The sequence below is a fragment of the Asterias rubens genome, chromosome 4 (genome assembly GCF_902459465.1).
Source record: "Asterias rubens chromosome 4, eAstRub1.3, whole genome shotgun sequence".
NCBI lineage: Eukaryota > Metazoa > Echinodermata > Asteroidea > Forcipulatida > Asteriidae > Asterias > Asterias rubens.
In genome coordinates, this window is record NC_047065.1 from 22,139,336 (window position 1) to 22,270,475 (window position 131,140).

General features: G+C 38.9%; 5 protein-coding genes across 10 annotated transcripts; 4 read left to right on the plus strand and 1 right to left on the minus strand.

Moving 5' to 3' along the window:
• The first annotated feature begins 8,633 nt into the window (after positions 1 to 8,633).
• On the plus strand, positions 8,634 to 20,980 carry LOC117289735 (mitochondrial inner membrane protein OXA1L-like). Its single transcript, XM_033770996.1, has 9 exons — positions 8,634 to 8,713; positions 10,844 to 11,032; positions 12,060 to 12,264; positions 13,331 to 13,474; positions 15,620 to 15,705; positions 16,704 to 16,868; positions 17,797 to 17,901; positions 18,553 to 18,715; positions 20,056 to 20,980. The coding sequence occupies exons 1-9, from the start codon at positions 8,636 to 8,638 to the stop codon at positions 20,247 to 20,249; spliced, it is 1,329 nt and encodes a 442-aa protein (XP_033626887.1). The 5' UTR covers positions 8,634 to 8,635; the 3' UTR covers positions 20,250 to 20,980.
• Positions 20,981 to 23,532: 2,552 nt separating this feature from the next.
• On the minus strand, positions 23,533 to 35,339 carry LOC117289377 (tetratricopeptide repeat protein 5-like). Of its 2 annotated transcripts, none has more exons than XM_033770474.1 (10): positions 35,244 to 35,339; positions 34,210 to 34,342; positions 32,604 to 32,815; positions 31,615 to 31,762; positions 30,563 to 30,654; positions 29,241 to 29,294; positions 27,635 to 27,781; positions 26,385 to 26,599; positions 26,098 to 26,242; positions 23,533 to 24,414 (listed from the first exon to the last, which is right to left on the minus strand). In XM_033770474.1, exons 1-10 carry the CDS (start codon positions 35,286 to 35,288, stop codon positions 24,295 to 24,297), a joined length of 1,311 nt encoding a protein of 436 aa, XP_033626365.1. In that variant the 5' UTR covers positions 35,289 to 35,339; the 3' UTR covers positions 23,533 to 24,294. The 2 variants fall into 2 exon arrangements, with proteins under 2 accessions (XP_033626365.1, XP_033626366.1); XM_033770475.1 differs by lacking the exon at positions 35,244 to 35,339 and adding an exon at positions 35,083 to 35,111.
• Positions 35,340 to 35,365: 26 nt separating this feature from the next.
• On the plus strand, positions 35,366 to 41,965 carry LOC117289378 (MIP18 family protein galla-2-like). Its single transcript, XM_033770476.1, has 5 exons — positions 35,366 to 35,597; positions 37,261 to 37,340; positions 38,077 to 38,202; positions 39,659 to 39,704; positions 41,452 to 41,965. Exons 1-5 carry the CDS (start codon positions 35,420 to 35,422, stop codon positions 41,547 to 41,549), a joined length of 528 nt encoding a protein of 175 aa, XP_033626367.1. The 5' UTR covers positions 35,366 to 35,419; the 3' UTR covers positions 41,550 to 41,965.
• A 2,646-nt stretch (positions 41,966 to 44,611) lies between these two features.
• Positions 44,612 to 77,462, plus strand: LOC117289554 (engulfment and cell motility protein 1-like). Of its 5 annotated transcripts, none has more exons than XM_033770710.1 (21): positions 44,612 to 44,698; positions 45,754 to 45,942; positions 46,872 to 47,045; positions 48,463 to 48,632; positions 49,659 to 49,758; positions 51,678 to 51,781; positions 52,799 to 52,822; positions 57,626 to 57,691; positions 63,186 to 63,267; positions 64,175 to 64,225; positions 64,714 to 64,833; positions 65,545 to 65,655; positions 67,533 to 67,637; positions 69,412 to 69,520; positions 70,174 to 70,310; positions 71,550 to 71,719; positions 72,129 to 72,244; positions 72,957 to 73,058; positions 74,688 to 74,752; positions 75,785 to 75,865; positions 77,132 to 77,462. In XM_033770710.1, the coding sequence occupies exons 2-21, from the start codon at positions 45,835 to 45,837 to the stop codon at positions 77,330 to 77,332; spliced, it is 2,196 nt and encodes a 731-aa protein (XP_033626601.1). In that variant the 5' UTR covers positions 44,612 to 44,698; positions 45,754 to 45,834; the 3' UTR covers positions 77,333 to 77,462. The 5 variants fall into 5 exon arrangements, with proteins under 5 accessions (XP_033626601.1, XP_033626600.1, XP_033626602.1 ...); XM_033770709.1 differs by having other exon boundaries at positions 44,613 to 44,698; positions 45,736 to 45,942; XM_033770711.1 differs by lacking the exon at positions 52,799 to 52,822 and having other exon boundaries at positions 44,613 to 44,698; positions 45,736 to 45,942.
• Positions 77,463 to 97,781: 20,319 nt separating this feature from the next.
• Positions 97,782 to 99,182, plus strand: LOC117289180 (junctophilin-1-like). The gene is made up of 2 exons (XM_033770179.1): positions 97,782 to 98,011; positions 98,644 to 99,182. The coding sequence occupies exon 2, from the start codon at positions 98,781 to 98,783 to the stop codon at positions 99,180 to 99,182; it is 402 nt and encodes a 133-aa protein (XP_033626070.1). The 5' UTR covers positions 97,782 to 98,011; positions 98,644 to 98,780.
• Positions 99,183 to 131,140: the final 31,958 nt, after the last annotated feature.

Consider the following 131,140-nt stretch of genomic DNA (forward strand, 5'->3'; position numbering starts at 1 on the left):
TAAATACTTAATGCTCACATCTGGCGGCATTAGGAATGGACATCCAATGGTCACCAGTAACTCTCTTCACAGCTTTCCTTTTGTCTTTCATTCCTAAAGTTAAAAGAGGATACTTTTTGCAGACATGCTTCGTTTTTGAAAGAGCAAGGGCACCAAGGCATTTTCATCTAAGTGAAGGGCAATCTATGAAGGAAATTGTTAATTTCTACTGCTGCATTTCAAGGGTACCAAGGCAATGACCAGGGGGCATGGAGGCAATTGCGCCTTTGTTGCCTCCGTGAAGTACCAAACAAAGGTGATCGTTCGGATTTTTCAAAACAGGAGGATGAGGGCCTAACTATTTACTATTTTGTTTCAAGATGGCTGCTAAGTATTTCACATCAAACAGGCCACCAATTCTTCAGTTTGAATCAACTGCAAACTTATTTAAACCTATTAGTTGCATGAGGACCTGTGTTAACACTAACACTAACAGGGTTGGATAACACTAAAAAGATTTGCTGGTAGGCATTCACTAATATTGTTTTATAAAACAGACGGTTACAAAGTGTTCGAGAGCATCAAGTTAGATTCGGGGAAAAGCCAGTCCTTTCGAAAAGATGGAATAAAAAAATAATAAAAAAATACTTTTTTTCTTTTCTTTTTTTTAATCGAAAAACAGTTAATAGTCAAAAAAAAGGATGCGGCCCCAAAAAAGGATGCGGGCGGGGACGATCAACTGGTATTTTTTTTTATTTGGCCTAACAGAACTCCGACAGCTGTCTAGGGATGATACTTTGCCAATTGCCAGGCCTTGAATTTTGTTCGGAAAGGGCCACAACAATTGTCCTCTTGTAAGGGCGGTTCTATGAGGAAAATGTAAATTTGTAGTGGAACTTTACAGAGGGGCACCACAGCGAAAGCAAATGCCAGGGAAACAGGGGCAATTACTTTGTTTAAATTGTAGGGGCAAGGCAGTTTGTCCTCTGAAAACGGCATCTCTATAAAGTTGAGTTTCTATAGGAACATGTCAAGGGGCACCAAGGCAATTACCAGGGGGCACTCAGGCAGTTGGATCCATTACCTTCATGGAGGTACATGTAGGAGTTGTCTGACAACACTGTGAAAGCAAGTCGAGGATCCATTAAAGGCAGTGGACAATATTGGTAATTATTCAAAATAATTTTTAGCATAAAACCTTACTTAAGAGTAATGGGGAACTGTTGATAGTTTAAAACATTGTGAGAAACGGCTCCCTCTGAAGTGACCTTGTTTTCTAGAAGAAGTAATTTTCAATGAATTTGATTTCAAGACCTCAAGTTTAGAATTTGAGGTCTCAAAATCAAGCATCTGAAAGCACACAACTTCGTTTGACAAGGGTGTTTTTTTCTTTCATTGATATCTCGCAACTCCGAAGACCAAAATCGAGCTCAAATTTTCACAGGTTTGTTACTCTATGCATAAATGTTGAGATACACCAAGTAAGAAGACTGGTCTTTGACAATTACCAATAGTGTCCACTGTCTTTAATCTACTTGGTTCCTTTAAATGGGTTACATGGAATAGATCCTACATCTTTCTCTGAAGGTGAGAACCTTCCTAACCATGCTGTAAGTTGTTCATCTTTTGACAAACAGGTTTAAGTGTAAATGTGAATTCAAAGAACTGGAAAGCATAATTGGACCTGACAGGAATCGCATTGGGTTTACAACAAGCTTGAAACTAAATCCAGTTAGAATGAGGGCCCGCGTTCTAGCAGGTATTATCATTCCTGACAGTGAGTGACTACATCAGATGAAGAGAGGGATGACCTTGAACGTTGGAACTACACAACACACCTGAATAAAAAACCTTCATCGAAATGACTCATTCATCTGTACAGAAGAGACTGTAATGTGTGCTATGGCAATCAAAACACTGTCGAAATCACCCAGACTATACAGGTGTACCCCCCTTCAGTACACACACAGTCACACCACTGAACACAAAATGTTTGTGTGATGAGTTGTTCACTAAGGTAAACTTTGTCTGTGTATTTACAATGTATGCCGTGGGAACAATTCTCAGGAAAATGGATTAGTGATTTGAATCGAAACATGACCAATCAATAGTCAATAAATGATCAACTATGATTAATATGTTTTAATACATAAACCTGCCATGTTGAATGGTTATTGAATCCTGTCCGATACAATTTCCATTTCACTTCTACCATCTTCTACTTAACGGCAGTGGACACTATTGGTAATTGTCAAAGGCTAGTCTTCACAGTTGGAATATCTCAACATATATGCATAAAAAAACAAACCTGTGAAAATTTGAGCTCAATCGGTCATCGAAGTTGCGAGATAATAATGAAAGAAAAATGACCATTGTCACACGAAGTTGTGTGCTTTCTGATGCTTGATTTCGAGACCTCAAATTCTTAACTTGAGGTCTCAAAATCAAATTCGTGGAAAATTACTTCTTTCTCAAAATCTACGTCACTTTAGAGGGAGCTGTTTCTCATAACTATCAACCTCTCCCCATTACTCGTAATCATGAAAGATTTTATGATAATAATTATTTTGAGCAATTACCAATAGTGTCCACTGCCTTTAAAGCTGATCAGAGCTAGTGATCAAAATGTGTGTGGAGTTGTCAACCACTAGTGCTTTTCAGAACCAATGAACCAATACGGAACCAAGGACATCTTACAATGCCTACAATACATGCAATATCAGGCCTGATACTTCACAAACGCAATAAAGGCGAAATCTCTTCTTGGTGCCCTTGAAATGCTCCGGAGTAAATATTTACAATTTCCTCATAGGGTGCCCTTTATCAAGGGAAAAATGCTTATGGTACCCTTGCCCTTTCAAAAAGGAAGCATACAGGCCTTCAAGACACTCATCTAAATTAAGATTTCTTAAATTTGTGTTATACTTTTACCAAAACCCAAGCACTTTTCTTGAGCAAATCGGTGACTACCCGGTAGTTCTATTCTTGACATTAATTTCTACCAACAATAATTATTGTGTCTTTTCTAATTCATCTGTTCTTTTTTTGTTATTGGGAAAGAGGGAAACAAATTATTTGATCTGTGGTCATAAAAACTTGATAATTTATTGGAGCTCAATAAATTGAAAAAAACAGCAGCACTTGAAAAAAAAACCCTAATTTCTCAGAAAAATGTATTACGGGCTTCACAATGTTTTTATGAACCCCTAGATTTGGGTGACAAGTTTATTAGACCTTGGCTGATTAAATTTGACAGCCAATGTCACCAGTCAGTTGGCACATGGTCAAGTTTGATTTCAGTTCTAAATGAACCAGACTTATTACCATAATACATAATACTGCAGGGAAACAAAATACAAGTCAATCATGCTGAGTGAGTTGGTAATTATAGATCTTCGTCTGGTAATTAAATCTACACAATGCACAGGCTACGGGACATGCATAATGCATTGATCTTGATTCCAGAGAACAAAGGATCGTGGTCTCGCTGTTGTCAATAATGGATGCAGGAGGGAACACCTGAGGGAATACCCCCAGTCTTTCGTTGGACGAGAAGACCCTGGGCCCATATCGGCGCGCTTACGGAAGCAGAGAATTCCGGGCGTATGTCAAGCGTTTTACACAGGTTAGCAGGGATTTTTTTTTGTGACTGTGCTTAAAGGCATTCTTGGCTTACACAGTTTGCGCAGACATTCGGTACTTGTCACAGTAAGCGGGGAATGGTGATCACAAGTATAGAATTCGGCAGTTAAAGCATCAGCCACGACATTGGGCCCTGGTCTGGTCGCCTTACTGAACATTTCTCAAGTTTTTTTCTAGTTTTACATCGTGATCAATGCGAAAGAAATGTTGCCATTTTTGTTCTCGGCAATTTTCAACCAAGCGTAGAGAAACTAGGTAGAGGCAGCAAAGAAGAAGATGGATGGGTGGCATTAAGATCTTTTGAAGGAAAAATCATACAGTAGACAAGAGGAGTGAGGAAATTCATATAAAGGATTGCGTTTTCTTAATGAGGAGGGCTACATGTATATCTTATACTGAAAGAATAAAACCTAATTTCAATTCAATTCAACTGGAGTCGATACACGGATCTGGCCCATTCGACATGTTCAGATCAGAAAAAACACTTTTTCAGGATGCTTACAAGTTGACCTTTTATGCAAACTTTTCAAAAAGCCACATCTCCTGAGGCAAGCTTGACCAAGGTCTCAGTCCATCAGAATCCAATGAACAGCATTAAGAAGATGTTGATACCCAAGTCTACACTGAGCCTTGTGTCTAAGGGGACTTGTGTAATTATCAAGTCTGTTGTTGCTCATGGGGTATGAATTTTCAAACCTGGCTATATACATGTAGTTAGTTGTGTGCCTTCCAGCAAGGCACTTTAAATATTAAATTGCTTTGTCCTTGAGATGGTCTGTAGGCCCTACATGGCCCTGCAATGATGTACCCTGGTATGTTTGTGTAAAAATATGCAGGGCATATACATGTAATTGTAAGATAATGCAAGGAAAAGAACCCAGAACACTCAACCTGGAAGTGTAGTAGGCTACTGTGGGTTAATTTACCACCATTGTTTCTGGTTCATTGTTGTGTGTATTGTATAAACCACTCCTTTTGTTCCCAGGCTACCAGCATTCTCCCTTAAGACAGTGTGCTCCACTTGCCAGACACCAGTTAAAATCCCGAGGACAACCAAAATTCACTCCAAGTGGCAGGTCTGACAAAAAGTTCAGTGTTGAAAAGTATCCCTATTTCATTTGAAAATTATTTGAAAAAAAGCCAACATACAAGTGAAATAACAAGCCACAGAGTAAGGACAAGTGAAATTGCAAGGAATTGGGCCCTGATACTTCATAAAACATGATAAAACAGAGACAATTAAGACAACTCAACAGCCCCATGGCCATTGCCTTAGTGCCCTCTTGTGTTGCCCTTTCATACTAAATAAAACTACCTTGCCCTTACAAGAATGAAGTTTCAGGCATGCATTTGACCAACAAATTTTTCATTAAAACTTCCACGATTACTGTAGTGAATTTGTTACTGCCTTTTTCAGACCATTCTAGGTTCATTTAAAGAGTTCAAATAAAAAAAAAATTACAGGAAGCGAGAGTGGTTTACAATAAAATCGATTGTTAATTCAGAGTTTATGAAGTCCTCTGAATGAGCGAACAGAGTGAAATAAACTGTTTGAAATAAACTGTCCGTGGGATAAACCTCTTTTGATAAGCTTACAGAGACAGGATGTGACATTTAACAGTTTATTCCTGGCACTGTTAGTTTGTGTAAAATAACCTCTAAAAAGTTCAACTGCAATATTAACTCTGTACTTTTTCTTTGAAACTGTTTTGGATTGGTGGCTCTTTTATGCACAAGATCGAAGGCCATTGGAGAGTCATTGATTGATTTGTGAACTGAACCTCAAAGTGAAAAGATTTCAGTAGAACTGACTGGTGGCTTACTTTGAACACCGTATGACTCAACACAAATCTGGAAGGTGGCTTTGGAAGAATTTTTTTTCCATTGAACAGAGTTTTTGTCTTCCATTTATTTTGTTTATAACAGTTTCAACTTACATGTAGCTTTTCCCTTTTTGTTTGTATTTTTCATTGTATGCATTTTGTAGTTTTTTTCCGTCTTTTCTGTAATTCTTGTATTCAATACTCCTGGTTTCACTCGTTCACTTTCTAATATGCGCATTGAGACTTCGTTGTAATTTTTTGCTATAATATATAAAACCATTTTTTATTTTACTATATTTTGTTCAACTACACATATCAATCAAGAAAAACGATTCCTCTCTCAGTGTCAGGACTGATACTTCACGGTGCCCTTGGTGCCCTTGAAAAGAGAACATTTACGATTTCCTCATAGGGTGCCCTTTACCTCAATCAGAAATTGCCTTGGTGCCCGTGCCCTTTCAAAAACGAAACATCATAATAATAATAATAATAATAATAATAATAATAATAATAATAATAATAATAACAACATTTATAAAGCGCCATATATAAAAAAAATAAAATACAGGCCTGAGTAACTCAATGTTTATTTGATGATTCACTTGGTGTCTTTGTAACAAAAGCATTCCCCATGATTATGGCAGTGCACATCATAGGGCAAAGTGGTTTGTTAATACATACAAAAAGAAATGTATCCAGACACAAATGCCATTGTTTGTATTCACAAAGTGTACATTGTTGGATGAGATCATTTCTGTGTACACGTGTTCACAATGAGTGATGGTAGTCAAAAGGCTAATTCTAAGCTTGATCAAACATCAGCACGCACAGTGTATGACTCATCTTATATTATTTACAGGGTACTACAGTCTGTGTATTTGATCATGCTCTGTTTAAAACTAAGGGATTTCCCACAGTGGTTGCACAATTCACTGTCTGGCCATACTCTGGTGTACACAATAACATTTTGTTTTACTAGCCTAACACAAATTTTAAAATCCAAGTTCTTTTGTCCTCTCCTCCATTACATTATAAATTTACATTGTACAATGTGTTATATGCTGACTGACAGGCAATCTCTGCTAAAGCATACTGAAGATAGTTGAAATGGTTGGGTTGGAATAGAAGATAGTTGGAATAGACCATGGAGGATGCCATGAACAGACCGAATGTATTGAATGTATTATAACACAAATGCTTCAGAGCAAGAAATACAACTATTTTGTTACCGGCACAATGTAGCATTTGCATAAAAATGTACATTCTGGATGGCACCAATAAAAAGTATGCATTTATGTTATGCCTATAAGCCTATTGGCTTACATAGACAACATTTATAGTTAGAGGCAAGTCCACTGAGTATTCGAAGGGGGGAAGGCTGGTCCTTTATTTTTTCACAAACACAAATACTTGCACTTGAACATAATGATTTGTGGATGGACCTGTCTCGACTATAGTTGGGCTAGTCCAACTACAGTTGGGTAAACAATAAAATGATTTAGCTCGCATCTGATGATCTCCTTTTCAAATTAAAAACAAACCAATACACGTCAAAAAGTCATTCCACTTTCCAAGAAATATTACATTCATGCATAACATTCAATTTCAAACAATGACGCATCATAATCATGTAAAAAAATGTTAATGTATTGTCTACCATATGTTGAGACATTCGACACATTGTCTGAACTGAATGCCACATTAAATTGGTTCTAATAAAAAACCACCGCCACGTGTTCTGTGGTTTATTTCCCAAGATTTCACTATCTCCTGGACAATCTTGCCGAGGATTGGATGACAATTTTTGGTAAATTTTTTAAAACTGTACTGATCTATGGAATAGGTACAGCGCCAACCGTCAACAACATTATTGTATTTTACGGTAACTAACTTAAAACAAAGCCTAGTTCATACTTCCTGAGATGCGATTGCGATGCGATTGCGAAGCGAATTCTGACACCACATGGCTGTTTGTGCAGCGAATTATTTGTTGCAAATTCGCGATGGCAAAATTCGCTTCGCATAGAAATTTGCATTCGCAGGATGTACTTCTAGAAACTATAAGGGGGTAATCTTCCGGACGTCGCCACCAATTTATCCGCCGTTAATTAACTCCAAAACCACTGAATTTTGTTCTTGGTGGCGACGACGTAAAATTTTTCCCGACCGGATAACTTTCCGTATGGCGCCACCACTTTTTCACTCATTTTTACAAAAAGGGATATCTCATTGAGGTAAATAAGATACTATATTATTTCATATCGAATGAAAAAGTGGTGGCGCCATACGGAAACTTTTCCACCCGACCAGCAGTCAAGTGTGCAGATTAAAATGAAGACAATTGTGAAGGCTTAATTAATGATTTTAAAAGTCATCTTATATTTATAAATTTGCACTGCTTTGGGGTACAGCTACAGACGTAAAAATGGGGGAATAAGGGTGTAGTAAACAAAAACAGACATGAAAATATTCACCTTCCTGCCAACAGTACCGGCAAACTTGAACACTTTCTTGCCATCCCCGGTCGGAGAACTCGGCGAACTCGGAGAAACTCCGGCCGCTCCAGAGCTCTTGCTCGCGGCACCGCCTCCACTGCCGACATCCGCCGCGGTGTCCCCCTCCGAGGTCGTACGGGCTTTCTTGTTCAAGGCAAAGACAAGTGACTCCGCAGGATCGGTGGTTCTTTTACGTCGTACTCTTAAAACTGTGGCCATTTTCCCTCTGGATTTCTTGGGTCGACTTTAGGGAAAATGAAGTGTACAATTTGAAAGACTGGACGTTTTTGCTTGAAAACCAAAAAAGAAATTGGAGGATCATTTACAATATCGCATTGGATCGACTACTGTGCGGCCCTTCACGTGCTTTATATACTGAAAATTGATGTCAACATTCACACACAACGGACGTATGTACACACGACTTCCGTCACCGTAGTGTACCTATGCTAGCACCCCTTACACAAAAATGTGCATTATTCCAGAGTAACAAATAACAACATGTAGCAGACAATAATAAATAATAACCTCATAAAAATGTTATGACAACAAGAAAAAAAATATGCTAGCTCCAATTTTTTTAGCTTACACTGCTAAAAACATGTACTTTAAATCCATAACTTGGACGATACCATTAATTTAAGTCGGTGTTCTTGTTTCCTTTTTTTTAGTCAAAAGAGGGCGGTATCATTCAAGATGGCAGCGCTCAGTGGACTCCGTCGTGCTCGAAATCCTGTGAAGGTTGTTGGACTTTTTACAAGTTTTAGCAGACAGGTAAATGTTTTCTAAGTGTCTTAAACCATGGGAAAAGTTTCCGTATGGCGCCACCACTTTTTCATTCGATATGAAATAATATAGTATCTAATTTACCTCAATGAGATATCCCTTTTTGTAAAAATGAGTGAAAAAGTGGTGGCGCCATACGGAAAGTTATCCAAACCATGCTTAAACAGAAGCCTGATCTATGTAATTTTGGATGAGGTTAATTTTTTTTTAAAGGATTCATTATTTTTGAGAAGGTCTACGAAGTCGAAGTGGAAACCAGTCAGCAGGGTCAGTCAACTCGACTCGCCCCCAGTACTAAAAGTTGCCCGTTACAAGTCAAAACTGTACAAAGTCGCCCCTAGCAAAGTCGCCCGTCATACATTCTCGCCCCCCCCCCCCCCATCACTCAAGCAAGTACTGACTGGATTTACTCTGGTCTGATGTACAGGCCTTCATTTTAATAATAATAAATACGAGGAGAGCTGTACACCGCTCTCTTAAAATTAAATATTAAAGACAGTGGACTCTATATTGGTAATTGTCAAAGACCAGTCTTCTCACTTGGTGTATCTTAACATATGCATGAAATAACAAACCTGTGAAAATTTTAGCTCAATTGGTCGTCGAAGTTGCGGGATAATGAAAGAAAAAACACCCTTGTCACACGAAGTTGTGTACGTTAAGATGGTTGATTTCGAGACCTCAAGTACTAAACTTGAGGTCTCGAAATCAAATTCGTGGAAAATTACTCCTTTCTCGAAAACTACTCCACTTCAGAGGGAGCCGTTTCTCACAATGTTTTATACTACCAACCTCTCCCCATTACTCGTTACCAAGTAAGGTTTCGTGCTAATAATTATTTTGAGTAATTACCAATAGTGTCCACTGCCTTTAAATAAAGAAAGTGAATTAAAAGACACTGGACATCAACACTGAACTGAAATATGACTATGAGTATGTTATGTATGGACTCAAGAGTCAAATATAGAGATGCAGACTACGAATATTCTTGATTCTTCTGACAACACGAAGGCTGCTTTTATTATTCTCACATCAGCCACAAGCAAGAGTGGAGGTTGAACAACATTAGCCCACCTTGTTGAGCTGTTAATGGCTTCGCTTTTAACATCGGTCTCATCACAGTAATGAGGCCGATGTTAAAAGCTCATCACTGTCGCCATTGTAATGGCGACAGTGATGAGACCGATGTTAAAAGCGGAGCCATTAATAACAGCTCAACAAGGTGGGCTAGAACAACATATACCTCTCTGCCTATAAAAATTGACCCATAATTACAACAGACGCTATGTATTATTAGTAATTATCAAAAAGACCAGTCTTCTCACTTTGTGTTTCTTAACATGCATAAAATAACAGCCTGTGAAAATTTAAGCTCAATCGGTCTTCGAAGTTGGGAGATAGTAATGAAAGAAAAAACAGCCTTTTCACACGAAGTTGTGTGCTTTCAGATGCTTGCTTCATTAGCTCCCCATTACGGTACTCGTTACCCAATTTTGTGCTAATAACTATTTTGAGTAGTTACCAATAGTGTCCACTGCCTTTAAAGGGAAGGTACACAATTGGTAATTGTCAAAGACCAGTCTTCTCACTTGGTATATCCCAACATAAGCATAAAATTACAAGCATGTGAAAATTTGAGCTAAATTGGTCATCAAAGTTGCGAGAAAATGATGAGAGAAAAAACACTCTTGTTGGACGAATTTGTGTGCTTTCAGATAGGAATAACAAACTTCTCGCTAGAAGTCTTTTATTATTTTTGTGAGAAATTACCTCTTTCTCAAAATCTATGCTAGTTCAGAGGGAGCCGTTCCTCACTATGTTTTATACTATCAACAGCTCTCCAATGCTTGTTACCAAGTCAGTTTTTAAGTAAAATATTTGTTTTGAGTAACTACCAAACGTGTACCTTCCCTTTAAGGAAAGTGATTTGCTAATCGCTCAAGTCAATGTGAAAAAGAAAACTATGTCTCTGTGGGGGCAACTTTTAAAGGAGGGCGACCTTGTATGTGAGGGGCGACTGTGCGAGTGGTCCACTTTGTATTTTGGGGGACCACTGTAGAAATTTTGTATTTGTTCTATACCATAATTAGTAACTTTCTGTAAAACTGTTATTAATAGCATGGCCTTCACATACACGCTCAGTGCCAGTGTACAGCAAGACAATCTGTCCTTAACAGACTCAACAACAGAGCAGCAATCCACTTGAGATGGCACTTCGCACAGTACACGCCGACGCTTGGGGGCGCTCTCATCTCGTCGCGATACAACAGTACAGACAGTGAGAGTTTCTCGCAAGTGACAGAAACGGTATGTTTTTCACTTCGTCAAGAGTAACCACAGTACAATTTTGTTAAGCTTGATTTAAAATTCAAAGTGATTTTAACTTTTCAGGATCAGAAGTGTATTCTCATGACATAGTTTTAGAAAAACAACAAAATAATTTTTTTTCTTCTTTTCATAATTATTATTAAGTTTGAATCCCACCCAAGTAATACGCCTGAATTTCTTTTTTCACAGAACTCAGGAAAAGTGCAGAGTACACAGTGAATACACACACAGTTGTATATGGCTTGAAACCAAAACTCAATCCCTAATGCAAATTTAGCATCTATTAAGATCAAATTCATAAAAACATTAAATAAAAACTATATGAAACACCCCCAGATTTCTGAGTAGGGCTTTTCAAACGGTTCATTTTGTTTTCAATAACCTATCACATTCCTGCATCCTACTATATAAGGCCAAGTAAAATAAATAACATGTTGCTCGTCCCCGGCCGCCTCGATTTTGGCGGCCACACCAATTGTTTTGGTTATTTGTTATTTAAAATAAATAAAAATATATATATATATAATTTACATATTATTGATAGCTATTTCAATTGTATCCTTCTTTTTTATTGAGCAATTTCATCATCTTTCTTACATGTAGGCCTACAAGAAATGCAAAAGGCATAATGAGAAACTTGGTACTTTGAAACGTTTGCATGCCACAGTTCTATGCACCAGGGCGTGATGCCACACACACATTATAACTTTGGAGCAAAAGCAAGAGTAGCTCTTTGAAAAGAATAACAATGTATCAGGATAGACACAGAAACACACACAGAATTTGAGGATATACAGAACATACTCATCAAACCATTAAACCATCTTCAAATACGATATGGCGACCATCTTAGACATGGTGGCCATCTTGAAATTTTTTTTTTTAAATTTGAAAATAACAAATAACAAGGACCTCCCTCACCAACTTTTTCAAAAAGTCCGGACGAGCAACATGTTATTTATTTTACTTGGCCCAATAAGTTTGTTTCAATCTTTCGTCAAAGCAGTTAACAGATAAAGCTTTACCACTAGTGGATCCATCTATAATAACTGACGTAGCGGCAACAACTGAGCAGATCCTTCAACCCATCAGGGAAGTCCCTTTCGCTGAGCTTGGCCTCGGTGGTTACACACCCATCGGTCTTCTGCAGAGCGCCCTGGAGTTTCTCCACATGTCTGTTGGCTTGCCCTGGTGGGGCACCATCATGGCGGGTGAGGTTTTGTCTTCAGAAACACACCCTACATGTAGATATTAAGTAGGCCTGGGCGAATAATTTGAATATCCGGTTAATGGCGAATAGGTTTTCCTATCCGTAACTGCGAATGCCTTTTTTTTCTTAACCGGATATCCGCAATGGGCGCGAATACCTATTTATAACCCGGATAGTCCTGTAATTACAACCAAGTAACCGGATATTCTTTAGCCTAATATCCGAATATCCGCGGACGTCGGGCGACAACTGATAGGAATGTTTTGTCTGAATCCTTATGAAACTTCTATTAAGACAGCATAAAACAGCATAAATTAAGTATTTAACTTTGCTCACCTCCGTGAAGAGTTAAAACAATGACATTTCTGACGTAATTGTTTAAAGATTACGAAAGTTTTCCTTCACGTAGAGTCAATCACGATCAAAAGAATTAGCAAATCGCCATCTTTAACTTAGATCCGTTTTTCTTTATGAATGAACCGAGTGACACTGTCTAAAACTAATATCAATCCGCACATAAGATCTCATTACAAACAAACAGCACCCTTTTAAAAAATATTATAGCGCCTTCTATCGGCGTAAAAAAACTATTCGAATATTATCGGTTCATTTCGGATAGTTGGCCAGCGGTAACCGAATACCAAAATTTCACTATTCGCCCAGCACTAGACTAATATTAAGTCATGATATTCTACCTACCTTAGTCTGATTTCCAATTTTGTTTTCCCTTGGTAAATTCTTGCAAGTTGTAATTAAATAGACTGAAAGGTGTTATAAACCTTGCACCACGTGAACAATACATGTAGGTCAGCCCTGGTGCGTAAAATAGTTTCCTCCTTTTCTAGCAATCCAAAGGTCATGGGTTTAAATCCTACCCGGTTGATATTTTTCACAAAACTGGTTTATACAGCACACATCTGTGTAAGAGTAAACTAAATTATAACAGTGCATGTTTTTTATTTTTTAGTTATTGTATTTATCAAGTTTTCAGAGACAGTCGGAAAGTAAACTATTATTGTTTTTTTCTCTTGTTGGTAGGCCTAATGGTTTTTAAATTTCATATTCAGGGACGATTATTGCCAGGACGTGTGTATTTCCTGTGATTGTGAAGAACCAACGGTATGCAGCAACACTTAATAACGTCATGCCCACCTTCCAGAAACTCACAGCCAAGATGAACGAGGCACGGCAATCGGGCAATCAGACGGAATGTAAGTCCAAATTGGATCCTTCTTTGTCTTATAAACGTGTCATAGGTTTAGCCAGCCCTAGAACATTGTCTATAAAAAAGCCTGATCCCATCTTTAACTATATCTCTCAAAAAGTGAATGATCCCTTTGCATCCCCTGCTGGTTTTAAACTCTGTCGCCTATGCAGCCTCTTTTTAACTTCAGACCTTGTTTTGGGGGGTGGTTTGTTTATAAGACACTGGACACTATTGGTAATTGTCAAAGACAAGTCTTCTCACTTGGTGTATCTCAACATATGCATAAAATAATAAACCTGTGAAAATTTGAGCTCCATTGGTCGTCAAAGTTGCAAGATATTAATGACAGAAAAAACACCCTTGGTCACACGAAGTTGTGAGCTTTCAGATGCTTGCTTTCGAGACCTCAAATTTTAAATCTAAGGGACCATGGATAAACTATGTCACGGGAACGACCGCGTCGCGACGCGTTCCTTCGCGTGACAAATTGAACAAAAGAAAATCTACGAAGTGGAACGCGTTCTTCTCAACCACCGGGTCTTGAGGAAGACCCACTGTATAACAAAGGAACAATGGTGAGGCCGAAAACCACTGTGTAGTTATAATCGGCTTATCTGGGTAGATATAAACTCAAGTTGTTTCCACTGCAATTTACGTAAACTGTCGTTTCAATAAATAAACAACAACCAAAGATCCATGTAAATTATAATAACTGTGTCTCCGGTCTAGTTTATATTTTGACTAGTTTTTTTTTAAGTTACAAAAAGATTAATCCTAGCCCTTTTCACGCAATAAGTCAAAACACAACCGCATATTAAAAAATATAAAATATTGCGTTTTTGCACGACCGCCATGCAAAATAATCCCCCAAAATACAACAGAATAAAACAAAATCAAAAGGAAAAACATCTTACATTAAACAGTAAAACTATACCTTTTTTTGTACATCCAAGGTATCCAAAATGTTTCATGTTTGAACAATGAAGCCAACACGTTATGTAGTTTTTCTTAAACACGCTAAATATTCCCAAGGAACTGCTGAAAATTCACCACGTTGTTGACATGCCCAAGGTACCAGCAACGGCGCCAATGTTGTACGCTGGTTAGTATTGCAATTTTCGGACACCAGATTCTCCCGAAAGTCTTAATCTCAAGGCGGTTGTAACTAATTTCGTAAACTGTTGCGCAAATTTTCCAACGGAGGGCGGCTCTCCCGCTATATCACATTGTTTAGGAAAGCCCTCTAGCGTTCAATGTTTCTTGCATTATAGTTCGTTGCACGCAAAGTAACAAGACTACTAGGCCTGAATATTGAAAACACTGTGTGTGAGTGTGTCACTGGATAGTGTCTTTGTGTACTACGATGTAATTTTGCGTTGTGTTTTGTGTGATTGCGAGCCGGTCAGCATGATTTCGCGGTACCTTTATGAACAAATCGTGTAAGTGTAAGCATCTCTGTAAACACAGGTCCTAATGTAATAATTAGATGTAGATACAAAATAAGTTGGCGATGATTTCAAATTTAAGAATAATAGTCACCACTTCAACTTGTTATGGCAGTACCATATTATTGTATTGGCTTTGGCAAACTCGAGGGTTGGCTGTACATGGACATCTCCAACCCATTGTCTGGTGTATACCTGAGCTAGACCGCAAACACTAATCCTTCACCCCTTCGTGGCTTACTCGCGAGCTGCCTTGTCCATGTAATCTGAACAACAAAAGGTACCAACAATAGAGTTCGATAATGAGGGACCTTAAAAATCAGTGAAGCGCTTAATCCATCTTGGGACAAGCGCGTGACAATTTTGGGACGGACTCGTTCTAGAACGAGTCTGACCGCGGGCGGCCGCATTCTTAATTTATCCATGGTCCCTAAGGTCTCGAAATCAAATTTGTGGAAAATTACTTCTTGTAAACTACATCACTTCAGAGGGAGCCGTTTCTCGCAATGTTTTATACTATCAACCTCTCCCCATAACTCGTTACCAAGTAAGGTTTTATGCTAATAATTATTTTTGAGTTATTACCAATAGTGTCCACTGCCTTTAACAAGAGAACTGTAAGTTGTTTACTGCGAGCTGATACATGTAGCTGCTATTTTGATTAAATCAAAATGATGGATGATTTAAACTTGTTGGTATTTTAGTGACAAGAGCATCCATGAAACTGCAGCAGTTCATGAAGAAGCACAATGTCAACCCATTGAAGAGCTTCGTTGGAGTCTTATTTCAGGTAAACATTGAATTACCAGTAGACTGTATGCACATGATGTCAGATGGGTAGGGCACCCCCGGCTGATGGTGGAGAGAGGGTTGTTCATTGACCCATACAAAGATTTATTTATTTATGTTATTTTATTCAACTTCCAACAGCGCAAGCGCCAGTTACAGGACGGATACAAATATTAATATTAGATATTATAAAAACTGTTAAATGTAACAATAACTTAGGGAAGTAAAGAAAACATCAAACTATACATATTGCAAGAGGGGAACACACCTAAAATGAGCAGACAGAAAACATGAAAGACTCAAAAGGACAATTATTGGACTAAACACTAATGCGGCAGGATAAGTGAGGGGAGGGCTGGAGCACTTTGAAGGCAGAGGTGGATTAGTGGAAAATGTGGATGGAAGGGTTGGTGTGGGTGATTGAATTAAACAGGGAGGTGAGACAGTGTATGAAGCCCTTTGTATTGGCATTGACCATGTTTTTAGGGACAATGAACAGAAGGCGCATGCAGATGTGCATTTCCGTTGTTTCATCATCGTTTAAACTCTAAGATTGCGATCTGGTGGTGTCAATATGTAAGAGTAGGTCAACGCAATGAGGGTTTTTGAATCTACCCATTTCTGCAAAGTAGCTGCAAAATGTTTATGTTTTGTACAATATTTTGTGGACAAAATCAAAAACTCTTGTCCATTCCACAACCACAGAGCTGGATAAGTACATGTATTGTTGTGTTTACTTTGTCTCTGCTGCGCCTTGAAAATCTGTTATAATTGATTTGGCGCAGTACAAATACCCAATATTATTATTATTATTATTATTATTATAATTTAGTTCATTCCTTTAATATAAATTTTGCTTGTACAGTGCCATGAGCGTCATGCCTGACGGACCTGAGCGCTCTGTAAGAGGCCACTGTTGTTATTATTAATAGACATTGCTGATCCAAATAACATTACATTCTAACAATATACGTATCTGGCTCAACATTCTTCTTACAGGCACCAATCTTTATCTCGTTCTTTATCGGCCTACGGAGGATGGCCAGCCTCCCGGTAGAGAGCATGACCCAGGGAGGTATGTTGTGGTTTACCGATCTGACCACAGCCGACCCTTACTTTGTCCTGCCAGTGCTGGCCAGCTTGAGCATGTTGGCTGTCATTGAGGTAATTGCAAACTAAAAAAGTTGTTCTTGAAAGGTTGAAAAGGGCCAATCAAGATGACTAGTAATACAGAGTTTGTAAGTCTCTTGAATTGTGTTATGGGAGGTTCTGAGTCCAGAATACAGGTGACCCGGACCAACAAGCCATTTTTTGTAGACATCGGCGTTATCAGGGTGTGGGTTCGAATCCCGGTCATGACACTTGTGTCCTTGAGCAAGACACTAAACTACAATTGCTTCTCATCACCCAGATGTAAATGGGTATCAGTGAGGGCAGAGATGGTTCTTGTGATTGATAATAGCTTGGTGTGCTTCATATACATATTTGGCTGTATACTCCCTAGGGAGCTGAGATGGTTTCAGGAAATAAATAGATGGCCCAGTGATTAGGGGTAAATAGAATTTGAAGCGCAATGATCATTCTTTGGACTTGCTCTATATAACAGCCGATATCATTTATTACCAAAGCTAAATCTTTCTTTGAGAGCTAATGACTTTATAAACTTGTCTAGTTGGTGTTTCTGCTTTCATTTGACATATAGGGGCCTTAGTTTTTTATATGGTGGTTCTTTTTTATATTGTGTGTGTAATGCTTTTACTTGCCGTCTTCTGTTTAATTTTCACTACAATTTTTGATTTCTGTGTTATGTTGGCCTATAGTATATAAATGCTTACCTTTTTATGAGCAAGGTCTGGGAGGGCACATCTTTTTATGAGCAAGGTCTGGGAGGGCACATCTTTTTATGAGCAAGGTCTGGGAGGGCACATCTTTTTATGAGCAAGGTCTGGGAGGGCACATCTTTTCTGATGACAGTTTTTTATGACTTTTGCCTTTCCATGGACAGCCTCTGCTTGTTTTTATAATGTTTGTATTGTCCGAAGAGTTAAAATAAATAAATAAAAATATAAACAATTTTTTGTTTTACTTATAGCTTGGTGGTGAAGCAGGTGTCAGCAATGCCCAGATGCAAAAAATGAAGAATGTCTTCAGAATCATGCCGTTTGCCATCCTCCCATTCATTATATCAATGCCCAAGGTAAGCATCTCTGTTATAAATTAACATCTGACGGCCGTTTTCGAATTAGCGGCTACAGTTAGGGCTACAGCTAGAGTTCCTTGTCATTGTGCGTTGAGGTTTAGGCGTCCGTAGCAACACCCTTAGCAATAGCCGTAGCTATAGGCGACAATTCGGATACGGCCTATTGACCCCTTGCACGCGCGTCACACGCGGCGACTGATGCCACGCTCACCATGTTGGTGGGCAGTTAGGTTTAGGTGTATTAACGCCGCGTCGCCTAAATTGCACACTGCACTGCATAACGCACGGCTAAGAGTTATATATGAAAACGCACAGTGAAATTGCCCACCAGTATGGCGCATTCAAGATTTTTCTGATGATGACGTCAGGTGAAATGGGTCCATAATTGAAACATTTATGGCCTTTTAACAAAAGGGCACATTCGAATGGGAAAAAAAGAGTAGTGACTTGTTCTTAAACGACCATTTAAAACTTTGTCGGGTTGTGGCCATGCAATAAAGGCCCTCGCCTGGTTCGGGCCTTTATCCCATTGCGATGACCCTACTGGAGTTAAACGACCGTTTAACAACTTGTCGCCTCTCATTTATTCTCTGAATAAATACTAATAAATCAAATTGTGTAAATGTTGCATGTCTATTGTTCCTACAGGCTGTGTTCGTTTACTGGCTGACGTCTAACATCTTCTCCATGGGTCAAGTTGCAGTCCTTAAGATTCCAGCAGTCCGGAAGAAACTGAACATCCCAGATAAGATCAAACACAGACCAGAAGACGTCCCCAAGGGAGAAGGCTTCATCAAAGGGATCAAATCAGGCAAGTGTTGCTTAAGCTTTTCTCTTTTTTGTATATATATACGTTGTCATGGGCCAAGTGGTTTTAGAGCATGGAGTTCAAGTTCTTGTGGTTTAAGTCATCGAAGTGTGAGTTTGAATACTGGTCATGACACTTTCTTCCTTCAGCAATATGCTTTACTTTAAGTGCATCTCTTCACCCAGGGGTATAAATGATTGTCTGCGAGGGTAGAAGCTGATATTATGTATCAAATCAGGCATGTGTTGCTCAAGTCTACCTCAACACAGGGCTCAAAATTGTCCACAGACCTGAGGCCAGTGATTTTAGCGTTGGTCTGGTATAGTAAACCCAAGACTGGACTAGTCCGACAGTCTTGCAGTTTTTCAAGACTTGTTGAGTCTCTCAAGTAGGTCTCAATTCTGTATGGAGTATGAAATGAGAGTGCCCAATTGACAAGTGTATAATCCAGTGTCTGACTTGTTGGCTAAGCTGCAGCTGTCGCTAAGGGTGTTTCTGTGGAAGACTATACTTCAAAGCATCGTGACCAGCCGTAGCCGCTAATGCGACCTACGCCAAGTATGTCCATTGTTTTATGTAAGCTATGGGGAGTATGTACGGGGTGTTTTTTCAGGATGTGATATTCTGAGTGCTTGCAAGGTGAGCCTAATGTACAATAGACCTTATGCACATGACGTCATTTCAGTAGGGCGCCCTCACCTAGAGGTCAAAAGGAGGTTGTTCATTGGCCAATCCTGTGCGCCGCGCGTACAAATCTGTGCGTTTCGATTGTTTCGTCACCGTTTTTCCACTAAGATGGCCGCTGGATGACGTCAATGCATAAGGTCTATACATCACTGGTTTTTAGAAGAGGATATCTTCCAACTTCCTTGCTGTTCAACAAAAACAGCAGTCGATCAATCGTGGCGTGTCGTGGATGAGTGGTCTAGTTCACCTGACCCAAGCTCTGGTGTTGTCAGCAGCAGAGTGTGGGTTCAAATCCCGGTCGTGACACTTGTGCCCATGAGCAAGGCACTTAACCATAAGTGTTTCGTTAAAGTTGGGTAGGTAGTGCATTCTGCTCTACCAGCCAGGCTCCTAGTGGGTGACTCCCATGCCTACATGTACATGCCTACGGACTGAAGGTGGTGTTTCAGCCCCAGGAGTAGGTGGCAATGTGCCCCTGGGCAGTTGATTTGGGTCAATAACCTACATCACTTTAGTGTAGCCCTTACTTTTAAGTGGTTATTTGTGGGCTTATGATGTTGTTTTATTTTTTTATTTTATGAAATGTGGAAAAGTATTGACTTTCAGGAAAAAGCAAAATCTACATTTTTATTATTTATTGATGTTACTTCCCACAGGATGGAAGAATACACAGACAAATTACGAAGTAGAACAAAAGGGAAAAGCCCACATGCAGAAACTCAAAGACGCCGGCATCGGCCCCGTGCCCCAGACGTTCAGCTACGATCCGACAAGGCAGCAGATGGGAAGCCCCGCCCAACCCATGTCCACCACGGCAGACAAGGACATCAGGAGGAAGAGAGTTCGTTGATGGTAGATACTCAAAAATATCTCAATCATGCTGCCATCATTATTGTCTTGTACCCTGTTAGCAAAAGCCATTATGAAGTGCGACACCAGAAAGGGACCCCGACTGATCCCCTTCTAACCTCAAGTTAAAGCAAGTTCGAGTGTGCACTTTTCAATTGTTGAAATGACTCGTATGTTCTTGTGTGCACTTTTTAGTTGACCCGTAATTGGCAAAAAAACACTCGGTTGGGATTCAAACCCAGGACCATCATTGCATTGTTAGATTCAAAATGCGATGCAAAGTTAACATTTATTCAATTCAGTTTGGTTGTGCATACTTCATACTTTAAGCCATCATTTCTGCAGTCAGGTCAGGTTGTGTGTATTTCTGGAGAGATGGGAATGGTTTAAGTACAAATAATGTATAGTTTTAAAAACGCAAGGTTATTATTTATCATCAGGCTGTCTCCAAATTCCAACAAATTCTTTTGAACATACAATTTTATTAATTTTGGTTTTTAGCCATACACCGATGTGTGTTAGCACTGTATACTCGGTACTTTCCCCTAGTCCTGTGAAAAAAATATCACAGGCATGTTACATACGTTTTGTTTACGACAGAAATGATTCTTAATCTGAGCAGGGTTTGCCCTTAACTTGTTCAGTGACTACCCAGCAGGACCAGGGGTGGATTTCACAGAGTGAGGACTAGTCCTAACTAGTCCTAACTTAGGACTAGTTCTAGGAGATACGTATGGCTAGTCCTAAGTTAGGACAAGTAACTTGTCCTAACTCAAGATAAGACTAGTCTTAACTCTTTGTGAAATCCACCCCAGTTACTTTGTCATTGTGCTACTCCACCAGCCTTTTTAAAGTTATTTTTACCAGGCCCATATTCCAAATGAAGTAGGAATGTTTTTCTTCACTGAGCCAACCAGCAACTTGGGAGTGATTTTTGACTGGTCTTTGGGTGTTTTAACTTGGCCAGTGGACCACTGGTACGGGATAACACTGCTTCAGTAAAGTGTGAATCAAGTGACTTTGGCTACAGCTATAGCAATTGTCTATGGTAACAATGTTGAAGCATAGGGCCTTTTCAGCAATCCGACCACAGCCAGCAGCCACTAGAAAAACTTTCAAGTCAACAGATATACCTTAGCTTTATACATGTATTTGAATATATCATGGATATTTAGGTGCCCCTGATCTGGCAAAGTTATGTTTTGTCAATGTGAATTTTGTTGAAATGTTAAACACACAAACTCTTACAATGAAAGCAACTGGTCCTGTGAAGTGTTAACCAACACTTTGATCATATTTGTATTTTAAAGGCAGTGGACACTATTGGTAATTACTCAACGAGTAATGGGGAGAGGTTGGTAGTATAAAACATTGTGAGAAACGGCTCTCTCTGAAGTGGAGTAGTTTTCGAGAAAGAAGTAATTTTCCACGAATTTGATTTCGAGACCTCAAGTTTAGAACTTGAGGTCTCGAAATCAACCATCTAAACGCACACAACTTTGTGTGACAAGGGTGTTTTTTCTTTCATTATTATCTCGCAACTTCGATGACCAATTGAGCTCAATTTTTCACAGGTTTGTTATTTCATGCATATGTTGACATACACCAAGTGAGAAGACTGGTCTTTGACAATTACCAATAGTGTCCACTGCCTTGAAATAAAAGGTGTTACAGTTTAATGCTGTACAAATATTAATGAGTTACACACACTGTGTCTTTGTGTTCATACACTAATAGTTATGATTATGTTTTGATCAACATTAAGAGTTACTGTAGTAAGATGCACACAACTTGAAATTGTCACTGACCCCAGAATATGACTTCCGATTGCTACACGTAAAAACACTTACAGGCCTAGCATTTCATCTTTGATAGGGCAAGGCTATTGTTATTTTACAAAAGGCACTTTCACTAGACAATTTCAGGGGGCTTAAAGGCCGATACAAGGGGCAGCATAAGCAAAGACCTCTGTGGTCTCTGTGCAACTATAGGTCCGGACTTGATCTTTAAATTGCCTAACCACACACAAAATTGACAATTGTGACCCACTCTGTGAAAATGAGTCACATGTCGCCCAATGCAATATTAAGTTATGGACAGTTTAATGTGGAAAATGTAAAAAAATATTTTTTTCTTTTATCTTTTTAAGATCTTTAGTTGCATGGTTAACCTTGAGAACACTTACTTTTAGCCAATAAAGCTATGATTACAACAACCTTGTGATCATACTTATGTCTTATTTGTATCCTTTTGCACCCAATGGTAGTTTAAAATATCATTTTACTTGTAATTCGTTTTTCACAAAAAATGGTGTAGTGGCTAATTTCAAACGGGAGTAACTCAGCAACGCGATACACCCCAAAAGCTTAGACACATACCAAATTACTGCTGCTGATGTGTTTATTCCAGCCATGCATATAACTCAATTCCTGAAATTGCCTACATCTGACTCATTTTCTCAGAGCGGGTCACAATTGTACCTTTTTGTGAACAACTAAAGAACCATACTGAAAGTGGGGCCATACAGCACCTGTTGTTTCTGTTTTCTCTAAAATTTATTTCAAACTTGACAGCATCACAACACAACAAACTCTTACACATATTGCATACATTTCTATACAAAATATGATAACAAACCAAAATTAATATACAAAACGGCATTGTACAAATATTTACAATGGAAATGTATTGTGAAGTTCAAAATAGAAAGGCTGCCATACGTATTTTGTCCGATCATTGACTAAATTTTCATTGCTTTGTTCTTTTGTTCATAAAAATAGTGTGCTCACGACAATTAGAGAAATCTTTGTGCTAACAATTGACATACCTCATTGAGGAAGTAAGGAAATACTTAATTTCCGTACTCCAACAAATAGTTTTGAGCTGAGGATTAGCCTAATAAAAACTGGACAGAAAGTCTTTTCGGGTGGGTTGAATTCACTTTTTGAATGACTGGGCGCCCCTAATTTGCAGCCGTGCATTAAAGCCATTATACACTTTTGGCACAGACAAACAAAATAAAAGTTCATAGATTTACAAACAACTTTCAGGGTTTACAGAAGGTAATGGTGAAAGACTTCTCTTGAAATATTATTCCATGAAATGCCTTACTTTTCGAGAAAACATTAAAACAATTATCAACACTCGTTGTCGAGAATTACGAATTACATGTCATGACACGGCAAAACGTGCAGAAACAAGGGTGGGTTTTCCCTGTTATTTTCTCCCGACTCCGATGACTGATTGAGCCTAAATTTTCACAGGTTTTTTATTTGATATAGAAGTTGTGATACACGAAGTGTGGGCCTTTGGACAATACTGTTTACCGAAAGTGTCCAATGGCTTTAAAATAAACAACCTCTTCAGTGTTGTTGACAAACTCCGTTCTAAGTTAAAAATACTAGCTGCAGTGCCCTGTATTTAAAAAATACCATGCGTTTATAAACTGTAAAATACAGGTTTTAGAAATTGCAAATAAAAATTATTTAAATTATGATTGCAGTCAAGGTGTACATCCTTTCAAAGCGGACGTCCAAAACGATATTTTTGTCACAAAATTGATTTTTTTTGTTTGTATAACCAATACATTGCATTATATGTAGGTCTGATTTAATCCGCCCTGCCAATACACAGGCAGAAAATTCAGCCAATGTAATCGCCCTAGTACCAGGCTAGGGTTAATAGGCAAAGAACTTCCCAGCTAGCTGTGTACCCCGAGAATCCCCAATAGGCAAAATTGTACATTTCGCAAATGTTTTGTAATGGCCTCGGTAAATAAACTAAGGGAACTTGAGCTACTTTGGGTGATTGACTTGGTGTAGTGGTATTTTTCCTTGCAACCCACCCCTAGGACACGGGTTCAAATCAACTGGAGCGTTGCATGTGGATTATGTTTCCAGTCCCTACCTGACTGCGAAGCTTTTCTGAGAGTCAGTGGCTTCACAACCAGAATTAATAAATAAAATTACAAATCTTCCTGCCAACAGTAGACAGTGACACACGACAACTGGGCTCATTCATCAGGGTATCCAGTGGTAGACATTCTTTCATTCACTCTTGGAATACAGCGAGACTTCGGCAGGGGCTTGTTTCTCTAGTCCTAGTTTCTTCGCATTGACGACGAGTGCCACAGGCGTGTCAACTCTCATACTAGAGAACTTTATATTCTAGAGGTCAAACAAATCATGGGAAAAAAACCAAATTACCAACACCTCATACACTTTTTCAACAACCTTCCCATCTTGAGAAAAAAAATGAGTGACTACTTCATTTGTAATGTTTAAGTCTCCTGACAGTCTCCTGACGATGACTAGAGCAAGCTAGTCAAAACGTTGAGACCAAGTCAGAACTGACTCCGCGCTAGTGCAGTAAAAAACAATCCTATACACCAATTCAGGCGCACACCGGGCGCGCAAGTATTGAGTACTGCGGCCATTGCTGAGGTAACAGGTGCCTAGTTTTGTGCACAGAGACATAAGGAAATCATGTTTCTTTTTTTTATTTTATGGAAATTTAATGTATTTCTTGACAATCTATGCGATTTCTCTGACATGGCTGCATGGTATGACAATTTACTACATTCCTGCTGTATATCTTTTTAATTAAGCACAAAGAAAAATACTGAAATTCTGACAAAATCTCATTTTAGTGTGACTGTATTATGCAGTTTCCGCATCTTTTCCCCCTAATTCACCTAAGACAAGCACTGTTTTCAAGATGATTCGGTTTCTATTTAGTTGCAAATTTTGTAGTCAGTGATCTTCATTAGTATATCATGATGTCCTGTTAAGGAAAATGTGATAGTCGTTGAGGAAAACATTTCATTTCAATAAAGAGTGAAAAGAAACATGATTTCCTCGCACAAAACTAGGCACATGTACACCTCAGCACTGGCGCACGGTGCTCAACACTGCGCGCCTGAATTGGTGTATAAGCTCAAGTAGTCTTCCTAGTCGATTTTCTACCTTCTGCCCAGGTAGCAGAACAGAATTCCTTTTAGACCTGAGAAGTCTCCCGAAAAATGAAAAAATATATTCCGCGGTAGTGGAATATAATATAGCAAGACAGTTCTCTAAAGAACAAACTCTACGTGGCAAGTAGATACACACGTTGTTACCGCAAACCAAATAAATAAATTTTCAAGAATCATACTAAATTGTCCAATCAGGAAAACAATATCAAATTGTGATATCTTTCCATTGTTGAAATGACTTGTATGTGTATGGGATTTGAGGCTTTGCATGGTGAGGTATAAATGTATATTTGGTTTGCGATAACACCATGTGTATGTCTACTTGCTGGGAAGATTTTATTCTTTCGAGAACTCGTCTTGCTTTATATTCTACTACCCCAGAGTAGATTTGGGGAATTCGGGAGACTTCTCAGTTCTGAAAAGATTAAGAACTGTTCTGCTTTTTGCCTACTACCTGTGCGGAAGGTAGGCAATCGGCTGAGACTACTACTTTGAGCTTTAGTGGATCGAGGAGACTTCTCGTTATAAACTTCACTCATCATCATCATCCTTCGTACTTGGACGTAATAGTAGAAGCAGCTTTGATGAAATCGTGCCAGGTTGCTTCATCCCTCATGAGTTATTGGGTCTCGTTTAGATTGAGACATGTTTTTGGTGATGGTGTCTGCGTAGCTCATTTTCCTCCTGCCACGATTTGGATGTCCGCCAGGAGGATTCCAAAAGGTCAGGTGCGATATGGGTTGATCAGCTGTGCGTAAACTTCACTACCGCGGAGTGAGTTCTCAATCGATCTCAACGTTATGGCTAGCTCGTCAGGAGACTCTATGTGGATACCTCAGTGTAAACATTCAACAACGCTTTCAAGAGAATTACTCACCTTCTTATCAAACTCAAAGTCGTTACTCTGAACGTAAGGCTCGGGGACGGCTACCGAGTCTCCTATGATGGTACCCTGACCCTGTGCAATGTTGTAGATATTGACAGCAAAACAGGTACCCTCTGCATCCACCATTGCAAATGTACTGCAGGGAAAAAAAATCAACCAAAAATTATGACACCAAGCGTTAGATTGGAAACAAAATGTTACCGCTGCAGGTCTGAAACTTTATATTTGACTAGGAATATTCTCATTTCACAAAGGTTTGGAAAAGAAATGATACTTACAATGGTATTGGTTTGTCACTTCCAACGCTGCACACAACTTTTCCAAGAACCACCCTCTCTGGATTGGGTCCTGGCTTCAGTCTGGAGAGCGGGGTGACCTCCAGCTTCACAGGGTCCCCTGTTGGTGGGGTGTAGGAGCCGCCACCGTAGGGACCCAAGTCAGACTCTTTAATTGATGCTATTAATTGATGAAGGCGCTTGGCTTTGAGTTTACCCTGTTTGTAAAAATAAAACGAACACATTAAAATTATATTGGAGAGAGTTCATAAGTTAAACAGATGTTTTATTCATATTTTGTTAACCCCTAAAATACTAGGGGCTTCCTATACAGCTCTCAAATCCCTCACTGAGTGATGCCCATGGCCCCTTAAAGGGACACGTTGCCTTGGATCGGGCGAGTCAGTCTTTGAAAAGAGTTCAAAACTGTTTTGTTATAAAATCTGAGGGTTGGAGAGATATTCTAAAAGTAGAATATAATGATCCACACAAGTATGCCTCAAAATTGCATGGTCTTCCTTGACAATATCGTTAATTAACATGGCACGCCATTTTGTGGAGTCAAGTTTGCAAGGTATGCAGAGCTTTGTTTTTTAAGTAAAAGAACTATTCATTTACATAGCACCATATAAGGTGCTGTGGCGCCCTATGTAACCTAGACTTATCCCATGTCCTAAGGATAAGGACAAATGTTGGCTTTATATTATGTATACACAAGAACATTGAATTTAACTGTGAATCTCCAGAATCATGAAGGTCATGTGAACTAATGCAGGGGTCACAGGTGATTATGTACCTAGGCTCAACAGCAGATCTCTGGCGTATCTCACAAGCTTCGAAAAGTGACGTCATCCGAATACACAGCAATAGTGGTCAAGTGTCTTGCTTAAGGACATAAAGACACTAGACACTAGAAATTTGAGCTCAATTGGTCATCGAAGTTGCGAGAGAATAATGGAAGAAAAAGCGCCCTTGTTGCACAAGTTGTGCGCTTTCAGACGCTTGATTTTGAGACCTCAAAATCAAATTCAGAGGGTATTGAAATCAAATTCAAATGTTTTAGTGAGAAATAACTTCTTTCTCAAAAACTACATTACTTCAGAGAGAGCCGTTTCTCACAATGTTTTTTACAGCTCTCCATTACTTGTTACCAAGTAAGGTTTTAGCTAATAATTATTTTGAATAATTGCCAATAGTGTCCAGTGAGTTTTTAAAAGTGTCAAGATCGGGTTTGAAAACCCAAATATTGTTACCTTTTGCTGAACTAATTGTGTTACTCTTTGGAGGTATGTGATGAGTTCCGATAATTTCTCCTTTGGTTCCGACGACATTGGATCCAATGACTGGGCCATCTTGTAACCATCCAACGCAGCCACATAATCTTCTTGAAACTTGAAAATCTATCAACAGATAAATGATGGAGGGGGGAAAATGATGAACTTTGCGTTTTGTAAAGACAGGCCTAGAATGCTGTTCTTTGCATATAAGAAACTATAAATAAATAGTAACATTTTGGTTACAACCATGTGTTAATCTCTTAAAGGCAGTGCACACTATTGGTAATTGTCAAAGACTAGCCTTTACAGTTGGTGTATCTCAACATATGCATAAAATAACAAACCTGTGAAAATTTTAGCTCAATCGGTCATCGAACTTGGGAGATAATAATGAAAGAAAAAAACACCCTTGTCACACGAAGTTGTGTGTGTTTAGATGGTTGATTTCGAGACCTCAAGTTCTAAACTTGAGGTCTTGAAATCAAATTCATTGAAAATTACTTCTTTCTCGAAAACTATGGCACTTCAGAGGGAGCCGTTTCTCACAGTGTTTTATACCATCAGCCTCTCCCCATTACTTGTCACCAAGAAAGGTTTTATGTTAATAATTATTTTGAGTAATTACCAATAGTGTCCACTGCCTTTAAACAGGAGCAGAGTATGAAATCGAGACCACTCTTTTCAGAGCCAACACTCACACAAAAGGGTTTTAAACATGGCTGTACCCGCAACTTTACTTTTTATTTATAGGGTGCGTTTGTTTAGCTTCCCTAGGTCGACCCCGGCTGCCCGGTTCGTTCGAATAGCTTTGACAGGGCTCACCCGTGTAAGCCCCCAGTGCCCTGCTTGTGGAGTGGGTCACTTGGGGGTGACCTGAGGTGCATGCGGTCACCACGAGAGGGCGAGTGTGGTCGTTCGATTAGCTCTTGTCAGGGGCTCACCCTAGTGAGCACTGCGGGGTCGACCCAGGGAAGCTAAACGAACGAAGCCATAGTTTCTTCTTATTTATCCACACAATGTTTCAAACAATACTGTTTTTGCAGTTGCTGCACCACTCATGTGGAACACCCTACCAACAAGTCTAAAGAGAAGTGACGTCATTGGCTGTGTTCAAACGCCTCCTCAAGAAACTTCTTTTGCCACAACCATCTTAACTTGCTCCTCTTTTTGTGTTGTGTTCTTTGCTATTCGTTTGATTGTTTTTGTATTAGTTTTTGTTTATTTTTTCACCCTCCTTTTGTTAGGTGCTCTTTTCTTTATGTAGCACCTCATAAATGCTCTAGTATGATTATTATTAGATGCAAAGCAGCTTTTCTTGAGAGAGGAGAAAAATTAAGAAACAAGAAGTAGTACCAGAGAAAATATGACTGTAGGCACCTATAAAGTTGAATAACCAGGTCATGGGGTCGATTTCACAAAGAGTTAGGACTAGTCTTAACTTAGGACAAGTCCTAGGAGATATACAAATTGCATGGATAGTCCTAAGTTAGGATGAGTAACTGGTCCTAACTTGAGATTTGATTAGTCCTAACTCTTTGTGAAATCCACCCATGGACACACAAACTATTAATTGATTACTCACTGTTGCTCTGTTGAAATACAAATCTGGATTTGATTTTTGAACTGTGTCCTTCTCCTGCAAGGAAAATAAATAAACTACTGATAGACCCCTTGCAAAACACGCAGCGCAGTAACACTCGCTTAACTTGTCCGCCATTTTGCGAGTCAAAATTGTGCACAGATGAATTGACTACCATGATGGAAATGGTAGACGCATTCTTAGGAGCTAGATGCATTCCACCTTATGCACGGGGTATATGTTAGACTTTGCAAAACTGTTGCGTCATTCCTTGTGTATAGTTGTCACAAAATACAATCACAATTTATTTTGAAGGATTTTAGCCTTCGAGAAAGACTCTGCTAGGGTCGAAACGTCAGGCCATTAACTATTTTTGGCATTTTATCATCGGTCCATTCGGTTGGTAAGTTGTTTGCAACAGCTAATTTTATTTTCTCAAAATATAATCACAGCGGGTCATAGCCTTTGAAAACTTAGATCTACAAGTCCTTCAGTTCACATCAGGCAAGATGTTCTTTCTACTTTTAGGCCATTGCACAAAATCATTTAAAAAAATTATTAAAAAGACCTCAAAAGTATATTAAAGCCTACACCATGTGTACAAGTAGGTCAGCCTTGGTACTTTATAAACTGGTCTACTTTTTACCCAAGGTACTCATAGGCCTGTTATATTTTGATTATAACAAAATCAACAAAATTTGTCTTCCTCCCACCCCCTCCTGCTCCATCCACAAAGTAAGCCAGAGGGGTGTCTGAGTGTCTTTTGGACACCATGTTTTAAAGCCATTGGACACTTTTGGTAAACAGTATTGTCCAAAGGCCCACACTTTGTGTATCACAACTTATATATAAAATAACAAACCTGTGAAAATTTAGGCTCAATCGGTCATCAAAGTCGGGAGAAAACCCACCTTTGTTTCCGCACATTTTTGCCGTGTCATGACATGTGTTTACTATAGTCCCCAATTCTCGTTGTCGAGAATTGATAATTGTTTTAATGGAATTTAATTTCATGGAATAATATTTCTAGAGAAGTCTTTTACCATTACCTTCTGTAAACCCTGTAAGTTATTTGTAAATCTGTGAACTTTTTTGTTTTTCTGTTCCGAAAGTGTTTAATGGCTTTTAAGGAACAACTCGCTTTTCAAAGACCAACTCGTCCGATCCCAAGGCAACGTGTTCCTTTAAATTTGGACACCCGTTTTATCTGTCATTTACGTAGTAAGTTAACAATTTCGGCAACCAGGTTTTAGCTTCCCGCAAAGTTGGACACCCTTTATACAAATCCGGGCTAAATAAAACCTTGCCTCCACCCTGTTGCTTACCGCTTGTGAGTAGGCACCTAGACACTGCTTGAGAATTCCTGATTTCTGGCCTCCATTGAAGAACACTGTCAGGTACGCATTGCCAGCGATGACTGGATGGGAATACAAAAACAAAAACTACAATCGAACGTCAAATCCGCATGCACATCAATCTATAAATATGGCCAAGAAAAAAAGACCATCCCTGATACATGTATATGCAGACATGCAACTTTCTAATTGCAAAAAAAAAAAAATGGAAATGGCCGATCACACTAACTTTTGTCAGTGTTTTTCAGTTTTCTATGGCACTGTTTTGAAAAGAAAAAAAGGAAATCAGCTGATCAGCTGAAAAGTTGTCTGCCAGTTATGGTGTACATGTATATGGAAGAGGCTGTGTCCCCCCCCCCCCCGACCCCACAAATCTTCTCATACCTAAACACACACTTTTCCACACCAGTAAAATCCTCAATAGAATTCCTGAACATGTTCAAGCTTTTCACTACTATTTTTTTTACAGAAATTCTGGAAAAACTTACCGCAGTCATAATAGATGTTAATTTAAAAAAAAAAAAAAATTCACAGGACTCGGGAAAGTACTAAAAAAAAAAAATAAAAAAAAAATTACCGCAGTCAATTCATAATCATACTTTCAAAGCCAACTTCCCAAACTAACTTGAACTTAAACCAGGGCCTAATTTCATAGAGCTGCTCAACCACATGACGAATAATATGCTTTACCAGAATAAAGTAACCAGTCAAAATATTATTCCGCATTTACAATCTGTGACTGGTATCCTGCTTGTTGGTTAACAGAAAACTGCTAAGCAAGATATGCTGTTTTAGCAGCTCTAGGAAACTGGGCCCAGGACCAATCAGCTCTGTAAACACTCAGTACCAAAATTGAGTAGAGTATTCATGCATAGAATTTCATCTTTGAAAGGGCAAGGCCATATTAATTTTGCAAAGAGATTTTCCCATTGAAAAATCTTAAAGTCAATTTGAAACTTTTATGAAGGGGCACCAAGGCCAAGACCAGGGGCAACGGAAGCCACGGTCAACTTTCTACTCACACCATGACGTGCCATCGCCGTAGTCCAGCTGCACCGCTTCCTTGGCGTGCTCGACGCTCTCTTGGATGAACTTTGCCCTCTCCTCTTTCGTTTTGCCAAGTTGCCGCAACACCATGGAGAGATTTCTGAGTGATACTTTGTTTCTTGACTGGAAAGAAAATATCATTACAGACAAATCTTAATTGGAGTGTGCAGCATTTGATTGGAAGAAAAAGTAATTCTGTCGTGGCCGAGCAGTAAAGAGCACCGAACTCAAGCTTTGGTGTTTCTGTTCAGCAGAGTGTGGGTTTGAGTCCAGACAGTGACACTTGTGTCCCTGGGCAAGACACTTAAAGGAACACGTTGCCTTGGATCGGTCGAGTTGGTCTTTGAAAAGCGTTTGTAACCGTTTGTTATAAAAATGCATATGGGTAGAAAGATGTTGTAAAAGTAGAATACAATGATCCACACAAACATGCCTCGAAATTGCACGGTTTTCCTTTTACCTCGTCGACTAACACAGTCGGCCATTTATGGATAAATGGCCGCCCACGTTAGTTCGCACCGTAAAAGGAAAACCACGCAATTTCGAGGCAAACTTGTGTGGATCATTGTATTCTACTTTTAAAACATCTTTCCAACCATATGCAATTTATAAAAATACTGTTACAAACGCTTTTTATAGACCAACTCGTCCGATCCAAGGCATTGTGTTCCTTTAACTATTATTGCTTATCTCCACCCAGGGGTAAATGGGTACATGTGAGGGCAGAGATGGTTCTTGTGATTGATTTAGCAGAATACAAGTTCTCAACAAGCCACACTGGAAGGCAAACTCTACCTTTGTTTTATTCACCATTAGATTGTTTTAATCCTATTTGAATAAAGTTATATGCAATTAAAACTAACCTGTGCAAATTTTATTTCAAAGGTGAAAGTGTTTGAGTAATTACCAAAGGTATTTCCTTTAAAAGAAATAGATACACTGAAAACAAACTGGATTCCCTTACATGGTTCAAGGCTCCGTTGAAGCAGTTCCTTGCCGCTTCAATGTCTTTATTCTTCCAGTAACATTCTCCGAGTTGGTTCCACGCCTCCACCAGTTTGGGATCCAGCTTCACCGCCTTAGACAGACACTCCAAAGCCTCAGAGCTGAACTCTGGCATGACATTCAGAGCTCTACCACGCTGGAGCATATACTCTGCTCGATTCTTAATCTGGCCTGTTTGACAAAGAAAATTTGATATCAGAATTCTGTAAACTAATAGTAATACTGAGTTCTTACATAGCTTGATCGCAGCCGATGGGCGTATCGAAGTACTCAGGATTTTATTTTTGTGCAAGGTATGCCCAACATGTTCTTAAAGTATAAGACCACTGCCTTTCCATAAAAAAATGTAAAGGTTTACAAGGTGCTGTGGCACAATATGCTGTCGATCAGACCAGCCGTTGATTTCACCAATGTCTTCCTAACTTAGGATTAATCTTAGGACTTAGGACGGGTTCTGATCCGTATCCAAATACGTGGGACGCATTGAACCCATCCTAAGTTAGGATGGGTTACTCGTCCTAACTCTCGAGATAGGATTGATCCTAGCGTTTCGTGAAATCGGCTGCTGGACTACCAGGGCTAACCACTTCTCATTACAATAAGTCCACCGGGTTCTGTTACGTGCATTACTAACACAACACACAGGATCTATGGCTTAAGGCAGGTCTCGTTCAAGGGACGCAGATTAGTGTCTTGTTTATTTAAGGACACAAAGTGTCACAACAAACCACACGTAGGATTCGAACTGCCTCTAGCTACCGCGCAACGTCGGTAGTCTAGTTGGTAAGACACTGCTCTAGAATTGCAAGGGTCGTGGGTTCGAAACCCACCTGAGTAACATGCCTGTGATATTTTTTTCACAGGACTCGGTAAAGTACTGAGTATACAGTGCTAACACACTTCGGTGTATGGGTAAAAAGCAAAATGAATATTCTTTATCCGCGATGCAAATTTAACATCTATTATAAACCACACTGTGCTGATCAGAAACACCCAGACCAGAGCTTGTGCCCTCAACCTCGAGAGCCATTGGGCACAACATTTCTTGAGCAGCAGACCAGAGCTTGTGCCCTCAACCTCGAGAGCCATTGGGCACAACATTTCTTGAGCAGCGGACCAGAGCTTGTGCCCTCAACCTCGAGAGCCATTGGGCACAACATTTCTTGAGCAGCAGACCAGAGCTTGTGCCCTCAACCTCGAGAGCCATTGAGCACAACATTTCTTGAGCAGCAGACCAGAGCTTCTGCCCTCAACCTCGAGAGCCATTGGGCACAACATTTCTTGAGCAGCAGACCAGAGCTTGTGCCCTCAACCTCGAGAGCCATTGGGCACAACATTTCTTGAGCAGCAGACCAGAGCTTGTGCCCTCAACCTCGAGAGCCATTGAGCACAACATTTCTTGAGCAGCAACCTGCACACCCGTACTTCAAAATCCTAGTCTTGCTTAGACCCAGTAACTGGGGCGGTGTACAACGGAAGATGACAACATTTTGAAAAATGGAGTACTGGGCCTTAGTTACTGGGTCTAAATCTTTCTTAAAAACCTGATGGAGATAATGACATACTTTGTATCTCGTCTAAGAGTGCGACGACCTTTGTCAGCTCCAGACCCAGTTCCTCCGTCTTATGAATGGCTCGTTCAATATCATTCTTCTCAAAGAAGTGGTCTCTGAAGTCATACAGATCCTGAACAGCTTTCTGAGGAGAGAACAGTTTGAAAAACTTTAAAGTTTTAAGTTCGTGGAGGATAAGTTGACCAACATAAGTTGTTCTTGTTGGTCTGTCCAGTTGTTTCCCTCAGTTGATTTACTCCCCATGCCAGCATGCTCCTCTCCTATTCTTTTTTTTTTTTGCTCATCTAGTTGCCGTACTGTCACGTTCTGTTCTGGGTTTTTAAAATAATTATTGTGCGCTTTTTTAATAATTATTACATTCATTATTATTTTGATTGGTTCGTTGTGTTATCGTTTCACTTTTAGCTGTGCTTTTTGATGTACAAGTTGTATTTGTTGAGGTCCAATATTATATATAGTATTAATAATAATAATAATAATATTATATTATGTTTGATAATTACTTCTACAGCAATTCATGTCCCCAACCCCTCCTACCCAACAGGGTATTGGCATAGGCAATGGCAAGCATAGATCATTGACGTTGAAAGGCCTAAAGGCTACTTTTAGAAACTATAAGGCTCCCCGTGAGCTTTGCGTCCACTTGCTCGGCCACGTCCCCCTAGACACATGCTACGTACCATCCCACGCACTGCCCCTGGGCCCCTTCCCTTTACTTTTACCTATCCCAGAGCATGCCAGGTCCCTTTCCCCGCAATTATAAGGCCCGCTCTTTTCCCTGGCCTTCTTCCTTTGCCCCCCCTCCTGATCTGACCTGACCTGCCCCCCCCACAAGAAAGATTAAGAAAGAAGATTTAATTTCACCGCATTCATCATGTCATTGTCATCATGATCATCACTCACTTCACTGCACAACAGACACTGATGTCATTTCAATATTCAACTTAAATAAAATAAAAAATCTGATATACAGATCACAAATAACTTCTATTTTATGTGCAACAAAAAATATGAAATTACATCACCTTTGCTCTGTTCAAAATATTTTCGTTTTCGTCTGCTGCCGCCATTGCTGCAAAGTTGTTTATATACAACGAGTAGAGCCCATAGACCAGCGGTAGATCGTGTGCATCGCGGACTAGTTTGACGCTTGGATTGCATTAGCCACTGAAATAAACTCCGCCCACCAACACCCAACCCCATGCTTTCTACTCAATCAAATATCTTATGTGCAAGTAGCACGACAACAAACATGGCGCCTACGGAAAGACTTGAGAACGTAAATCCAACGATTCATACTCGGTTATTGGACCGCGAAACAACCGCAGAGGAAGAAAATGAGGATGTAGTGGACGAGATTGATGCAAGGGAGATTTTCGATATCCTTTGAATTGTAAATGATTCGTTTTTATGTCAGTGGTCAAGGACAAGATGTTGTTGTCGTTCAATTCAATTCAATTCAATTCAATACACTTTATTTCCAAATCCAAACAATTCAACAAAACAATAAGCAGTGAATAAAGAACTATGTTTTACAAGCAAACAGCACGGGTTTGACAGGTGAATACCCGTGTGGATGGAAATGGAATTCGAAATTGAATGCTTGCATGCGCATGGCTACTTCTAGAAACTAGTATAGTAATTAGTATAACTTAAGTATAACTTCAAAGGCTCCCATGTGAGCCTTATTATTATAGAATATAGGGGGTCTAGTATTTTGGGCCTCTTTAATGCTATACGTTTTTCAAATCAGCGTTGATAGGTGAAAGTTTTACGACCGTTAGCCAGCAATAACTGAAGTTTCTTTTGTACACTACACTACCAAAACTTTCCACACGTACTCGATATACATCCATAATGCTTGTTGTATCGTAGCGTCATACGATATCGACCCTCATATGTTTTCGAACCCCCAACTTTGATTACCGTTTACCGCGAGATTGTGCAACTGCAAGCTGCACCGGTTGCAGAAGCTATGCAGTTTACTCAAGGTCTGTATTTTTATCAGGCTTAATCATGCTGAGAATAAAGTTTCCTGACCATGCTGACCTTGGTTATGCTCAAATATTTAAAAAATTATTGATTTTTGGTACAAATCACTAGTGCATTATTATGCCAACATTCAAATGAGTCAAAGAAACATCATCCAACCTGGAAAGTTCAAAACAAAATTACTATCTGCAAGATTGAGTTTCATTCTGTTTTAGTCACTAGATGGATCACGTGAGGTGGTTATACTATTTGGGATTCTATGGTGTGCCAATATGGGGAAAAAATTAAAATATTTAAAGTGAAAATTACAACAATTTTTTTTGTATTAACTGCATACCGTAATAAATTCCGAAAGCATAAAAAATATTACGTCTATATTAAAGAGAATATATCATAGATTGGTTTCTTATCTCCTGAAACAAAACATTACTGGTCTAAAATGGGGGAAAACGGATTGTTATGAAGTGTGTGTGTTTTAAGGGGGGTGGGGTGTTTAACTACCATGCCTTATGATATCTCTCGATTATAATAGAGTAGCCATAATGCCATGGGACAAAAATGTAATTAAATTTGTTAAGTAGTAATTGAATAGTATTTTTGATTTATTTTGCACGCCATACTAGCTTAACATATTCAATAAAATACCAACCAATGAAAGGTGTAAAAACATGTGACGTTGCTCCAATGTTGTGAATGCATAAGCACTGTTAATGGCGGACAGTCTCTCGCAACGTAAAACCAAAACTTTAAAATTTCAACACACCATGAAGTGAAAGTGTTATTGTTAAATAATTGGATAGATGATTTGAAGAGAAAACAAATTAGTTTTTGATTGTGAACAATTTTCCTGTTATCCTACTGAAAACACATGACACCAGGATATTTCCTTTTTGTTGAGTGAAATTAAAAATCATCGTCAAAAAATACAATTTTCTGCTCGGTACTCACTGTCATTTTTTCTGCCGCATCGCACGTCTTTTGCCTTCTCATTATGCTTTAATTTTTAACTGAAGATGTTTTCCAGTCCAATCCTTAACTTTTACTTTCTACATCTGATCAGACATATCAACGACCCGGAGCACCCTCTCAGCTTAGAAGATTTAAATGTCGTCACTCATTCACAAGTTGAGGTAATATGAAAAAGTCTTCAAACAGTCAGTTTGGTGTCATGTCCAAGTGTTTTAGAGCATCAAATTCAAGTTCTGGTTGTAAAGGTCATCAGAGTGTGGGTTTCGAATCCTGGGCCCAATTTCATAGAGCTGCTAAGCAAAACAATTTGCTTAGCATGAAATTTATTTCTTGATATTAAAAACAGGATTACCAACCAAATTTCCATTTGTTGCATCTTGCTTGTTACTGGTATTCAGCTGATGTTTGCTTTTTCTGAAAATCACGTGAAAATTTGGTTGGTAATCCTGTTTTTATAAAGGAAGAAATTTCATGCTAAGCAAATTTTTGTGCTTAGCAGCTCTATGAAATTGGGCCCTGGTCATGACACTTGTTTCCTTAAGCAAAAGCTTGCCGCGAATCATGTGACACAGCAACTGACTCTATAGTCTGATGAATGCAAGTTTAAGTGGTAACTTGCGATCAAGCCCGTCAATGAACCTGACAATATTCAAGTCTTAAGACGCAAATGGCTCTTCGTGTCATTGTTTGTAGTGTATTTGTGGTTTATTTCATAAAAACATTACAAAGACAAAAACAGTTAAAACATACAATTTAGATAATGAGCAACTATTACAAACAATCAAAACAACAAACAATCAACCAGCACTTAACCAAAAGGAATGAGACTTACACAAATAGACGAAATCAAAGGTTAGTGTCTCACTTCTCATACTTGTTTTCTTTACTTTCTCTCAGGTGAATAATAGAGCAAACAGTGTGAAGGTGTTGTTTACTCCCACTATACCACACTGCAGCATGGCTACTCTCATCGGCCTCTCGATACGCGTCAAGCTTCTCAGATCTCTGCCCCCACGATTCAAGGTGAGATTCTGTGCACCATAAAGCGTCGAATTTGTGTCACGACATTGCGGTAAAACAACGCATACCGATTATTGCACCACAACAATTTATTTCGCATTTGCTTTAAATTGAAACATTTTGAATTGAGTTAAGCATTTACCTTGGTGAAGCCATCATGTGTCAATTGATAATATGTTTTGGCCAATTTATGAAATTAAAGCCATTGGACACTTTCGGTAAACAGTATTGTCCAAGGCCCACACTTCGTGTATCACACTTCTATGACGTGAAAACCCACCCTTGTTTCCGCACGTTTCGCCGTGTCTTGACATGTGTTTAAAATAAATCCCTAATTCTTGATATCGAGAATTGATATTGTTTTAATGTTTTCTCAAAAAGTAGAGCATTTCGTGGAATAATATTTAAAGAGAAGTCTTTCACCATTACCTTTTGTAAACCCTGTAGGTTATTTGTAAATCTGTGAACTTTTATTTTTGTTTCTGTACCGAAAGTGTCCAATGGCTTTAAAAGAAACTTTAAAAAAAAGTATTGTATTCAACACTGCTATTTGCCCAGGGAACACAACCAATATGGATAGCTTTTTTATTACATTTGGTGCTCGATATGTGACATCCCCTCCCCAGTGTGTATCTACATTGTGTTCTTGGAATCTCAGGAGTTCTTGTGAAGATTTTTTATTATTTTTTTGTTTATTAAAAATGCAAACATGGAGGCCAAAAAGCCGAATTCGAATGCATATACACAAAGAGTAAAAATACAATAAGTATTACTATAAAACTATTAAAATTTGAGAAAAAAGCATTAAGGTTAAACATACTCATATAACACAAGGGAGCAGGTATAAAAATTTACCAAAAAAGGCACTACAAATACCCAAAAGACGAGAAAAGACATAAAAACGAACAGTCAATTTAAAAACAAAAACAAATTTTATGGGGTCATTCTGTACAAAAGGAAAATAGTGTAATATTAAATTGGAACATTGTGGGTGAGAGTACTCCCTTACTCTATTTGTGGCGTGTCATGGCCGAGCGGTTAAGAGCACCGGATTCAAGCTCTGCTGTTTGATCAGCAGAGTGTGGGTTCAAATCCCGGTCGTGACACTTGCTTCATAAAATTAGGGAGGTAGTGCTTTCTGCACTACCGGCCAGGCTTTGGACTGATGATACCCAAGCCTACATTCATATGGACTGTAAAAGGGGGAACCCTGTTTCAGCTCTAGGAGTAGGTGGCAACGGCCTCTGGACAAAAAAAAAACTGTAGCCCACACCTTGAAGTGGCCTTCAGGCCTTGTGTGTCTGGCGACTTGCATAAATTAAATAAAAAAAATCCATATGGGACATAGTTTAAATGAAAAAGGAGACAGAAAGTATTAAAAGTGCTTGACATGCTCTAAAACAGGCACAGATATAGAGCTGGCAAATAAAATTTCTCAAAAAATGTTCTTTCTTGGCAGGTTGATGTGAAGATCTATCCTGGAAGTCACGCCTCAGAAGATGCAGGTATTAATATTCATAACAATTAAAAACATCTCCTAGACCTCAATGGTTTGCTCTTCCCCCAGCGCCTTGGCTTAATCAAAGGCGCTGGGATGGGCAAACGTATCAAGCACGCTCATCGGTCTATCCAGAAAATGCTCAGTTCCATCATGCATCACCACACTCACACTGGTTCTACCTGTATGCACTGCACGCATGACATACTTCCTGGGCCCTATTTCACAGAGCTGCTAAGCATCAAAATTTGCTTTGCATGAAATTTCTTCCTTGATAAAAACAAGATTACCATCAAGATTTTCAGGATAAGCAAACAACAGCAAAATACCAGTAAATTTGGTTGGTAATCCTGTTTTTATCAAGGAAGAAATTACATGCTTAGCAAATTTTTGTGCTTAGCAGCGCTAGGAAATTGGGCCCTGGATGGATAGACTGGCTGCTGTTGCCCAGCCTGAACATCTGACGTCACACTTGAATAAGGCCAGAGACCTGCCTCCAGACCGGCGTGTATTTCCACCTTTGACCTCAGTCATTTCATAGGGTGCGTTCGTTTAGCTTCCCTGGGTCGACCCGGTCTGCCCCGGTACGTTTGAATAGCTTTGACGGGGCTCACCCGGGTCAGCCCCCAGTGCCCCGCTTGTGGAGTGGGTCACTTAGGGGTGACCTGAGGAGCATGCCGTCACCACGAGAGGGCGAGTGTGGTCGTTCGATAAGCTCTTGTCAGGGGTTCACCCTAGTGAGCACTGCGGGGGTCGACCCAGGGAAGGTAAACGAACACACCCATATAGAGATACGCAGTCAAATTTTATTGCGGACGTGACAGCAGTGACTTTTTGGGCATCTATGGAAAGCTCATGTCACAGCACGTTTATATGATATCATTGTATCCAATGGAATCACTGGATCTGCCAGCAGGGAACTGTCTTTATCCTTGCCATAGAGTTATATATAAAATCTAGAGGGCGCACTGGCTTATAAACGCGCCCGGCATGCGCGCAGGCAACCTATTTCTAAGTTGAACAAACCAGCATTGCTTAGCATGTGTTTGTCCGGCCATTTTGTAAGTTGACAAAACAGGATCGCGTCAGCGTTCAATAAACACAAACTCCAACGTGTACTTCATATTCAACGCACGTGCAGAATGGTGCGCATGTTTTCTCGCGTTTGTGCAAGAAGCATCACCAGTGCGCCCTCTAGTTCTTATATCTAACTCTATGATCCTTGCGGATAAAGACAGGGGCCCAGTCTAGCTGGTGCCTAGCAAACCTCAGGTGGCAGCAGACTTACCAGGGCCCAATTTCATAGAGCTGCTAAGCACAAAATTTGCTTAGCATGAAATTTGTTCTTTGATAAAAACAGGATTTCCAACAAAATTTCCACATGATTTTCAGGATAAGCAAACAACAGCTCAAGACCAGTAACAAGAAATATGCAACAAATGGAAATTTTGTTGGTATTCCTGTTTTTATCAAGGAAGAAATTTCATACTTAGCAAATTTTTGTGCTTAGCAGCTCTATGACATTGGGCCCAGGTAAATCCATTGTTCTTGGTAATGTGTGCCTGCTCAGAACCTTGCGTTCCAAAGTCTCCCATTGAATCGTTGTCTTCTTTTGTATGTTCACAAAAAAGGATGTCAAATTTAACTGTTTATAAATGCTCGAAATAAGCACAGAATTATCTGGTTTTGTTATTACACAGGTATGTTTTGAGGCATTTACTAAAAATAGATTGATACATTTTTCTTTCTCTCAGTAAATAAACAACTGGCCGATAAGGAACGAGTGGCAGCTGCCCTAGAAAACAACCATCTCCTTGAAGTCATCAATCAGTGTCTCGTTTTGAAAAGATGAAACCTGAAAATCCTCCTGGAAGGTCATAAGCCATTCTTAGATATGGTGGACACAAAACTATGACACTGTTGGGTAAATTGGTTTGGATACATCTAAATCGAATAGTGCAGTTCTGCTATAGTGTCCGCCATATTTAAAAAGGCGAATTGTTTCAGCTCCAAAAAGACCTCCCCCAATCTCCTTTTTTCATGTGTAAAAATTGCTAAATATTTAAATAGCATTGTGGCAGTGCAAAAAGGTTGTATGTCACATTTTCTGTAAAATTGAACTAGAGTATACAAAAGATGCTTTAGTTTTGGTGTAAAAAAAATGTAAAAGTTTCATAACTGTCAAAAAGTGTAAAATGTTAAAGGCAGTGGACACTACTGGTAATTACTCAAAATAATTGTCAGCAAAAACCTCACTTGGTATGAGTAATGGGGAGTGGTTGATGGTATAATACACTGTGAGAAACGGCTCCCTCTGAAGTGACGTAGTTTTCGAGAAAGAAGTAATTTTCCACAAGTTTGATTTCGAGACCTCAAGTTTAGAATTTGAGGTCTCGAAATCGAGCATCTGAAAGCACACAACTTAGTGTGACAAGGGTGTTTTTTATTTCATAGTTATCTCGCATTTCCGAACACCAATTGAGCTCAAATTTTCACAGGTTTGTTATTTTATGCATATGTTGAGATACACCATGTGAGAAGACTGGTCTTTGACAATTACCAATAGTGTCCACTTTCTTTAATGTTTTTATTATAAATGTCTTCATGATTCTTTAGTACAAGTCATCAATAACCAGTGATTGTTTAAAATATCCTCAAACCTTAAAAAGTAATTAACACAAAACCAAGCATTGGAGTTAGGACCTTGTTGCACTGATGCGGTGATATGTTGGTTCTCATATTTATGGGATATGTCCAGTTCATTTGTTTGAGTGGGAACCTACTCCTTGCCTATTATGCCCTGGATAAATTTTATATGATTTGGTGTTAAAGATAATCAACAGGGCTACAAGAATTATGTCCTGGAAACATTTTAAATGATTTGGTGTTAAAAATCAACAGGGCTACAAGAATTATGCCCTGGAAACATTTTATATGATTAGGTGTTTAAAGCCATTGTACACTTTTGGTAAACAGTATTGTTCAAAGGCCCACACTTCGTGTATCACAACTGATATATAAAATAACAAACCTGTGAAAATTTAGGCTCAATCGGTCATCGGAGTCGGGAGAAAATATTGGGAAACCCACCCTTGTTTCCGCACGTTCCGCCGTGTCATGACATGTGTTCAAAATAAATCCGTAATTCTCTCTATCGAGAATTGATATTGTTTTAATGTTTTCTCAAAAAGTAAAGCATTTCATGAAATAATATTTCAAGAGAAGTCTTTCACCATTACCTTCTGTAAACCCTGTAAGTTATTTGTAAATCTGTGAACTTTTTTTTTTTTGCTGTACCGAAAGTGAAGATGGCTTTAATAGTTTTCAAACTTTACAAAAACTGCTTTACTTGCTTATGCTTACCAAGTAGTCGTCAACGCCTTTTGTTTATATTTGTTCCAATTGGTAGCACTATTACTATGTTTGAAAACTAAAGATCTGAAACAACTTATAAAAACTTCTAGTCTGGAAGTCCAACAAGGGGCGGTTAAAGTGGTATGTGAAAAGTGAACGAAACTTTAACTTATTGTAAATAAAACAATTAAAAGAAAGTGTATACATTGTGTTGCTTTCATCTATATTTCCAAAGTGTTCTAATACACCTTCCCTGCTCCATTCCACAGTCACTGTAACAAACCCAAGGCTAGTGATACCCCCACCCCCTCCGATATTGTTGTTGTCTGTTCGTTTTTTTTCCTTTTTTTTAAAGGAAAATAAAGCTATACAATTGTGATTTGTGGGTTGAACAAAGACAAATTTACTTGAGCGGGATTCATACCAACGACCAGATTAATTTGCCAGCTCTCTACAAATTGAGCTATCTCTAGCTCTATTTCTGGCGATCTCCCTATAGACGATGTGACCTGTGAAATCACATGCTTACAAAAGAGCCACCAAGCCTGGACTTCTTAAGTTCCTGCAGGCACGATTTGTACACAGCACAATGGAAGAAAACATAAAGTCTTATATTTTATGGAGATTGCACTGTCTAATTCCTATCAACTTTTGGTATGATGAAAAGGGGCACATCTCAAAACTTGTACAGCTTTTACTTTCATAACTCTTTGATTTATGTGGAAACTATGACACAAAATGTAAACTTTCCCAAAGGACCAGTGTATTATCTTGCCTGCCAGACTAGCCAAAAAATGTACAAGGTCACACTTATTGTAAACAAAGGTCACATGGTTTATTCTGTCAACAATCTTTGTCCATTCTGCTGTGTAGCTATACCCAAATTACAATCTGACAATACAACCTGGGAAGCGGTAGCCAGGGGATCACGATTTTGCCCTAATTGGGTTTGAACACAGTTCTCCAGCTTTTACATACTGAGGGCGCTTTTTTCCACATCAAATAGCCAACACTGACGTCCACGATTCCTTTGTCGCACAGGTTTGTTTGACCCAACGTTTTTTAGGAATTTGGCTTGGAGCGTTCCGGAGAAAACCCATTTTTATCATGTTTTAACGTGAAGTAAAGAGACTTGTTATATTTTTGTATGTTTCCTATAAACTGCTGCAGCTGTTAGAAAACTGTAATATCTATATATTTGAGATCATCCTTTATTGGCTGTTTTGTGTCAAGGGAAACTGACTGGGTATTTTTTGTTTAATGATTTGGGGTTGAACAAAGCCAAAATTACTGTGGTCGAACCAGTGACCTCCAAAGCTTTACTAAGCCTAGTTGGCAGTTTGCCTATTGTAGCCCTTGTCAATATTCTTAGTACATGCACAGAGCAAAGACTGGTCCTTGCTGATAATGGTCGGTTCAGGCATGTAATTCTACAAGTACAAGTTAATTTGTCTTGAGGGCGCTATACCACATTAGCGGTAACGTAACCTTCCACTGGTACCGTGCATCTACACATGCTATTTGTACAGACATTCCGGGGACCATTGAAATGTCATCAATGGGAAGTTTGTGCACTTGAAAGTGAACCTGGACCTTCCTAGTTGTAAGAAAGATATCAGTGTTTGGCAGGAGATTTGTGTGCTCAAGGTAAAGATTGTCAAGTTTATTATATTTTCTAGTCTTACTACTTTGTGACACAGCAGACTAAAGCCTGAATTGTTTTGAGTGTGTACTTTTATGTTGGGTTATTCCACCCTCGGGTCTCAATCTTGAAGAATCTGATTTCGTTGTTGACAGAGTGAAACTCACCACTCACCACAGTCACACACTTCCGGGTTTATTGATTGATTGAAATACAAAATAAATTAATCGTAAGTTTGTTTGTTTGTTTGAATTTAAATTGTAGAGCAATCATCCTTTTATAAAACAATATTATTATTAATTTTGAATAACAAAAGTTATTGCAAAGCACAGGCAACATAATATAAGAGGTTTATTTATTAATTAATTGATACATAATTTTTAAATTATACTTTTTTATAGTATAGAATATATTATTGTTAGGACTATATTAGTTGTATTATAATTATTATTATGATTAATTTTGTAAACAGCTTAATATTGTAAAAACAAGATCACTTGTAGCCCCACTTGTGTGGCAGGATTCAGCTATCCTTGGCCACACAAGTGAAGTGGGGCTAGATCACTTGTTGAAAATTAAATTCTAAACAAGATGAAAAAGGGGTAGTCTTCTTTACTGATTACTATAATGTATTGGTCCCCAACGTTTTTATCATAAAAGTTAAATAGAAATTAGACCCAGTAAACTGGGGCGCTGTATTCCTTTTTCGAAATGTTGACATTTTCTGTCATACTGTATAACACTAAACAGAAAATGTCAAGGAATACAGCGCCCCAGTTTACTGGGTCTAAATAGAAATAGATTTGTTTGAATTAATTTACATTTTGAGAAACAATGAATGTTGAATCTGACCACACTGTGTTTCCTTCGCCTTGACCTAACACACCATCAAACTTTGTTTAGTTTTTCATATGCATGTTGTGGTCATGATGACAACACAATTTGCGAGGGAAAATGTTTTTTGTTTTGTTTATTGTAACATTGTGACTATATTACAATGTATTTAAAATATTTACATTGGTAACTTTTCTTTCAATTTAAGTATCTGCTTATCATTCAGTGGTCCGCAGTATCAAGGGATTGAGCCACTGGTGCTCTGATGGTTTTTCCCACCCGCTGATTCACTCAAGAAATCATCAAGATGACGAGTAGTGTGACGGTCATCGACACATCGAGGGGTGATCCCTCCATCATCCGTCTCGCTGTCGAGATGGAGGGAAAAGGAGGCAAACTTTATTGCTTAGATCAGGTAATTCTATCTGAACAGTCTTGCCATAAACAAAAATACTGAGTTCTTTTAAAGTCACCTGGAATTTTTTTTTTCCCCCTTTAAACATTAGAGTATATGTTAATGAACAATAAAGTATTGTTTGTAACGATTTATATGTTTAAAAAATAAGTTGTTTGGGGGTGACTCTGCTTACCCTTTTTGTGGCGTCAATCGAGGCAGACTTTGCCTTGATCGAACATCATGACGTCAATCGAGGCAGACTTTGCCTTGATCGAACATCGAACACACGTACGTGTAAGTACATGCAATTCCTAGTTAAAAAAGTAAAACAACTCAAAATACATTTTTTTAATGTGTTCAAATAATGTTCAAATGTAAGTCTGATGATGTTTTTCAGTAGGATTTGAAACTTTGCATGGATGGAGAATAATTAGGTGAGGTTAACTGTAACACCATAAATCTCTTTCCAGTAGGAACTGTAAACCACCATTTCATTTCAGAACTAAGGCCGAATCTGAATTGGCGGCAACGGCTACGGCTACGGCCGGATCGCCGCGGCATCATGCATTGAAGTATAGGACGCCCTTAGCAGTACCCCTGGCAACGGTCGTAGCCGCAGCCGTAGTCACCAGTTCGGATCCAGCCTAAAGCCCGGTTCATACTTCCAGTGAATGCGAATGCTAAGCGAATCTTGACGTCACAAATTCGCAACGAACAATTCGCAGCAGTTGAGCTCTGCTCTACTCCCTTGCGAATAATCGCTGCGAAAGGAGGGTGTGACGTCAAATTCACATCAAATTCGCTTCACGTTCGCATGAAGTATGAACCGGGCTTAACACTGCTCAAATGAGATTTACACAGTGCATTTTCTGCTCTACGAAAGCTGTGGTCTGTCTGTGGAGCTTCACATTTGAATTGAACTTATTTTGGATTTCTTTGCTTCCCAGAACAAACCCCTTCTGAAGATCATCGAGGAGGTCTGCCACATGTACAATGTGACTAACCCCGGGGAGTACGCCCTGCAGCACAAAAACGATGACAAACTCACCTACACGTACATCACTGAGGAGAACCGTAGCGAGCTCGCCAACGGGATCGTTCTCAAACTGTCCGACTCTGCTGTGAGTCTTTTCCTATTGTATAGTGACCTCATACATCCTTCCATCTCTGCAGTTTTTTATTTTATTTTACTTTTTAAATAATTTATCTAAAGGAAAACATTCAAGTGTCGCATTGTTTATTTTGGCAAAACTGCTAATTATTGTGCCGTTTTGGCTTCTTCTTTTTTTTTTGGGGGGGGGGGTGGGGGAATTGTGTGCGTTCAATTTTTCTCTTAGAATCAAGATGCGGTACAGCATTTTTAGTGTTTCAACTATGGACTCTCTCAGTAAATTAATTCAAAAATAAACCACAAGGGAAATTGGGTAAATTTTAAATGTTTTGGTTTTGGTGTTAAAGGCAGTGGACACTATTGGTAATTGTCAAAGACTAGCCTTCACAGTTAGTGTATCTCAATGTATACATAAAATAACTAACCTGTGAAAATTTGAGCTCAATCGGTCATCGAACTTGTGAGATAACAATGAAAGAAAAAAAAACCTTGTCACACGTAGTTGTGTGCGTTTAGACGGTTGATTTCGATACTTCAAGTTCTAAATCTGAGTTCTCGAAATCAAAGTCGTGGAAAATTACTTCTTTATCGAAATCTATGCCATATCAGAGGGAGCTGTTTCTCACAATGTTTTATACCATCAACCTCTCCCCATTACTCGTCACCAAGAAAGGTTTTATGCTAATAATTATTTTGAGTAATTACCAATAGTGTCCACTGCCTTTAAACAAAGACAAATTGACAAGAGAAAATTTGAGCCAAGGACCTTTGGATCAAGGTGCTGTTGCCCCATTTAGCCCTTTGTTAGCAATCTCCCTTTACGATACAACCTGGGAAGCTAACGGTTGGTAGAGAGCACCGGTAAGTTAATCCAGAGGTCGTTGGTTCCAATCCCACTCTACTCAATTTCTCGTTGTTCAACCCCCAAAATTTTAGATACAATATTGTAAGAGTATGTAACACAACTGAGCTGGATTCAAATTAGAGGAGGTCTTCACAGCCTGGTGAATCACTGTGGTTTGGTTTTATTCTGCTTCACCATAACTTGCTTCTCTTCGTCCAGGTGTTGTTTTAGTGGGATTTCTCAAAGTGTAGATTGTTTTAGACACCAACCAGACCCGGTTCGTACTTCCTGCAAATATGAATGCAAAGCGAATGTTGGCGTCACAAAATTTGCATTGATATTTGCAGCAGTTCAGCTCTGTTCAACTCACTTGCGAATAGCGCTGTGAAAGGATAGTTGTGACGTCAAGTTCACGCCAAATTTGTTTTGCATTCGCAGGAAGCATGAACCGGGCTTAAGGCTGCTTCAAATGCCTAATGTGAAGAGAGTAACAGTTTTATTTAAAGGCTTTTTACATCAAACTTGTTGACAACAGTTGTATTCAAATAAGAATTATTTATTATTTTTTGGGCAATCAAAATAGGGTAAAATGGCTCAAGATGTCTTCAGTAACCTTCAGTCGGAGAATCCAGATGAGACGTTTCAGTCTATGAAGAAGCTTTCCAAGGCCTCGGCAGACTTGACCTTTGCTCAGGAGTTCTGCAACCGCGGCGGCGGAAACCTATTGGTGCAAATGGTGGAAGATAACACAGAGTAAGTGGAAACCTATTGGTGCAAATGGTGGAAGATAACACAGAGCAAGTGGAAACCTATTGGTGCAAATGGTGGAAGATAACACAGAGTAAGTGGAAACCTATTGGTGCAAATGGTGGAAGATAACACAGAGCAAGTGGAAACCTATTGGTGCAAATGGTGGAAGATAACACAGAGTAATTGGAAACCTATTGGTGCAAATGGTGGAAGATAACACAGAGTAAGTGGAAACCTATTGGTGCAAATGGTGGAAGATAACACAGAGTAAGTAGAAACCTATTGGTGCAAATGGTGGAAGATAACACAGAGTAAGTGGAAACCTATTGGTGCAAATGGTGGAAGATAACACAGAGTAAGTGGAAACCTATTGGTGCAAATGGTGGAAGATAACACAGAGTAAGTGGAAACCTATTGGTGCAAATGGCGGAACATAACACAGAGTAAGTGGAAACCTATTGGTGCAAATGGTGGAAGATAACACAGAGTAAGTGGAAACCTATTGGTGCAAATGGCGGAACATAACACAGAGTAAGTGGAAACCTATTGGTGCAAATGGTGGAAGATAACACAGAGTAAGTGGAAACCTATTGGTGCAAATTTGGGTTCAATCGACCATCGAAGTTGCAAGAAAATTATGAAAGAAAACACACCCTTGTTGGACGAATTTGTGTGCTTTCAGATAGAAATAAAAGACTTCTAGCTAGAAGTCTTTTATTATTTTAGTGAGAACTTACCTATTTCTCCAAAACTACATCACATTAGAGGGAGTCGTTTCCCACAATGTTTTATACTATCAACAGTTCTCCATTGCTCGTTACCAAGTCGGATTTTAAGTTAATAATTGTTTAGAAACAAAATCAAGTTGCTTCCCAGAGGGTGTCTGTATTTTTTTTTTATCTATAAGTAATATTTTTAGATGATACTAAGTTAATTTTCGTTTAGCTCTGAAATCACAAAGTTCTCAAGAAAGTTGTCTTAGAGATGTATTTTGGCTCACTCTAATGCTATCCTGTGTTTTGTTTCTAGGCAAGGAGATGCGATGGCTAACACTCTCTCCAGTTTCTTAGAACTGATGGAACATTCCATTATCCCGTGGGAGAACATCACTATCAAGTTTATCAAGCGGGTATGTTGCTTATAATTTGATATATGTTATTGATTAGGGTCTAGGTACTTTTTGAGTTCCTTCAAATCCAAATTAAAAACACACCTCTCCTAAGTTACTCTAGATTGAATCATTGTTAATTGCATTGTTTTGTCTGTAAAACATGTAGTTTATCTTTTGTTTGGTTGCTATACGCCTCTCTTAATATTTATGCATGAGGTACGTCACGATGCTTACTCAAAACGAGGCGATGGGCGCAGCCACTGCAAGTGATGGGGAACGTGCGCCTATAGCCCCATTTTGAGTAAGAATTATGACGTCATGCATAATAAGTATTAAGAGAGGCGTATTGTATTTCGTAAGCGCTTTGTATCGCTTTTGTAAAAAGCGCTATATAAGTAAGGTTATTATTATATTGTTATTATTTGTAGGACACACAACAAAATGTTCTCGGATTAACATGAAACTCACACAGTTTGAAGATAATGATGGTAGAAAGCTTCCCTGAAAATCTTACTTGCTGAGGTGCTGTAGTTTTTGAGAAAAAAAAAAAAACAAGTCACAAAAACAACTTACGTCACATGAGACGGAAATTATTTAAGCATGTAAAACATACTTTCGTAACATTGTTTTACTCATTTCTCAAAAACTACAGCACCTCAGCAACTAATATTTAGAGGTAAATTGTCTACCATCATTATCTTCAAACTGTGTAAGTTTAATGTTAATCTGTGGACATTATGCTTTGTGTTAATACCCAAATCCTTTAACATTGTGGATAAAGAATATAATTTGTTCTTACCTTCAATTTTTTCTGACTTCTGTAAAAAAACCAATCCATACAAATCACATAAGAATTGAACTGCCTTTGTTCACTGGGCTGGCTCGCTGGTTTAATGGCAAGACATGTATCTACTCTAGCAATGCAAAGGTCATGGGTTCAAATCCCACCTGAGTGATTGTCCTGTTTTTTTTTCTCACATGGCTTGGGAAAGTACTGAGCATAACACAGTGCTTAAAGGCAAGGGACACTATCGGTATTTACTCAAAATAATTATTATTACAAATCCCTATGTGATTACGAGTAATGGGCAGAGGTTGATAGTATAAAACATTGTGAGAAACGGCTCCCTCTGAAGTGACATATTTTTCTAGAAAGAAGTAATTTCCCACGAATTCAATTTCGAGACCTCAGATTGAGAATTTGAGGTCTCGGAATCAAGCATCTGAAAGCACACAACATCGTGTGACAATGGTGTTTTTATCTTTCATAATTATCTTGCCACTTCGATGACCGATTGAGCTCAAATTTTCATAGGTTTGTTATTTTATGCATATGTTGAGATACAGCAAGTGAGAAGACTGGTCTTTTACAATTACCGATACTGTCCAGTGTCTTTAATAAACATCACTTAAAGGGTAACAAACTAATTATATTAGTTATCATGTTGCAAATATATGAGTATTTTGGTTCCCTATAACTTCAGGCAATTTTTAAGATTATGTGTTTGACCCATAGAGCTATAAGGACTAGAGGGCGCACTGGTGATGTTGCTTGCACAAACGTGACGGGATCGCAAGGAGACACGCGCGTAGCATTCTTTACGTGCGCTGAATATGAAGTACACATTGAAGGTTGTGTTATTGAACGCTATATGCGATGCTGTTGTGGCACCTTACAAAATGGCCGCACAAACACACGCTGTGCGATGCTGTTTTGTCAGCTTAGAAAATGGCCGCATGCGCGCATGCTGGGGCTGCGTATGTAAGTGCACCCTCTAGTTCTTATATAAAACTCTATGGTTTGACCTGAGATGGACGTGTGTCTTAGCCAAGCAGTCTAGCGCACCAAGTTCTGATCGTTTCGGTTGTGGTCTCTACACTTTTGTCCCACTTTAGGCCCGTCTGCTTATTCATATGGATTTTTTTCCTACTCTCAGATTGCATCCTACGTTAATCGTACCTACTCAGCTGTCCTCCAACCAAGCGATACTACAATAACTCTCAAAGCTCTGGCAATCCTGGAGAGTCTCATTCTAAGCAGGTAAAGTCCTCTAAGAAATTGATTTCATTCTTCAGGGGGAGCATTCTCAGTTTCTCACTAACATCGAAGTAAAAAAACCGAAAAGTAAACACGAAGGTATAATGCGAAATGAGTCAAACCATCAGTCTGCACTGTTTTGGCGAGACAATTCGCTTGGCTCTCACAACTGATGTATAAAGTGTGAACCGGGGTGTTGACAAATTGACAAAGTTAATAATAATATGATATTTAAAATTTATATTGCGCCCCTTTCATACAAAATGATCAGAGGCGCAGAACACATGTTAAGAGTGGAAGAAAAAGACAAAGAAAAAAGACTGGTCACCAGGCCAGTGCCCAAACAAAAGTATGGGGATACGTCTGTCCCGCCAACAGAGAACTAATAAATTACTTATTACATAGGCATATCCCTGCTGGCATCGGTAATGTTTTGACCTTTTCAGGAGACAGACGCCTCTAACCCTATCTATGCTAAAATTCTAAACTAACTGGCAAGGTGACCATAGAACAAGACATGTCCATCAAATTCGTTGAATTCTTTCTTTGCTACAATTTAATTGAATTAACCAATAACCGATGCTGTTCGGCCTTGAATTTCAGGGGGGGGGCACAAAAGGTCAATGGCCTTATTCTTGTGCTACATTGAAATGTACCCTCTGACTGTAGTTTCCTTTGCCATGTTTACGAAGTTGAATCGACCTTTCCTCAGTTGAAATTCTTTTTGAGTCCCTAGTAAAAATCCAGATATTTTTTAACAAACTGCAAATTTCTCTAATAATAACTTGATAACCCAAATACTTAAAAGCGATAACAGTGTTGAGTGACTCTGTATTCTTTGGAGGCAGGAAAGATTTCTGTTCATGAAAGTTCATTAATACATTACTGATGACAACACAACAAAATAAAATTTTTCTTCATTTGCAATGAGTTCAAGTACTAACAATGTTTTTCAAACACGTATGATTTAATAACTCACTCCTTTCTACAATTTTTGTAACCTTTTTATATTTAACATAGAGGGCAGTCGGACTCCGTTAGGACGTAAGTGCATCTGGTTTGAAGAAAACATTTTTTTCAATTGGTTCTGCGATTTGCACACATTTTGACCCCATTGTTTTTCGCACAAGTGTAAAAGTATGTTTTTTTGTTGTTGTAGGCGCACACATCTTTTTTCTTTTTCCTTCTATACTTTCTAGAAAGATGATTATTTTATTCCAGTGGAATCTTTTATTTTTCACTAGAAAGATGACTTGATTTTTAAGCTCTACGTTTCTTTGGTTTAATGTTGATCTTTATTGTTTTATGATCATATTTTGTGGATCTTATTTTTGGACCTTTTAATTATTAAGTTTTTGTGGTTAAAATTTTGATTTTTTTTGCCTGGGAGCATTTTTAATGGATTTGGCGCTAAATAAATGTTTATTATTATTATCATTAGATGGTGTGAGTGGCTCCAGGTTTTTTTGGTGCAAAAAAGAAAGACAAGTTTCAATTCAATTTTAGTCGGGTAGTTTTATGGAAACGGAGATGACTTGAGTGTCTACACTCTTTCCGAAAGCAGGGTGGACAAATTTTCAGACTTTTTAAAGACACTGGACACTATTGGTAATTGTCAAAGATCAGTCTTCTCACTTGGTGTATCTCAACACTTGCATAAAAGAACAAACCTGTGAAAATTTGAGCTCAATCGGTCGTCGAACTTTAATGAAAGAAAAAACACCCTTGTCGCACCTTGGTCACACGAAATTGTGTGCTTTCAGATGCTTGATTTCGAGACCTCAAATTTTTAAATATGAGGTCTCGAAATCAAATTCGTGGAAAATTGCTTCTTTCTCGATAAACTACATCACTTCAGAGGGAGCTGTTTCTTATAATGTTTTATACTATCAACCTCTCCTCACTACTCGTAATCAAGTGTGGTTTTATGATATTAATCTGAGGATCTGACAAAATTACGTGAGTATTTGGCTGTGTTTCTTAGAAAATACATTTAATAAGTTGATATTTTACCAGCCTGATGAACTTCTTTCATGATATTAATAATTTTGAGTAATTACAAATAGTGTCCACTGCCTTTAAAATAAATGTGCCTTGTGGCTTGTCCTGGCCCAGCAGTCTAGGTCACCGGACCCAACCAAGCTTTGGTGTTGTCAGCAGCAGAGCGAGGGTTCGAATCCAGATCATGACACTTGTGCCCTTGAGCGATTCAAGGCGCTTGACAATAACTGCTTCGTAAACAAGTTGGGAAGGTATTGCATTCTGCTCTACCAGGGGTGGATTTCACATAGGTAGTCCTAACTTAGGACCAGTCCTAGGCAATGCTAAGAGATAGGACCAGTCCTTAGTTAGGACCAGTAACTCATCCTAACTTAGGACCAGTCCTATCTCTTAGCATTGCCTAGGACTAGTCCTAAGTTAGGACCAGTAACTCATCCTAACTTAGGACCAGTCCTATCTCTTAGCATTGCCTAGGACTAGTCCTAAGTTAGGACCAGTAACTCATCCTAACTTAGGACCAGTCCTATCTCTTAGCATTGCCTAGGACTAGTCCTAAGTTAGGACTACCTTTGTGAAATCCACCCCCAGCAAGGCTCTTAGTTTTGTTCTTGGCCAGTCTCTTCAGGAGCTCTGTTTATTTGTGTATATTGATTATGATATTTCTTTTGATCTATATTTTGGTGTTGGCATAGATGCTTGCTAATAACCTTTAAGATGCATCGCCTGACTTTTTTGCCAAAGTCAAACTATCGGTAATTGTCATAGACCAGTCTTCTCACTTGATGTATCTCAACATATCCACAAAATAACAAACCTGTGAAAATTTGAACTGAATTGGTTGTCAAAGTTGGGAGATAATAATGGAAGAATTAAAAACTTGTCACATGAAGTTGTGTGCTTTCAGATGCTTGAATTCGAGACCTCAAAATCAAATTCTGAGGTCTCAATATCAAATTCAAATATTTTAGTGAGAAGTAACTTCTTTCTCGAAAACAATGTTACTTTAGAGGGAGCTGTTTCTCACAATGTTTTAGACTATCAACATCTCTCCATCGATCGCTAACAAGTAAGCTTTAATGATAATGATAGTAGAAAGCTTCCCTGAAAATATTACTTGCTGAGGTGCTGTAGTTTTTGAGAAATGAGTAAAACAAGGACATGCAAAGAAGTTGTGAGTCACTGATCATGAGACAAAAATTATTTTAGCATGTTAAAAACGTATTTTCATGACCTTATTTTACTCATTTCTCAAAAACACAGCACCTCAGCAACTAATGTTTTAAGGCATGCTTTATACATTGTATTTTGTGTACAAAAAGTACCCAAATCTTTTAAGCAAAATAGAGCAATTTGACAACTTCAAACTTAAACATAATGTTAGTTCCATTTTAGAAATGTAGTCCTTGTTTGGACCCAACTTGTTCTCTTATTATTGCAACCATGTACACACTTTGTGCATGTTACAAATCTTTTGTGCATTCAGCGTGTACACAAGTTCAGATTAAAACAGTATTGTTACAATTAGTTAGGAGAAAAACCCCATAATGTTTAGGTCTTCTGGCAAAACAAACAAAACATGGCGATGCGTCTTTCAGACCTTTATCTTGGTGCTGTAGTTTGGGTCATTTGTTTGTCTTCAAATTTGTTCTTTGTGTAAAATTCCCTTTTTCCTTTTCTTAATTCATTTTACTTGACCAAAACCAGGTCCAAAGGAATGGCTTGGGAAGTGGTTGCGGCCGGAGTCCTCCCCCCCTCCCCCCCCCCCCAAAAAAAGGTTTTCAATGTTGTCATTTCAACGCTGCTTAGCGGCCGATTTTGTGCTTACTGTGTGGTTTCTATTTCATAGCGCTGCTAACCGTAAGCACATTGAAAGGCATGCTAACCTTCCGGTGCTTACCGCACGAAAATACATGTAAATGACATCATTTTTCTGCAAACCTGTGAAATACGCTTGCACCTTAGCAATTTTTTCTGCTACAGGAAGCAGCGCTACATACATGTATGAAATTGGGCCCAGCAGCGTACATAAGCAGTGATGCACTCACTTGAGCGACTCATTTGGAATTCTAGTCAACCTTCCGCCTTTTCGCTATAGTGTCACTGGTTCCCCTCTGCGCTTTACACATGTTAGAAAGGAACATGCTGTTGGGACCAGTGAAGAAACCATGGGCTCGAGTCCGGTTCCAAATGGTCGACCACAGTAGTCAACCAATAGTAGACCAGCCTGGGTTCAAGTGCAAATGGTCAACCTTTAGTTAACCATTGTGTACACTCAAACTTGTTCCTAGTTCATGTATGCCTTTGAAACTTTGAAATGGAACGCCCTTAATCTACCAAGAAATGATTTTTTTTAAAATAAGAAACAAACATTTTCAAAGTTAGGGTGTTTTGCCATCGAAGGGCTGGGCAGCTGATACCACTTGATTTTGAGGCGGCATACGACTCAAAATAACCCAAACCAATCCCTCTAGATTGAATTGACATAATAATTTAGAACCAGTGCACTGCACCACACCATGGTAAAAGATCCTCTCCATCCACAGAGTTGCGCCAGTCCTTTCTTTGTTTTTTTGTGTGTAATTTTTTAAAGAGTTCTGCACCAACACTTTCCAAACTAATTTCACTTATTTATAAAAACAGCCACTGCACTTTGTACAATGTACACATTCTAGAGAGAGAATGACACAAGAAATGAAAATAATTTTGAAGTTCTTGATTTGGTTTTGATGAGGGCTACCAGTCTTCCTTAAAATGTTGCGCTTGGTGGAAACTAAAAGATAACATGATTTGGGGTTGAACAAAGAAGAGCTTACGAAAGCAGGTTGTATACAGCTTTTGACTGGCACCCTTGAAAAAAAGACATTGACAAAATAGGGACGCCGCCAACAGAGGGGGCTAGATACCTCAGTTGACAAAGCACCGGCAAGTTAATCTGGAGGTCGTCAAGCTCTAGTCAATTTGTCTTTGGTTCAACCCCAAATCGTTCAAAATTTACCCAGTCGGTTTCCCTTGTTTGAGTCAACTAGCCTGGGTACCAGTGCAAATGGTCAACCTTTAGTTAACCATTGTGCACACTCAAACTTGATCAAGGGGAGGGAAGGCAACAATTAATTATTATCTGTTATCATTTCAAGAATTATTTTTGTATCAAAACTGTATCAAGTTTTTGTATCAAGTATCAAAACTGTACAAAACTTTCCAATCTTAGCCCGGTTCATACTTCTTGCGAATGCGAAGCGAATTTGACGTGAATTTGACGTTACAACCCTCATTTCGCTACAATATTCACAAGTGAGTTGAACTGCTGCGAATTATTCATTGCGAATTTGTGACGTCAACATTCGTATTGCATGCGCATTCGCAGTTTAGTATGAACCGGGCTTTAGGGTAAAGTATTTTAAAAAGCCTTAAAGGCAGTGGACACTATTGGTAATCACTCAAAATAATTATTAGCATAAAACCTCACTTGGTGATGAGTAATGGGGAGAGGTTGATGGTATAAAACATTGTGAGAAACGGCACCCTCTGAAGTGCCATAGTTTTCGAGATAGAAGTAATTTTCTACGAATTTGATTTTGAGACCTCGGGTTTAGAACTTGAGGTCTCGAAATCAACCATCTAACGCACACAACTTCGTGTGACAAGGGTGTTTTTTTCTTTCATTATTATCTCGCAAGTTCGATGACCGATTGAGCTCAAATTTTCACAGGTTTGTTTTTTTATGTATATGTTGAGATATACCAACTGTGAAGGCTAGTCTTTGACAATTACCAATAGTGTCCACTGCCTTTAAGTAGAATTGTTTTGATGTTTTAACAGTGCCATATTTATTTTGTACATTTTCAGCTCTGAGTTGTACACCAACATTGCTAATGAAATTACCTTCCCTAATCTTGTGCCACATCTGGAGAGGTGAGTTGTCGTATCATTACATTTTTACACAACATAATAATTTTCTTCAGCCGCGCCACACATCTGGAACTCTCTACCACTTAATCTTCGATCTTGTCTTTGTACCGCAAAATTCAAGTCTCTTCTCAAAACTTATCTTATGTCACAGGTTTTCAATGACTAATTTTGTTGTGTCTGTCTTTCTTTGTGTTGTGTTTTGTTTTTTGTTTTGTTTTTGGTTTTACTGTGCCTTGAACACCCAGCAGGGTGGATATGTGCGCATTACAAGTCTTATTATTATTCTTATTAATTTATTGAAGATAACAAACATTGAGAATTTGTTTGGCTCAAAACTTTCTTTAAACAAAATGATATAAACAAGTGCGCGTCGTGGCTGAGCGGTCTAGTTCACTCGAGCCCAAGCTTTGGTGTCTTTAGCAGCAGAGGGTGGGTTTGAATATTGGGCCCAATTTCATAGAGCTGCTAGGCACAAAAATTTGCTTAGCATGAAATATCTTCCTGGATAAAAACAGGATTACCAACAAAATTTCCATTTGTTGCATATTTCTTGTTTGTGGTATTCAGCTGTTGTTTGCTTATGCTGAAAAATCACGTAGAAATTTTGTTGGTAATCCTGTTTTTATCAAGGAAGAAATTTCATGCTAAGCAAATGTTTGTGCTTAGCAGCTCTATGAAACTGGGCCCATGTCATAACACTTGTGCCCTTGAGCAAGGCATACTGTAATTGCTTCATAAAAAGTCGGAAGGAGTGCATTCTTCTCTACCAGCCAGGCTCCTAGTAGGTGATACCCATGCTGTCCTTAATTGAATTTAAGGACACAATTTATTTTACTCTGCTAAATATATTGCTGCACTAGTCAAATGTGTAAGCCATATTTAACATTCATCGTTGTAATGCAAGAATGTCATATCATTATTAAGAACAATATCATATGAACGTCAGGAGTCATGTTTGCTGCCCTCAGGGACCTGCACACCCGAACCCCTCTTTACTCCTCCGCAATCACCTCTTCTTCCTCCTCCTCCTATTACCCTAACCCTTACCCCTATCAAGCCTTCCCGTCCTCCTCTGGGTATGAACCCAAATACCCACACCCACTCGGCAAGGGTGGGTCTTCTTCCTGCTCGACCAGAACCCCTTCAGTTGTGTAAGTCACCACGCCGATTTTTGCACGCTTCCCTGACCCCTCTTTTGCTCAACTGCTAATGTAATGCATCTCCTGCATGTGCACCAGACTGCTACAACCCTCCATTAGGAACAAAAAGACGACATTACTTTAACAATCACCCTAGAAGGTCAGAGCATTTGGATTGTTTTCATGCATGATTGGTAGCTCTGCGTGTGCACTCTTAGAGTAAATTGATAGCTCTGCGCATGCACTCTTAGAGTAAAGCTTTTTGTACTACGCCCGCAATGTCAAAACACAGACCGGATAATGAGCCAAACTATTATTGCCAGGTCTCTGAACTGTCAGCAAAGCGCCCTCAATGCAGAGGATCAAGGTGAACCCCCCGCTACTAGTTGTTCAATAAAGAGCAGCCAGAATCTGGACTAGGGTCAGAGTAGAAAGTTCACCGTCATCATAGCTGTCCTCCCGAGGTAGATCCCGGAGATGGCTTCCCAACTATTAGTATCCATTGGTCTCTGTTCCTTGCTAGGTGTCCTGCTGCTGCCACAGATGGTATGTCAGCCTCTTCACAGAAGTGCTTGATTTCTTCCAGCCATCGTTTCCCTGGGCTTCCTCTGGGTCTGTTTCCTGCAATGTGGCCTTCTAGAAGTATTTTGGGGTATCGGCCATTGCCCATTCTGTTCACATGCCCAACATACTTGAGTTTTGTTTTCCTAATTGAAGTTGGAAGATCTTTACAGTAGTGAAGCAGTTCACGTACTCTTGTGTTGCGAAGTCTGTCCCTTCTGGTGACCCCCAGTATTTTCCTCAAGCATGCCATCTCAAAAATCCTTAATCTCTGTTCATCTGCTTTCTTTAGTGTCCATGTTTCGGAGCAAGACTCTGTAAAGATTAAGCTTGGTTGAATTCTTGGTGTCTTTGGATGACCATATAGAGTTCAGCTTTTGCATGGCTCGCATGGCAAGTGCAACTCTACGCTTGATGTCATTTTCACTGGTGGGGATTTCTGAAATCACACCCCCCCAAGTAGATGAAGTTTTCGACTTGGTCCAAGGATTTACCATCTATCTGGATGTTAAGCTGGATCTTATCTCTGTTAAGGACTTGGACTACAGTTGTGCTTTTGTTTATCGTAAAGTTCAAGGTTTAAGACTTATTTATTTCCACTGTATCAAAATCAACCAGTTTAGGATTTGAATTCATGAAGTTATATGGTTTACATCCAACTGTGTACCCATTGGCTGCATAAAATTTTGCTTTACGCAGTAACATGGGGATGCTCAACCCCAAAGTGGCGCAACCAAGATTTGCACATTTTGCATGTACAGTACTAACACTACTGATGGGCAGAATGAGCAAACATCACGCCTTTTGATGGTGGTGTGACACATACGTATTTGTGAGTCTGCTAAGTGCACTATTTGACAGCATTTGCCAACTGAATTTGGAGTAGTCACAGTCATCATGCAGCGTGAAGTGGCACTCAGTGGGGTTACATTCAGGGTGCGTTCGTTTAGCTTCCCTGGGTCTACCCCGCGGTGCTCACTCGGGTGAGCCCCTGACAAGAGCTAAACGAACGACCACTCACGGCTCTCGTAGTGACGTCGTTTACCTGAGGCCAGCCCCCAAGTGACCCACTCCACAAGTAGGGCACTGGGGGCTGACCTGGGTGAGCCCCTGGAATAACGTCAAAAGCTATTCGAACGCACCGGGGCAGACCGCGGATGACCCAGAGAAGCTAAACGAACGCATCCTCAGTCGAAAGACATGACATTGAGATGGCTCCAACATATATTGATCAGGGGCTGACATTTTGAGGAAAAAACAGAAGACGATTTCACAAAACTTTACGCAGCTGCTTGCCCCCACTATTTGGCACAAGTGTCTGGACTTCCACAAGTGTACTAATTGGGCAGTTGCGTAAGGCTGTGTGAAATCAGCTGCAAATGTTCCAGAACCTAAAAAAAATATTCCAAATTGAACAAGTGGCAAGTTACTTCGATAGTGAAGATACTTTGACTGCATGGTATGGGCATTTATCACAAGGATTTAATTTTAAGTTTGGTCAATAATCAACAGTGGGGGCACTGTTCCCCTTTTCCCTTGCCCCAACCCCTTCTGTTTGCCAACACCACCCCATCCTTAGTTGGCCGACATCCCCCCTCCCCCACAAGTTCGCCAACATGTGTCCCCCCCCCTCCCTCCCTCTGTCACACTCATATTATGTTCATCGTAATGTTTAAGTACGTTGAATGTTTAAGTACGTATGCAGAGTGAATTTTGGTTTGTGCACACAGTTGACCAACACACCATTATCTTCATTTGTAAACAACTTTGCAAGACAAAACACTCACCACAATCCACTCAATGATTAAGCTAATCTGTCCTCTCCAACAGTTGGGATACATTTTAAAATTTAAAGGAACACGTTGCATTGGATCGGTCGAGTTGGTCTTTGAAAAGCGTTTGTAACCGTTTGTTATAAAATGCATAAAGTTGTTTAAAAAGTAGAATACAATGATCCACACACATTTGCCTCGAAATTGCGTGGTTTTCCTTTTACTTTGCGAAACAACACGGTCGCCCATTTATGGGAGTCAAAAATTTGACTCCCATAAATGGCCGACCATTTGACTCCCATAAATGGCCAACCGTGTTTGACGCTGAGGTAAAAGGAAAACCACGCAATTTCGAGTGATACTTGTGTGGATCATTATATTCTTCTATTAAAATATCTTTCTAGCCATATGCATTCTATAACAAGCGGTTACATACGCTTTTCAAAAACCAACTCGACCGATCCAAGGCAACATGTTCCTTTAAGACATCCAACCAATTTTTCCTTGAAAATAGCTCTTTGTCCACCCACTTGCCACCAATCCCCCTATCTCACGAAATTGTAGAGTCCGGTGACGCAGTGATGAGTAGTTGAACTTCTTTGCCAGCATAAGCCTGGACTGTCATCTTTGCAAAAGGGCACTTCAATTAAAATGTTTTAATTAGTACAAGGATGTTTTAAAGGGTACAGAGGCCGTTTAAAATCAAGGGCAATACAGCATGATATCAGTTGCCTCATTGAATTTGCACGTTCCTTGCTTGCTGCATGATGAACTTCCTCATAAATTTTTTTTTTTAATTTTTTTTATACAACATCCAACAGCGCAAGCGCCAATTACAGGATTGATGAAAATATTAATATTAAACATTATAAAAACAGTTAAATTTAACAATAAATTAAGGAAGTAAACAAAACATAAAATACACATATACACACATGGCAAGAGGGGAAAACCTCATAAGAGAACAGAAAAAAAAATCATGAAATACGCAATAGGACAATTACTTGACTAAACACTAGGGGACAAGATGAGCGAGGGGGAGGGCTGGAGCATTTGCTTGACTTGAAGGCAGAGATGGATTGGTGGAAAATGTCGATGGAAGGGTTGGTTTGGGTGATTGAATTAAACAGGGAGGTGAGACGGTGTATGAAGCCCTTTGTAGTGGCATTGACTCTGTTTTTAGGGACAATGAACAGACCAGGGTAATGGAGGTTAGGACGGGGAACTTTAAGGGGGAAAAGAGAACAAAGTACGATACAGTTAAAATTTGAAAAGACACAATACATGTAGGGCGCTAGGGAAATTTAAATTGACCTGTTTGACATTTGAGTTATTAATTGACCTTTTGCCGTTATTTGAAGTTTGTTTCTTGGTGAATTGAAGTGTCATTGTTTTATTTGAGCAAATGAAAAGAAACAACCCAAACTTGGGAATGCTTTAAATCAATTAATAGGTCAAATAAATTCCTAAATTTGGAAAGTGCTTACAATAAAACACCGTGGTTCGGTGGTTGGACTGCTTATCTTTGGTTGCGACCGTTAATGATGAATGATGGTTAGACTGCAGGACTTGCAATTGTATGGACTGTGAAAGGGGTAACCCTGTTTCAGCCCTAGGAGTAAGGTGGCAACGGCCTCTGGAAAATATAATTGTAGCCCACATCTTGAAGTGGCCTTCAGGACTTGTGTGTCAGGCGTCTTGCATAAAATAAAATTAAAATAAAAAAATAAAAAAATATAGTGTGTTCGAATCCTACCAAAACAACCGCTGATTTCACAATGACTAGAATTAGTGCTGTTGTTTAGTCACCGAAGCACAGTTTCTTGGTTTGTGCAATTCATAATCATAGATGTTAAACCCAATGTTTGTAATGAGAGAGATTGTCTTTTGCCAGCATGGTGTTATCCCCTTTTGGGAGTTTGCTGAGTTCCCTTTGATGGGAAGATCATTGAAACAAACAATGAACAAACAAAACAATGATTATATCAACTAACATTTTTATGGTTTTGTGTGGTTTGTTTCCAGCAACAAGCATCCAGTCATTCAGCAATATTGTCTGGCCCTGATGAATGCCCTCTGCCTGAGAGCACCAGAGGAACGTAAAAAGGTAACAGTTGGAAAATGAGAAATAAGTTTTCTTACTGCATCTGTTAGTTCATTGCAGTGTCATGGCGGAGCGATTAAGAGCACTGGATTCAAGCTCTGGTGTTTAATCGGCAGGGTGTGGGTTCGGATCCCGATCGTGACACTTTTTACATAAAATTGGGGAGGTAGTGCTTTCTGCTCTACCGGCCAGGCTTCGAATTGAAGATACCCAAGCCTACATACGTATGGACTGTGAAAGGGGTAACCCTGTTTCAGCCCTAGGAGTAGGTGGCAACGGCCTCTGGAAAAAATTGTAGCCCACACCTTTCAGGGCTTGTGTGTCAGGCGACTTGCATACAAATTAAAAAAAAAATGACAAGGTTAACCCTCCTACTCTTGGTGTAGTTTTCTAGTGAGTTGACCAATTAAATACAACATTTAATATGGGACATTATGAGGGCATTCTACAAAGAACATGTGGCCTCACAATCATCAACAAAATAAAAACAAAACAAAAAGATGATCATTTAAGTTGGGAAATCAGGCGAGTTTTGAGTTAGCGTTTGAAGGTTGCAGTAGATGTGGCTTCCTCGATAGCACAAGGCAGCTTGTTCCACAATTTAGGGGCAACAGCTGTCACCAGCCTTACTTTTGTAGTGAAGGGGTCGATTTCACAAAGATATAGGACTCGTCTTATCTCGAGTTAGGACGAGTAACTCATCTTAACTTAGGATTAATCTTAAGGTCTACATGCTATAGTGCAGGGTTGGGACTCGTCCCAAGTCCTTAGATTAGTCTTAAGTTAGGAAGAGTTTTGTGAAATCGACAGCAGAACAATCAGTCGAGTGACATCATAAGAGGAGTGAAGTCCCTTAAGACCTCTGTGTCCCACTTTTTAGATTTTTGAGAAATTTATGTTTTCTTTGCAGAAACTTGAAGATTCGTTATCTTCCAAGGAAATCAGGACAGTCATCATGGAGGTAAATAAGATGCTTTATGTATTTTAGTTTAAAGACACTGGACACTATTGGTAATTGTCAAAGACCAGTCTTCTCACTTGGTGTATTTCAACACTTGCATAAAATAACAAACCTGTGAAAATTTGAGCCCAATCGGTCGTCAAAGTTGCAAGATTTTAATGCCCTGCTTGTGGAGTGGGTCACTTGAGGGCTGGCCCCAGGTAAACGACGTCACTACGAGAGCGGTGAGTGGTCGTTCGTTTAGCTCTTGTCAGGGGCTCACCTGAGTGAGCACCGCGGGGTAGACGCAGGGAAGCTAAACGAACGCACCCTTTAATTGATTTCCAATCAACATGGGCATTTTAGACAAAATAAATTTGCAGGATACTTATTATCATCACTATCTTAATGTCACAGTGAAACCCGGAAGTAAAATTCAGAGATTTGATCATGGGAAACTCACAAAAACATTTTTCACCAATATAAATTGTGTTTTCTTCTTTTCTTAGAAAGTTGTCCGATCTCAGAATATAGGGACCGAGATGCAGCACCAGCTGTACGTCTTCCAACAGTTGACCTTTAACCTTTTGGAGAAGAAGATGAACACCAAGATTGACCCCAACAATGAGGTAAATTGAGCACACAGTAGACACGGCAACAAGTTCAGAACGAGAAGTTCCCTCGATCCACTATTAAGCTAAAGTAGTAGTCCCGGCTGATTTTCTCCCTGTCGCCCAGGGTAGTAGTAGTTAAAAAACAGTATAATTATTCTCAGAACTGAGAAGTTACCCGAACTTCGAAAATCTACTCCCGAGCGGTTATGTCCAGGTTGGAAGAATAATCCCCAATGGGAATACACAATCTGAGAAGTGTTACTTCAGTAACACTTTTCAGATTCAAATATGGGGGCTTCAATTTTGCAATTGCTCATTACTTCAAAGTGAAATGTTTATCAAAATGCTTTATACTATTGAAAGCTGCTCTAGGCTTCTAAGCAAAACTTGTTATTGCTATTAATTTGTCACCTTAAAGTTGATCTGGCTCTGAAAAAAAATTAGACTATTGACCCATCATCAGAAAAATCTTGAATGCGCCATACTGGTGGGCAATTTCACTGTGCGTTTTCATATATAACTCTATGCATAGAGTATGCTGTGCGTTATGCAGTGAAGTACGCATTTTAGACGACTCAGCATTAATACACGTAAACCTAACTTGCCCACCAACATGGTGAGCGTGGCACCAGTCGCCGCGTGTGACGCGCGTGCAAGGGGACTATAGCGTTCAGAGTATCAGGACTTTTCTACCATGCTAATCTTGATGTTTTCTTCCCTGACCAGAAACACAGAGAGAACATCATTGATCTTAGAATGATTGCCTTTGGTTCCCATGGCGACATCAGGAAACCATCCATGTCTGCAACTAACGACTACAAGAAACTTGGCTTCACTGTGAGTCCTTTTAATTCATTTAACTTTAAAAAATAAGAGGGGACTGGAGAAAAGTTTCTGTAACCTATCCCCATTACTCGTCACCGAGAAAGATTTTATGCTAAGGCCACATAAAAAAAAAAAAAATTGTTGATCGTCCTTTTTTGTTTGCGGATTGGGGAGGGAGGGAGGTTTTTTATAGTTTAAAAAAAAAAAGTTTTGTTGACATGCCAAATATGAAATCAAGAATAAATAAATCATCACAATCACTATAAAACAGAAGGTTTGTGTGTTTTTAAAGTTTTCAATAGTTTTGTCAAGCAAATTTAACTCCTAGATGACATTTTCTGCAAACTTTTTTCAAACAACTAAAAGCACAGTGTAGCCCAAGTAAATTTTTGAAGAATTGTTCTTGCTTTGCCAACATGAATAAAAACCTCCTTTAAACATCTTTTCAAGCCTGTACATTTTGAAAAAAATATCAGCTGAAAAATCTGGGCAGTAAAAGTATGAAGAGATATCCAGACATGGGGAAAAAAAAACGAGAACAAAAATATGGGGTCAGGGTTTTTTGAATGGTTGGGAGGGAACGATCAACAATTTTATTTTTATGTGGCCTAATAATTATTTTGAGTAATTACCAATAGTGTCCACTGCCTTTAAAGGTATTATACAGGATTGGTAAGGATAAAACGTCATTGTTTAATTTTTGTCTGTAAGGGTACTGATTATGAAGTTTATACGCGAGCCACTTTGGTGAACTATTTCCCACTGAAATAATAACAAATTCTTAACAAATCCTTATATAGCGCATTTCACAACAACCGTATCAATGCTCTTTACATTCGATGGTGCCAATAACATCCCTGTAATGTTTCTCAGCTCCCTTGGGAGTATACAGCCCTGAGCTGCCTGTAAGGCGCTTGTGGCTTTTTCATACACAATATCAACCTCTACCCTCGCAGGTACCCATTTATACTCCTGGGTGAAGAGAAGCAATTATAGTGAAGTATCTTGCTCAAGGACACAAATGTCACGACCGGGATTCGAACCCACACTCCGGTGAATCAGCACCAGAACTTGTATTCGATGCTCTTAACCACTCGGCCATAACACTCTATGAAGTCTTATTCGAGAAAATTGTATCTGAAAACCTTTAAAGATGTCCAACTTGGTTTCAGCAGTATTGAGGGTCCGACGAACAAGATCAATTAACACTGTATGGTCAGGTGTTGCCAGCAGCAGAGTGTGTGTGTCGAATCCCGGTCATGACACAGTGTCCTTCAATTAGGCAATAAGGTAGTTAATCATTATCTACAAGCCAGTGGATGATACCTACATGTATGCCAACATTCTTGCAACGCGGACTGTGAAGGGAGGTATCCCAGTTTTAGTCCCGGGAGTTGGTGGAAATGTGTCCCTGTTGGGGGTAGTTGACTTGGGTCGACGGGCCAAATGTTGTGTTTGCTTTCATGTGATTTTGTACATATTTATTATTTTGTGCTGGTTTACATATTTTTGTATATTTTGTGTTGTTTTGGTCGAATAAATAATAATAATAATAATAATAACAATAATAAAATCAGTAGGATTTGAAACTTTGCATGGTGGAAATACGATATAGAAAGGTTTGCGGTAACACCATGTAATGACTATCTCTAATGAGTTGGGGTGGTTCTGAAAAGAACCGTTGGTTTCAGAACCACCCCAACTCATTAGAGATAGTCATTACATGGTGTTACCGCAAACATTTCTATATATAATAATAAAATCAGTTACGTGTTGTCCTCACCTTGCTGTAGCTCTCATACCTTGGATGTATAGGCGATCTGTCACAACAAAAATATTTAAACAAGTAAACAAAAACGAATAATATTATTTTTTAATATCTCTTGCAGAACACTTCAAATCCTACGATGGACTTCATGATTGTACCGCCCGGCATTCTTGCACTGGATTGTATGTACTTCTTTGCCACAACACACAACGACAACTACACCAAGGTAGAGTTGGAACACCTAAGACTCGGTCACACAGGCTACGAAAACGAGAATGTTAAAAAATGGATGCCCTGGGTTGGTTGAATGAGCGTGGCTGTATTCTGCGTGGAGCAATTCAACCAATTGAATCATTCTCTTTGTGCGTTATCGTTATTGTTTTCGTTATCGCTGCAGTGTGACTTGGCCTTTAGGTATTTATTTGTTTGTTTACTTTGATGCTGCCATTGCGCCACCATTGTAAAGATCACAGCACAGATGAACATCCGCTTAAAGGAACACGTCGCCTTGGATCGGTGCATGCTACACGACCACTTTGGTAGCGCTAGTTGTTTTTTCACAGCACAGATGAACATCCGCTCAAAGGAACATGTCGCCTTGGATCGGTCGAGTTGGTCTTTGAAAAGCGTTTGTTATCGAATCGATATGGTTAGAAAGATGTTGTAAAAGCAGAATACAATGAACTACACTCATAAGCCTCGAAATGGCATGGTTTTTCTTTTTACCTCATCGACTAACACCGTCGGCCATTTATGGGAGTAAAATCTTTGACTCCCATAAATGCCCGACCGTGTTAGTTCGCCACGTAAAATGAAAACCGTGCAATATTGAGTGATACTTGTGTGGATCATTATATTCTACTTTTAAAACTTCTTTCTAACCATATGCATTTCATAACAAACGGTTTTAAATGCTTTTAATAGACCAACTCGACCGATCCAAGGCAACATGTTCCTTTAAATTTACATCTGGGTTAAAGATTATTAATTGGTTTAACCCTAACACCAATGTGTGAAAAGCACTGTATACTCAATACTTTTCCCAAGTCCTCAATCCAAGTTTGCACATGAACTTGCATAGTACAAAGATTGTCATGTTGGAAAACTTCCCTTGAAATAATTGTGTCTGAAATGCTAGAGATTTAGGGAAATGAGTAAAGCATTAAGTTTTGATCTTGGGAGTCCAAAGTCTGATGTTTGAAAGCAGTTGTTGGGGTATCACCATTTTCTTTTGACTCTGAGGGCCTTGTCACTCGTGGCAACTTTTAAAGCCATTGGACCCTTTTGGTAAACAGTATTGTCCAAGTCCCACACTTCATGTATCACAACTTATATATAAAATAACAATCCTGTGGAAATTTAGGCTCAATCAGACATCGGAGTCGGGAGAAAATAACGGGAAAACCCACTCCTGTTTTCGCGCGTTTCGCCGTGTCATGACATGTGTTTATAACAAATCCGTAATTCTCGCTAACGAGAATTTATATTGTTTTACCGTTTTCTCAAAAAGTAAAGCATTTCATGGACTAATATTTCAAGAGAAGTCTTTCACCATTACCTTCTGTAAACCCTGTAAATTATTTGTAAATCTGTGAACTTTTTTTTTTCTTTCTGTACCGAAAGGGTCCAACGGCTTTAAAGGCAACTTTTACAGGCAACTTTTACAGGCAACTTGGAGGCAACCAACTGCAGTGCATGCTACACAATCACTTTGGTAGCGTTAGTCGTTTTTTTAAACAATGTCTAACAGTTCCCAAGAATAATATGTGAACATTCAAATGTGACTTGATTCTTTTCTTGGAGATTGCCTGGAACTGGTTGCCTGTAAATTGTCTCGCATGGCATAACCTTTATGGCCAAACTATTCATACGTGTATTTGGTAACAAATAGTGCACATACTGGTCTTTGACAATTGCGTACAATGTCTGTATACCTTTAGTTATATTTATTTGTGTTCAAATTTTTAATTTTGTTGTGCTCTATTATGAAACATGTACAGGTTGTACTTGAGAATTCTTGCCGAGCAGATGAGCACGAGTGTCCCTTTGCCAGAACCAGCATCGCACTCACCAAAATGCTGTGTGAGATTTTGAAAGTCGGTGAAGCTCGTAAGTTTTTAAAACTGTTACTTTTATTCATGCCAACCTTTGGTGATTTTAAAAGCACAAGCTAGGTGTTAGATTGATACATTTTAATGTTTTGAAAACCAATTCTATAAATTGGTTGTGACAATTTTGGGTGAAATTTATACCTTATGATTTCCAACTTTTTTTTCCGACTAGAAATTATGACATCATTTTGCCTCCAAAAACTTTGATCACACCAAAATTATAAAAGTGACGGAGTTCAAATTTTCACCAGGCCACTCTGCTGGGGTGCCTGCAACAAGTGATCGCAAGAATACGAGATTTCATGAGGAGTCAATTTTAAAAATATTTTTCTCACAGCCCTTGGAAAAGCCAAACATTTTACAGAAATGTGACGGTGCAGAATCAAGTACATCGAAGGCTCCCCATTGCAACTTTCTGGTCTGGAGACATGATCGATTTAAATTACTTTAGAATGACCAACTTTTTTTTACCAGAAATTACGCCATCAAAAACCACGATTACACCAAAAGTATAAAAGTGCTGAGTTAAAATTTTCACCAGACCATTCGTCTTGTGTTCACACAACAATTGATCGGTTTTATTTTACAAGAACCTCTCCAATGCTTCAGATTTGCACAGCTGATGATCTGTATTTGTTTTTCTGCTTACAGCTACGGAGACAGGGCAAGAGTACTACCCGATGTTCTTTTCCTGTGATAACTCCTTCAAGGAGTTCTTCTGTCAGTGTATCCGTCTCTTCAATAAGACTTGGAAAGAGATGAGAGCTGAGCTCCAAGACTTTCCCAAGGTAGCCATAAATTTACAGCTTACAGGTTCTAATGTTGGCTGGTAACAGGTTTCTGCTAAGCAAGATTTTGTCTGCAAATTTGTTTTGCTGACATTGGTTAATTAAATTTGGCTCTGGTCTGGGTGCAGAGTTGGTGTGTGCCCCCCTACAGATTATTATGAGTTTTATTATGAGCCAAAACAACTAAATGTCCAATCGCTTTGTACTTGTCTGCTTTCATTCAAACAAGTTTAAAGGCAGTGGACACTATTGGTAATTACTCAAAATAATTTTAGCATAAAACCTCACTTGGTATTGAGTAATGGGGAGAGGTGGATGGTTAAAAAACATTGTGAGAAACGGCTCCCTCTGAAGTGACGTAGTTTTCGAGAAAGAAGTAGTTTTCCACGAATTTGATTTAGAGACCTCGAGTTTAGAATTTGAGGTCTCGAAATCAAGCAAGGGTGTTTTTTGATTTCATTCATATCTCGCAACTTCGACGACCAATTGAGCTCAAATTTTCACAGATTTGTTATTTTATGCATATGTTGAGATACAGCAAGTGAGAAGACTGGTCTTTGACAACTACCAATAGTGTCCACTGTCTTTAACAATTTAAGCCTGGGAGGGCAAGATGTATCAGTTGGTGATTAAACATCATATCAGGTCTGAAGCTGTTCTTTTCTTAATGGCACCTCGTAATGAGGACATTTTAATTTAGATTGGAACATTTCAAGGAAGGGGCACCGAGGCAATGACAAGGCATGGAGTTAGTCGCCTTCATAAGCCTTTTTGAGATACGGCGGACACAATGCTACAACACTATTCAGGTTTGGGTAAATTTATGTGTATACACCCAAACCTAACGGTACACTCCTATCGCGTCCGCCATCCCTCTAAAAGGCTTATTTTATTGGCTCTGTGAAGTATCAGACATGTCCAATGATCGAACCCAGTAGCCCCGTACCTCATGAAGCTCAGCTGAAAAGCATGAACTAGGTGGACATTTTCAGGTATACCTGAAGCTCTCTCATACAAGGACTGTTATAAACATGTTCTGTTTTTAGCAACTTCTTGTGCTAGAAGGGTTTATAGACATTGTGTCATGGTCTGTGTGTAAAGTTGGTGTGCGTAGTTTTACACAGGCAAATAAACTTAGTTGGACGCCAACAAGTCCAATCAATTTAGGGAACAGGTTGTAAAAACATTTAAGTTACTATTTTCTGTGTTTACGTCTTTTCTCTCTGTCTCGCTCTTTAGGTGATGAGCGTTGTGAAGGATCAGATAGAGCGCGCTTTGAACAGTCGTTCACCGTCCATGGATCAGTTCTGGACCAAGCTGTCCCAACTCAACTACACTCAGATCCTAAAGCTCCGGCAGCAGGAGCGATCCGATAAGGAAGAGTGGAACTCACAGGCTACTCCTGTTGTGTAAGTTGAATAATAGTGTAACGCAGAGATTTAATTAATTAACGGATATGAGCGCGAGCGAGCAGAGTCGAGTGGAGTCTTTGGTGACGACAACTGAAGAAAACACTTGAAACAGTTATATGGGTTTGGGGTGTATTCCACTTGAGCATCCATTGCCAAACGTTTGCGCACGTTTGCCAACATTTCGAGTGGAACGAGTTGTGCACCGCCACCATTGGCGAACGTATGCAACCTTAGGCGAACATACTTCCGAGGTGTTGTTTGCGTTTAAGAACTTTCAGAGTAGCTAACGACCAGTCGACGCATGAAAGAGTTGATCAACCTACTTGACAAATTTTGCTTCTTGTCTTTCTTGCTGTTTGCTTCAAGAACAACACAAATGATGTCTTTGTGTTTTAAAACTTTGCAGGGAGTTACGCAAAGAGATCAAGCCAGTCATCATGGACCTAATCAAACAGCAGAGACTGAACTATCTCATGAAGGGTACTCAGTTTAACAAGTTCAACAGAGCCGGAAGGGCAAAAGGTAAGCGCATATTAAATTTGGAATTGTTCAGCTCTCAACTTGTTTAAGAGCAAGACTCAAGAGTTTGAGGTGAAGATATTGAGGCCTGCTGGTTTCAGAGTGAAGTAGAGGCAAAAACTCCCTGGGGGTTGGAGTCTTGAGGTCAAGACTAAGAGCAGGAGCAAAACTAATCAAAACCTTGAGGGTTTGGTTGAAACCAAGGAAGATATAACCGGGAGAGGAGAAGTCGACCATAAAGATGTTTTTAAAAGTATTGCCCAGCTTTTTATGCCAGTAAAACATCAAGAGTTAAAGGCAGTGGACACTTTTGGTAATTACTCAAAATAATTATTAGCATAAAACCTTACTTGGTAACGAGTAATGGGGAGAGGTTGATAGTATAAAACATTGTGAAAAATGGCTCCCTCTGAAGTGACGTAGTTTTTGAGAAAGAAGTAAATTTAAACGAATTTGATTTCGGGACCTCAAGTTTAGAATTTGAGGTCTCGAAATCAAGCATTCGAAAGCACCTAACTTTGTGTGATAAGGGTGTTTTTTCTTTCATAGTTATCTCAAAAGTCCGACGACCAATGGATCTCAAATTTTCACAGGTTTTTTATTTTATGCATATGTTGAGATACACCAAGTGAGAAGACTGGTTTTGACAATTACCAATAGTGTCCAGAGTCTTTAAATACTCTTCCGGTTTCTCCCATACCTTTTTTGTTTTTAGATAAGTTTTGGTATTGTCGGCTGTCGCCCAATCACAAGATGCTTCATTATGGAGACATTGATGAAAGTACGACACCTCCTGCTGAGTCACTCCAGAACAAACGTAAGTTCACATTGTTCATCTCAAGAACTGACTCCGCAGCTGTGCAGTTAATTACGATCCTATATGCTAAAGGAGTATTCCCGCCAATTGTCTATACCTTCCGCCCTGGGTAGTAATTAAAAAACAGTACAGTTCTTTTCAGAACTGAGAAGTCTCCCGAATATCCGATAAATCTACTCCGCGGTAGTGGAATAAAGCAAGACAGTTCTCTAAGAACAAACTCTACCTGACAAGCAGATACACACATGGTGTGTATCTGGTTACCACAAACCAAATATATAGTTTTCATTATATCGTATTTTTTTTATGTTAATTTTTGCATCAGGGATAAAGAAAATAGTTTGGTTTTTAATCTTACTCTGGTGTGTATTAAAGGATTTGGGTACTGTTTGTAACACAAAACACAATGTCCACACATTTACCTTAAACTTACACCGTTTGAAGATAATGATAGTAGAAAGCTTCCCTTAAAGACACTGGACACTATTGGTAATTGTCAAAGACCAGTCTTCTCACTTACTGTGTCTCAACAAATGCATAAAATAACAAACCAGTGAAAATTTGAGCTCAATCGGTCATCTAATTTGCGAGATAATAATGAAAGAAAAAAACACCCTTGTCACAGGAAGTTGTGTGCTTTAGATGCTTGATTTCGAGACCTCAAATTCTAAATCTGAGGTGTCGAAATCAAATTCTTGGAAAGTTACTTTATTTCTCGAAAACTACTCCACTTCAGAGGGAGCCGTTTGTCACAATGGTTTATACTACCGACCTCTCCCCATTACTTGTTACCAAGTAAGGTTTTATGCTAATAATTGTTTTGAGTAATTACTAATAGTGTCCACTGGCTACAAAATTTTACTAACTGAGGTGCTGTAGTTTTTACAAAATGAATAAAACAAATAATTTTCGTCTCAGTTTTAGCATGTAAAAACGTATTAACCAGTTATGCTATGGTTTTGGTATAATATCATAACTGGTTAATGGGATTTTACATGCTCAAACAATTTTCGTCTCATGAGACGAAAATTATTTTGTGACTTGTTTTACTCATTTCTCAAAAACTACACAACCTCAGCTAGTAATATTTGAAGGGAAGCTTTCCACTATCATTATCTTCAAACCCTGTAAGTTTAATGTAAATCTGTGGACATTATGTTTTTTGTCCTACAAAAAGTACATAGGAATAGTGGTTCCTGGTAGGGCAGGGCCTAGAGCTTAAGGAACGCTGGTGCCAGTTTGAGTGTTCCATATAAAGTAATGGATCATTTATTTTCAATGTAATTCATTATCCTCTATTTATCCTCTAAGTTTATAATTTTGGACCTGAAAAAATCATGAGGAACAATTTTGTTTATTTATAAATTTTTGGATTTTACCCATACACCGATGTGTGTTAGCACTTTATAGTCCGTACTTTCCCTAGTCCTGTGAAAAAATATCACAGGAATTTTTACTCAGGTGGGATTTGAACCTACGACCCTTGCAATTCTAGAGCAGTGTCTTACCAGCTAGACTACCGCGATCGCCTGGTAGCTAGAGGCAGTTCGAATCGGATGTTTTGGCAGCGGGTACCGCAACGACTTAGTAGATGTTAAATTATGTAAAAATAAATTTCTATCATTACAGTTCCAGTTGCAGACATTAAAGATCTCTTGGTTGGAAAAGACTGTCCTCATCTCAGGCAAATCAGGGTAACAACATTTTTGTATTATCAGAAATATTTTGCGGCACTTTGATATGAATCATGATTTCACAGTTGTCTTCGAACTGTAGTGTTTCGTGGCCGAGTAGTTAAGAACACCGGGCTCAAGCTCTGGTGTTTCTGATCGCCAGAATGTAGGAGTCGAGTCCCGGTCATGACACTTGGATACTTGAGCAAGATACTTTACCCTAGTTGCTATAACCTTCAGATGGGACTTCAAGTCAGAGGTCCCGTGTACTAGGATTGGTGGTGCATGTTAAAGAACCCAGAACACTTATTGTGGAAGAGTAGGGGTTTAGCCCCGTGTTTCTAGATCACATAGCAAGCACTCTTGTCTACAGGGCCCAATTTCATAGAGCTGCTAAGCACCAAAATTTGCTAAGCATGACATTTTTGCCTTCATAAAAACAGGTTTTCCAACCAAATTTCCATGTGGTTTTCAGGATAAGCCAACAACAGCTGAATACCAGTAACAAGCAATATCCATCAAATGGAAATGTTGTTGGTAATCCTGTTTTATCAAGGAAGAATTTTCATGCTAAGCAAATTTTTGTGCTTAGCAGCTCTATGAAATTGGGCCCAGGTCTTCTTGGGCTTGCCAGCTACAGTGATTACATTCACTTGTGAGGAATCCTTGGCTTCATTACCAGAAATGTATAGAAATAATAGTAACTGACCACTAGCATGTATTTTTAAACAGAATTTGACCTTTGTCATTTGACGTCATTGAGTCACTGTGGTCAAGTGGTTGGACTGCAGGACTTGCAATTACAAGGTTGTGGATTTGAATTCCCAACGAACCGCTGATTTCACAATGACTAGAATAAATATTGTTGTCTAGTTAACTATTTCTTGATTTGTGCAATTCATAATCATAGACGTTAAACCATCGTTTGTATGAGAGAGATTGGTTGTTGCCAGCTTGGTGTTTATATCCCCATGTGGGAGTTTGCCGAGTTCCCTTGATGGGAAGATGTTCTAAACAAACAAATGTTTGACACTTGACTTTTATCATTCAAAGGGCAATGTGACATCAGCATTCTCCATATTACATCATCCGCCAGATCAACATCTAGATTTTGTGGCACCCATTCAGGAAGCAGTAAGTATTTTATCGACCAATCTGTACGGGGCCCAATTTCATAGCGCTGCTAAGCACAAACATTTGCTTAGCATGACATTTGTTCCTTAATAAAAACAGGATTACCAACCAAATTCCCAGTTGTTTCATGTTGCTTCTTGCTGGTATTCAGCTGTTGTTTGCTAGTCTTGAAAATTGCGTGGAAATTTGTTTGGCATTCCTGTTTTTGTAAAGGGAGAAAATTTCATGCTAAGCAAATTTTTGTGCTTAGCAGCGCTATGAAATTGGGCCCAGATCTGGGCCCATTTTCATGGATCTGCCTATACTGTAAGCACAGAATCGAGGCTTACGGAAGCAGGGAATTCTGTGCTTACGGCAAGCCTATATCATGGGTTACAGCGAATTTTGGTGTCTGCGCGTGCGTACTCCACTTTACTAGGCATTCTACGCTTACAAGGCTAGTGCAGAAATTCGGCGCTTGCAAGTAAGCGAGTAATCGTGATCGTAAGCGCAGAATTCGGCGGTAAGCAGAGCCATTAAATTGGGCCCAGTAGAGAACTGGGCCCGGTTTCATATCTGTGGTTACCTGCCCAATTCTGCACTTGATTCTCTGCTTATTAGGCAAGCGCCAAATTTCTGCGCTAGCTGTGTAAGCGAAGAATGCCTAGTAATGTGGAGTAGGCTAATTGCTGTACACTACGCTTGATTGAAGCGCAGAATTCCCTGCTTTGGTTAGCGCTGGTTCTTTGCCCTGTTTGAAAGCTGACTTTTGCAGGCTACATGTATATGAGTTCTTACCCCCCTAAAAGTGTTTGTTTAAGACTTGCATCTTAAGATTTGGAGATCCTGTTTTGAGTTTCTATACGATAAATTAATTATGGCTTTTATGGCAAATTTTGGTAGGGCAAAGTATACCTTAAAGTTTATGGAACCTTTCGATTGTAGAAATACACAGGATACACAATCTGAGAAGTGTTACTAATTCAAATCTTTCGGGCATAAAAAACTTCTATATTTTTTACTTAACCACATTATTTTGAAGTGAATTGTTTCTCAAAATGCTTTGTACTATCGAGAGCTGCTGAAGGCGTCTTACAAAAAGTTGTTTAACATTGCCATGAATTTTAAGAGTGATTACCAGACAAATACCTTCCCTTTAAAATAAAAAACCACAATAAAAATTGACTCGGTAAGTTTGAACAATTTGGGGTTGAACGAAGAGAAAAAGACTAGAGCAAGACTAGCAAATGTTTTTATTCACACTTTGATTCCTGTCCTACTTTCCAGTTTGACATGTGGACGGACGGCATCAACGCCTTGCTAGGGAATCCCATGGTCAGTAAGAAGACAGAGGAGGATCTTGAGATGCTGCTCAGCATGGAGATCAAGATGCGTCTTCTAGACACCGCAAACGTACCCATCCCATCGGAACCCCCTCCAATCCCACCCCCTCCCCCAGATTACAATTTCTACTACGACACACTCTGAAAATATCGTACAAGGTTTTTTAAAGGGAAGTCAATAGTTTGGGGGTATTTGAGCTGCCCAGTTATAATAATAATCATTACTACATTAGTATACAAATATTGACTGCTTCGAGTGCTATGGTTAAAACTATGACTCCCGAGGTGATCCCCGGAGCGTTTTATTTTGCCGAGGCGAAGCCGAGGGAAAATAGAACGCTACGGGGATCACCGAGGGAGTCATAGTTTAAACCATTGCACGAGTAAAAGCAGCCAATATTTGTTTTATAACACCCCAAACATTTCTAAATACTGTACAGACTTTACAGACCTGAATGCTACAATCCACGGACGACGCGAATACAGATTGCGAATACTTTTACTGTGCTCTGCATGTAGTGTCATGTAATCAGAAATGGTTACAGACTATTAATTTATCACCCTCATGCACGCAACGGACGTCTGGGTACTGCACGGGTGCTAGTCTTTCGGACTAGCGCACGGCAAACCGATGCACTATCACATGGCCATGGTCTTGCAAAACTAAGACATATCATGTGACGCGCTCTAAACCAATGAAAAGGCAGAATATTGGTAAGGGGTGTTATAAATCTTAATATAGCACATTTTACAAAAAACCTATTCATATGCTTGACATTAGTGCAAAGGACCCAATTTCAAAAAGCTGCTAAAGGCAGTGGACACTATTGGTAATTACTCAAAATAATTATTATCATAAAACCTTTCTTGATTACGAGTATGGGGAGAGGTTGATAGTATAAAACATTGTGAGAAACTGCTCTGCTGAAGTAACGTAGTTTTTGAGAAAGAAGTAATTTTCCATGAATTTGATTTTGAGACCTCAAGTTTAGAATTTGAGGTCTCGAAATCAAGCATCTGAAAGCACACAACTTCGTGTGACAAGGGTGTTGTTTTTTTCTTTCATATTTATCTCGCAACTCCGACGACAAGTTGAGCTCAAATTTTCACAGGTTTGTTATTTTATGCATATGTTGCGATACACCAAGTGAGAAGACTGGTCTTTGACAATTACCAATAGTGTCCAGTGTGTTTAAGCAGAAAATACCCCTTGACAATGCTGAGCAAAAATTGAGTTGGGCACCAGCCACAACAATGCGAACTTAATGTAACTATGGCTGGTAACCTGATTCTGCTAAGCAATACTATTCTGTGTTTATAGCGATTTGTTTGTGCTTTCAGGTTTTATGATGAAATTTGGGCTCTGGTCATTGGGCCATAAAACATTCCTGTGATCTTACTAAGCTCCTTTGGAAGTATACAGCCCAGGGCTGCGGTGATTCTCCAAAAGGCTTTTTCATACACAATATCAATCTCTACCTTTGAAGGGATCAAATTGTTCCCCTGTGTCAGGAAGCGAAGCACTCAAATAGTGAAGTATCTTTCTCAGCAACAAAAGTGTCATGACCTGCATTCAAACCAGAAATTCAATACTTAGTTCCCAGTAATAGCTTTAATTTATTATTAGTAGCAGTAACAAGTCAGCTGTGAAGGGCGGAAATACATAATTATTTTGGTATATTTTTTTTAACAATAAGTGTTTCTAATTATTTCAGGATATCATATAGCATGTAAAACAAGTAACTTATTTCCCTTTGTGCAAGTTACTCCTGTCATTTGGGCGACTCTTACTATTATTATCATTATGAATAATTTGTGGCGTCTTGTGGCCGAGGGGTTAAAAGAACACGTTGCCTTGTATCGGTCGAGTTGGTCTTTGAAAAGCATTTTAAATCGTTTGGTATGAAATGCATATGGTTAAGGCCCGGTCCCACTGCAGCATTAACGATAACGATAACGACGCAAAGAGAAAACATTCCATTGGTTGAACACGGGTCGGCCATGGGAGTCAAAAACTTGACTCCCATAGATGGCCGACCGTGTTAGTGGACGATGTAAAAGGAAACCACGCAATTTTGAGGCATATTTGTGTACATCATTGCGTTCTACTTTTAGAACATCTTTCTAATTATATCAAATGGTTACAAACACTTTTTATAGACCAACTCATCCGCTCCAAGGCAACATGTTCCTTTAAGAGCACTGGACTTGAGCTCTGGTGTTTCTAATCAGAAGATTGTAAGTTTGTGTTTCCACAGGCACTGAGATCATTCAGCAAGATACTTTACCACAATTGCTTTGTCCGTAAGGAAGGACACTATTGGTAATTGTCAAAGACTAGCCTTCACATTTGGTGTATCTCAACATAAGCATAAAATAACAAACCTGTGAAAATTTGAGCTCAATCGGTCATCGAACTTTCGAGATAATAATGAAAGAAAAAAACACCCTTGTCACACGAAGTTGTGTGCATTTAGATGGTTGATTTCGAGACCTCAAGTTCTAAACTTGAGGTCTCGAAATCAAATTCGTGGAAAATTACGTCTTTCTCGAAAACTATGGCACTTCAGCGGGAGCCGTTTCTCACAATGTTTTATACCATCAACCTCTCCCTATTACTCGTCACCAAGTAAGGTTTTATGCCAATAATTATTTTGAGTAATTACCAATAGTGTCCACTGCCTTTAAGTCACAGGTCCAGTGATTGGTAGTGTGTGTAAAAGAGCCCAAGACACTTTCCTCCTGAAGACGATAAGAGCATACTGATCGAAACATTGAGTTGTCAACCACAGTTTTCAGAACCAACACTACTCAAAAGAGATTTGCACATGGTGCTAACTCAAACCTCACCTGGGCCCAATTTCATAGCGCTGCTTAGCGGCCGATTTTGTGCTTACATTGCAATTTCTATTTCATAGCACTGCTAACCGTAAGCACACAAAAAGGCATGCTAACCTTCCGGTGCTTACCGCACGAAAATAAATGACGTCACAATGCAAATCCACGGTAAAGATGCAATATGGCCGCCAAATTTTTCTGCTAACTTGTGAAATACGCTAAGGCTTAAGCAAATTTTTCTGCTACAGTAAGCACGCAAATTTGCTAACCAGTAAGCAGCGCTATGAAATTGGGCCCTGATTATACTCCCACCTAGCAACTTTTCAAATCTTGCTTTTGGTGGAAGAGTGTTTCTGGTTCACATGGCAAGCGTCCTTGTCTACAGGCTTCCTCAGGCTTGCGAAGCTAAAGTGAGAAATCTTGGTTTCATTAGCAGAAATTTCAAAATGAGCTGATGAGCTTGTCCTCATACACCTCATGTTGCAATGGTGTACTTTAAAGGCAGTGAACGCTATTGGTAATCACTCTATTGTTAGTATAAAAACTTACTTGGTAATGACAACGGGGGAGCTGTTGGTAGTACATGTATAGATCATTGTGAGAAATGGCTCCTTCTGAAGTAACGTAGTTTTTGAGAAAGAAGTAATTTCTCACTCAAATATTAAAACTCTTCAGGCCTGAAGCCTTTGAATTAGGCATATGAAAGCAAACAAATTTGTGCAACAAGGGTGTTTTTTCTTTCATTTTATATTCTCTTGCAACTTCGATGATCAATTGAGTCCAAATTTTGACAGGTTTGTTATATTATGCATATGTTTGGAAACACCATAGAGCTATGGATACACCAAGTGAGAATACTGGTCTTTGGCAATTACCAAAGGTGTCCAGTGCCTTGAAGACAGTTCTGAGGGCAGCTCAGTGGCAATTCAGTTGACACAGTGTGGTAATATTTCAACACTGACACCACACGGCTCCTAACCAAGTTATAAATATTTAATGTATCCCATTTATTTCTCCGTATTGTGTTACAAAAAATAATAGAAGAAGAAACAAAATAAGACCATAAAGACTGAATTTGTAACCTGATTCAGACTTGCAACCTTTGAATCTTCATTACGTTCCTCTAAAGCTTTATATATTAATGTGTCTGGTTTAATGACATAAGGGTGTTGAAATGTAAAGGCAATGGACACTATTGGTATATACTCAAAATAATTGTTTGCATAAAAACTTACTTGGTAACAAGCAACGGGGAGCTGTTGATAGTATCAAACATTGTGAGAAACGGCTCCCTCTGAAGTAGCGTAGTTTTCGAGAAAGAAGTAGTTTTCCATGAATTTGATTTTGAGACCTCAGAATTAGATTTTGAGGTCCTGAAAGCACCTGAAAGCACACAACTTCGTGTGACAAGGGTGTTTTTTCTTTCATTATTATCTGGCAACTTCCTCAACCAATTTAGTTCAAATTATCACAGCTTTGTTATTTTGTACATATGTTGAGATACACCAAGTGAGAAGACTGGTCTTTGACAAATACTGATAGTGTTCAGTATCTTGAATGAGGTTTAAATATGGTTACAAAGACGGACGTTGTTGAAAGCATATCATTGTATAAAAAGCCTGCATGATATGGTGAACATTTTTAAATATAGTAAAAGGAAATATTTCTTTTGAAAGCTCTTAAGAATCATCCGCTGTGTATTAGGAAAGTTTATTAAGAGTATGGAATCCATTTAATTTATTTAATCAAGAATAAACTATACTTCACATATAAAAAGAATGAACAATGTTGTCTCCTGGGAAAGAATTTTAATTTCATCGCTCAAATTTTAGTGAACTGACAAGTATTAATTGAGGAGACAAACTAATTAAGAGAAAGTCAGAACAAACTTCATGAACAACTACTGGTACTTCATCAGGTTTTTTTTATTATTGGAAGTATTAATTCAATTGATAAAAGCAAACATTGTCCTCCAGTTTTCCACATTTTGTCATCGTACAAAGTCTTACAAAAATTCATTCCTCAAACTTTTTTATCAGATAAATTCATGCATAACTATAGTCTTAAAGCATCAGGTAGCCACTCTCAAATTAAAGTGTGATCTGATATGATGTTGATCTATGTGGAATAAAAGATAAAGAAAAAAAGCAACTACTTATTTGGTTTGTCTGTTTGAATTTGTCATTATACTGTCAATGTACTTGTACATTGACTATTTCCATTTCTCTGAAGTCAAATTTATTTACAAAAATAGTCAATTTTTCTTAAGTCAAATTTTATCACAAATGTAATTTAAGTGTGGTTAACCATGTTTACATCTTCAGTTAAAAAGGTAGGCCCTTAGGCCTACTTGTATCTTTCTTACAGCATCACATTTTAATAATAGTTCATTACCTCGCTCATAAATGGAATCGCCCATACGCAGTTTCTTCTTAATTTTTGTTGCACTCTCACGGTAAAGAATGGCCGATATGACAGTGACAGCAGCATGACACACTCGACGAAGGTAAATACAATCTTCTTTTTATTATCGTTTCAGGTAGTTACATCACGATTTTATCAGATTCTATTGAAAGCATTCTCTGAGATCAATTAGAAGATGTAATGTGTTGGCTATTGACAGAGATTCAGGTTAAAATCAATGAGAAACGAGCAAAGTTTTTGGAGTACGGGAATGCCAAGATGATGGCGGCGTTCGGCTAGTTGGGATGCCGTCGTGATGCCGCGCTGACCCCGGCGGCTTACCTCTGATTGGGATGAGCCTGGCAAGACGTCTCGTGGGATTTTATTTTTTAGATGCACTGATTTTTTTAACATTCATTATTTGCAATTTACACTGCAAACTCCACTCTGTTTTCCATGAAGTGTTGCGTGCAGGTTGAAACAAAAATATAAACATGTGGGGTAAAGTTTGCAGGGAATTTTAATTCAGTAAAAATGGCAAACGTCATGTTTATTTTTAACCATCCATGATGGATCTCTCATCCTCCATGGTTTGTGCATAGAGTAAGGATTTGTGTAGACCCAGTGACTGGGGCACTAGATAATGTCCACATTTTTGAAAAAAGGAATCTAGCGTCCCAGTCACTGGGTCTAGGATTTGTGTTACATGCCGTCTTTGTACTTAATAATATAATAATAATAATAATAATAATAATATCAAAGTCTTTACTCTTATTATATATATAGCGCACGCTACCAAACAAGGTACTCAAGGCGCTGAGTATTTGTATACAAACTTTCAGAAAGATAGGTTATTGGGAATCCGGTTATTGCAGTGATGGATATATTGCACTTAAAGAGTACTTCTAGAAACTAAGGCTCACAGGGGAGCCTTATAGTTTCTAGAAGTACTGTCTTTGACTTGACCATGGAGGTAGAATTACTCTTCCCCCGTGACTAGACCAAGACTAAAAACTATTTTTCTTACCCAAAATGACCATGAAGAAAGGTGTAAATGACTAGGTAGGTCAGTAAAGAACATGGTGCCCTTTCATAAAAAAATAGAATTTAGAAACAAACAATTATATAAAATCACTGCTTGTGTGTGGATCAGAGCATGGCATGTTCCAAAGTTTTTAGGTAGATTTATAACACAAATAGATCCATGGTGATTGTGGGTTTATTTGCCTTTATTTTTTAAATCTATTGAGAATAATTTGTGCCAAGAAAAAAATCAGAAAGAAATTTTAAAATAGAAATACACAATTTGTTAGACCAGTTCATAATTCATCTAAAAACGTAATTCGTAATCTTCAAAAACCTTGAGGCTTGATTTTATGATTGGATTAGTTAGAGAAATAATAATGAGACTGGATAAAAGACTCTCATAAAAAATTATGTAATGTATTACATAATTATCTAGAATTGAATGACTTTTAATGGCTACACTTGAAAAATTACTGACCGTTAGGCCAAGTAAAATAAATAACATGTTGCTCGTCCGGACTTTTTGAAAAAGTTGGTGAGGGAGGTCCTTGTAATTTGTTATTTTCAGATTTTTTGTTATTTTTTCAAGATGGCCACCATGTCTAAGATGGCCGCCACATCGTATTTGAAGATGGTTATGAGTATTTCTGTATACCTCAAATTCTGTGTGTGTTTCTGTGTCCATTTTGATACATTGTAATTCTTTCTAAAGAGTTATTCTTGCTTGATTGCTCCAGAGTTATTCTGTGTGCATGGCATCACGTTCTTGTGCAAAGAACTGTGGCATGCAAACCTGAAGGGCAAAACGTTTCAAAGTAACGAGTTTTCATTATGCGTTGCAATAGCATTTCTTGTAGGCCTACATGTAAGAAAGATGATGAAATTCAATAAAAATGAAGGGTACATTTGAAGTAGCTATCAATAATATGTAAATTGATTTTAAAGTTTTTTTTTTTTTAATAACAAATAACAAAAAAGTTGGTGCGGTCGCCAAAACCGAGGCGGGCGGGGACGAGCAACATGTTATTTATTTTACTTGGCCTTAATTGTATTTATTTGTTGGAAAGGGTAGCTTAGCTGACATCGGAGTCCAATCTTAGTTGTGCACTTTGAAACATTCCATCCATTCCTTTTAATAAACTGTGTAGACGCTAAAAAACATGAGTCAGCTACAATACATCTGTACACTAAGTGCACTGAAGGTTTTGCCCTTTTCATTAACGCACTACACAAGCTGGTACTGGTAGGATACAAGTAGAAAAGTCAGAAGTCAGCGACAGTTACAACGTGTACAGTGTACGCAGTCCGTGAACTTATAAAGTCTGGGTTTCGCTGGCACACAATCGTGAGGAGATGAAACAAGCCATGGCATTAAACACCCCCACTTTAAAGGCACTCACAGGGCACGATTGGTAATTACTAAAAAACGTAGCATAGAAATGTAGTTGGTACCAAGCAATGGTGAGCCGTTGATAGTGAAACATTGTAGGAAACAACTCCCTCTGAAGTAACATAGTTTTTGAGAAAGAGGTAACACACGTAATTTCTCACTAATATCTAAATCTGAGAAAGACTTTACGCAGGCCTGGAGCCTTTCTCAGGCATCTGAAAGTACACATTTTTTGGCAGCAAGAGGTTTTTTCTTAAATTAATCTACCGGTACTTGCAATTTAGCTGACAAATTGAGCCCAAATGTCCAAATGTCATTTTTTAAATGTATTTGCAATTAAATTGGGGAGGTACATAGTGCTTTCTGCTCTACTGGCCAGGCTTCATGATGATACCCAAGCCTACATCCGTATGGACTGTAAAAGGGGTTAGCCTTTTTCAGCCCTAGGAGTAGGTTGCAACGGCCTCTGGAAAAAAATAATTGTAGCCCACACCTTGAAGTAGCCTACTGGCCTTGTGTGTTTGGCGACTTGCATTAAAAAATTAAAAAATTATAAATATATACCAAGTGAAAATACTAGTCTATGACAATTACCAAAGGTGTCCTGTGCCTTTAATACAACAAACAAGGAAGAAGAAAAAACACCAGATGTGTAGTGAGACATCAATTATTGAGCTCTAGCTCAGAATCCAAATACAAAAGCAGCTGTGAAGACTTAAATAGTTTTTTTTTAGTGAAGAAGTAAAATAGGACAAAAAATGAGATGTTTTTAGTTTAAACGGTACACACATTTAACTCAAAATTATCCCCTCCCCAGAATAGCTTAGTGTCGCCTCTGATTCTTGCTGGGCCCACAATGGTAAAATAAAATGTACATTTCTTTTTATCAAAATATTGATCTGCATCAACAAACCTTTCATTTATTGTTAACCCACTGCCACAATTCCTGTCATGTTCACGTTCCTATAAATAGCATTGATCAGCAATAGGAGACTTTCCAACGCTAGGCGGCAGCAGACATACCGGGTAAATTTCCATTGTTTACGTAGTTCTGAACATAATTCTGAGAACAATGGATTTACCCGGTAAGTCTGCTGCCCTCTATCGTCCCAGAAAGTCTCCCATTGAATGAGCACAACCCCAGCAGTCTCCCCCCCTATATCTTGATCTAGACTACATGTAAGGGAAACCTGTTAAATGACTGCTTTTCAATTTTTCCGTGTACTTTTGCTAAATTACATTTTTATGCTAGGGCAGGGCTCAAATTAAGGTGCGGGGGGGGGGGGGGTCCACAAGACCACATCGAGGCGATAGCAATACATGTAGTTCTAGGAGTACATTGCAGGAATGCTTCTTGTGTATTAGGGATTATTCTTCATGCGTACTAGTAGTAGCACTCCGGATTTTCGGTGAATCTCAAAAAATTTTCATGACCGTCTTTTGAAATTTTCACATGTTAAATTTATTGTATCATAGGCCTATTACCAGGCATGTGAGACTTCCTCTTTTCAGCTGCTTTCCTCATTTGGGGTTTTGATTTTCCTCTTTGTTGCTTCACTTTCTGTGTACAAAAGTATAGGAATATTGTCTTTTCCTATTTTCTTCTTGCCCGGTTTTTTCTTTTCCTCTTTTTTTCATGGGTAGTTTCTCACATGCCTGTATTACGCACTACATTTAATAGTTCATGAAAAACAATCAAACGGTTAAAAAAAAAAACAAGGGTAAACTTTGCCTTTAAAGTGTAGTGGGTTTGATTTGGTCTATGGTTGAGTTTGTGTGCAGTGTTTTGCACAAACTCTGCCTGTATGCATTGCACACATTTTGTATGAGGGTATGCTCCAGCCATTAAAACTAATTTTATTTCCTTCGAATACATGCTGGTACTGTGCACAAAATATGATGTCAATGAGATATTGTATTATAAGAATAAAGTTCATAACACAATGTTGTACAATGTACAGTATTGTACCATCTGTACAATGTACAGTTATTGTACCATCCAAATCTTCCGAGTCTCCTATAGAAATTATTGTCCGGATGCCATGGTAATATGATTAGCTAACTGCATCTTTCTCGAGGATTAGCTCCGGACGTCTGTACACTTTAGTTTTTTAAATTGGATTTTAAACCTTATTTGAAGGACATGTCTTATTCAGTTCTGTAGATTAGGTCCCAATCAGAATACATATTATTGGCAGTTTTTTAATCTTAGGAAAGGTACAGTATTTGTAAATTAGAAGTCAATGAGATTTATCATTGGACTACAGAGTAAAATACATTATAAAAAATGGGTGCACCATTTTGTCTAGGGGGACTTATTTGTTACATTTAAAGATAAACTGGCTCGGAAGTGAAAGCAAAAAATTAAAAAGTGAAATTAAAAATGTAAAAAAAAAAATAATATTGCATGTTTACCGCGGATTTGCATTGTGACGTCATGTATAATTTTTCGTGCTGTAAGCACCGGAAGGTTAGCATGCCTTTTCGTGTGCTTACGGTTAGCAGCGCTATGAAATAGAAATTGCAAAGTAAGCACAAAATCGGTCGCTTAGCAGCGCTATGAAATTGGGCCCTTATTGTAAGCCCTTGAACATTTTGGTCTGGAGTGACATAGAAGGGATGATAGTGGAGGATTGGGTGTTCACTTGGAGTCAAAAATTTGCAATCTCATTTGTAGTTTAGGACTGCTCTATATTACTCTAGATGGAGTATGGGGTTGTCCAGTGTTTAAGACATCAGGGCCCAATTTCATAGAGCTACTTAGCACACAAATTTGCTTAGCATGAATTTTCTGCCTTGATAAAAACAGGATTACCAACCAAATTTCCACATGATTTTCAGGATGAGCAAACAACAGCTGAATACCAGTAACAAGCAATATGCAACAAATGTAAATTTGGTTGGTAATCCTGTTTTTAGCAAGGAAGAAATTTCATGCTAAGCAAATTTTTGTGCTTAGCAGCTCAATGGAATTGGGCCCTGCTCTAGTTGGGGTTGGTTGTGGGTTCGAAACCCACCCAAGCAATATTCCTGCAGAGAGGATGTTCTACCACAGTGCAGGCTGGAGTTATTCTGAGGCCATGAAGGTATGGCGGACGTGGTATATTACTAAATCTTGTGCAGCATGCCGTATTTATGTGTGCATATTACTACTGATAATTGTTAAGGTGTTAGGCCTAATCTTAGTAAAACAGTTGATGAAATGTAATGATTTAATAATGTTGATAATAATATGATCCAAGTGAATTATAAGTTATTATCTGCCTGCCACTCAGAGCAGAATAAAAAAAAAATTCATTTGATTTTTGTAATGAATGAAAAGTTTGTGAAAAACTCATGGAAAAAAAAACATTCATGAAAAATACCTCAAAAATTCATGAATGAAATGTTCATCAACCAATTGTCTCATTTATTGTTCAAATACGTTGATGGCCAGTTCATGAACTGATGTCAATTAACAACCATGAACTATTTGTGAATATTCATGAACAGTTCATGATCATCTTCGCCTGGCAGTGCACTGTGTGGTTTCAGGGTTTTTCTCTGGTGTCATTATAAACGTTTGCCATGTTCATGTATAGATTTGAAGATTTTCTACTTGGAGGATGCCCTCTGCGAAAATGGCCTTGTCCTTTCAGAACTGAGAGCCCAGGCCTGTCTGCATCACACATTCACAGTAAGGGAACATAAATAGAAAAGTGGTACAACACATCATGGTTTTAAAAACACACTGAAAACTTTGTTGTGTGCAAAATACGATGAAAGTCAAACAGATTTCAGTGACTGTTTTTATTTTATTATTAAGGAACAATCTCTGGGGTGTATTTTGAGAGGCTCTGTGCAGATGAATGCAAGGTCACAGGTTGACCTAATTTTCAAATGTTAAAGAAATTTGTTGTCTCTGTGGGATGTAGGTTAGTGTGACTGTCAAGGGTTGTCAGTGTGTGGTACATGTACGGACCCTCCCTGTTAGCTTGTTAGCCAGCCCGGAGATCAGATTTTCAACCGCATCTCCTCATCCTGATTTAGCCTGAACTTGTTTGCTAGTCTGTATGCTTCATTTTGAAAAGGTCAAGGGCACCAAGGCATTTTTCCTAGGTACATATAAAGGGCACTCTTAGGAGGGAATTGTAAGTTTCTACTTGAGCATTTTGAGGGCACCAAGGCAATGACCAGGGGGCATGGAGGCCTCCGTGAAGTATCAAGCCTGCGGTTGTTGCCTAATGTAACCACTATGGGGTTTTGATTTGAAAACATTTTTGAAAGAATTAATATTGTAGAGCTTTATAGCCATCGATAGGCTTATCAAATCAATTAGTAATTAGGATTTGAGGCATTGCATGGTGAGGTATCAATGTGTATTTGGTTTGCGGTAACACCATGTGTGTATCTACTTGCCAGGTAGAGTTTGTTCTTAGAGAACTGTCTTGCTTTATTCTACTGCCGCGGAGTAGATAATCGGAGGTTCGGGAGACTTCTCAGTTCTGAAAAGAACTGTCCTGCTTTTTAACTATTACCAGGGCGGATGGTATAGAAAATTGACTGGACTACTACTTTAGCCACTAATCAGTAATTGTTTCCTTATTTGTAGAACTGTCCTGGTTAAAGGCCCGGTCACACAGGCCAGGATAACGAAAACAAAAACGCTTATTTAACCAGTCAAGGGCGTGCATTTTTATCAATTTCGTTCTCGTTATCAGGGCCTGTGTGACCGGGCCTTTAGTCTGTAGATGTCTAACATTACGTATCCATTGTGGGGGAATTTATTCTAGATTTGAAACAATAAAAAACTTGATTTTACATGGGGACACTGAAACGGCTAAAGCCGGCCACAGGGCGAAGCTACGATTTTATTGCGCCCGCAACAAACCGTCGGCAACGCACAGACAAAATATGCTCAGGTCAGAAACAACTGAGAAATCGTGCACTTGCGACTGGTTCCCGACCGTTGGAAACATGTCGTACAAGTTGAAATTGTTATATTGCGACTGTTAATTTTTTCAGACTGTCTTAAAATCATCGCAGTTACGCTCAGGTCTTAAATAATTGCTGACTAAAAAGTTCCTGATGGTCTTACATGTAGCTCAGGAACAGTGTGATCCTGAAAAGTCAGTCGCCGATTTGTTTTTTGTTGACGCAAAGTCGACCGGAGGCTGGCTTAATAAAAAAAAATTGTTTACAAACCAAACAGTTTGTGATACGTAGGAGTGAAGTCAAAGTTCAACTGTGCATCACAGAAGAAGTACCAGGTCTGGCATTACACATAGGCCATAGCTTCTGTTGTGCCTGGTTGTGGCCTGGGTGCCCCTTCAACAAGTTTCCCATAGACTTTATAAAAGGTTTCCAGTGGAAGTGCCCTTTCGCAAAATGAAAATGGCATTGCCCACTCACGAAGATGAGTGCCTGTAGTGCAAGTCCCAAATCCAAGTTTGTTTAGCCACTACTTTAAACAGAAATAGGCTGCCCTAATTTCAACCCCCTCACAGGTCCGTCAAAACACAATCAACACAAAAACAAATAATTCTCACTCCTCGGGGCTGCATTGCACATCTCAATCAGCAACAACAAATGAAGCGATTTCCACCCCCCCTCCTCCAACAATAGCAGACATTCAAACGTCTCCAATCTGACAGAAAGACCAAGCGAGACGAGTCATTCACCTTGCCCCACAAGTTTCATCATCACGGCAACCTCAAATAAGAAGAAAAAAAACATGAAAAAAACAAAATCCTGTCTCAGTCGTCCCATCGGCCGTCCGTCTCCCCCCCCCTCCCCCACAGGGAAATCACATGGAGTGAAGCAGGCAGGTGAAAAACAGCCTTGAAGATCTTGCAGTTTGGGATCGCAGATAAGAGTGAAGCACGTTGACGCAACAACACCTGTCCGACTAGCGGATGATTACGCATGACCCTGACGGACATGACGAAAGTGGAGTTATCATAATGTTATGCCAGAAAAACAACATTGTTAAAAGGCATAAAATTACGAAAAATGTACAACCGGGGTATTTAAAAAAATTATTCCACTATTGCACAGAAAACCTGTGATCACACCTTAAAAGATTGGTAAATTTTAATTTTGTCTCATACTGTAAAAAAGTAAGTTCAAAATAAGCTTCGAGTGTTATTGAGCTGGTGCTACTGTACATTCTTAAAAGGCTCGAAGGTCATTTTTTCAGCATCGCTCACGAGTGGAGGATAAGCATATCACTAAGCGGAGGAGAAGAAACTAACGCGTTTGGTCATCGCAAACGCCGAAATCGATCGCTAAATCTAAAATCCATCGCAACTTAGCAATGGATTTTTAGCCGACGATTTCACTAAAACTTAACGATGAATATACTCTTCGCAAAGTTTTATTTAGCGATGACAATCTTGCGATGACATGTTAGTGGTCGCAAAGTAAAAGTTCATCGCAAACTTATGATACATTGCGCCATTCTGTGCTTATAGCTATAGCGGTGTACGTTTTGACTGTCCGTGATTTAGAGTAAAATGAGTGGCGCTACATTATTTTAGTCTTGCGGTCTTTTACCTGGTAGACTCAGATTGCCGATGACAACTGTCAGCGACGCAGCTGCAGCAAAGAGCCCCTTAATATCGGTAAAAAGGAGATACTATATGGGTTCGATTATTTTAACCATCATTTTTAGAAAAAATGTGTAATGTATTGGCAAATTGACAGTGTGAAGCTTAGTATTATTAGACAGATATGTGTCAGTATTTTCATCAATCCCACCGTTACAACAGATTTACGAAAACTGTTTATTAAAATCTAAAATTATAATAGAGGCCAAAGGCCTATAAATGCTTTAACCCTTTGTAAATGAATGCCTAAACATCGTCCACAATAGTTTGTATGCACCAACATGACAACGATTTACATATAAACTGCACTATGCACAATGCCATTTCATTTCGAGCGACGACCAACGATTTTGTCGCAGGATGTCAAAGCTCACTACTTTTAGCCTCGTACAAAAACTTTATTTCCCTTTTAACGTCATCGCAATTGTGATGACTTTAGTGAAACGCAGAGTTAGCGACATCGCAATTGCGATGGATTTGAGGTTTGCGATCTCATCGCAAGTGTGTTAGCGATGATCGCAAACATAGACGTTAGTGAAATCGGCCCTTGGCCTTACTGCTCTGTACATGAGCCCCAAATAAACGGCTGAATTCCAATAAACGGCTGAATATCACTTGATATTATTTTCTAGCGTGCTTTCCTCACATGTCGTTCCAGAAGAAGTACACATCACATGCGTGAACATTAGGGCAAGGAAGGATTTGGCATCATTCTTTTTCTCATTACAATCACAAGGGGAATTATTCTGACTCGCATATATAGAAACTAGTGTTTACGACATTCACCTTGTAAAAGATATAGCCAAATGTTATGGTAACGTAATAAGAGTGTTGAGTGTCATTGCCCTTGAGTAAATGAGTGTACTAGCCTGGCCTGCCCTACCAATACATTGTTTTTGTCTGTTTCTTTATCTTTTCACACAGGAATTAATCTGACTCCCACAGAAACTCGTGTTTGCGACATTCACCTTGCAAAAGATGCATCCAAATGTTATAAAAAAGGCCTAAATGGTGATTTGTCAGAGTCCTGACGTGTCTCTGCCCTTTTGGGACATTAATGCAGACGTAGCACATAGGCCTATAGTTCCCACAGCCTCATTTGCTCAACACAAAGTGTTGAATACCTCTCATCAGAGGGCCTCAACAATCGCTGGGTCTGCCGTGGGTCTGTGAGATCTATTTCTCCCCCCCCCCCCCCCCCCCCCCCATCAAGGGACTTACAAAGTCGTCACTGACGGCACCTGGACGATGTCAGCATCTCAAGGAGGACGGATAGCGGCATGGGACAGACCTCATGTTTTTTTTCTCACATAGTGGGTGGACCATGATGTTTTAAAAAGGTTCAAGCGAGTTTATGTAAATTCGATTAAATTATGCATTGATCTGCATAATTCCTCTTGACAAGGAGAGGATGTTTCAAAAAGGTTCAAACAAGTAAATGTTAATTCAATAAATGCATTGATTTACATAATTCATCTTGACAACGGTGTGATGCATTGACAAGGAGATGATGTTTCAAAAAAGGTTCAAGCAAGTTTATGTAAATTCAAATTTGTTATGCATTGATTTTCATAATTGATTTTTACAGCGATGTGCATTGCATTCACAAAGTGATGATGGTCATTAATAAATTACCAGAGTTGTCCACACAGTTTCTTTAAGTACATGTTGCAGGTGAAAAATAGTGGTCAGTTTTGTCAAAAGACTGAGCAAGCGGTACTGTACATATCCCGCCTTGCTAGCTAAAAATAATGATAGCTATGGAAACAGAGCTTTCTCTAGCATTTAACAGTTTGGTACAACTTTCACAACAAGATATTCTGTGTGGGATAATTCTGATACTCAATCCATGCTATCAAACAAGAGTGGGGTGGCAAGCTAGAGCAATTCAGCTGAATAATCGCATTTCATCCATGACTGGTCAGATCAAGGTTCAGATGGATGCATGCGGTCCCAGGACATTGTAATGTACTGCATGTATCTTTGTTCTGGGGTGAAGGGCGTCTCATTCTCAAATGAGGGCACTTTAGGGGCACCAAGGCAGGCCTTGATATAAAGGCCTTGTAGCGTGTCGTTGTCGAGCGGATAAGAGCAGTCTACAATAAGTCAAGCTCTGGCGTTTCTTATCAGCAGAGTGTGAGTTCCAGCCCTGGGCCCAATTTCATAGCGCTGCTTAGCAGCCGATTTTGTGCTTACTGTGCAATTTTTTTTTCATAGCGCTACTAATACCGCAAGCACACGAAAAGGCATGCTAACTTTCCGGTGCTTACCGCACGAAATAAATGACGTCACAATGCAAATCCACGGTAAACACGCAATATGGCCGCCCAATGTTTCTGCTAACCTGTGAAATAGGCTAAGGCTTAAGCAAATTTTTCTGCTAGAGTAAGCACACAAATTTGCTTACCGTTAAGCAGTGCTATGAAATTGGGCCCTGGTCGTGCCACTTAACCACAGCTTTGTCCTTCGGATGGGACGTTAAGAGATAAACTGTAGGGGTGATTTCTGTCACAAACCTTGCAAATGTTCCCCACTGCTACTGTAATTATTACAATTTTTATAAAATCTCTGGTTTATTCACTTGTTGTGACCATGGAAATTGTGGGCGTATTCTGCGTGGAGCATTTCAACCAATCGAGGGCGAGCATTTTTATCGTTCTCGTTATCGTTCTCGTTATCAGGGCCTGTGTGACCGGGCCTTTACTCCAGCTTCAAGAGAGAAGTTCATCAAGGCTTGCCCAGGGATGGATTTCACAAAGAGTTAAGACTTAAGTCTTATCGTCCTAACTTAAGTCTTATCGTCCTAACTTAGGACTAGCCTTAAGTTTTTGAAATCTCCAAGGACGAGTCCTAAGTTAGGACTAATCCTAACTTCTTATGTGAACTTAACCCCTGGTACTTTTGGATATTTTCCTGTTCCTTTGGACCTACATGTACATGCATGTACTTAAGCTTGGGCGATATCGATTTATTTTATTCACGATATATCGCCGACAATATATCGCGATATTCGATATAATCGCGATTAATTTAATTTGACATCATCAGTCTTCAAACTCCAAGTAAAAGTTGTAGAAGAGACAGTCATAGCATAAGAGAGGTGTTCTAATGACCTATTCTTCTGGTTTTACTCCAAACCTATGGGTGCAAGATGTCTCAGCTAGCAAATACATCGCGATATTTAATCGATATCGCGATATATCGCGATTGTTGCGATATATCGCGATATATCGCGACATATCGATATTTCGATTAAAACCAAATCCATCCGATATCGAAATCGTTTCCAAATTAATATCGCGATATTCGATAATATCGTGATATCGCCCAAGCTTACATGTACTGCGAGGCAATTATCTCACTTGCTCATTATGGACAAGTCATGACTTGTTCTATGTTTTTGTTTACCAGTCTCACCAATTATTCTATCGACTGTGTCAATAAGTCAATTCTGAGATTCAATATCCGGCGACGGTCTGTATATCCATCTTATGTAATCACCTCAAGCAGCCGGGAGTTGGGCACTGCACATGTTTGATGGTCCTGTCAAACATGGAAAATTATTATCGTCCACTTTGTGAGATTGTTTGCGTCAAACATTAATCATCGGTTTTGAGGGGAAAAACGCTTCCTGCTCTTCTAGCCCTGTCTTAGATAAAATAATTTGTATTAAAATCTCAACTGTATTTATCAGGGATGTGATTTCTCTGTTTCTCTGGAATTAATTGTTTTGCCCTAACTGAACATAAATTATGTTTATTTTGGGGCCCCCCCCCCCCTAAAAAGTGTGTATATACTATTTTACTTTTCATCAATTTTTTTAAAGATCAAATTCGTAAAAAAAAAAAAATTACAAAACCATGCCCCAGATTGCCGAGTAGGGCTTTTAAAACCAAAGATAAAGTTATTGGGCTTCGTGCTCGAAGTTTTTCAAGCTCGCACGCGTTTGCGCTTTGCGCCTAGAGGCACGCTCAGGTTTTTTTCTCAACAGCCTATCTCATTTACATTTACTGTGTTTACAAAACTATCTTAAAATGTTGGACTACACAATGGGCAAATAATGATGTATTCATACATAAACTGTAGGGGTGATTTCTGGCACAAACCTTGCAAATGTTCCCCACTGCTACTGTAATTATTACAATTTTTATAAAATCTCTGGTTTATTCACTTGTTGTGACCATGGAAATTGTATTAAATTGCAATCTTGTGGATTAGATGTAGGTGGAGGCTTCCAGCTTTGTTAATGTGTACGTTGTAAGTATTCTGTAGATTTTGCATAATTCATGATGTGCAATTAACATACTGGAATAAAACTGATGAGTGCGGTTTGCAAGGTTGCTACCCCCTGTACGTAGTATGCATAATTCATGCCATATTGTGGGATCAAATGAACATATATGTTTGAATGACGAAAACCGTTTCGTTTCTAATGATGACGGTTGCATTTGAAATGTATTGAAGTACACGGAAGTGTAAAGCAGTGGACACACTGAACTACAATGTAATTGTCGAAGACCAGCATTCTCACTTGGTGTAATGCATAAAATGACAAACCTGTGAAAATTTGGGCTCAATTGGTCATCCAATTCGCAAGAGAATAATGATAAGGAAAAACAACCTTGTTGCGTTACTTTGTGTGCTTTCAGATGCATTTAAGTTTTCAGCTGTTAGTCTTTTTTTATTTGAGTGAGAAATTACCTTTTTTTCATAAACTGTATGAAATACATTTCTTCAGAGGGAGCCGTTTCACACAATGTGTTTTACTATCAACAGCTCTCGATTGCTCGTTATCAAGTAAGTTTTAATGCTAACAACTATTTTGAGTAATTACCAATAGTGTCCAGTGCCTTTAAAGCGTCAGACACGTGTACACATGTACCAATACTCGGAATACTCGTCTCTTTCTTATCGCTCGCCACTCATTCCACAGTAATTGTTAGCAAACAGTCGGGGACATTTGCAAGGTTTGTGCCAGAGTGCACCCCTGCAGTTTATGTATGAATTATTAACTAAGTTGCCCTTGTGTATAACTCCATCATTTTTAAAGATGACTTTGCCTTCTCCTGTTTTGTTATGGCAGGTCCTTTGGCACGATCATGTCAGTTTGTAGCTTTGTGACGCCCTTGTCACCCAAAGTTGTGCGCTTTCAGATGCTTGATTTTGAGACCTCAAATTCTAAATCTGAGGTCTCAAAATAAAATTTGTGGAAAATTACTTCTTTCTCGTAAACTACGTCACTTCAGAGGGAGCTGTTTTTCACAATGTATTATACTATCAACCTCTCCCCATTACTCGTAACCAAGAAAGGTTTTATGATAATAGGCCTAATTATTTTGAGTAATTACCAATAGTGTCCACTGCCTTTAAGTAAATTTGTGCACTTTTGTAGTAAATTTACACTTGAATTACTTGTCACTTAGTTTATTCAAATAAGATGTGTGTACATATCATCGATATTTACTTGCTCTCCGCTCATGTACGCTAGTACTGTTCATGCAGTGCACTTGTAAGCAAACAGAATACATTAAGCCAAATCTAGTAATTTTCTAGTTTTTACCACTGTAGCCTACATCTCAATGTGTGTTCTTTGGATTTTTTTTTAAAGTCTAGTTAGGCCTAGTCAATTTTAAAACTTATTAAAAAATTAAAACAAAAAACAGTAATCCATATTGCGCAATGGTGAACAATGGTGGGCCTTGCATACTGAAAAATTAATATTTGCCCTGAAATCATTTGAATATGTATTCCACTCACACTGCATAATTCATGAACTGACATACATACATTCATGAATCATAATAATAATTTGCAAAAAATTACCCACCCATGTATAAAGAGATGTGACTCTATTGTTACAGCAGCCAGCATCTGAAAATGAATACTTTTTATGAAATAAATTATTCAAATCATTTGAATATGTATCCACTCACACTGCATTATTCATGAATTGACATCATTTCATTGGAAAGTATCCACTCCGCAAATTGAGGTGGTCGCTCTATTGTTACAACAGGCAGCATCTGAAAATGAATACTTTTGATGAAATAAATTATTCAAGTCATTCGAATAATGTATCCACTCACACTGCATTATTCATGACTTGACATCAATTCATAGGCAATGTGGTGACTATAATTGTTACAACAGGCAGCATATTATGAAATAAAGTATTCAAGTCATTTGAATATGTATCCACTCAACACTGCATTATTCATAACTTGACATCATTTCATTGGCAAGTACCCACTCATGTATAAATTGAGGTGACTCTATTGTTACATTGGAAGATAGTGATCCAGTTGGAGCACATCAGCACAGTGTAAAGGGTCTGGCACTTGTCTCTATCGCATTCACATTGAGTACCTGCACACAGTGTGTTTGTCGGCGGCGCGTCAGACAGAACCACGAGTTTCGGAGTGGCTGTAGAAATATTTCAGGGCCTCGTGTACGAATAGACGTTGATGTTGTATCGTCGACACAGGACCGTGCGTGTGTCTATGTTGCTACTTTGTAATGTGCAGTTACGGATCAAAATGGAAACAATCTGCTCTTAGGCTCCTCCGCATGTGTATGATGTGTAGGTTTTTATATGTGGAGTATACTGTGTGTTGGTGAACCTGTTTTGTGTTGAGCATTGCGACCGGACTGCTGTGATGTTATATGTTAATTTCTAGCTTGGGATCTATGTGTCTGCAGTTGTTTTGCAATGTGGAGTTATATACAGCCTGTGTATGTGGCTGGGATACTTGGCATATGTTATCATGAGGTAGGTTTTTTTTTATGTTGGCTGGTATCTCCGCTGCACTATCATAGATTGGTTTTAATGAAATCCACTGGTTTGATTTCATTGGATCGATGGTTGCAAGAGTGTAATTTTGTTTACTGTGTATTTGTTTTGGGCTTTCAGTCCTTAGCTTTCATAGTACATGTACGTCCATGCAACTACAGTATCCCGCATCGCTATAGCAATGGGCGATGGAGCTTTCCTTAACATTGCACCTCGTCTGCTATGGAATTCTTAACCGCTTTACCTCAGAACACCTAGTACAGCAACCTCTTCAAACTGGTATTCTAAATACTGGACTTTTGACTTTGACTTTGCGGACCGGTGCCCTTGAACACGACACGACGATTGGCATTTTGTGTCAGATACTGTAGTTTTATTAGTGCTGTTTGTTAATTATATTGTCGTTTTCTTATCTTTTCCAGCAATCTCCTGTCATGTGATCATTGCCTAAGACAGTAACGCCAACCCAAATGTTTAGTTCGTAACGACGTAACCCCCTCGAGCTGAGCGAGGAGACGAGAGCTTCGTGCGCGCTCCGCAGGTGCAACGGCAGTCTCCAATGAACGGCGGGCGCTTCGACTTTGACGATGGGGGCTCTTACTGCGGTGGTTGGGAGGAGGGGAAGGCCCACGGCCATGGGGTATGCACCGGGCCCAAGGGCAAGGGCGAGTATAATGGGTCGTGGCACTATGGCTTTGAGGTGACAGGAGTCTACACCTGGCCGAGCGGGAACACATACGAGGGCCACTGGGAGCACGGCCGACGCCACGGACTGGGGGTGGAGAACAAGGGGCGATGGGTGTATCGCGGGGAGTGGACGCAGGGATACAAAGGAAAATACGGGGTGATTCAGAGCCTTGCCAGTGGGGCACGCTACGAGGGTACCTGGAGCAGCGGGCTGCAAGACGGGTATGGACAAGAGACGTACGCCGATGGAGGTAAGTTTTACATTTACTGGTAACTTGATCAAATAATTTGTTTAGCGCCCTTTATGCAGCTGGACGGTTTTGTCTCCGCCAAATTATATTCTTGCCAAATTATTCCATTTTTCAAAATGATTGTGTATTACTCTGTGTATTTAAATCCTGGGAATCAGACCTTGGTTGCCATGGAATTTTTTGTTTTAATAAACCATAAATGAAAGAATGAATCCCAAGGCCGGATGGCAACTTCAAGGTGAAGGCTACACCATAACTGATTTGGGTTGTTGACCCAAATCAACTGCCACCAGGGGCTGAAACACATTCTTCACAGTGGTAGTGTCATGGCCGAGCGGTTAAGTGCACCGGATTCAAGCTCTGCTGTTTGATCAGCAAGGTGTGGGTTCGGATCCCGGTCGTGACACTTGCTACATAAAATTGGGGAGGTAGTGCTTTCTGCTCTACCGGCCAGGCTTCGAATTGATGATACCCAAGCCTACATTTGTATGGACTGTGAAAGGGGTAACCCTGTTTCAGCCCTAGGAGTAGGTGGCAACGGCCTCTGGAAAATATAATTGTAGCCCACACCTTGAAGTGGCCTTCAGGCCTTGTGTGTCAGCAACTTGCATAAAATAAAATAAAAAAAGGATGTACATTGTAGGCATGGGTTTCATCATCCACTAGGAGCCTGGCTGGTAGAGCAGAATGCAATACATTCCTAACTTTTTACAAAGCAATTATGTTAATTTTGGTTTTACCCCTACTACGATGTGTGTTGGCACACATAAAAAAAAACTGAAATAAATGTTCTTTCTCCCCCGATGCAAATTAGACATGTTTTTAAATGCAGTTATGGTTAAGTGCCTTGTTTGTTGACGAGTTCGGCAACGCTGCCAACAACACCATGTGTATTGGGATTTAAAGGGGACCGACTGCGAGGGCAGTAGATAGCAGCTGTTTGAGAGGGACGATCCCTCAGGGAATCTCCCACTGAATTTATTTATAAATTATGCTTTTATATTTTATCCATCGCTGTTTGAAATCTCCGGCCTGAAATACTCCATCTTCAAGAGGGCAGGGTAATTTTGATCTTGGAAAGGGTATTTAATGCTCTTCAAAAAATCTGAAAGTGTGTCAATAGTTTTGAATGTGCACCAAGGCCAAGACCAGGGGCAACAGAGGGCATTGTCTCATCAGCGTATTTCTAGGCCTGGACTGTGATTGTGACTATTTTCATTTTCCAAAGGGCACATCCCTTAGAAAATCTTTAAGTGTATGGGATAGTGTTGAAGGTGCACCAAGACATGGGGCAACAGATGCCATGGCCTTGGTGTGTTTCTATAGGCCTTGTTGGTTCATACATGTACATGTACATGTAATGATGCACGCTACATATTACACACTACTGTACACACCAATAGACCGTATTGAATAGATGTCACGCGGCTCAATAATCTGACCTACAAAATGGTGTCTGTGCGTGTGCGTGCGTGTGTGCGTGCATGTGCCGTAGAAAAACCAATCCGGGATGTTGCGTGCTGCGTGCTGCGTGCTTCGATGATGTACGCGTTTGGACGCGCATACGGTTTGCCCTACAAGATGGCAACTTTTCATAGCAAAAAGGGGTTATTCAACACGGTCTATAGGCCTTGTTGTTTCATACACGTGATGATGCACGCTACATATACTGTACACACCAATAGCTGAATTGAAAGCGATAGTGATTGTGTGCAGATCACATTAACTTGTATGGGGGGGGGGGGATTCCACTTCTCGTAAGATGTCTTTTCAGAAAGTTGTAGGGCCCCGGCCCATGTCACAAGTGCAAAAAAGGACTTGTGTACCATTACACTGCACTTAAAGCGCAAAGGGCACATCCCTTGGAAAGTCTTTTAGTGTATGGGGTACATTAAAGTCCTGAAGGTGCACCAGGATATGGGGCAGCAGAGGCATGGCCTTGGTGTGTTTCTATATAAGGCCTTGATGGTTCATAATGATGCACACTTTTATTTGTACACATCTACTGTACACACCAATAGCTGAATTGAAAGTGGTAGTGATTGTGTACAGATCACATTAACTTTTGTATGGTACGGGGAATTTCCATTTCTCGTAATATGTCTTTTTGGAAAGTTGTATACCACAAGTGCAAAAAAGGACTTGCGTTGTGTACCGTGTACACTGCACTTATTGATCGGACTGACAAAAGTCCTCCCTGCAATTTATCTACATTGTACCCAGTATTACAACAGCAGCGTGATGGGGCTCTTTCCTCTTTGCATACTTTGGCTTTACATTCTGCGAAACTTGTCTCCACCGTGGAATGTTTCTTCAAACCTTTAACAAAATAAACCCAATCCCACCCTGAACTCTCTCCGGTACACCTGTGCCTCATTGATCATAAGAGACGAGCATGTACAAGAGATTCATCCTGGTATGAAAACAGCCGTAGCTCATCACACACAATTTATAGTGACAGGGGCTAGGGCCAATGTCATAAAGCCATGTTTAGATTTTGGTTCAAGAAGTAGTGTTTTTGATCATAGATTGATGAATAGTCTAAAAGTTAAAGGCAGTGGACACTATTGGTAATTACTCAAAATAATTATTAGCATAAAACCTTTCTTGGTGACGAGTAATGGGGAGAGGTTGATGGTATAAAACATTGTGAGAAACGGCTCCCTCTGAAGTGCCATAGTTTTCGAGAAAGAAGTAATTTTCCATGAATTTGATTTCGAGACCTCAGATTTAGAACTTGAGGTCTCGATATCAACCATCTAAACGCACACAACTTCGTGTGACAAGGGTGTTTTTTGTTCTTTCATTATTATCTCGCATCTTCGATGACCGATTGAGCTCAAATTTTCACAGGTTAGTTATTTTATGCATATGTTGAGATACACCAACTGTGAAGGCTAGTCTTTGACAATTGCCTATAGTGTCCAGTGCCTTTAATGACCATGAACATGATGAAAACATACTTGATGAGAGGCACTGCAGCTGTTCATAGTTCAAAGGCATTGTACAACATTGGTAACTACTCAAAATAATTATTAGCATGAAAACTTACTTGTTAATGATCAATGGAGAGCTGTTGATACGTGTAGTATAAAACATTGCGAGAAACGGCTCCCTCTGAAGTAACGTAGTTATTGAGAAAGAAGTAATTTCTCACTCAAATATTTTAGTTAGTTTTTTAGACCTCAGAATAACAATTTAAAAGGTCTCAAAATCAATATTGTGCACTAAAGGCGACTTTGCTTCCATTATTCTCTCGCAACATCAGTGACTACTTTAGCAAGCTCAAAGTTTCACAGGTTTGTTATTTTGTCCATTGTTGAGATTTTATAACAAACGATTACAAATGCTTTTTATAGACCAACTCGTCAGATCCAAGGCAACGTGTCCCTTTAAACTATTATGAGAGAGGATTCTATTTGAAGTAATATGGTTTTGTAGTTCTTGTCTTCAGAAACATTTGAATCAGATTGTTAAGGGTAGGTTACCATTTGTGAATGCTGCAGCCTGAGATGCCTTCGGTACTAAGCTTGGGCAATACCACGATTTTATCGAATATCGCGATATTACTTTGGAAACGATTTCGATATCAGATCGATTTGGTTTTAATCAAAATATCAATATATCACGATGTATCGCGATATAGCGCGATATCGATCAAGTATCGCAATATTGTGATGTATTTCTTAGCTGAGACATCTTGCACCCCATAGGTTTGGAGTAAAACCAGAAGAATAGGTCATTAGAACTCCTCTCTTATGCTTTGACTGTCTCTTCTACTACTTTCACTGGGAGTTAGAAGACTGATGATGTCAAATTTAATTAAGCGCGATTATATCGGATATCGCGATATATTGTCGGCGATATATCGTGAATAAAATAAATGGATGTCGCCCAAGCTTATTCAGTACCCGTTGTCACCGTGCTAAATGGGACGGCATCGACGTTCGTGTGAAAATACAGTGACGGTCCTTTGCTGTTTGCTCACTAAGTACATATAGGAACTGAATGCTGTTTGAAGCTTTGCATGGTGTGAAAATTAAGAAGTAAACTAAATAGGTAGGATTTGAAACTTTGCATGGTGGAAATACGATATAGAAAGGTTTGCGGTAACACCATGTAATGACTATCTCTAATGAGTTGGGGTGGTTCCGAAAAGAACCGTTGGTTTCAACTCGATGTTTCGATCAGTATGCTATGAAGAAAACTGGATTCTGATGCTGCATGCTGCTTTTAAGTACTGTGGAGGTGTTGGTACACCATGTACATCTATTTAAGATCTCTTATGAGGGAGTGTTGGCTCTGAAAAGAGCCGGTGTGGTTTCGACGTTTCGAACAGTATACTTTACAGTAGACACTGCATTTTGTATTTTGTTCTTTCTTTTCAAACTGCTCCACTCAACATTGGGCCCATCAGTTCATTTACCTTGGAATCTGTGTACACAGCATGGATTGTGAATAAAGGCTTTACAGTCATGACTGTAGAACCCATCAGCTACTCGGCAGGAAGCCATATGCATCGACGCCATTTCTTTTGTTATCTCATTGTTCCGATAATGGAATTTGGGAATCAATCATTTCAAATTGAAAGTATGGAAAAATAACCATTCACAGTATTATTATGCAAAGAATTAATTATTTTATCAAAGCTTGATCAAAGGATACAACCAGTGCAGTTGGCGGAGGGGTGGCTGTTTTTGTTCACACCATGTCCTTTGTCTCCATTATACTATGTGAACGAATAAGTAATTTGAAAAAAGTAATTTACATTTTCACCATTAATTAATATAAATGGATTAATAACTACTTACAATAGTAGACTGCATATCATTACCCTCCTCGCCAGCAAATATGTATGATATGTGGCAATCTGCGGTGTTTCTGTTCAGTAGAGTGTGCAGGGCTGTATGCTTCGTTTTTGAAAGCGCAAGGGCACCAAGGCACTTTTCTCTTTGGCAAAGGGCACCCTATGAGGAAATTGTAAATTTCTACTGGATAACATTTCAAGGGCACCACGGCAATGACAAGGGGCAACGCAGGCAATCGCCTCCGTTGTCTCCGTGAAGTATCAGGCCTGAGTGTGGGTTCAAGTCCCAGTCTTGACACTTGTGTCCTTTATAAAGGGAGGTGTGTGGGGGGGGGGGGGGGGGGGGGGGGGGGGGGGGGGGGGAGGGGAGGGGGCAGCTGCTCTGCCTTGTATGATTCCCTGCCAAGCCATTAGCGAGTTAGTTTGGAATGATATCTGGTACATTGACTTGCTTCTAGTCACAATGTACTGCTTACATTTGAATTCCTCAGACTATAGATACAGATGTCAGGCATGTCAGGTTCAGGGCAAGCTTCTGTTTAGCAACCTCCAGGATGAGCAAACCCTGGTACCATTGTGTCATACACATCCATTCAGAATTGAGTATGGGTGTTCACCGTCTCTTACATAACTACGCAATTTAAGCTTGCCCCTAATCACGTGACATGGAAACTGTCACGATAGTCTGAGGAATTCAAATTAAAGTGTTAATTGATCAAGCATGTCATTGTATCAGACAATAATAAAATCTAACACGCAAATGGCTTATTTGACAGACAAGTCAAACAAAAGAACACTGGACGTGGCGGCACAATATGTAATACAGTCAATAATACAACATTTTTAATTTAGTCCAACACAGCCTGGTCCAACAAGATTAAAGGAACACGTTGCCTTGGATGGGTCGAGTTGGTCTTTGAAAAGCGTTTGTAACCGTTTGCTATAAAATGCATATGGTTAGAAATCTGATGATTTTAAAGTAGAATACAATGATCCACACAAATTTGCCTCGAAATTGCGTGGTTTTCTTTTTACTTTGAGAACTAACACGGTCGGCCATTTATGGGAGTCAAACATTTCGACTCCCATAAATGGCCAACCGTGTTAGTCGACGAGGTAAAAGGAAAACCACGCAATTTTGAGGGATACTGATATGATGCCCTTTCAGAATACAATTGTTTGTTTTCTGCAATAACCTACATTGTACACTGTTATTCAAACAGTTTGCTCTCATTTAACACTCAATCATTGGCATCATTGGCCACTAGCCATATTGCTCACCCAAAAACCCTGGTACAACACAATAAGTGAATCCAAAATATCTGTGTGTTTTTTATTCAACCAACGTTTCATCGCTTCACATTGTTCTGCCCTTCCCTCTTAATTTATGTTTTTAAACAAAAAGAAAGAAAGTTAGAAACACATGTGCTGAAGTGCTATTAACTATCAAGCTGGCATCGTCAAATGTGTAGGGATATTTCTCCAGTGTGCATTTGTAATGAAAGTAGACACTGTATCCTACATGTATTACATTACCCAGTTACATGTACATGTAGATTCTGTCCCTCTCTCTCAGAAGCAAATCCTTTTTTTGTGGCGAGCAATAGAAAAATTGTACATGTTAAAGGCAGTGGACACTGTTAGTAATTACTCAAAATAATTATTAGCATAAATCCTTTCTTGGTGACGAGTAATGGGGAGAGGTTGATGGTATAAAACATTGTGAGAAACAGCTCCCTCTGAAGTGCCATAGTTTTCGAGAAAGAAGTAATTTTCCACAAATTTGATTTGGAGACCTCAGATTTAGAGCTTGAGGTCTCGAAAACAAGCATCTAAATGTGTGACAAGGGTGACAAGGGTGTTTTTTTCTTTCATTATTATCTCGCAAGTTCGATGACCGATTGAGCTCAAATTTTCACAGGTTTGTTATTTTATGCGTATGTTGAGATACATCATGTGGAAGCTAGTCTTCGACAATTACGAATATTAAACTCAAACTAACTGTTATTGTCAGCATAAAACTTACTTGGTAAAAGAAATTGGTAACAAGCAAAGGGGAGCTGCTGATGGTATAAAACATTGTGAGAAACTGCTCCCTCTGAAGTAACGTACTCACTCAAATAATAAAACACTTTAATCCTTTTTATTATGCATACTGAAAGCACACAAAGAAATTTGGCAACAACTTGAGCAAGCGTGTTTTTTCTTTCATTTGTCTCTTGCAAATTAAAGTAAAATGGGCCCAAATGTTCACAGGTTTGTTATTTTATGCATATGTTGAGATACACCAAGTGAGAATACTTTGACAACTATTAAGCGTGTCCAGTGTCTTTAACAGCAGTAGACCCGAATAATGGTCTCTTCGGCTTGGGAAGCATTGCCTGGAATTTTAACTGCGGCCTAGGGGGTACATATGTAGGTGGCCTTCATGCCCTCTAAACACAGTTAAACAAAAATACTCTTGTGGTTGCGCTGATTTTTTGTGAAATTTTTGTCTCAGGCAGTCAACTTGCCCTTTAAAAATTTCTGGTTTGGAAAAATGTACCTACATGTATTGTACTCTACTGTATACGTGCAGGGTCGGATTTCCCTTTAATAGCAGAGCAAAATGCTAGGCAAAATGTATCAGTGGCTATTCAAAAACTATCATTTGCAATATCAGCATTCTGTGTGCACAAAAATTGTTCAGTCAAAATAGTTTGCTATGCAAAAATGCTGGATGAAATCGTTCCCTGAATTGTGTATGATGTATGTGAAACGTCACCATTACAATAAAACATTTTTTTTCTTCCCTCAATACATTCTCGTAAACAGAAATCATTGTACATGTAGATAGAATTGTATCTAGGATCTGGGCGTTGGTTTAATAAAAAAGCAATTTTTTTTTTTAGATATCCGCTTTAGAGTTTACAGGTCATGGGTTCAAATCCCACCCAAGTATGATGATTTTGATGTTTGGTAGTTAGGGAGAATAGGGGGCTGCTGAACAGTGCTTATAAATCATACACAGGTAAAACCACAACACTATTCTTTGTTCCCGCTGCAGATAAGTGTTATTTATTTTAGGTTTTTTTTTTCTTCGGACAAAACAATCATTTTAAAAGCAGAGGCCGTCCAGGGAAAGACTAAAGTAAAAAATCAGACCTTGCTCATTTCAAAAAGGAAAAACTCATATACTTCGCTTTGGTATTGGTGCAGAACCAAACTGTTTAATGACAAAAAATCCAATGTGTTTTTATATGCCAGGATGAAACGCCTGCAACCCCTTTCACTCAACGCATTTTAAAAACAACTGATGGTTTAACTCAAGATCAATGATCGGCAGGAAGAGCACAGAGAAAAAAAAAACCCAAAGCAACGGGTGTGTTGTTACCTTGGCAGTCTGCACGTACACACACCAACTGCGCTCCCATCACTGTCATATCATTGACGACAACCCTAATGCACTACAGTCGCACCCCTCGCTCACGTTGCTTAAAGGGAAAGTACATAGGGAAAGTAGCGAGCATTGGAGAGCTGTTGATAGTATAAATCATTGTGGGAAATAACTCACTCTGAAGTAACATAGTTTTTGAGAGAGAGGTAATTTCTCGTTAAAATATTAAAAGACTCTTTTATTCCTTTCTGAAAGCACACAAATTCGTCCAACAAGGGTGTTTTTTTGTTTTAAAAATTTGCTCGCAACGTCGATGACCAATTGAACCCAAATTTTCACAGGTTTGTTATTTTATGCTTATGATGGGATACACTAAGTGAGAACACTGGTCTTTGACAATTACCAAACGTGTCCAGTGCCTTCAAAGGGATTTTACAGTCTCCATTCTCCTTCTTGAGTTGTCCACCTTGTAGAGTTACAAACATAATAACCTTTAAATCACCGTGGTCAAGTGGTTAGACTGCAGGACTTGCAATCACAGGGTTGTGGGTTTGAATCCCCCAGCTAACCGCTGATTTCACAATGACTAGGATGATTGTTGTCCAGTGCCTTTAAAGGGATGTCACAGTCTCCAGTCTGCTTCTTGAGTTGTCCACCTTGTAGAGTTACAAACATCATAACCTTTAAATCACCGTGGTCGAGTGGTTAGACTGGTTTGAATCCCCCAGGTAACCGCTGATTTCACAATGACTAGAATGAATGTTGTCGTCTAGTTACTGAATCCCAATTTCTTGATTTGTGTAATTCATCATAATAGATGTTTAATCAATGTTTGTATGAGGAAATTACCTGTTGCCTGCTTGGTGGTTAGGATGACGTAATAGCCTGCTATTGTGGGAGGGATGAAGTACACTGGGTAGATATACAGTCAATAATCACTCAATAAAAACTTACTTGGTGAGAAGTACACTGCAGCTTTCAATCGTATAAAGCTTTCTGACATTCCTTTATTTTTAACATTTGTTGTTATATGGAAAAAAATATATCAGTTTTTCTCCCAGAGAAACATTTTTGTCAGATACATAATTTTCTCAAAATGTGTATTCCAAATCTGTGTTATACTTCCTGCTTGGACATAAAGTGCTCTGGATTTCCGACGATATCTCAAAAGTGCCTTCCCCTGTTTTAAATGAAATTTTTACAGGTTTATTTACATTTGTACAGGATTGAACAATTCCAGAAATCAAAGGTTTATAATGTCTTTTAAATTAGTGGAAAAAGGTTTTGTGTTTCTTCAATGGGATAGATAAATCTTTTTAAAGGGTCTATGTAACTTTTGTAGGACAAAAAAAACAATGTCCACAGATTTACACTAAACTTACACAGTTTGAAGATAATGATAGTAAAAAGCTTCCCTGAAAATATTACATGCTGAGGTGCTGTAGTTTTGGGGAAATTAGTAAAACATTGTCATGAAATTAATCTTCGTCTCATGAGACGAAAGTTATTTTAATCGTTTACAAACCTATTTTCATGACATTGTTTTACTAATTTTCTCAAAAACTACAGCACCTCGGTTAGTAATATTTGAAGGGAAGCTTTCCACTATCATTATCTTCAAACCCTGTAGGTTTAATGTAAATCTATGGACATTTTGAAAAAGTACCCAAATCCTTTAAAGCACTGTACTGAGCTTAAGGGGAAATTAAATTGCAGCACTTTGTTGCTAGGTTGTGATTGTCAGAGTGTTTACCTGATTGCATAATTTCTTTTTTTCAATGTTGATCTCTTTTGCCTTCAAAATTTCTTGGAAAATATAAACTTGCCGTGGGGGGAAGATGGGAAGAAACACAAGGCTTTGATGAATTCTTTCTGGTAATGCAACCAAGGGACCCTCTAGACTACCTTGCCCTGTAATAGGCCTAAGAGGTATCTGTAAAAAGAAGATGTTAAAGGAACATTACAGAATTGTTTTTTGCTGACAAAACAGTTGCTGGCAGTGTAAGCACTTTGTGTATCCACCCTAAACATAAACTGAACCTGTCGAAGTTTGAGATCGGTCGGCCATCTGGGTCCGAGAGAATAGTGAAAAACCGATTACAAATTTTGCATTGCATCGATGCCAAAATAAAAATGAATAATACGCTCACTGTGAGATACTCTACAAACGCGAAATCAGATAGTTTATTTCTCATCAAATATGACATTTCAGACAGAAAGATTTCAAGGGGTGTTTTCTACTATCATCATCATTAGACCGTGTAAGTTTTATGTAAATCTGTGATCATCACGCTTACTTTGTTTCTTACCAATTCTGTAACCTTCCTTTAAAGACACTGGACACTATTGGTAAATGTCAACGACAAGTCTTCTCACTTGGTGTATCTCAACATATGCATTATTAACATAACAAACCTGTGATAATTTCAGCTCAATTGGTCGTCGAAGTTGCGAGATAATAATGAAAAAAAAAACACCCTTGTCACACAAAGTTGTGTTCAACTAGATGGTTGATTTCGAGACCTTAAATTCTAAATCTGAGGTCTCGAAATCAAATTTGCGGAAAATTACTTCCTTCTCAAAAACTATGTCACTTCAGATGGAGCAGTTTTTTACAATGTTTTATACTATCAACCTCTCCCCATTACTCGCTACCAAGTAAGGTTTGATGCTAATAGTTACTTTGAGTAATTACCAATAGTGTCCACTGCATTTTAAAGGTCCTCAGTTTAAAGATGTGGGAGGAAAACTCCAACTGGGGGAAAACCCACACAATGAGGTAGGGACTGAAAAACCAAATCCACATGGGTCAACATGGTTGGGATTGTGTAACATTTGTGTGACATTAGCCATTATTAATATAATGTTAACGTTTGACTCAGTTATTTCAAACTTTTTGGCTTTGAGCGTGAAAGAGTTTTCTGTTGTTTGATTGTATCTTAACGACAAATAAGATTTAAAATGTTTTTAAAATTTGTATCCTTCCCCATGTTTTTTTTTTTTTTAGCTTGGTATTTTGCTCCAACTTCTTTCCTTATGCTGAACAAAAAAACACACAATTAAAATCCAGAAGAAAAAAATCCATTGGGACTTGCCTCGCTTTTGAATAATTATTGTTCAAACGGGAAACAACAACTCACAAATTGCCATACTTTAAATGTCTTTCATTCAAGCCATTTTTTTCTCTCTCTCTTTCAAAAAGACTCCCCAGACAAAAATATATTGTTCCTTCTATTCAAGTCCCAAGATGTAATAAAAACTACGAGCAGACAAAAGTTCATGGAGCTGTATAATATTAGACAAGGCTGAATCAGCGTTCATGGCCGAAGAAAGCTTCCAAGTAATAGACTGTTAATTTGATAATCTGCTAATAACTATTTGTGATGTACAAGTACTGCTTGCTACTGTAGAAGGATAGTGGTGAGGGGATTTTGTTATTCAGTTAAGTACGCCAATGATTTTCCACAGTCTTATCCAAACAACGTCAAGGGTAGGTTCGGCTGAAAGACCTCAACAAATTACACGTTACTCACATTATCGCGATACTTCTGCGCGTGGCCGGAAGACGAGTTTAAAGGGAAGGTCAAGCGTTTGAAGTTCAATATTTTATTTGTTCATTCCAACCCTTTACTGTGCTTATCTAGACGATGGCTACACCACTTGTGTATGGTAATTGTATGTACGGGGAAGAGTGTAATTTGGCTACAGTTCATGCAGTTAGGTTTGGTTTTTGAAACAAAATCTGCTGAAGGGGAAGTGATGATGATCGATGATGTCGTATGCTATGCTGATCTCATGCTCAAGTCTGTAAGCCAGTTTATAGCTAGGTCCTCAGCCAGGTGAACGGCTTCGATGCCACCATCAAGGTGAGAGAGTGGGCAGTCATCTATCATGTGGGGCATTGCTGGGGTTCACCACAATCACAAAGCGGAGATGCCAGGTAGCCCCACTTGTGTAGGCTGCTGCAGCATGGCCCTGCGTAGGTACGGAACCTGTTCAAGAGGCACCAATGGCCGCGGGAGAGGTCCATCCTGGCAGCTGGATGGTGGGGTCAGCGACCAGGAACTTTGTGCAGGACGTTGGTATGGTCTTGTATGCGCAATGGATTTTCTGTGGACAGGTTTCAAGATTAAAGTCTAGGCCCAGGGTGGACTGGTGGAAGTGAAGGGGAAGTGGTTCACTGCATGGTGGTCAATGAAAATTATCTATTTTAAAATCGGGAATTTGATCAGATCATCAACGATGATTGTGTATACTTGACAATGTAACAAACAAATGACAATCCTTTCAAGCAATAAACAAAGCAAACAATATTATTATTTTATTTTTTAATTATAAATTATTTGGGTTTTTCCTTTTTTTTTCCCCGATTTTTCTCACTCAAGTTCAAAACAAAATCTTCAGGAAGGGTTGCCTGGTGTTCAGTTGAAATGATCAGTTTTAAAATTGAAAAGTTGATCAGAATATCACCAAAGACTATTGTTTTTTATTTGACAATGTAGCAAACACATGACAATCCTATAACTTAAACCATGGAGCAATAAACTTGCTCCATGCTTAAACCAAAACAAAGCAGATATAATATTTTTATTTATTTATAATAAATCATTTTGGTCATTCCTTTACACTTCCGATGTGTGATTAAAGGCAGTGATGGACACTATTGGTAATTACTCAAAATAATTATCGTCATAAAACCTTTCTTGATTACGAGTAATGGGGAGAGGTTGAAAGCATAAAACATTGTGAGAAACGGCTCCCTCTGAGGTGACGTAGTTTTCGAGAAAGAAGTAATTTTCCACAAATTTGATTTCGAGACCTCAAGTTTAGAATTTGAGGTCTCGAAATCAAGCATCAGAAAGCACACAACTTGGTGTGACAAGGGTGTTTTTTCTTTCATTATTATCTTGCAACTGCGAGGACCGATGGAGCTCATTTTATCACAGGTTTTTTATTTTATGCATATGTTGAGATACACTAACTGTAAAGACTGGTTTTTGACAGTTACCAATAGTGTCCACTGTCTTTAAGCATTAGAAACCATACAAAGACAAATGTGTAACGGTGTAATGGGTGTCTATATACCGTGCATGAATGGATCATTGTAAATCGTGAACAATATGGCGCAGAAGCAGTTCTCTACACAGTTTGCGATCAATGCGCTCTGACAGTCTAATAACCCCTGCACATAAAAACGCAGACAACAACGACGACGATGTTCAACTGGTGTGTGGGATACACACAGCGTACATTTTTAGTATCTATTATTGATTGTGCTCTGGGCGCACAGACCGGTAATTAGTCTGTCTATTGTTCCATCAATGCCTCGTTCAGTGGTCGTCACCCGTCAATAGAGTAGGTTTTATGTGTTCATTCTCTAAACACACTCAAATCATCAGGGTATTTGTTTTTTTCCATTCGTAAGACTGCGTACAGACATCTCCCAAGTGGTTTATTGGCTTGGTCTATCAAACCGACTCATTGTTTAGACAATTTGTGTTTTGCCTGGTGTGTTTTTTTGTTTAGACTTTATTAAAACAATTTTAAAAGGTAACATAGACAGCTTGTCTCTTTATCACTTATTGTTTTGTACCATGTAGGCCTACAGTAGTGATGATTGTTATTGCTTGGTCTTACCGACTCATTTTTCAGAAATTTTGTATTTTGCCTCGAGGTGTATAAATTTTATGTTTACACTTTTGACAATTGTAAATTGTAACACAGACAGGCTGTTTCTTTATCGGTGGCAATCTTTGTGTTTGTTAGAATTTTAAGTAGGCTGGAGATTTTTATCTCTGTATGAGGATCTTGGCAATAGGAGAGTTTTGACAAAAAGGTTTTTTTTTTTGTGATCTGAGCATGCACACCAATGGGAAAAAGGACCGTCTAAAAGTTTACTGTTGACGCGTTTTTTTTTTTATATGAGCGGGGCGTGTCTTTCAAAACATTTCAAACACATGACCACAAAGGAAAACAAAAATTCAAACAAATTATAATTGGATGGTATGTTTTACTCTACTTATGCCTGCATCCAAACCTGTAGACAAATTGGTTTAGACAATTTTCCTCTCTCCCCCCCCCCTCCCCACATCCACACAGAATGAGAAAAAAATTGACAATTTGGACAGTCGGTAAAATAATTCTCACGCATTAGTACTATTTGCACTACATTCATGGCAGTAGTGTTTAGAACATCTAGAATGCCATTGTTCAGTTGTTGATGTTGTTGTGAGTGTTGTATATGTGGTTTGCGGTAACACCATGTGTGTATCTACTTGCCAGGTAGAGTTGTTCTTAGGGAACTGTCTTGCTTTATTCTACTGCCGCGGAGTAGATAATCGGAGGTTCGGGAGACTTCTCAGTTCTGAAAAGAACTGTCCTGCTTTTAACTATTACCAGGGCGGATGTTATAGAAATTAGACTGGACTGCTACTTCTTATAGGATCGTAATTAACTGTACTGCCGCGGAGTCAGTTCTGAAATTGGTCTCAACGTTTCGACTAGCTTGCTCTAGTCATCATCAGGTTGTGAGTGTTGTTTTTTTTAATTTATTTTATTTCATTTATTTTCTTACCCCTCTAACTCTCTCTCATTCCTTACAATTTGCAAGTGTAAAAAACAAGAATGGTGTTCAATGTATATTTTCCTTAGGAATTTTTTTTATGAATTCCAGATGCATCAAAATCAATAGGTTATCAGATGGTCCATGCGCACAGGGCGTTCTCATGAAATATGAAATGTCCTTGGGCAATGGTATAATGATGTCCATAGATGTAAACAATATGGGGAACAAATGTTTTTTTTTTTTTTTACATTGTGCACAACCAACATGTTTTGTTTGTTTTTAAAAAGTCTAGGGGGAGGATAGACTTGATTCAAGTCCTGCTCTCGTGCGAGAGATCCCTAAAGCATATCACGCCAACTAGCAAACAAGCCGTAAAGCAGTGCGCCCTCGCTGTCAAAATGTAGCTACATGTACAGTGAATGGTTGCATGGGGGATGTCGGACGCGCAAAAGTATTCTGACGTTAGGCGATAGGACTGAAAATAAAAGGACTCTCACGGTTTTGGGACTTGAGTCAAGTCTACAATGTAAGGGAGAGGAGGGACGGGTGTGCAATATTTGCACCAGTTGAGTCAGTGTGATGTACACCTGTTTCAAACCATATGTTATACACTGTATACACTTTGTTTAGTATTCCATAATCAATAATAGTAATAATGAAGTCTTATAAAGCGCACAAATCCACCAAAGGTGCTCAAGGCGCTGTAAAATGAATTAATTAAGTAATATGTAATTAAGTAAAACCTAAATTTACAGTTTTTTTCTTCTTTAAATAGAAGACACATATTTTAACAAACATGACAAGAGCTAAACATCAGGCTGGCATTATATATACCATTGCATTGCACTGTGCTTGTGAATAAAAACACCTTACGGTGACAACCCTGAGAAAGTGCACCACCACTAATTGGATCCTTCATCTACTATTGGCAGTAAAACTTTTAATGACCTAAATTGATTGCTGTTGCAAAGGGTTTCTTGCCCTAATTTATATAATGTATGCAGTTTTTCTGTGTTGTGTGGCCACCTTTGGTACAGGTTCATGTAATTAGCAAAGACCTGTCTTGTTTTGTCACTTTGTGTATCTCAACATAAATGCATAAATAACAACCCTGTGATTATTTGAACTTATTGGTGATTGAACTTCCGAGAGAATAATGAAAGATGAAAGCAGCCTTGTCGCATACATTGTAAGTTGTGTGCTTTTAGTTGCTTGAACTTAAAACCTCAGCTGAAGTCTCAAATTCAATTAAAATATTTGAGGGAGAAATGACTTGAGGGAGCATTTTTGTGATGGATTTGACGCTATCAAAAGTGTGTTTTACTGTTATTAATATTGACTCTTTTTTGTGTGCGTTTGATATGATTGCGATAAATCTGTCTGAAATGTTGGTACAATCCTTTTTTATAGCTCCATGGTGCAGTGAACAACTGCTGTATACAGAAATACAGTACGACACTCCAACCCCTACGGAATCATTAAACACCCAACCAAGCATTAAGTCCAACCTTGATAGTTAACAAAATCCACTATACATACGCCGGCTCCGATAACTCGTGTCGCATTTGCATAAAAGGTACCGGCCATTAATCTCCTTGTCTGTATTATCTTACTGCCGTTGAAAAATAATTGCCATGATCTGTATTAAAAATGACAATTAACTTGATTGAAGTAGACGCTAACGCGCTTGCGATGACTAGTCACCGCAAAAAAAAAAAAAAATGCACAAATTTGGCTGAAGCCATGGAGCCGAAACGAAAGACATCAACAACATGAAATATAGCCAGAGGGTTCGACGTGGTTGTGTTATAGTAATAAGCTTTTGCCGGATCAGGCATGTGGAAGTTGAAATGATGAGACCGGAATAACTATGAAATATCAATCAATTTTATGGAATGGAAACCTCCGTTCGGAGAGAGGTTAATGGAGCCGCGTTCTGCTGCTTGGGTTTCTGTGGAGACGTACTGTGTAATGTGTTGTTAAATGATGGTTGCTTTCTTAAAGGAGCACCTTGTTTTGTAAACTGTTTGAGTTACATGAACAAGCCCTGCTAGACTTGTGGACAAGTCTTTAAATGTCTGTCGCGGTGATAGCGTCCCCGCGATTCCCGATATAAACTTGTGAGATTGCTGGCCGTGTGAGTACTGCTTTCACGACTACGGTAGAAGTCGGCAACCAGCAGTTTGCACGAGAGCAGTGATCTCGCGAAAGCACCGCCACAACTCGACCAATTACCAATTCAAAAACATTGAGTACACCCATAGTCTCAGCAGTTTTTGCAACATGAATGCTGTTATCTTGATTCAAATACATTAAGTGTACGGGTAGTCTGAGTAGTCTGAGTCATTTTGTGCCTTATCTTGACTCAAAGACAAAAGAAAGTGAGTGCAGCAATTTGGGCAACATAACCAAGGCTGTACCTTATCTTGATTCTAATATAGTGACCAATACACATGTAGTCTCAGAAGTTTCATAGGCAACATTACCAAATGTACCTTTTCTTGACTCAAAGATAGTGAGTGCACCAACAATCTCAGCAGTTTGGGCAACATTATCAAATGCTGTACCTTATCTTGATTCAAATACAGTCAGAGCACTAATCGAATGTAGTCTCAGAAGTTTAGGCAATATTACCAAATGTACCTTTATTTCGCTGCTTAACTGCATTATTAATCCTTCTTGCAGGCGGAAATTTAACTCTGACCTTAAGTATGTAAACTGCGTCAACCATGGTATTTGTGAGAGTGTAAAAACAGTTTTGTTTCGTAATTAGTTTCTTGAATGTGATGACCTTGATGCTCTAAGTCTGCTACACAAATCGTTCTGACAATCCCTCTGTTTCTTACTTTGTCGGGATGGTCTGGGGGTCGTCCGAGTGTGTCAGGGTTATCCTGTTTCTTTTTTTTTCGTGTTTATGTCCCTTATTTTGTATTTTTGATGTAATTTTTATAAATCTTTTTATCTTCTCCATTTTTGGAGGTTTTGAGGAAATAAATAAATAAATAAAATTACTCAAAGACAGTAAGTGCACCAATAGTCTTAGCAGTTTGGGCAACATTAGCAAATGCTGTACCTTATCTTGATTCAAAGACTGTACCGCCAAATGGCAGTAATACCAACATTACCCTCATGTGTTATCTGCAATCGTTAAGGAAAGGGCCTTAATTATACAATCAAGACCCATTTAAGCTTACCTCGGGGGTAATAAAGTAATCAGTCATCATATCGAAACGCCGTCCCAGGACAAGAATTACAATAATAATTTATGAAGCTAGAAGGTTAAACATACATATTGGATGGCATACATGTATCTCATCTATTATTCAAAATGTTATCCGCACCTTCGGGCATGTCACTGTCAAAAAAATAAGTGATGGCTTAGGGATCCTCAAAGTTGAGCGTTGAGGTTCGGTTTAAAAAGTTTTAACAATATTTGTCAAAATTTGCTGGAATTTAAATAAAATGGGTGTTCAAATAGTTTAATTACAACCTACATGTAAATGAAAGATACCTTGCAAACCAGTACTGGTGCTACATTACTGTAAAATGAGTAGGTCTCATTCTTAAAAACGTTGACCAACATACATACCCTGCAGGAAAATACTAAATAATCAAGTGCCATGAGCGTCACCGAGTGACGAATATGAGATCTACATGTCTCTGAAGCCACTATTATTATTGGTATTCTACAAACAAAACAGGGTGTACAAATTTAAAACAGGGTGTCAAAAACTAAAAAAAATACAGACGCCCCTCCGGCTAACACTATACGGAAACAATCTTGACTACACTTTATTCACTGGCGAACCGTTATAAAAACAACACTCTGGAAAAAAAACCATGAGAAAAAGAAAAACAATTTGTGTTTATTTATGAATCAATGGTTCAGCCCTCATAGTAAAGAGGAAAATGTGTCCAAGGGTGTGATACAGGATTATTTGGTAATAATGGGTCGCATAAAAATATAACAGCTGTTTAATCATCTCACAGCAGTGGCTCACAGGTTATGTGTGATAAATGTGTTACCACCAGCACTAATTCTTCTGAGAAATTTTGCTGGCTGAAATACAATAATGTGGGAAAGTACCAACTGCCCGTACCACGCCCCCCCCCCCCCCCCCCCCCAACCTTCCACCCACCGTCCCCAACTTTAAATTGAACACACAAAAAATTAATGGTAATATGTAAACAGTTTTAGAGAATGAGGTGATTTTTCACCCAAAATTTTTTATTTGAGAAAGGATTCAGGCATGAACTTGAAGCCTTTTCGGGCTTCGAAAACATACAATTCTATGCAGCAAGGGTGTTTTTTTTTCTTTCATTCGATGACCAATCAACTTTGATGATCAATCAGGTCTAGATTTTTGTTATTTTAAGCAAATATGTTGGGATGCACAAAGTGAGGATGCTGGCTTTTGACAATTAGGCTACCAAAAAGTATACCCTGCCTTGAAGCTTAAAGACACTGGACACTATTGGTATCTGTCAAAGACTAGCCTTCAAAGTTAGTGTATTTCAACAAATGCATACAATAACAAACCTGTGAAAATTATAGCTCAATCGGTCGTCGAAGTTGCGTGATAATAATGAAAGGAAAAACACCCTTGTCACACAAAGTTTTGTGCTTTCAGATGCTTGATTTCGAGACCTCAAGTTTTAAATCTGAGGTCTCGAAATCAAATTCGTGGAAAATTACTTCTTTCTCAAAAACTACATTGCTTCAGAGGGAGATGTTTGTCACAATAGTTTATACTATCAACCTCTCCCCATTACTCGTTACCAGTAAAGGTTTTATGCTAATAATCATTTTGAGTAATTACCAATAGTGTCCACTGCCTTTAATATCTATGGGGGTATTGAGCTTATTTAAAAATCAAACACATCAAGTTATTAGCATCCTCAATTCAAGAATACATCATGCACAGAGCATGCATACATGTATGTGCAGTGTGAGCAGATCAGACTGTACCAAGCTCACGTTTTCTCTGTGTCCTGTCCGCCATGCCCTCCAAACATGTAAGGCATTGATCAGCGGGTTACCATGGAAACACGAATACCCTGAGGCTGGACGATTTGGGAAGGGAAGTAAAGGGACGAAAACGATGGTGGGACAGCCACGAACTCAGAGATGTTTTGTACATGGTCAATTAGAGAGCTTGATCTATGGATAAAGAAGGCGGAACACTGGGGGAGAAAAAATGGGCTGAATTGATCGAGGTTCAAGCATGTCAATGGATAACTTACTTTATGTTGATTCTTTTTCCCGACTCAAGTGTTACAGTACATGCCAAGTTGTAATTTCTTTGAGCTGAGGGCCCAATTTCATAAAGCAGAATATACTGCTTGAGAAATTTCTTTGCTTAGCAAAATGTTTAGTGGGGCACCAGTCACGCAATGCACACTTATTGTAAAGAAGGTCAAAAGAATCGGAGATGGTGTCGATGGTGGGACAGCCACAAACTCAGAGATGTTTAGTACATGGTCAATTAGAGAGCTCGATCTATAATGAAAGGGGACGAACTTGGGGAGAACAACTGAGCGGAATCGATCGAGGTTCAGGCATGTCAATGGAAAACTGAGTTTGCTTGATACAGTACATGCCAAGTTGTAATTTCTGTGAGCCAGGGCCAATTTTCATTATTCAGAATTATTATATACAGCTTGAGAAATTTCTTTGCTAAGCAAAATTTTGAGTGGGGCAATGCACAGTCCACACTTGATGTTATTTTGGCTGATAAACTGTTTCTGCTAAGCTAGACTTTACTGCATACTGTATTTTTAATGTACATAAATATCAAATATCGAAGTCTTATATAGCGCACGTATCTACCAAACAAGGTACTCAAGGCGCTGAGTATATACAAACTTTCAGAAAGATAGGTTTTTGCAGACCCAATTATTTAGCACCTTATAAGGGTTTACAAGGTGCTACAGCGTATTAAGCAGCCACAAATAGGAACACCGGGGCGAACCCCTTCTCTTGTCGATAAGTGCACTGGGTTCTTTTACATGCGTTACACAACACATGGGACCAACGGCTTTACGTCCCATCCGAAGGACGAAGCAATGGTTAAGTGTCTTGCTCAAGAACACAGTGTCACGGCTGGGGATTCGAACCCACACTCTGCTGATCAGAAACACCAGAGTTTGAATTCGGTGCTCTTAACCGCTCGGCCACGACACTTCCACGACACATATCGCCAGTTTGTTGTGCTTACAGGCTTTATGAACAGCTCCCCATTACTCGTTACCAAGTAAGGTTTTATGCTAATAATTATTTTGAGTACATGTAATTACCAATAGTGTCCAATGCCTTCAAAGTTGGTTGGAGAAGAGTTAGGAACAACACTGCAACACCTTTCTCACCGAAGGTCTGTAGCCAGCCTTTGCCTGTTTTACAGATATTTCCATGGAAAATGTTCCACCAGTCTATCCACAACCTTGTTCCTCCTGTCAGGGTGTTTGAGCGCGAGACTAGGCTTTCTGCTCGTTCTCATCCTTATACTGTGGCTCTGCCGAGACGTAGAACAAAGAGCTACTCAAGTAGCTTTTTCCCTCGTACTGCATCTCTTTGGAACTCCTTGCCTGGTGCATGTTTCCCTTCATCCTATGATCTTCCGTCTTTTAAGAGGAATGTCAATTCCTTCCTTCAGCTCCACTGAGTTTCTGCATGTCTATGTTTTCTTTCTTGGAGCCCTTAACCTAGAGTGGGTTTTAGCCTTGTTTTGGGCGACTTGCTTAAAATAAAAAAAGTCTACAAGCCCTGTAGTCTTGTGGATTCTTACCCAAAGTTTAAGCCCTGCATAAATTACGCACACCCTTTAAAAAGGCTAAATCCATGCATTTTGTAACTGGGAAGGATGCATTAGGTTTTAAAATGGACTATATATGTGTTCAGCTTGATCTTCTTTAAATAGAACCATCAGCCCCAGCAACAGGAACAAAACACATGAAGACATTTACAGTATTAATGCATTGATGGACGTGCCTCTGCACATAGTTGGCACACAATCAACTGTTCCTTGTCGTTAACAACAAGTCGCCACTGGAGAATTAAGACCCACATGGGCGATGGGAGAGCATCTGAGATTACATAGCTGTGGTTGTCTTCAAGATTTGTACTTTTCCCAACCTCAAGGAAACTTACCCACGTTGTCCTGAGTGGTTACCAAATATCAAACATACTTTTTATGTTCCTGTCTGGTTTTTTTTATCATACACATTCATTCAGAGTTGTGTATGATGTAAGTGGTAACATGTGTTTAAGCATTTCGTTTAAGCATGTCATTGTGCCAGATAAATGGCTTATTTGGACACACTTTTTCTGTGCTGGAGCGCTTTTGAATACCGAAAGCTAATTAAAGACCAAACTCTTCACACCCAGTTTCTTTTATATGTCTTTATATCCTTATCTCATCGCCAGATAGCTTGATCAAATAGTGATGATGATTTTGCCACAATCAGTCAGGTTTTTGTACGCATTTAATGCGATGTTGACATAAAATGGGAATGTTTACCGATACGTCGGAGAAACATGGTGTAGGAATCCGGTGTTTAATTACAATTCCCCCTTCTTGAGATGCATGCATCCTTTTCCATCCTTTTAAAGGCTGTGGTTACTTTTGGTAATTACTCAAAATAATTATTAGCACAAAACCTTACTTGGTAAAGAGTAATGGGGAGAGGTTGATAGTATAAAACATTGTGAGAAACGGCTCCCTCTGAAGTGGAATAGTTTTCGGGAAAAAAGTAAATTTCCAGGAATTTGATTCCGAGACCTCAGATTTAGAATTTGATCTCAAAATCCCGCATCTGAAAACACACAACTTCGTGGTGTTTTTTTTCTTTCATTATTATCTCCCAACTTCGATGACCGATTGAGCTCAAATTTCCCAGGTTTGTTATTTTAAGCAAATTCTTAGATACAACAAGTGAGAAGACTAGTCTTTGACAATTACCAACAGTGTCCAGTGTCTTCAAAGGGAAGTTGAGACTGGTGTCCTGCTCATTTCTGCTTAGAAAATTTTTAAAGCAAAATTTTCTGCCTAAGTACCTCTAGTCAATTGGGCCCTGAGAGCTTATTATTCATTGGGAAATTGTACTGTTCTATAGATGTTGAGGCTGTATTAATGCACTAGACTCTGTTCTCATATTGTCAGACTGTTTTAAAGACAGTGAACACTATTGGTAATTGTCAAAGACCAGTCTTCTTACTTGGTGTATCCTAAAATATGCATAAAATAACAAACCTGTGACAATTTTTGCTCGATTGGTCGTCGGAGTTGCGAGATAACTATGAAAAAAAAAAAACACCATTGTCACACGAAGTTGTGTGCTTTCAGATGCTTGATTTTGAGACCTCAAATTCTAAATCTGAGGTCTTGAAATCAAATTTGTGGAAAATTACTTCTTTCTTGAAAACTACGTCACTTCAGAGGGAGCAGTTTCTCACAGTGTTTTATACTATACCAACCTCATATTACCAATAGTGTCCACTGCCTTTAAAGAAGCTCTTGTAGACTTGTGTCTGGTGTGTTTGTCATGTTTAATGTACTCAACCAACCCTTCATCATTCAGCAAGAAAACAGAGCAGGGGGTCCCTAAAAGCCGCTGAACATCAGCTGTGCAGTCGGTTCACCAGAGTTTTGTACGTCCGTCGAAACGTTCCATAAATTGTTTGAATATTGTGAATGATCGTGGCCTGAGGGACTGCCTTGGAAATGCCATGAACTTTAAGGGATCATATATTCAGTCTAGTAAATGTCATACATTGAAGTTGGACCTAAATTAACAGGAGATTATGGACCACTCTTTAGAAACAGCACCCCTGTTAAAGGCACTGGACACTATTGGTAATTACTCAAAATAATTATTAGCATAAAACCTTTCTTGATTACGAGTAATAGGGAGAGGTTGGTAGTATAACTCATTGTGAGAAACAGCTGCCTCTGAAGTGAAGTAGTTTTCGAGAAAGAAGTAATTTTCCACGAATTGATTTCGAGACCTCAAGTTTAGAACTTGAGGTTTTGAAATCAACCATCCAAACGCACACAACTTTGTGTGACAAGGGTGTTTTTTTCTTTTATTATTATCTCGCAACTTCGATAACCGATTGAGCTCAAATTTTCACAGGTTTGTTATTTTATGGATCTGTTGAGATACACTAAGTGAGAAGACCGGTCTTTGACAATTACCAATAGCGTCCACTGTCTTTAAATGGAAGGTATACATGTGGTAATTACTTATAAAATTAATGGCATTAACAACTTTTGTAAGGAATGTGGTTTTGTATAACGATTACAAGTTTTTATAGCACTAAAAGTCTGAATCTGAGAAGCGTTACTGTCAGTAAATTTCTCAGTTTGTGTGGATTATTAAGACATATATATTCACTCCAGATTTTGACTAGATCTCATACACGCTACCAACATGTTCATTTCCCGCTGCCAAAACATAGGATTCGAACTGCCTCTAGCTGCCGGGCAACCTCGGTAGTCTAGTTGGTAAGACACTGCTCTAGAATTGCAAGGGTCGTGGGTTCGAATCCCACCCGAGTAACATGCCTGTGATATTTTTTCACAGGACTCGGGAAAGTACTGAGTATACAGTGCTAACACACATCGGTGTATGGGTAAAAACCAAAATGAATATTCTTTATCCCCGATGCAAATTCAACATCTATTATATGTTCATTTCAATGTATACATTTATATTTATTATAGGATTAAACAATTGAATGGTTCCTGATCCAAGAGCCAAAGGTATACCAAAGATATGCATTTAAAGACCTACATGTAGCAAGTATGAATAATATATGAAAAACAACAAATATTTTTTACTGTCAACAGTAAAAGCCTAAACCTGTAGACTATCTTAAAAAATGTCTTCACAGCTGAGCTTAAGCGTTAAATAAGAGACACTGTTATATAAAAATTTACCGAACAAACTGTCAGTCACCGTATAATTGATTGGCATTTCATTCTGAACAGCTGATCTGCCCATTGCTATGCATGCATGCAGCCCATGCAAGTATGAGCAAGAATAATACGAAAATCATGATAATTTTTACCGTCTCGATCTCCAGGTCGGAAATGATGTATACATTTAGACAGTTGTGGAGGAAACCATACGCCTCGTTCTTTTCCCCCCCGTTTGCCACCTTTTCACCTGTCAATAGAACCCCCCTTCCGACATTTTCACAAAGGCGACTCGCTGATAGGGGTAGTCAGAGTCAGTGAGGGGACGATGAAACGACGGTGGCTGGACAAAAGGCCGCGTCGTCCTGAACGATGGTTGCTTTTGAATCACGCTATTGTGCGTATATTGATCATGACTTATTACCATCAGATAAACTCATAGCCTACTGTTACTGTAGTGGAATATCGTAGCGTCATACGTTATCGACCCTCATATGTTTTCGAAGCCCAACTTTGATTCCCGTTTACCGCGAGATTGTGCAAGCTACACCGGTGACAGAAGCCATGCAGTTTACTCATGGTCTGTATTTTCATCAGGCTTAATCATGCTGAGAATAAAGTTTCCTGTCGTTGGTTATGCTCAAACATTTATAAAATGAGTGATTTTTGGTACAAATCACTAGTGTATTATTATGCCAACATTCAAATGAGTCAAAGAAACATCACCCAACATCGAAAGTTCAAAACAAAATTACTATCTGCTAGATTGAGTTTCATTCTGCTTTTTATAGTTACTAGATGGATCACTTGAGGTGGTTACTATTTGGGATTCTATGGTGTGCCAATATGGGGAAAATATTAAAATATTTTAAGTGAAAATGACAAAAAAGTGTAGTGTTATTGTTAAAAAACTGGATAGACGATTTGAAAAAAAAAACCATTCAGTTTTTGATTGGGAACAATTTTCCTGTTATCTTACTGAAAATACATGACACCACGATACATCATACAATGTAGTCTTCCTGTGCATATTCGCCAAGCTAATTCTTAAAAATGTTTTAAGTCTCTGTTGAAAACTCATTTGTTTAAAGCTGCTGTTTTGTAATTTGCTTATTTGTATCTTGTATCTTCTCTCATTGTTTATTCTATTGTTTTCTTTATGCGCTTAGAGGCATTTTGCATTAGGCACTTTACAAATGTCTTATTATTATTATTACGTTTCATGGCTTTACTGTTCATTGGAGTACGCAACAAAAAGTGCGGCTGAAGTTCTGAAGAAACTGATGTTTGGCTCCCTCAAAATTAATGTGTGATTTTGTTTCCCTTCACACAAAAATGCTCAGATCATGTACATGTACATTAACCCTAAAATACAGTGCATAATGCTAAATTCAAAAACACTAAAAAAAATACTTGGAAGTCTCACAGCTTTTCACAGTGAAGGGAACATTATCCATTTAGCTCTTGAACTTTTATCCTCTGCTCAATTTGATATGGGGTTTCCCAAGGCTCTTCCTATAATAACACTCTTACAGCAGTGTAATTTCCTAAAAGTCTGAGCATCAATCTTGAACAATTTCTCTAAACCTCTAGGCAAACAGGACCAATTCTTTAGGGCCTAGCAGCCCAAATACCAAAGTTGGGCCCTTTCTTATTGGGCCCTTGAATCTGGCGTATACTTGTTTAGAATAATGTAAGGGCCTGCAAAGTATTAAAGGCAGTGGATTGGTAATTACTCGAAATAATTGTCAGCATAAAACCTCACTTGGTAACGAGTAATGGGGAGAGTTTGATAGTATTAAACATGGTGAGAAACGGCTCCCTCTGAAGTGACGTAGTTTTCGAGAAAGAAGAAATTTTCCACGAATTTGATTTCGAGACCTCAGATTTAGAATATGAGTTCTCAAAATCAAGCATCTGAAAGCACACAACTTCGTGTGACAAGGGTGTTTTTTTCTTTCATATTTATCTCGCAACGCCGACAACCAATCAAGCTCAAATTGTCAAAGGTTTGTTATTTTATGCATTATGTTGAGATACACCTAGTGAGAAGACTGGTCTTTGACAAATACCATAAGTGTCCAGTGACTTTAATGAGGCAGACACTCTGTTTTCTCTCCTAAGTCTGGTGAACCCATAATATAACTTTTCTACTTGCCAAGTGATAATTTAGCAAGAATGATCATCCATGGTGCAGACTTCAGTCGCCAATTTCATTGATTTGTGATTTGATTTGACTTGAGGGAAAATTACTTTAAGACTTGACTTGACTTGGGGAAAAATTACTTGTCACTTGACTTGAGTAAGAATCGCATGACTTAATAATAACAGCGCCTTATCTAGTTTTGTAAAACGCTCCTAAGCGCTTGACAAAAAGCTCTTTAAGCAAGACACTTAACCATTGCTTCGTCCTTCAGGTGGGATGTAAAGCCATTGGTCCCGTGTGTTGTAAAAAATAACCCGGGTGTTCCTGATTGTGGCTGATGAATGCGTCGCAGCACCTTGTAAACCCTTATAAGGTGGGTCTCAGAATTCATTTACTTTCAATAACCTATCTTTCTGTAGAAATGTATTTACTAAGCTCTTTGGATCCCTTGTTTGAAGATACATGTACGCGCGCTACGAATTTATAAATAAGACTTTACTAAGATATTATTAAAGACAGTGGACACTATTGGTAATTGTTAACTTAGTAATTGTCAAAGACCAGTCCTCACAGTTTATCTCAACATATGCATAAAATAACAAACCTGTGAAAATTTGAGCTCAATCAGTCATCGAACTTGCGAGATAATAATCAAAGAAAAAAAACCACCCTTGTCATACGAAGTTGTGTGCGTTTAGATGGTTGATTTCGAGACCTCGAGTTCTAAATCTGAGGTCTCGAAATCAAATTTGTGGAAAGTTACTTCTTTCTCGAAAACTATGGCACTTCAGAGGGAGCCTTTTCTCACAATGTTTTATACCATCAACCTCTCCCTATTACTCGTCACCAAGAAAGGTTTTATGCTAATAATTATTTTGAGTAATTACCAATAGTGTCCACTGCCTTTAACACTGCCATGGTGGCATTCCCTCTTTAATCTCACCCCACACTGCAGGCACGCTGCTGAGACGCTGCATTGAAAGTGTCAAAATATTCATTAAGAGCGGTGCCGAGAAATTGATAACATTTGACTCACATAATCTGGTGGAACATTGCAGCTGTTGTCCGCAGACGGCAAACTCCCACCACATCGAACTGAGTTAAAGGGTTTGGGTTCTTTACTGTGCGACACAAAACACAAAGTCCACAGATTTACATTAAACTTACACAGTTTAAAGATATCGATGGTAGAAAGCTTCCCTTAAAATATCACTTGCTGAGATGCTGCCATTTGTTTTTTAGAAATCAGTAACAAAAATCACAAAAATGGTTTTAGTCTTGTTGAGATGAAAATTACTTTAGCATGTACAACGGATTTGTGCGCCTCTCCTGAAAACATTGCTCTGTGATTTTCACCTTTTTTTTTTCTCAAAACCTTGACAACTAATGAAGCTGAAACTTCTATAGGTAAATTTATATTACCTACATACATCTTCATTCACATTGAGGAAGGGATTCATGTCATGGCCAAACACTTGATCAACATCATAACCCTTTCATGTTGCTTGTCCTTAGTGGATAACAAACATGATTATAAATTTGATCATTTTGTTTCCGGTGTTCTGTTTTTTTTTTTCTGTGCAGGGGGAGTGTTGTTCTTTGTTTACACAACTGTAATTCTGAGGTTTCAAACATAATTGGATTCGGGAAGAACATATATATATTTCATTCCAATCAACTTCTTGTCTCAATTAAAGACACTGGACACTATTGGTAATTGTCAAAGACTAGTCTTCACAGTTGGTGTATCTCAACATATGCATAAAATAACAAACCTGTGAAAATTTGAGCTCAATTGGTCGTCGAATAATAATGAAAGAAAAAACACCCTTGTCACATGAAGTTGTGTGCTTTCTGATGCTTGATTTCGCGACCTCACATTCTAAACTTGAGGTCTCGAAATCAAATTTGATGAAAATTACTTCTTTCTCGAAAACTACGACACTTCAGAGGGAGCTGCTTCTCACATTGTTTTATACTATCAACCTCTCCCCATTACACGTCACCAAGAAAGGTTTTATGATGATAATCGTTTTGAGTAATTACCAATAGTCCACTGCCTTTAACACACCGTTGTCACCAGATTAAAGTGGTTACTATACCCCAAAAAATGAAAGTTTTTTTTACAAGGATCTTGTGCAAATCTATAAATCTATTACTTTTACAGGAAAAACAATGTTGAACAAGGCCCTGTTTTATTTGGTTGGACCTAAAGAGCAATAAAGACAGTTTATTAGGACTAGTCCTAACTCTTTGTGAAATCCACCCCTTGGTCTTGCAGCTTAATGTCCCATCCGAAGGCCCAACATGGGGAACTCGGGCTGAAATGTGAAATATGCACTGGACATTTCAGCAAGCAATTATTTTGATGCATCAATAGATAAGTGCAGACAAGGACCATTGCTATCAATATCAATACATTTGCTTGCTATAATGGCACCCATGTGGATTACCAACATGAAGACGAGCAGAGTATACTGTTTGAAACGTCGAGACCAAACCGACTCTTTTCAGAGCCACCACTCCTTCAAAAGAGATTTTACTTGTGGTTGTACCCGCAAGTTTACTATTCATATTTATAATTGTTACTCTTAGATACAGCACTGTCCCCACCTTGCACCTTGGCCACTCTATAGCAACTTGAGTCTGGGCGTCGGACTTGAGATTTGACCTAAAGACTTGACCCCAAAGACTTGATCTCAAAAACTTGATGACAATCTCTCTGCTATACATGAAAGTGGTTCAATTACAAATCATCCTGTGTGTTCTTATTTGTGCCTAAAGATTTGTGCCTATAGAGATGGAAAGCATGAATGCTTAAATATTTAAAGTTTGGGGTTCTTTCAGCGGAAGGAAGGGAGGATCGTATGGTATTATTTAATTTGTCGTGTCCTTCTAGAATCTTCAAGAAAGCTCTGTAATTCGTAAACTGTAGGCCTAGGGAAACATTTGAACATTTGAGGAAGTGCATGTATGAAAGATATGTGGAGATGGTGGGAGAAACTCCAAAGGAATACACACAGGGATTCAGTGTCTTGAAGGCATGCGAAAATAACTCTACTCTCTGGTATGATTGATTATATTGTAATTTACATACATATAGGCCTGGAGTTTCATCTTTGTGAGTGTGCGAGGCTGTTTTCATTTTGCGAAGGGTTCTTCCAATGGACAATCAGAAAGTCTAAAAGATACTTTTGAAGAGTCCTTAAAGGCAATTACTTTAAATAATTGTTAGCACAAAACCTTACTTGGTAACAAGTAATAGGGAAAGGTTGATAGTATAAAACATTGTGAGAAACGGCTCCCTCTAAAGTAACATAGTTTTCGAGAAAGAAGTAATTTTCCACGGATTTGATTTCGAGCCCTCAGATCTAGAATTTGAGGTCTTGAAATCAAGCATCTGAAAGCACACAACTTTGTGTGACAAGGGTGTTTTTTCTTTCTACGAGGAACTAACAAAATCGATAGATTGTTATCCTATAACATCAGTTATACCACTAGGATTCAAACCAGGGTACAAAAAAAAAACTTTGGCAAAAAAAAATGTAAAACTCCATCCTTAATAAACACAGGTACATATTTCCTGAAGGATTCGGAAACTATGTAAACAAAATGTATTTCTATGAGGAAGTAACAAAATGTATAGACTGTTATCCTATAACACCAGTTATACCACTAGGATTCGCACCAGGGTAAAAAAAAAAAAAGCGTTAAACAAAATGTAGAACTCAATCCTTAGTAAACACAGGTACATATATCCTGAAGGAGTCTGAAACTATGTAAACATTAATGTATTTCTAGCTCTCTCAGCGAGGGAGTAACAAAATCCAGAGACTGTTATCAAATGACATCTCAATTCTGTAGATTGAGAACGTGATATTAGACTTAAATACACACAAAGATAATCGCACAACGATGATTAGTAGAACAGCAGATGTCCTCTCCTAGCTCTGTGACTAACTCGTTAATGCGTGTACCTAAAACCCATGGTTTCCTCATCATGGAGAATCTTTCATAATTTATTTGTGTGGGGAAGTCCTTGCTCTTTGGTCGTGCATCCGTTTGGGGCAATGGTCGTGTCATGGAGATGCTTTCTGTTTTAGTTCATACGATGATGCTCATTACCTGATGTGTGAAGTGGGGATTTGTGAAAGGTTTCGTCAGGAAGAAAACAAAACGACTGCCTGCTTTCAGGCAGTGACATTATCCTGCAAATATTGTGATGTCAAATATAATTTCACTGACTTTTTTTAGGTGCTCATTCAATTGTAGGCTGTTACAATAATTGAGCCAATTAAGGTGACTTTATATTAAAACAGAATAACAATATAATAATATCAAAGTCTTATAGCGCAGGTATCTACCAAACAAGGTACTCAAGGCGCTGAGTATATACAAACTTTCAGAAATACAGTATAGGTGATTGCAGTGATGAATTTTGAGACCCAATTATTTAGCACCTTCTAAGGGTTTACCACAGCCAGGAACACCGGGGCGAACCCCTTCTCTTTTCGATAAGTGCACTGGTTTTTTTTTTTACATGCGTTACATGTACCCAACACATGGGATCAACGGCTTTAGGTCTCATCCGAAGGACAAAGCAATGGTTAAGGACACAAGTGTCACGGCTGGGGATTCGAACCCACACTCTGCTGATCAGAAACACTGCTGATCAGAGTTTGAATTCGGTGCTCTTAACCGCTCGGCCAGGACACTTACAAAAGTGTAATTTTTGTCAGCCAGTTGTTTGTGCGTTTGTTGGTTTTAATAAAATGTAAAAGTGATCAAAAGCCATTGAGTATGTTACACACAAGCTGATAAGCTGGAGTGGAGAAGATCTGGGGCCAATTTCATAGAGCTGCTTAAGCGAAAAAGCTGCAAAAAAGCACGAAAATAGCTTGCTTATTTTCACATGTTACTGGCCAAAATTTCATACCATATACATTGCTTGTGACTGATATATAGCTGCTGTTTACTTAGCATAACAATTGAGTTGAGTCTTGGCCGGTAATCTGATTTTACTAAGCAAGGATTTTTTTTGCTTAAGCAACATTTTGTGCTTAAGCAGCTCTATGAAATTGGGCCCTGATATCAAACCAATGGGCCAATCACATGCATGGTTAACTGCTGCTCATAAAATTATACCAAGAACTAAAAATTCATTGAACAT

Coding starts and splice junctions, on each gene's coding strand:
- LOC117289180 (XM_033770179.1), top strand. CDS start 98,781: ATGAACGGCGGGCGCTTCGACTTTGACGATGGGGGCTCTTACTGCGGT.
- LOC117289378 (XM_033770476.1), top strand. CDS start 35,420: ATGCTTTCTACTCAATCAAATATCTTATGTGCAAGTAGCACGACAACA. Junction 38,203..39,658: donor CTCTGCCCCCACGATTCAAG/GTGAGATTCTGT, acceptor CTTTCTTGGCAG/GTTGATGTGAAGATCTATCC. Junction 39,705..41,451: donor TCACGCCTCAGAAGATGCAG/GTATTAATATTC, acceptor TCTTTCTCTCAG/TAAATAAACAACTGGCCGAT.
- LOC117289735 (XM_033770996.1), top strand. CDS start 8,636: ATGGCAGCGCTCAGTGGACTCCGTCGTGCTCGAAATCCTGTGAAGGTT. Junction 16,869..17,796: donor GCATGTTGGCTGTCATTGAG/GTAATTGCAAAC, acceptor TTTTACTTATAG/CTTGGTGGTGAAGCAGGTGT. Junction 17,902..18,552: donor TCATTATATCAATGCCCAAG/GTAAGCATCTCT, acceptor TTGTTCCTACAG/GCTGTGTTCGTTTACTGGCT.
- LOC117289377 (XM_033770474.1), bottom strand. CDS start 35,288: ATGGCGGCAGCAGACGAAAACGAAAATATTTTGAACAGAGCAAAG. Junction 27,782..29,240: donor TGTATTTCAACAGAGCAACA/GTGAGTAATCAA, acceptor ATCTGTTGATAG/ATTTTCAAGTTTCAAGAAGA. Junction 24,415..26,097: donor ACTTTGAGTTTGATAAGAAG/GTGAGTAATTCT, acceptor TTTGACCTCTAG/AATATAAAGTTCTCTAGTAT.
- LOC117289554 (XM_033770710.1), top strand. CDS start 45,835: ATGACGAGTAGTGTGACGGTCATCGACACATCGAGGGGTGATCCCTCC. Junction 63,268..64,174: donor CACCAGAGGAACGTAAAAAG/GTAACAGTTGGA, acceptor TTTTCTTTGCAG/AAACTTGAAGATTCGTTATC. Junction 64,226..64,713: donor TCAGGACAGTCATCATGGAG/GTAAATAAGATG, acceptor TTCTTTTCTTAG/AAAGTTGTCCGATCTCAGAA.